Source organism: Ahaetulla prasina, chromosome 1, assembly GCF_028640845.1.
Source record: "Ahaetulla prasina isolate Xishuangbanna chromosome 1, ASM2864084v1, whole genome shotgun sequence".
In the NCBI taxonomy this organism is placed as follows: Eukaryota; Metazoa; Chordata; class Lepidosauria; order Squamata; family Colubridae; genus Ahaetulla; species Ahaetulla prasina.
In genome coordinates this window covers 303,341,498-303,485,676 of record NC_080539.1, presented here as the reverse complement: position 1 = coordinate 303,485,676, position 144,179 = coordinate 303,341,498, and the positions used below count along the sequence as shown (strand labels likewise).

The window sequence follows — 144,179 nt, the reverse complement described above, 5'->3', positions numbered from 1 at the left end:
ATTTTTTTGTATGCCATCCTGCCATTTTTGACACACATCTCTGGAGCTGCTGGGGTGTTTTTTTTCCTCAAAGCCCAGCAAGCATTGGGCTGAAGAGCTCACCATATGTGTATCTGTCCCTTTCTTCCAGGAAGATAATATAATTATCTTTCAGAATTTTGGAAGCCAACAATCCTTCTAAGAGGGCAAATTTCAAACATTTATGTGAAAATTTCAGGGAACCTCAGCCAAGGGCCCGAGACTCATCGGAGTTCTGAGCAGAGAAGTGGACTGGTGACGTACGGGGGAAGGACTCTTTCACTAAAAGAGGCAAAAAGTTAAAACTCTAAACTATATTTAAAAAAAAAAAAAGAAAGTATTTTCTGCTGTGCCTTTCTCTCATGTTTTTCTCCAAACAATTTAAGCCCATAGAGGGACACAAGATAAGTCTAAATATTTTATCTACAGGAAAGTTCAAATAAAATGGAATGCCAAAACTATCATAGAAATAACAAAAGAGATCCCGCCAAGTGAGATGTATTTTATATTCTTTATTTCATACTTCATATTTATTTTTTTTAATCTCAGCATTCCCATGGTTGTGTTATCCCAATTTGGGTGCTTGGCAATTAGCATGTATTTTATAATGTCATCAACATGGAGGGAGCTTATGATCCCTTTTATGAACACTTGGCAAAATAAGAATTTCTGCCCAAGCTCCTCATAATGCTACTGGAAAATGCATAGCATATTTAGGCCAAAACAACTGTATTCCCGAGCAACACTCTTATAAGCAATTCTTATATGTTGTACATATGTGCCAACAGTATTTAAGCAACTCCAGTTCCACAATTTTATTCCCATATTCCCCTACACTAAATAATCCTTTACTGAGGGAGTTTTATTCCCTTTTATTTTTTTCAGTCAGACTGTTTAATGCAATTCCAGGGCTTACCTTTGTGGCCTTGGATGTTATGCTAACACAAATAACTTACCCAGATACTGGGTAGCATAAATAAGTCTTTCAGAAGCACAGGTAAAATGCCCCCTTAAAGTAGTGTCACTAGAATTCATAGAACTGCTAAATTGGTAAGTACATTTTTGCAAACAGCGTATTTACCACAAAAATACTGGTCTGTTATGCTTGGAGCTGCAGGGTTTTTGTACATTTGCACTTTGTTATCATGAACCTTTGCATGAACTAAGAGAATATTAATACAGAAAATTCACACTTGGCAACAGCCTTGGATAGCAGCCTTTAACAAATACAATGGTAATAATAACAAAGGTAATTCAGGTAGTCTTTGACTTATGACTTTTCATTTAGTGACCATTCAAAATTGCAATGGTGCTGGGGAAAAAGAGACCTAAGACCAGTCCTTTCAGTTGCAATATACTCAGGGTTGTGTGATCCCAATTTGTGTGCTTGGCAGCTGGCATGTATTTATGGAGGGAAACCCAATCACCATTTACAACATTCTCAGCTGGCTTCTGACAAGCAAAGCCAGTGGGAGAAGCCAGATTCACTTAACAACTGCAGCAAATAAGATTGTAAACTTGGGCACAGTCATGTGATGATTCATTTAACAAAGGACAAAAAGTTCTGATTCCAATTGCAGTCATAAGTTGAGAACTACCTGTAAACAATTCGTTTTCAGATCAATTAGTGCATTTAGTGCACAGTCTTCAGTGTGAAACTGATTAAGATCAAAAGATCAGCAGTTTAGCAGTTTGAATCCCTAGTGTCGCGTAACAGGGTGAGCTCCTGTTACTTATCCCAGCTTCTGCTAACCTAGCAGTTCGAAAGCATGTAAAAATGCAAGTAGAAAAATAGGGACCACCTTTGGTAGGAAGCTAACAACGGTCCATGCCGGCCACATGATCAGGGAGACGTCTTCGGACAGTGCTGGCTCTTTGGCTTTGAAACGGAGATGAGCACTGCCCCTAGAGCCAGGAACGACTAGCACATATATGTGCGGGGAAACCTTTACCTTTACCTTAATGAGGCAGTAACAAGTAATCTTCCTAGCATCCCGCTTTCTCAGTCACATGGCTCATGTAGTGACTTAGCAACCATTTATTAAACTAAGATATCTTTCTCCCTCTCCCTCTCTCCCTCCCTCCCCACCCCCTCTGAATTTAGTAAAACCTCTTTTCTCCATTTAACTTATTGTAAAGTTCCTTTCCCTGCCTTTACAGGACATCTTTTGCTCCAAGTCCTTTGTTGTTTTGAAAAGATACCCTAATGGTTGAGCATTTTTTTTTCAAAACCTAAGTTTTTATTTTCATTTTTATTTATTTTTATTTATTAATTAAATATACATAGCCACCCACCTCACCAAAGCGACTGTGGTTGGCAGTTTGGATACGTAAATATTCATTGCTTTGCCAAATGATAAAGGTTTCATCTAAATAGCAATTGTATAATTTAAATCTTGAGGTAAATATTGTTTCAAGGTACGTTTTGGACCAATTGGAACAAATTGATAGCTAATAAAAATGAACTTTAAATTTATAAAAAGCCTTTGAAGTGTGGTCCCTGTTAAAGAAAAAGAGGGAAGGAGAATATTATAAATTCTAAAATTTAAGACCTTATTCATAATTTCAGTAAGACTTACTTACCACTACATGTGAGTATGGATTTGGTTCTGGACCAAAAGCCAGTTCTTATCCAATTGATATCATATCAGATTCATGACGGCATGACAGAGTATTTAACCAAAAAAAAATCCCTGCTGACAGGGATTTCAAAGTACCCACGATATTATGTTATGATTACTCTGCCATAGAGTGTTCAAGTAATGCAAGGTTGGGAGATGAGAGGGCAAAATGACTGCCAGCCATTCATTTGTGCTTCTGCCAGAATGACTTGAATTTTTACTAGAATAAATCAGGGAAGGAAAGTATCCAAAGTCTTCCATAAGTTGCAGAAAGATATCATGGGTGCTGTTCTAACTGTGCAGTAATTTGAATCACTTGTGTCTTCCCATACCAATGAGCTTAAGTTGCTCCTAGTATTTCCTGCTGCAAGAGAACCACATACGCAGGTCCTGTAATAACTAAATTAGTAGATACCAATAGGAAGCAGACTGTGGAAGTAAATATGTCGGTTGGGAAAGCATTTGCAATCAAATAGTGATATTATGGACACTGAATACAGAAACCTATACGGTATACCCTCAAATCCTGCTATGCTATCTCAGTGTGGTGGAGCCATCCATCTCATTCTACAAAGTAATTCTGGGAAGTTTATAGTTAAAAATATTACCAGGAGGAATGAGTTAAGAATGCTGCGAGTGTACATCAAGAGAATATACTCCCAACAAGGTTATCCAAGATGCAAAAGTCATTTCAGTTTCCCAGAAAAAGCAAACATCCATGCTAGCCAACAGATTGGAAAAGGTCATTCCGCATACCAGTATAAAAGAAAGGAAAGTTGACAATGTATGCAAACTGTTGTATAGTATTCTTAATTTCAAAATAATGCCTAGCATCATTCAAAGCAACTTAAAGCACTACATGGAGAGGAAAGATGCCAGAGGTTCAGCCTGGCTTTAGAAAAGGCTGAGGAATAAGAGACATTATTGCTGATGCAAGTTATGTATTTCACTGGTTATAGAAAAGCCCTCAACTGTGTTACCATATCCAGCTGTGGAATGTGATTAGAAAAGTGGGAATCCCAGAATATCCCATGTCCTCGTGCACAATCCATACAGAGAAGGAAAAGCTGGTTTTAAAAAACTAACATAGTATTGGTTAAGAGGCTCAGGAACAAGCTTTGCCAACTAATTTCATGAAGGTGAAACAAACAGCAAATGTTCCCTTTGTAATGAAAAGCATAAAACAGTTGGCTATTTGATTAATGATTGCAGCAAAAATTTTACCAACCAACTACAAGTAATGTCATGACCAAGTTTATTTATTTATTTTATTTATTTATTTTGTCACAACATCATATAAAAAGATTATATAGTATATAAACATATATATGAGTAAATATTAGGAGGTATAAGCATATATATATATATATAGGAAGAAGAAAAAAAGTTGCCAGAATTATTAACTGGAAACTTTGCCAGAGTTCTGGATTTGAATGTAATAAAAACTACTGACATCATCAAGTTGAGACAGTTTTGGGAAATGAACAGATTATGATTTTATAAGATTCTAAGATCCAAGCAGACAGAAATCTTGCTCATAACGTGCCAGTTATTGGAAATATGGAAGTCTGGTTCATGATGTTGCCATAGCAGGTGCTTCTAAGACTGCGGAAAAACAGCTGGAAAAACTGATGAAATTATAGCATTTGAAGAGATAAGAGGGGAAGGAGCCCATAACTAAGGAAGGACTATCTTATATTCACCAGAATGTCCCATTTCTCTTCCAGATCCTACTCAGTTATTTTGTGGAGTCACATAGTTTCTTAGAAGTTAATTTTCTGAATCAAAAATGTTTTATAATATTTTGGACTTAAAGTTGATGTGAGAGCAGATTATGTTCACATCAGTAGTAGGTTCCACTTACCTTTGTTACCGGTTTGGAATTGGGAACATGCACATGTGCATGCTTGCTTTGCTCGCGCATAGCACTTCTGACGTCTGGGTGGGTGGGTGGAGCCTCCCGCCACCGCCACTACCGGTTCACCCAAATCAGGGTGAACCTGTAGAAACCCATTACTGGTTCACATGCCTTATGGACTTTTTGCTGGAAAAAATGAATGTATGGATTTGATGTTTAGAAATTAGTAGACTATGGAAGAGGGAGAGTGTAAAATATAAATGTACTTGTAACTGTTGTTTAAAAATTGGAAACTGTTTCTTCCCTCTCTCTTCTCCTCTTTTTCACATTTTTATTTCTTTTTTTACACTTTTCACTTACTTATTCTTTTCCTCCCTTACTTTTTTCTTTCAAAATTTGCATAGTTTTTATTCTGTTAAACATTTTTTTATTAAAAATGATCAGGAAGCAATATTCCTTCTTTGGAAAGGCTTGTCTTGCGTTTAGCACAGGGGTCTCCAACTTTGGCAACTTTAAGACTTGTGGACTTCAACTCCCAGAATTCCTCAGCTAGCAAAGCCAAGGTTGGAGACCCCTGGTTTAACACATCTCTATATTGGATGCATCACTGTAAAATGAATTGTATCAGAATAAGGTTACATCATCCTGTAATTTTTGGATATGGAGTTACTTCTAAATGCTGATTAAAATATTGTGTAAGGTTCCCTGGCATTTGCATTTGCACTTGCACTCTCAATCTTACTGAAAGAGCCAACCCTGAGAAGAGATCTTTCCTCATCCCCTCCTCCATGCCAATATGCTTCCCAGGAGTTTATTTTTAGCGTCAGAACTTCAACCTTTACAAAGCATGCCACAGCTACCCTCACACACATGAATCCGGGGATGGAAGTTACTTTACAAATTTGCTTCCTGCTAAAATGAGGATTTTAACATGAAAGGACAGAGTAACTATTGTGAGAACCTCAGGACAACATCTATACAACCCGCTGGCATCCATCTTCCTAAAATTGTTTGAAGTCTTGCAAAAAAGGAAGAGGAAAAAACTCAGTCTGCAGAAGAGATTGTGCAACGCCATTTCTTCTTCTTTTTCCCCCCACTTCCTTCCAGGTCCTAGTTTCTTTTTCAATTGTTATAATTTAATTGATAGTTTTGCTTCAGTTTGATCTAGATGCCGTCCCCTGTCAGTAGCACTGTGGTTCAAAAGACTGGCTCTGAACCAATTTCCTGTCAGCATGCTGCCACAACTACAGAAACAGGTGCTGGAACAGGAGGGATCTATTCTGCCATCCTCAGCCGCAACCAGCCCATCACTGGAGTCAAGGAGAAAACCTTTCATGAGCTTCATAAGAAGTGCATTGAGAAGAAGATTCTTTATGAGGATCCAGATTTTCCAGCTAATGACAGCTCCCTTTTCTTCAGTCAAAGGCTCCCAGTGAAATTTGAGTGGAAAAGACCATCAGTGAGTAGGCCTCTTGTCTGATCTAAAGATTAGCATATGGTTAATATTTGCAAGTCATCTAGGTAATATTATTTCAAATGGAAAAGCAGCAGTATACAATATCTCTGAATGAAATCTTTGACAGATCTTGGAATTGTGTATTGCAAAGTTACAGTCAATAACCAAGGCATAGACAAGAAGTCTAGGTCAGAAAAAAAATAATGAACAGCTGAATTTCATGAATATAATTATTTAACACATATTTAAATAATATATATATATAATTTCATATAATAATTTCTCACTTCCATCATTTAAAAAATTACCTTTTAGTAGCCACTTTTTTGTGGCATACAAGGTTTTGGCACTCTTGTATAGTAAGACACTGTGAGAAAGCATAGATAATTTTAAAGTACTATCTGCAAAACAAGAATTTGAGGTAGCGTATTTGCTTGCTCCCTCAAATTTAGCAATATGTTGTTGTGCAGCGAGATCCACCCCTTTTGTACATGCCCTGTGTCATGAGTCAGATGCAAGGAAGGAGTGCAGCTGGCAATGTGGTGGCAGGACAAAGCAAAATCCAGTAGATATCCATGGCATAGGACAATGTTTCTCAACAGTGACAACTTTAAGATGTGTGGACTTCAATTCCCAGAATGGCTGGCTGTGGAATTCCAGAAGTTAAAATCCACACAACTTAAAATTGCCAAGGTTGAGAAACATTGCTATAGGCTAAGTTATGGGGAACTATCTACCCAGAAAACTTATTCCACTAACGTGATGCATGGACAAATTTATAGTAACCAGCTTGTTCTACAGCAGTGTCTCATAATCCTAGAAACTTTAAGATGTGTGATTATGTTAGCTGGGCTATGATGGCTGCGGAATTTTGGAAGTTGAAGTCCACATGTCTTAAAGTTGCTAAGGTTGAGAAACAATGCTCTAGTAAAAAGTCTGAAGTTCTTATACAGAAACTGAAGCCTCTGATCAAGAAAATGTTGCATGTATTTTCAGTCCTGCTGTGAACTGATTATACAAGTCAATGCTACATTTTGGAGTTATCACTTAGATAACTTTAAGGTTGTTGCTTATAAACCCTTTCAATATGTATGAACTGATTCCTCCCGAAGGCACTATTTTGATCACAAAGCATCAAAAAGTTTGCACAAGTGGCAGACAATTTTTTTTTTTGCAATCCTTAATGATGGAAGTAGAAGAGAGAGAGAGTGTGTGTGTGTTTGTGTGTGTTTGTGTATTTCTCATCAGCGTGTTTCTTTTATCTAGGAAATCTGTGACAATCCACGCTTTATCCTTGGTGGAGCTAATAGGTCTGACATTTGTCAAGGAGAACTAGGTATGAAATCCTTTCTTTGCAGCTGTTTAGGTTTTAAAATATTTTGTTTATCCAATTAATTTATCAGTTACCACTTTCTAATTAATATATGTGGTAAGAAAAACAAAAACATGATCACTGGTATAAAGTCTAATGATTCAGTTGCTTGCATTCTTTTTCATTTTGACACTGAATTTGTCCAACCCCGTTTATTTTTCTTTCAGGGGATTGTTGGTTTCTGGCTGCCATTGCTTGTCTGACCCTGAATGAAAAATTGTTGTTTCGGGTCATTCCAGAAGGCCAGACCTTCACAAAAGATTATGCCGGGATTTTTCACTTCCAGGTATATATCATCATCCAAGATGATGCTCCTTTCTGCATTTCCACTATGATCTACTAATTAGACAACAACTCAGAAGTACACCCAGAAATAAAAAGCCTATATTAATCACTATTTTGTTAATGTCAGAATAATGCAGTATATGTATGTTCTCATATGTAGAACTGTGCCCCATATCTGCATAACTTCTGTGTAGTTTAAAGGAAAATGGATAGTTTCCTTAAAGGAAAATGGATTGCACATATATACCATTCCAATAGATTGTATAGGGGATATGCCTTCCCGCAACTATTAAGCACACAGATCTGGAGAGTTGCTAAAGTCAAAGCAATGTAAATTGTCATCTAAAATGCAAAGGTTCAAGAGTTTAATTTCTGATAGAGAGTTTGAACTATATAGTGTAGTGTGTGTCTGATGAGTTCCAAATAGGACAAAACCAGTCATGCAGCGCCTTCTAGTGATAAGTGTATTTTCCTATTATAAATTAATCATTAATTCTAGTCCCTTTTATAATATATAACCAGCTTTTGATTAATAAAAGCTGTTATGGTCAAAAGAAATAGCATCTATTTCTTATGCTGTTACCGTGGTGAATTCTAATTTTGTTTTCTTCAAATCTTCCAGTTCTGGCGTTATGGAAGTTGGGTGGAAGTTATTATCGATGATCGTTTACCAACATATGGAAAACGTCTGGTCTTCACTAAATCCTCCCAACAGAATGAATTCTGGAGTGCATTACTGGAAAAAGCTTATGCAAAGTAAAGAGATTTTGTCCATTCAGTCTTTTTCTATGACATACCGTTTATTGTTAATGCTGAGATCAAAGCATGCAGATATAAAACAGTAGCAGTTTTCACACATAACATGGTACCTAGTGATTACAATAAAGTTAATTCTATTTTTGGGGGGGCTTCATCGGTCCCATTATTTGTGCAAATACTGCACAACTTACACTCTGTAGCTTTGCACAATAAAACAAAATGGGTGCTTTGCTTCTTGGCCAAATTGCCTACTGTTTCCATCTGATTAATTAGTTTGAGTCATGATTTCTACACAATTGTTGTAGTCAGATATTGATAATGATTATCCAAGTGAATGGCACATAAACGTCATTATCATCAAGTTGATTCCTAGTGACTACATAGACAGATTTTCTCCAGGATGATCTGTCCTTCGCCTGGTCCTTCCAATGATGTACTCATTGCTACTATAACCAAGTTCATCCATCATGCTGCTGGTCATCCTCTCCTTTTCTTCCATCTTTCCCAGAGAACTATGTCTTTGCATAATTTCTGACAATAATGTATGTCTGACAATAAGTAATAAACTATGGCTTATAATCTGCAGTGACTGACTTCATAGAACGCATTAATCAAAACCAAATAAATCTATTTATGGTTAAGGTTAATAAGTGAAAACATCTATGAAGGAAGCTAGTTCTTCTTATAGTATAAGCTTTTGCTGTCTGGAAATAAAGCTGGTCTATATACAAGTGGATAGAGCCTAACAATGAGAGTCATTTAACTTTCTCCGTGTTCCTTTTCAGGCTTCATGGGTCCTATGAAGCATTAAAAGGAGGCAACACCACAGAAGCCATGGAGGATTTCACAGGAGGAGTGACAGAATTTTATGAGATAAAGGATGCTCCTAAAGATACATACAAAATCATGAAGCACGCCATTGAGAGAGGGTCACTTATGGCTTGCTCCATTGAGGTACATTTTGGGCAATATGTTTGTAATAAGTCTTGGCTCATCTTGTGTGCAAATACAGGACAACAAAATAGTGGTGGGATTCTTCCGGTTTAACAACCGGTTTGGTGATCACATGCTTCGCGCGCATGCACAGTTGAATGAAAAATTACCTTCCGCCAGGGGTGAAATGCTACCGGTTCAGGGTGGTTCTCCCAAAACAGTAGTGAAAATGCTACTGGTTAGTCTGAACCAGTAGTAAAAAAATGCTTTAAAAAGTTTTTTAAAAAGTTCCCACGATCACGCGGCACAGCTGATCGTCTGCACATTTTTTTATTTTTTAAAGCATTTTTTAATTATCTATTGCCCTAACCGGTATTTTTGTGTAAAGTGTGATAGTTTGTTTTTGAGCTCTCTGTGACTTTGTGAGATTCCTGCTTGTTGCAGAGGCCATTTTGTGTGAAGTCCAGCTGCTTTTGCATTGTGTGTCAGTCATTTGTGTAGCTTTTGTGTTATTTTTGTGTAAAGTGTGATAGTTGGTTTTCCCGGTCACATGACTGCCAAGCCACGCCTACCAAGTCACATGGTCACCAAGCCACGCCCACAGAACTGGTAGGGAAAATTTTTGAATTTCACCACTGCCTTCCGTGTTAGTTCTACAGAATTAAAACAGCTGAGGCACGGGAATCTGCTCTGCCGCAGTAATCAGCTGTGAAGATAAAGGTAAGTAAAGTACACGGGCGGGCGGGTGGGCCCAGATGATCATCGGAGTTACCGTTTCTCCCGAACCGGTAGAATCCCACCCCTACAACAAAATCAAGGTGATAGCTGGGTACGGAATGAGTCTTGAGAGTGTAACACAGCAAGAGTCCAATATGCAAATGAAATATTTGCACTGAAGAGTATTTAAAAGCTATGGATCCTATAGTTAATCTGGATCTCAAAAAATGGTGACCTCATCTGACTCAGGGAATAGGTTGGAGAATAATGAGCAATCTTCTTTACTTCCTCTTTTATGGCTTCATGTGTCAAGGGAGGTAATACAATGAAAGCATGACATTGAGAAATAGTCGTAAAAAGGAAACGTGCAATTGTTGTGGAAAAAGCATCCGTTGATAAAACAGCATTCAAATAAATCTTTGAAGAATAGTAATTGAATAATGGGTACACTGCAGTTTGTAGGGAAAAGGACCATTCCAATCTATCCTCTGTGCAATTATTTTATTTGCCATGGAAAGGGAATATTTTGCATAAAGAAATGAGTAGTGGTACTAGAATAACTAATTGATAAATAGATGGATGAATCTATCTATTTAGATTAAAGAATCTATCTATTTAGATGAAAGAAAGGACAACAGAGGAAGGGAGGGGAATTAGAAAGAGCTGAAAATCCTACCTGTATGCCAAAAATAGATACTGGTACTTTTTAGCCAGGCTAACTTGGCACATTCCTTGATTCAGGATGTGCTTTGCTCTACCATTCCTTTCTCTGACTCTGGATACATCACATCAAGTGATGCTGGCTGACTCTTCTAGGCTGTAAAACCTAAGGGCTTCTTTGGGGACCTAGGAAGTTTTATTTTATTTTTTATTTATTTTATTTTGTCAAGCATGTATTTTATGACAGTTACAAGTGTAAACATAAATACATGAAAAGGATACTAATAAAAAAAAGAAAACATTAGGACAGGACAATTTGAGTCCTCATTTTACCCACCTCGGAAGGATGGAAGGCTGAGTCAACCTTGAGCCTGGTGAGATTTGAATTGCAGTCAGCCAGCAGTCAGCAGAAGTACTGCACTCTAACCACTGCACCACCAAGGCTCAATTAAGCCACCACAATAAAATAGTACTATTACTTCTGTAACTGGTCAGGAAGTCAGGACTTTTATACTGAGTCTGTGCTAAGAGTGCTCCTCCTCCTCAATTCTCTCCTTGCCCAAGGATAAGTTCTCAACAGGTTTCCCAGTTTTGCTCATCTTAAAAGTGAACTGTTATGTCCTGCACCGGCAGTGGCGGCCCCTAGTGGTGGAGATGGTTTCTTGTTCTGTTCTGATTGGCTCCCGCTTTTGGAGCTGTATAGAAAGAGGGCTGTCAAAGCAGGCCTGGTCTGCTGGTTGTTGCTGGTCTCTGTGAGTTAAAATAAACGTTATGTGTGAACATCTGTGGAGCCTCAATTATTACGGAACCCACAGAATATAATACTGGCGACGAGGACTGAGGAAAGTACGTGAGTTGCTGAGCTGCTGAGCGAGCCAAAGTGTGAATTTCTCCTCAGAGCTATTCAGATCCCTGGCCTACAGAGCAAACCATGGCATCGCCTCAGAACTTTGTGCCTTTTAACCCAGTGACCGAATCGTGGGAGGCATTTGTAGCCCGTTTTGAATGCTTTCTTATTGCCAATGAATATACAAACCTATCTAGTGAAAGGAAGCGTGCTTATTTCCTGGGTTTCTGTGGGGCAGAAATGTTCGAGACAGCCATGACATTGATGGCCCCCCAGTCAATTCATGCAGGGACTTGGGATGACTTCATGGCTAAATTAAAAAGACATTACGCCCCGACACCCTCCAGAATCGCCCGGCGGCAGCTGTTTTACCATAGGGATCAGGCTGAGGGGGAATCGATAAACCAGTATGTAGCCGCTTTACGTAAAGTGGCGCGCCATTGCGAATTTGTTGATCTGGATGATTACCTTTTGGACCGGCTCGTCAGCGGTGTCCGGGATGAACGCCTCAAGCGGCGTCTCATCGCTAAGCAGGACCTCACATTTCAGATGGCATTAGATGAGGCATGTGCCTCAGAGCTGGCCACCCTCTCATTAGCTGATATGCCTCGAGGGCAGAGCCCACAGATAGCAAAAGGAGCAACAATTCATTTCAACAAAGCTGATCCACTATATGAGGAGGAGGAGGAGGAAGACGCTGTCCATCGCCTTAAAGAGGTTAAGAAACCAAATACTCATGCGGGAGATAGCCTCCTCTGACTGGCTGTTTTGGGTGTGGGGAAATCATATGCGAGCCGCCTGTAATTTCAAAGACGCAATTTGCCGCCGCAGGCCGACGGGCCATATTGCCCGGGTTTGCCGATCGGTCCAGCCTGAGAGGGTTCCACAAAAGGGTCCGTCAGCCGGCCTTTCTCTTGGAAGACGACCTCACCTGAGATCCAGGAGGCCGCAGGATGACTGCTATGCCATTTTCCGTGATGAGATGCGAGGAACAAGGATCAGGTGGCGATCTGAGGAACCGATCCAGCAGAAAATCCAATTTCCGTCCTGATCGAAGGCGGCCATGCTTGATGGAAGTTGATACCGGATCTGCAACTTCCATAGTCTCCTGGAGCACGATAAAGCGTCTGGTGCCTACTATTGCTAAGAAGCGTCTGAAGCCTTGTGCGCTGTTATTAAAAGACTATCAGGGACGGCCAATTCCCATTGTGGGTAGTGGGAAATTCAGGGTACAATTCAAGAAATTTGTAGGCCGCCTATCACTGGTAGTTGTAGATGGCTCATTGCCTAGTCTTCTGGGGCTTAATTGGTTCGAAGCCCTGGGTTTGACTATTCAGGGTGTTAACTCGATTGGAGCTAGTCAGCTGGATACACTGGTCAGGGAATTTCCCACTGTGTTCGATGGCCAGTTGGGAAAATATACCGGAATGCCTGTTTCATTTAACTTAGACCCTAGGGTGGTGCCGCGCAGATTAAAACCGCGCCGGGTGCCATTTGCCCTGAAGCCTAGGGTGGATGCAGAATTGGACAAACTCATTGCCCAGGGCGTTTTAGAACCAGTAGATTATGCCCAATGGGAGACCCCCATTGTGACTCCCATTAAGGCGGATGGTTCAATCCGCATCTGCGCGGACTATAGGGCAACCATTAATCGAGCATTACAAGCCCATGCATATCCAGTGCCAGTGGTGCAGCATCTGCTGCACTCCTTGGGGCAAGGATCCATCTTCGCGAGGCTTGACTTAGCACAGGCATACCAACAATTGCCTGTGGATGAGTCCACAGCAGCAGCACAGACGATTGTCACTCACCGAGGGGCGTTCAAGTGTCGCCGCCTCCAATTTGGCGTCAGTGTGGCCCCAGGGTTGTTCCAATGCCTCATGGAACGCCTACTCCACGGAATACCCGGGGTGGTGCCGTATTTCGATGACGTGTTGGTTTCGGCAGCAAGCACTCCAGAACTGATGTCCAGACTACGCCAGGTGCTAGTTAAGTTCAGGGATGTGGGGCTCAAAGTTAAGAAAAGCAAGTGTGTAGTTGCTGTGCCCCAGGTAGAATTCCTAGGGTTCCTAGTGGATAGGTCGGGTTTACACCCCACTACGGCCAAGACCAAGGCAATCCTTGATGCGCCGACACCCCGCAACAAGTCAGAGTTACAGGCATTCCTGGGGCTCTTAAACTTTTACGCAATCTTTCTGCCACACAAGGCTTCGGTTGCAGAGCCTCTCCACCGCCTGTTGGATAGCAGGTCCCCGTGGGTTTGGAATGCGAATGCTGCTGCTGCTTTCCAGGCTGTCAAGCAACTCTTGGTGTCTAACGCAGTTCTTACACAGTTCAACGAAAACCTGCCGCTTGTCCTCTCCTGCGATGCGTCTCAGTATGGGGTTGGCGCTGTGTTGAGTCATCGGCTGCCCAACGGGTTGGAAGCCCCGATTGCATTCTTTCTCGAACCTTGGCTGCCGTGGAACGCAACTACTCACAGTTGGATAAAGAAGCATTGGCGTTGGTTGCGGGGGTCAAGCGGTTCCATGAGTATCTCTACGGTCGCCCGTTTGAACTTGTTACAGATCACAAGCCGCTGTTGGGGATTTTGGCTGGGGATAGACAGACTCCGCAAGTACTATCACCAAGAATGACCAGATGGTCGGTGTTCCTGGCAGCTTATTCTTATTCCCTGGTCTATAGGCCTGGGAAACATTTGGGCCATGCTGACGCGCTGAGCCGTTGCCCATTGATGACCAAGGTGGAAGACCCGTGTTTTTCTGATTGATGGTTCCGCCTTTCCCGTTACTGCTTGTGACATTGCTAGAATGTCTGGCTTGGACAGAGTCATCTCAAAAGTTCTTGATTGGGTTCTCCGTGGATGGCCCCAGGGTCCTGTCAGCCCTGAATTGCAGCCTTATAAGCGAAGGCAGCACGAGCTCTCTACCCAACAGGGTTGCCTCCTCTGGGGGCATAGGGTTGTAGTTCCGCCCCCCCTCCGACAGTCCATTCTAGGGACACTTCACCGGGGTCACCCGGGCATTGTTAGGATGAAGGCCCTGGGTAGGAGCTACCTGTGGTGGCCAGGACTAGATAAAGACATAGAGGCCTGTGTGTCGGCCTGTCACCGGTGTCAGGAGACAAGACCGCTGCCGCCTAAGTCTCCCCCTAGAGAGTGGGAGGAGCCTAGGGGTCCTTGGTCCCGCATCCATATAGATTTTGCGGGGCCGTACCAGGGGCAAGTATTCTTAGTGGTCGTCGATGCTTTCTCGAAGTGGGTGGAAATCGCACTAATGCATTCCACCACTTCAGAAGCCGTCATTAGAACTTTGCGACGGTTGTTTGTAACCCATGGGTTACCCGACCTTGTGGTCTCGGACAACGGGCCACAGCTAACGTCCGCCCACTTTGAGTCATTCTTAGCGGGCCTAGGAATACGCCATGCTCTCATTTCCCCGTTTCATCCGGCCAGTAATGGCCGGGCAGAACGAGCAGTCCGGTCAGTGAAAGAGGCATTGGCCAGGTCGGGCCCAGGGGGCTGGCAGGAGAGGTTGGATGAGTACCTCCTGGGGCAGCATTCCACACCGTGCCCACTTACGAATAAGAGCCCAGCAGAGTTACTCATGGGCAGGCGTTTGAGGACCACACTTGATAGATTGCACCCCCAATACTCACCTAGTCAGCCATTGGACTCCATGGGGGCAAACAGGAGATTTGATTTGGGGAGGCGGTGTATGCCCGGAATTACAGCGGCCACCCCCTATGGTTCCCAGGAAAGATCGTGGGAATCACCGGCCCGTGCTCATACAGGGTCGAGTTAGATGAGGGTAGAGTGTGGCGCAGACATTGTGACCAGCTCAGGGCCCGGCGTCAGGTTGGGGATGGGCAGCTGCCAGAGTGGGGCACTCAGGAAGAGCCAGGAGGTAGCCCAACCCAATCATCCCGGGCAGAGGAGCTAAGCTACAAGGGAATAAGACGCCCAGCCCCTGTACCTGATAACCGAGAGGAAGCCTTGTCTGCTCTGCCGGTGGAGGGGCTAGGGGTCCCTGGGCCGGAGACGTCCCCCACAGAAGAGGCTGAGGAGTTGGGTCAGCCAGTGACCATGGCTACAACGGAGCCATGAAGGTCCAGCCGAATCAAGCGGCGCCCAGCGTATCTCCAGGATTACGATTGTGCAAGCTAGGGGGAAAGAAGTGTTATGTCCTGCACCGGCAGTGGCGGCCCCTAGTGGTGGAGATGGTTTCTTGTTCTGTTCTGATTGGCTCCCGCTTTTGGAGCTGTATAGAAAGAGGGCTGTCAAAGCAGGCCTGGTCTGTTGGTTGTTGCTGGTCTCTGTGAGTTAAAATAAACGTTATGTGTGAACATCTGTGGAGCCTCAATTATTACGGAACCCACAGAATATAATATGAACAGTCTTGTATTCAGAATATTCCCCTTCTCTTACTTTCAAGAGGATTGGCTCTAATGAGATTTGAACAAAATGTTTACATACATGTGTTTGCTCCATCTCTCCACAGTAGAGAGTAGTTCCCTTAAGGCAACGCTGGCACTAAAGCAGAGCAAAAGATCACATCTGCAAGTGTGGTAGGAACAGAGGAAAAAAGACAGAATAGCAGAGTTGAAAGGGATCTTGGAGGTCCTCTAGTCCAACCTTCTGCTCAAGAAGAAAATCCTATACGTTTCAGACAAATGGTTGTCCAATTTGATATCCTTGTCAGCATTCCCTGTTATCACCCTGTGCTTCCTTCAAGATTTTCCATAGGATGAAAGCTTTTCCTCCTGTAGAAGCCTAAAATGGAATAATACTGGGATTTAAGAAGAGAGGTTTTCTCAGGGCCAGATGAAAAATAAGAGATTTATGATTAAATTGGAGCTTCATTACAGATGTAAACAAACATCTCCATCTATTCTGACGGGATGTTTGTGCCCTCTGTTAGGTGGATTTCAGATATGTGACTGTGCCTTATTTGATCTTATAGTGCCATTGCTTTTATTTAAATATTCTGCATAAATATTCAGCAACACCTTAAAACAATATTCATAAAAATATATTCTGAATATTCTGCTTAAATGTTCAACAACATATAAAAATTAAACTCTAAAGAGATTTTATGTTATTAGGCATTGTTGATAAAGGCACACTTTATTCAGTTAACTGAATAAAGTGTGCCTTTATCAACAATGCCTTTATTTACCGAATAAAGTTTATTCAGTAACTGGCTGACCAACTGCACTCAACGTGTAGTCCTCAATGGAACTACATCCACATGGAGGGAAGTATGTAGTGGAGTACCCCAAGGCTCTGTTTTAGGCCCAGTACTCTACAACATCTTCATCAATGACTTGGACGAGGGGATAGATGGGGAACTCACCAAATTTGCAGATGATACCAAGCTGGCAGGAATAGCCAACATTCCAGAAGATAGGCTCAAGCTACAGAAAGATCTTGACAGACTTGAACATTGGCGCTATCTAACAAAATGAAATTCAACAGTGAAAAAAGTAAAGTTCTACATTTAGGCAAAAAAACCAAAATGCACAGGTACCGTATATGTGGTACCTTGCTCAATAGTAGTAACTGTGAGAGGGATCTTGGAGTCCTAGTGGATAACCATTTAGATATGAGCCAGCAGTGTGCAGCAGCTGCTAAAAAAGCCAACACAGTTCTGGGCTGCATAAACAGAGGGATAGAATCAAGATCACGTGAAGTGTTAGTGTCACTTTATAATGCCTTGGTAAGGCCACACTTGGAATATTGCATCCAGTTTTGGTTGCCACGATGTAGAAAAGATGTTGAGACTCTAGAAAGAGTGCAGAGAAGAGCAACAAAGATGATTAGGGGACTGGAGGCTAAAACATATGAAGAACGGTTGCAGGAACTGGGTATGTCTAGTTTAATAAAAAGAAGGACTAGGGGAGACATGATAGCAGTGTTCCAATATCTCAGGGGTTGCCACAAAGAAGAGGGAGTTGGGCTGTTCTCCAAAGCACCTGAGGGTAGAACAAGAAGCAATGGGTGGAAACTGATCAAAGAAAGAAGCAACTTAGAACTAAGGAGAAATTTCCTGACAGTTAGAACAATTAATAAGTGGAACGACTTGCCTGCAGAAGTTGTGAATGCTCCAACACTGGAAATTTTTAAGAAAATATTGGATAACCATCTGACTGAGATGGTGTAGGGTTTCCTGCCTGGGCAGGGGGTTGGACTAGAAGGCCTCCAAGGTCCCTTCCAACTCTGTTGTTATATTATGTTATATAGTTATAATATTCAGTTATAATTATTTTGCTATGTCACAGCCTTATTTTTCATAATATCTTCCTACTTTTCCTTTCTATTTTATTCTCCTAGGACAGTTCAGGATTTATTTATGGAAGTGCCCCTACAACTGATTTTGGACAATTCATTGCCCAAATGTTGCAGAAAGTGGATTCTGAATTTTTGAATAAGTCAATGGAAGAAACAGAAGAAAGAACAACCCTGGTCTGTATTATTCAAATGTGTTGCCAGTAAGAATCTTGTGGTTTTAAGCCATCTTCACAAATTGCATCTCCTGAAAGATTTGCATTAAGTTCAAGTTGTAGCACTGGAATTTTAGAATATTATGATTAATGAAGTTGGAATTATCTACTCAATAACAGTTAGCAGGCAAGCATTTGGTTTTTAAATTATAATCTGTTGGGGCATTTTTCTATTTCCCCCCCCCCCCAATGAAACTAGAGTATAGAGACATTATCAAGTACTATAAAAAGTCCAATGGCATTCAAGAGGGAGGTTCAGACTTTGCCTTCTTGAACTTACATAATGACTCCAGACTAATTCCCCATTTGACTCCTCCCAACTGGGATGGTTAGTTTCCAACAGTAACAAAGCATTGGACATGAAGATGCTTGTCCTTCCACTTCTACAGTTCTTGATTCTATGATATATAGTTTTGTAGATGATAATCAGAACCATGCACTAAAAGAATTAGATGTTCTGAGCCCATCTGACCAAGAAGTAAACTTTTGGCATTTTATAGGTCCTGTAATGATTCCAACAATCTTTTTCTGCTTTTAACAGACCATTATTCCATTGTTGTATGAAAGGCGCATGACTAACGGACTGGTCACAGGCCATGCATATTCAGTCACAGGAGTAGAAGACGTAAGTATGGAATTCTATTTCTTAATTGACAAGCCTGACATCAATTAACAAATTTTTGCCTTCCTATACAAGATTTTTTACCAAGCAATTTCATTATTTAAAAAAAGGAATAGATGTTTATGACTATTGGTGAAACATAAATTACTTTGGAAAAAGTAAGGAAATTTCACTAATATCTACATTCTGTTTGACTGTGATATCTATTACCTGTGATATCTATAGACTGTAATATCTATCTACATTTAGGCAAAAAAAACCAAAATGCACAGGTACCGTATATGTGGTACCTTGCTCAATAGTAGTAACTGTGAGAGGGATCTTGGAGTCCTAGTGGATAACGATTTAGATATGAGCCAGCAGTGTGCAGCAGCTGCTAAAAAAGCCAACACAGTTCTGGGCTGCATAAACAGAGGGATAGAATCAAGATCACGTGAAGTGTTCGTGCCACTTTATAATGCCTTGGTAAGGCCACACTTGGAATATTGCATCCAGTTTTGGTCGCCACGATGTAAAAAAGATGTTGAGACTCTAGAAAGAGTGCAGAGAAGAGCAACAAAGATGATTAAAGGACTGGAGGCTAAAACATACGAAGAATGGTTGCAGAAACTGGGTATGTCTAGTTTTAAAAAAAGGACTAGGGGAGACATGATAGCAGTGTTCCAATATCTCAGGGGTTGCCACAAAGAAGAGGGAGTCGGGCTGTTCTCCAAAGCACCTGAGGGTAGAACAAGAAGCAATGGGTGGAAACTGATCAAAGAAAGAAGCAACTTAGAACTAAGGAGAAATTTCCTGACAGTTAGAACAATTAATAAGTGGAACGACTTGGCTGCAGAAGTTGTGAATGCTCCAACACTGGAAATTTTTAAGAAAATATTGGATAACCATCTGACTGAGATGGTGTAGGGTTTCCTGCCTGGGCAGGGGGTTGGACTAGAAGGCCTCCAAGGTCCCTTCCAACTCTGTTGTTATATTATATTATACCTCCAAGTTGATTTGGCTGATTTAGCTGACTAACCAGTTGTTTCCTCCTGCATGCCACAAATCAGAATTTGTAAGGAGTTATATTCTATGATATTTCAGGGTATTTCTAATTATGTGACTTTTTCCCTTCCTATAACCAAGACAACACTTAAAGGGGAGAAGATAAAACTGGTGCGGCTCAGAAATCCCTGGGGACAAGTAGAATGGAACGGAGCTTGGAGTGATAGGCAAGTAAAAACTAATCTTCTTGGCAGCCACTGAATAACAGAACTTATGGTAATTTCACTTCACAATAAATAATCAATAATATATATTTTTAAATAAAGCAAAATAGTATGCCATATGTTTGTGTGTATAACCCTTCAATATTTTTCTTATATGAGAGAGCACACTTTCTCGTGTAGATTCCATGGGAAGCACAATTTTTGAGTAATCAACTGAGACTTGTGTAAGTAAACTTCATTAAGAGAAATTTCACCCCTAGGTATTTGGGTTGAAGATTGGACTATGTAGATTTAAGAACGAAAGTTGAAACCAGTTTTTATGGTTCAAGTGTTTATTTATTGATGCATAGATAGAGAGATACAATTTATAGTCAGGATGACTCCAAGCAATTCTGAGCATCTTAAAAGCTTTCACACACACACACACACACACACACACACACACACACACACACACACACAGGAAGAGGGGGAATCATAAGTGGCCTGAAAACAAGCATGGAAGCTATGGGCCCTTTTTTTTCCAGAAAAAAATCCCAGAAAAGCTAAAAAAAATTGAGACTACTCATCTATTATATTTAAGAGGATGATAATTTGTAATATTTTTGTCAGAGGTATAATTGTAGGTAAGGAACAACAATTTGAACTGGCAGTTGATGAAGTAGAAAAGAAGCAGTTTAACTAAATTCAGTATTTACTAAATTAATAAAAGATAAACTTTGTTCATAGATTATGAACCGAAAAACCTCTTTCTGTTTTATAATTGAAGAAGTAACTCCATTTTCATCATCTGAAAAAGGTTCTTCCTTTTCTTGTAGTTCAGATGAATGGAATGAAATTGACAATGCCGAGAAGATCCGCTTGCAACATAAAATTGCAGAGGATGGCGAGTTTTGGTAAATACTCAAGTTTCTTTGTCTTTTTTTTAAAAAGATGGATTTCTTTCTGAAGAATCCTTTCATTTTTGCTTTTAACATCCTGAGTATACAAGTACCAATCATGTGAAGTGCACCATGTTGTTGCTATCTCATGACATTTGTGTCCGTGTTTCCCACTCTGTAGGATATCATTTCAAGATTTTCTGAGATATTTCACAAAATTGGAGATTTGTAATCTCACCCCTGATACCCTTGAGGCTGATAAACTTCACACATGGACAGTTTCCGTCACGGAAGGACAATGGGTGCGAGGCAGCACTGCAGGTGGCTGCCGTAACTATCCAGGTAAATAAAGTGTTAGGGATACTTTGGTTAATTCAATTGCTTGAACTGAAAGGAGAATATAAGCAGGTTTTGCTGAGAATAATTATTTCTATACAAATCTTTTTAAAAAACTGAATAGTGGTAGTCATTGTAGAAGAGTTTTTTTCTTCCATCTCTCAAATGCAAAAGAGAATGTGTAACATGCAGTGAGAATAACATTTGGACACAGAAGGAAGAACCAGCTGCCTAGATCAGGGGTCTCCAACCTTGGCAACTTTAAGACTTGTGGACTTCATCTCCCATAATTCCTCAGCCAGCCTTGCAGGCTGAGGAACTCTGGGAGTTGAAGTCCACAAGTCTTAATTGCCAAGGTTGGAGACCTCTGGCCTAGACAACTGTCTGATCAATCTAAAACTAAAGGAAGGATGGAGGGCAGAAAACATCTCAGAAGGGACCCTCTCTAATTCTCTTCTCTCTAAAGAGAACAGAGAAGGGGGTAAGTACTTTTGAAAGTATTTTTTTCTGGACTACTTTGAAGCACTGACAGAATGCCTCTTCTAAAGTGGTGCTTTCCTCTTGTAATATTTTGAAACCAAATTGAAACCAAAGGAAGGATTCCCTTTTAGATGTTTCTGCTGTGCCAGATTTGTAGCACAGTGCTTTGAATAGGGGATAGGAAGGCCATGTCGTATTCATGAGAGCCTATACAGGTACCGTATAATCCAGTGTTCCTCAGTTTTAGCAACTTTATGAGGTGTGGACTTAATCTGCCAGAATTCCCCAGCCAGCATGCTTCTTAAAGCTGTTGAGGCTGAGAAGCACCAGTATAATCAATCAACCTGATGAAGGGGGCACATAGATGAAAGGGGAATTTATTTAATTGGTGACATTGCCATAGTGTAGCCAGACCTCATGCAGAAAAACCTCCTTTAGATGAATGGGGGGGGCGTTAATTATTTTATTGTGATAAGTAATATGTACAATAGTAGCCAAAGTTGTGGAAAGCTTTTGGGAAAAGTATATTTTTGAGTTTGATGGCTAATAACACCACTTTTTTTGGAGTTTCAAGATAATCACATTCCACTGCTGGAATGGCCTGGGAATAGCCCAGTCCTTAACCCAATTGAAAATCTATGAGCCGACTAAAGAAACTTGGTCAGAAGCGACCCAGCAATAAAACACAGTTAGTACAAGCAATCATTCAATCTTGGTTTCACATAATAACAGTTGCAGAACTAAAAGACTTGGTTCACTCCACAGAAAGACATTGTAAGGGCGTAATTCATGCTAAAGGTTATCCAACTAAGTATTAATTGAAATGGTGATAATTTTTGTATATCTTGTTTTTTTTATGGTGATAATTTTTGTATAACTTGTTTTTTCTACGTGTTTCACTTTTCTTCTTTATACTGTAATTGCTATTCTAATAGCAATTCCTTCCTAAAAGTTACCGCATTACATTCTTGATTAAATTATCTTTCCATTGATATGTAATTTTATGGTACTACTCCAGAAAAAGTGTTGTTATTAGCTAGTTTTAGAAAATACACTTTTCTCAAAAGGTTTCCACAATTTTGGCCACTACTGTAGAAGAAGAAATGGGAAAACATACAAATACAGTTGCTTAGATTCAACTGCAAAATACCACACCTCAGTCAGGCATTTTTCTAAAGAGGTTATTTGGGCAAACCATTGGTATTAGGTCCTCCTAAATACTGTAGGATTCTACCTATTCTAAATTTGCTAAAATAGACGTTTTCAAATGTATAATTTTTATACATTTCTTTTTAGAGTGGAATGGAATAGAATAGAATAGAATAGAACAGAACAGAACAGAATAGAATAGAATAGAATTAACAGAGTTAGAAGGGACCTTGAAGGTCTTCAAGTCCAACCCCCTTCTTAGACAGGAGAACCTATGACCTATGGCACATGTGCCACTTGTATCACCCATATCAGTGGGCACCCGAGCTCAGCTGATTTTCAGGCCTTCTGGGCCCACTAGAAGTAGGGAAACAGGCTGTTTCCTGCCTCCGGAGGGCTTAGGAGGGTGGGGAAGGCCCATTTTTCTCTCTCACCTAGCTCCAGAGCCTCTCTATGAGTTTGGGGAGGGCAAAAACAGCATTCCCTACCCCCACGGAAGCCATCCGGTGGCCAGAAACTGCCCATTTGCCAACTTCCGGTTGGACAGGAAGTGACGTTTTTTGCTGTCCCCAGCCTCCAGAGCCTCCAGAGCCTCTCTAGGAGCAAAAATATCACTTCCTGTCCAACTGGAACTTGGCAAATTGGCAGTTTCTGGCCTCTGGAGGGCCTCCGGTGGGGGGAATGCCATTTTCGCTGTCCCCAGACTCATGAGAGACTCTGGAGCCATGTGAGACAGAAAAATGAGTGTACTGGGCCATCACTTGCCAGGAGTGGGAGGGGTGTCATGTGCGCATGCGCGGGAGTGGGGCGCATAGAATTATAGGTGTGGGCACGCACGCGCCCCCACCCCCAGCCTCCAGGCACACGATGGCAAAAAGGTTAGCCATCACTGCCTTATACCATTTCAAACAAATGGTTATCCAATCTCTTGCTAAAAACTTCCAGTGTTGGAGCATTCATAACTTCTGGAGGCAAGTTGTTCCACGAATTAATTGTTATAACTGTCAGGAAATTTCTCCTTAGTTCTAGGTTGCTTCTCTCCTTGATTAGTTTCCACCCATTGCTTCTTGTTCTACCCTCAGGTGCTTTAGAGAATAGCCCGACTCCCTCTTCTTTGTGGCAGCCCTGAAATATTGGAAAACTGCTATCATGTCACCCCTAGTCCTTTTCATTAAACTAGACATACCCAATTCCTGCAACCGTTCTTCATATGTTTTAGCCTCCAGTCCCCTAATCATCTTTGTTGCTCTTCTCTGCACTCTTTCTAGAGTCTCAACATCTTTTTTATATCATGGCGACCAAAACTGAATGCAGTTTTCCAAGTATGGCCTTGAAATTTAGATTATTTTAAATCTAAAATATATTTATTGATAGCAATTAAAAACAGCTTATAGTCAAACAGGCTTATGGAATTCTTTAGAGCAGTAGTTCTCATTCTTGGCAACTCAAAGCTGATTGAGGAATTCTGGGAGTTGAAATCCACAGATCTGAAAGTTACCAAGGGGGAGAAACTCTGCCTTAAGTATTTCAAAAAGTCTTCTTGAACCTAACCTTTCAGGCCATTGAGATTTTCTCAAAGCATAGCTAGTGGCACTGAGTCCATAATATTATGGAAACTGTCAAAACACTGTGTAGGAAACTAAAATGTAATTTAAATTGGGGACGCCATTTGCAGACACTTTTTGGACCAATCCCCAATATCGTTTGAAACTCCTGGAAGAAGATGATGATCCAGAAGATACTGAGGTGATATGCAGCTTCCTGGTGGCACTGATGCAGAAAAACAGGAGAAAAGAACGCAGACTAGGAGCCAATCTCCTCACAATTGGTTTTGCCATCTACGAGGTACGCTAGTCACCAGGCTACTGATTAATCACATTTTACTGCTTCACAATTGAGCTGGTCAGATTCCAGCCCAGTTTTATATATACCGTAGGTCAGCTAATTATACAGGTAAGTATAAACGAACTTCCCACAGGACTTCGCCAACTTCCTGACCTTCGAACCTTTCGCCGCGAGCGTAAGACACATCTTTTTATCTGCGCAGGACTGGACTAGAATTTTAAATTTTAAATTTGGTTTTAATGGGGTTTTACTATTTTATTGTGGTTTTAATATTCGGCCGTATTTAATAAGTTTTTTAAATTGGGGTTTTAACTTGTATTTATGTTTATCTTTTACTTGGCTGTAAACCGCCCTGAGTCCCTTGGGAGATAGGGCGGTATAAAAATATGATTAAATAAATAAATAAATAAGTCTTTGACTTACAACCACAATTGGGACCAGAACCTCTGTCACTAAGCAATACAGTTATTAAATTCCCCTACCACGCCCACCAAGCCACACCATGCCCACCAAGCCACACCCATAGAACCGGTAGTAAAAAAAATTGGATTTCGCCACTCTCTTCAACCATTACTGCTATGTGTAACTACACTATTTAATAAGTGTTGGAAAGATCCTAAGCTGAATGTGCATTTGCCAAAACTGTAAACATAAATTTTGAATCATATGACATTTTCCCTCCTTTCCTAATGGTATTTCTACCTTGCTTGCTTTTTAGGTGCCGAAAGAGGTAAGAGCAGACTGTGAAAAACCTGTTAATTGCTTGGGTAACATTCTGAATACAACTCCTTTTCTACTTCACTCTTCAGAAGTTTGCAGGTTAGATTTCTTACTGACCATTAGGTGAAAATCTGTTTCAAAAGAATGTACATTAGTCATCCAAATTATGCATTCGGGTACATACTCAAATAATTCTTATTACACAGAGCATTTGAAAAGTGTATTAATAGAAATAGAATTTTACATATGGCCTACATATATGTAGAAAGTACAATAATGTTGATCATTTTAATGTATGACTTTTACATCTGTTAAAGTGCTACAGGCATACCCAACCTACCACAGAACTTCCTTACAATTTATGACATTATTTTAGATAGTTTATCCAACAGCTGGCAATATCAATAAAGTGATGGCAAATCATGTATGATTTGAACTGGTATCTTAGGGTAATTTTCCTATCAAACAGAAAGCCCTAAGTTACATCAGGATCAGTTAGTTCTTGAAAGGCAGATATCAAGGAATCCCAAGACTCAAAAAACTCAAAAAAAGGCCATAGAAAATATGTTCCATTGACAATAATTTTTTTGAGTTGAACAGAAATTGAACTTGACCCAAATGAGTTTTTCCTTAGCACAAGACTATGGGAAATTATTTAAATGTTCAGATTCTTGTCAAAATTCTTATTTATGATGCCCTTACAGTAATTAATAAATCAAAAAAGTTCGAGGTAGCTAGACATGATACTAGACATCGTTGTAGGAGATCAATATTTTTTTCTGTCAACTTGAAAAGATTCCATACGTTGGGCAGTTCACGGTTTTGTGAAGCAAAATAGAATAGCCAACACCCCAGATGAATAGGCAAGATCCAGATGGATCTCAACAGACTTGAACACTGGGCCCTATCTTACTAAATGAATTCAACATACTGTAGAGAAAAGTAAAGTCTTACAGTTAGAAAAAAAAACCAAAATTACACATACAGATTAGGTAAACCTGTCTTAAAAGAGTAACTTTTAAGCAGTAAACAGAGGGGTCTTGGAGTGAACAATCAATTAAATATGAGCCAGCAGGATATAGCAGCAGCCAAAAAAGGCAATGCAATCCTAAACTGCATTAACAGAGGGATACAATCAATCTCATGTTAGGTAGTAATACCACTCTATAAAAACTTAGTAAGATCATACCAGTAGTGGTATTCACTTACTTTTGCTACCGGTTCGCCAATGGGAGCCTGGGCATGGGCATCCTCATTTTGCTCGCACACATCACCTCTGTGCATGCACAGAGCATCTGTGATGACATTTGGGCTTGTGAGCGGAGCCTCCCGCCACCACCACTCCCGGTTCACCTGAACCGGGGAGAACTGGTAGAATCCCACCACTGGTAGAATCCCACCACTGGATCACACCTGGAATACTGCATCCACTTTTGGTCACCACACTATAAAAATGATGTTGAGACTCTAGAAAAGTGCAGAGAAGAGCAACAGAGATGATCGGGGGCTGGAATCTAAAAAGTTTGAAGAACAGTTGCAAGAACTGGGTATGGCTAGTCTAGTGAGGAGAAGGACCGGGGTGACATGATAACAGTGTTCCAATATTTGAAGGACTGCCACGGAGAGAAGGGGGTTAACCTATGACCTATGGGAATGCTGCAACAGTTGGAGGTGCAAGGATCAGTTGTAAGTCACTTTCTTCAATGTTGTAACTTTGAAGAGTTGCTGAATGAATGGCTGTAAGTTATAAGAGTTAAAAGTCATTGTAATTGTGACTTTTCTGCGTCCCACAGTTTTAATTTCAGTTTATTTTAAAGTACCAATATGAGGATGTCCCCTGTCTTGTACATGCAGACCATATGTATATTTTACCCAGTTCATGTTTACAGATGCAGGGTGACAAGAAACATTTACAGAAGGATTTTTTCCTTTACAATGCCTCCAAAGTAAAATGCAAGTCTTACATAAACATGCGAGAAATCGCAGAACGCTTCCGTCTACCACCAAACGAGTATGTTATCATCCCATCCACCTATGAACCCCACCAAGAAGGAGAATTTATCCTGAGAGTTTTCTCAGAAAAAAGAAGTCTTTCAGAGTAAGTAAAAGATTCCCATTTTGGATTTCAACACTTTCAAACCACAGATATGCACACAACATACAGAAGTCAGCAAGACAGCATCTTTGGGCCCACTAATTTCCATGACGCCACTAGATGGTGATTGTAGACTTTCAAAATAAAAATAAATTTTCAAACACTGCAATATCTTAAAGTGTCCAGAATCTTATCGGATGGAAAAATCTTGCAAGAATTTCCTTAGATTTGAGATTTGGGGCACTTTGGGGGCATCCCCACGATCACGTGATTTACATTCAGATACTTTACAACTGGTTCCTGTTTATGACAGTTGCAGGGTCACATGATCGTCCTTTGCGACATTCTGACAAGCAAACTCAATGGGGAAACCAAATTCATTTAACAACCATGTTACTAATTTGACAACTGCAGTGATTCACTTGACAAATGTGGGAAGAAAAGTCATAAAATGGGGCAAAACTCACTTAACAAATTTCTCACTTAGTAACATAAATTCTGGGCTCAGTGGTGGACGTTAAGTCGAAGACTACCTGTATTCCTTTGCCCTGGCTACAGGATTTGAAAGTGGGAGGCACAGAATTGTGATGCTTATTCACCTTTCTTTGTGGCCAGTTGTAGACAATGTTGCCAAGTGACAAGAAGCTGAGCCCAAGGCCCCTAATTTGGGGGTCCCTCAGGGTTTGATGTTCTCGGCCCGCCTGTTTATCATCCACGTCAGTGTTGTGGTGATAATCTCTAAAGATATGAATAGAAGCCACTTAATTTCATTTTTTTCCAAACCAAATAAAAAACAGGCTACCATTTGTTTCTTTTTTCCATTTCTTCGATTTTCTTATAGGGAAGTTGAAAACAAAATTGAAGCAGGAAATATCTCGGTGAGTACATTCTGTATGGTGTCTTATATTTGAATTGTTTCTTTTCAGTATGAAGCTCCAGAAAAATGATACGTTTGTTGTTCTCTCAGGCTTCATTACATGTTTATAGTTGGTGCAGAAACTTTTTGATATCACTTTGCACCACTTGAGTAGAATCATCCTCACTGCTACTATTTGAAATATTATTTATTTGTTTATTTGGTTCATTTCTATATTGTTGGTATTTGTGCTTAGGAATAATTGCAATAAAGAATCATACAGACTTTCCGAGCACTTTAAAACTGATGCTGCAGCATTTATACTTCATCAAACATTAACTAAAGCATACCCAGTGATGTTCATGAAAAGGGTTTTAAAAAACTCAGTATGGCAACTGAGATGCAAATAAACAACTTTTCAATTGTGTGATCCTGACCCATCTTGACTTTTTTGACACACACACCCAACGCCCCTGTGCATGACATAGACCACTCTGTTTCTCAAGCTGTGGTGCACAGAACCCTGGGGGCCGCAATGTTGTCATGGAGGTCCATGAAAACTTGAAGAAACGTTATGATTTAAATGTTAAGTCCTGGGGGTCTGTGGCCACAAAAGTTATTTAAAGGGGGCCCGTGGTGAAGAAAAGATTGAGAGCCACTGGAAAGAGTTTAGAGTGAGAAAAGCCCAAGTCTTGATCTTTCTTCACTCTCTGCACATGACACAGTTTGTTTGCTGTGTGATATGACTGTGTGTGTGTGTGTGTGCGCGCACGTGTGTGTGTGTGTGTGTGTGTGTGTGTGTGTGTGTGTGTGTGTGAGAGAGAAAGAGAGAGAGAGAGAGAGAGAGGTGGAGAGAGGGAGAGAGCGCAAAGGGAGAAGAATCTCCTTTGTGAAAATTCTATTCTATCCTTTAATCTGTCACAAATTGATTCATTCCTGCTTCTCTGCTTTTCCTCTTTCCGGTAGCCAATCATCTTTGTCTCAGACAGAGCAAACAAGAGCAAAGATCTGAGAGGTGGTGAGGGGCCAAGAAAGGACAAGGGAAAAACAAGTCCAGATAAGCAAAAGAAGAACACAGAGGTTTTATATCTACCAGCATGAGGAACTTGCATGCATTCTAACCAATCAGCATGTTAAAGTGGTGTCAGCCCTGTGAGGTAGTTCAGATAGGAAGCAGGTCCAGATGAACTAACTACTGGTATATTTTATTGTAAGGTTACATTAATAGAATCTTACAAGTCTGAAAGTGCATTTCTTCCTTGTCGCTTTTACAGCCCAAAAAATCAGGGAGGGTACCTTCTAGATGCTGGCATGCCCACAATCCATCTGTGAACCAAGCTGTTTTTTAATCTGTCTATTCCCCTGGCTGTAGTTCTTCCCACTGTCTTTCAAGGTCATCCCCACATATTCTGATTGCTAAATCAACATGGCAAGCAAGTCTTTTCGGATGTAATATTTACCTTCCTTAGAGAACTGGAAAATATTTATTCTTTAAGGAAGGCACTATGGCTCAGTGGTTAAAGATGCTGAGCTTATTAACTGGATAGCTGATAGGCAAGATTTGAGATCTGAGAGCTGCAAAACAGGGTGAGCTCCTGTTACATGCTCCAGCTCCTACCCACCTAGCAGTTTGAAAGCATGCAAATGCAAGTGGATGGGAAGGTAACAGCATTCCATGTGCCTCTCCACATAGTCTTGCTGGCCATATGACCATGGGAACACTGGCTAAGAAATGGTAATGAGCATCTAATCTCCCAGAACTCTAAACCGACCAGAGATTGCTATCTTGCAACTGTCTGGGAGCAACTGTCACAGCCCTTGTGGAGAGTTTGTGGGCAATCTGAAGTCCTCTCTTGTCCAGGTTTTACAAAAACCTGATCTACTTGCTAGCTCCACTTTTCACAGAGCCGCTTCCATTTGCCATTTCTTTCCTGGGAATCTGTCTCTGGCATATTCAAGTCAAGTTCAGGAAACCTTCCCCACCATTGGGCTCACTTTTCTGTTTGGAGTCATTTCCTTATGATGCTGTAAAGCAGGGGTCTCCAACCTTGGTCCCTTTAAGACTTGTGGACTTCAACTCCCAGAGTCCCTCAGTCAGCAAAGCTCTGGGAGTTGAAGTCCACAAATCTTAAAGGGACCAAGGTTGGAGACCCCTGCTGTAAAGCAAAGGAAAGCTGAAATAAAATCTAAGCAGTGTTGCTGTTGTGTAATTTTTCACTTAGTTACCACTTCCCTTAACACACCAGGTGCCAGTCCTCTTGTGGTCACTAAACAAGGACTAACTGTATTGCTCCTGTATTGTTTTTCACTAAAAGAAATATTGTCAATAATTTAAAATTAATAATTCATGACTAATTTAGCTCAGGAAGAAGCAACCCAGAAAAAGGACAGAAAGCCTCTTCCTCGAAAGGAATCTGGGCAGAAATAATTTCAACAATGAATTGCAATGATGTACTTCCCAAAAGCTGAGAGATTAACCTTTCTGTCCACTTCATCTTTTTCATTCCATCTCTTTACAGCCTGCAGAAAGGGATACAGAGAATGAAGAAGATACGCAGTTCAGAAATATTTTCCGACAAATTGCTGGGGACGTAAGTATATAGCTGCCGTTCTTAAAGCAGGCCAGCATTGGCAGCTGGCAAATAACTAGCTTATGCAATGCCCGTAGCTAAGCAAAGCTAAGCCCAAAATATTTCAAAGGTTTTCAGTTTTGTAATCTATAAGTAAAAATAGGCTAAGGTAAAAGGGCCCTCCCCAGATGTTCTACCTGCAAGTTGAACAAGACAAGTTGTTGGATGAGCTCATGAGAGGGATGGGCAAAATTGGAAAAAGCAACTAAGTTTTTGAGATAAATTTATCTGTGAAATGGAAACACTTGTAGACCTGAAGAAAAATATATTCCTAGGTCATTGTAACATAAGACTTCAGATTCCTGCAAGTGAGACAAGATTAGGGATTGTACATTGAGCGGGTAATGATCAAAATCAAGCTCTTAATCTGATTTACTCTTTATTTATTTTATTTGTCACAACAGTATATATAAGCATAAGCATGAAGATAACTATATAATATATAAGCATATATATGAGCATAAGTATGTAATAACTATATTAATTGGATATAATGGAAGGAAACAATAGGAGAGGAACGGTAGGCACGTTTGTGCTCTTATGCACGCCCCTTGTAGACCTCTTAGGAATGGGGTGAGGTCAATAGTAGAAAGTTTTTGGTTAAAGCTTTTAGGATTATGAGAAGAGACCACAGAGTCAGGTAATGCGTTCCAAGTACAGATAACTCTGTTACAGAAGTCATATTTTCTGTAATCAAGATTGAAACGGTTAACATTGAGTTTAAGTCTATTGTTTGCTCTTGTATTGTTATGATTGAAGATGAAGTAGTCTTCAACAGGAAGACTGTTGCAACTCTCATTGCCACCAGGGATTCTTGGTGAGCCTGCAGTTTTGGGATTGCTAATCAGCCTTTCTTTTTTAGAAGGGTGGCAGAACAGCTGTCAAGCATAATTTTGGGAGAAATCTGCCAAAAGTTTATGAATACACAGTTCAAAAATAATTCTTCCCATGGATAAGAATGAAGATGGGCTCATTATTCAATTGGGGATCGACGAAGCCAAGAACTTAAAGTCAAACATAATCTGTTCAAAATCCCAAGGACCAAAGGGAGGAAAAAGCAAATTAGGAAAATCTTACAGAACATTCTTAAAAAACATTCCTGCTCTTGGTTGCATGTCTGAAAAGGAAGAAGGAAAGGAGTCTTGGAATGGCCCAGTCAGCAGTATTCTGAAGTGCTGCCTAGCAGCCTCTCTGTTATGGCAATTTTTTTCCCCCTAGAATCATTTGCTCATTCAGCCCATTTTCAAACTCCATTTTTCTTTTGTTGGCTTCTCTCCAGTTCTGGTTTTAGAGAATTATTATCCCACTGACAGAGCAACAAAGCCCAGAATCCCTTTACATCATTTCTTTCCAACATGATTCCACTCAAGAAGTTGAAGAGCGTATTGCGAACAACCTTAAAAGTCAGTAACAAATAATACTTTACAATGTTAGAAGCAGAAAATAAGTCAGGAAAATGCTTGGATCACTGAATGATATGGACAAGAAAAGATGTGGATTATCCCAATAGTTTGACCCATCTAAGCATAATGTGCTCATTCTTGCAATGCCTCATTTCCACAGCTACTTGTGTTACTTCTTTTTTAATGATTTACAGGACATGGAGATCAGTGCTGATGAACTAAGGAATGTCCTCAACAATGTTCTGAAAAAACGTAAGTGCTGCTTCTCTCTTTCCTTATGTAACCTCTGAGAATATAAAGATGCAGGAACTGGGTTTTATGTACAAGTCTCATTTTACAATATGATTTGATGATGTTATTATGTATGGTGATAAAATCCAAAAGGCTAGATCTGAACTTTTTACATTAGGGTACAAAATAATAATGCAGAATATGAGGCACAAAAAGTAGCCACGTTCATTATGAAGCCATTTGCAAATCCATTGTATCGTATTTTTGTCTTTTTTCTTTTCTTCTTCCTATATATATATATTGATGCTTATACCTCCTAATATTTACTCATATATATGTTTATATACTATATAATCCTTTTTATATGATGTTTTGACAAAAATAAATAAATAAAAATAAATAAGTATTGCTGCATCAGGTTTATCATCTCCGGTCTTGAATGGGGTTGCACCGCCCCAGGCATACCCAGTGCATAATCTGGAGATTCACTTTGACTCTAAAGAAGCAGGCTACAGCTTGGCTAGAAGGGCTACAATTTTGCTAAATTATCTCAGTTACACATGACTTGGTCCATCTCCCTATGGATTATTACAATGTGCTCTACATGGAGCTACCCTTGAAAAGCATCTGGAAGCTGCAGCTGGTGCAGAATACTACAGCGCAGGCAATGTTGGGTGGCCTTAGGAATGTGCATGTATTACAATGCTAATGAAGTCTCTTAATGCTCAGTTAATATAATAACTGGTTAACATTTTAAATGGCCAATACCAAGACAACAATTAGCTTTAATGTTATATAGTAATAGAGTATTTCACTGCACTTTAGATAAAGACTTGAAAACAGGAGGTTTTGCCCTGGAATCCTGCCGCAGCATGATTGCCTTAATGGATGTATCCTTTTTCATTAATATAACGTTAGAAGGCAAAATAATAATAATTCCTTGCTCTAAGAAGCTGTTATTTCACTCTTCTTAAGGTTTGTTTCCTATTATAAATTTTAGCATTTTTTTTTTTTTTTGCAAAATCACAACAGTTGGCCTAGAATAGTTTTATTATTGCAATGTGGGAAAACATGATTTAGCAGGATGGGATATGCAGTCATAAAATAAATGTCAGCTTATTATAGTACCTAGTAGTGCAATGAGTTTTATTTATAATTATTTTTTTAAATCACTGCATAATTGTTTTAGTAATTTTTTCATTCTTAAAGAAACATTCTGTAAGATAGAGTATAACTTCTATTTTGTGGGTAAAGGATAATCCACAACCAGAAGCCCTCAGCTGAACTTGGCTGCACAAAAACATGAATGACCCTATGAAATTGTTAATAAATGGTTAAATGTTAATACAGTAGAAGTGTGGAATCATGAAATATATGAGAACTAAGAATAGTGTGAATCATTTAATTTGATTTCTATTTAATGTAGATTTTAATTACTTTGTTCTAGCCTTTTCCAGTTGTTAGAACATGGGTTCTTGCATGCAATTTTATTGTGGCTCTCAGCCCCCCAGACTTGGCTTACTCTTCGTCTAAAGAGTCTCTTCTCTAATATTTCACTATCTAAGCAGTTATGAAGTTTTATCTCAGATGTTCCATTTCTAGAAATTAAAAAAAAAATCTTTGAAAAGTTTGAACTGAACTGCTATCACAGACAGATGGTTCCGGGAAAATAAATCTTGATGAATTTCGCCATCTTTGGACTAAAATTAAAAGCTGGCAGGTATTCTTGTCTTGTTGAATTAATTGTGGTCTAGACAGAACATGACAACACAAATAAGGATACAAAACAGAACAACTGGCCATTCACCAGTAGATCACCATCTTTAACACACTGTTCACATATTATTTTAAAGAATGTGAAAGAAATTATATGGTGCTTCCCTTCCAAGCTCCAAGATAAATTGTATTATGTATTGCAGCTTTGTTTTCCAGTTCTTATAGTTGGAATAATTAGAGAGGGGCTGCAAATATTGTAAATATACAACTAAGTATAGGAAAGAGTGTTGAGTGGGAGGGACACCTGGGAAATAATTTAGTGCACATGTGTGATTCAGCCTCTCCATGATTTTTGCTTCATCATTTCAAAGCCAACTTCAGAATAGGCTGACTTAGTTTAGCATCATTTCTGGGACAGTGCATTTTTTATGCTGGAAAATTGTTTATGCATCAAACTCTTGAGGATTATTTCACTTTTTGCTTTTCCAGAAAATTTTCAAGCATTATGATACAGATCATTCAGGAACCATTAACAGCTATGAGATGCGTAATGCAGTTAAAGAGGCAGGTTTGTATGGTGCTTGCTGGGTTCTGGGACAGAATTAGGGGGCGGGGTCTTCTCTTATTTTATCTATCTGGGTCTTTGTGTCAGTAACAAATAGCTTTTCACAAAGAAAAGATGTCCCTTCTCTCCACCAGGACGTTCTCATCTCTTTCTCTCCTCAGGGTTTCAACTGAATAACCAATTATATGATATAATTACAATGCGCTATGGCAACAGGAATATGAATATTGAATTTGACAGTTTTATCTGTTGTTTTGTGCGACTGGAAGGAATGTTCCGTGAGTATATTTCTTTAAAATGTCTCTATATTACTATTCCATTCCAGGATCTCAGGGTTGTTGTTGTTTTTAGTATATGTTGTGTCGCTCGCCCCCCTCTCCGCAGCCGGGCCCTTCTCATCTCCTGCTATCTCAGCCAGAGACTGATAGTGCAGAAGAATGTCCTGGCATGCCTCCAGCCCCCAGCCCTGGCACCATGCCCGGACAAACCGAGCAAACAAGCATGTGCGCCTGAAGCCAGCCACGAGCTGGAATTGCCGGCAGCTGGGGACGAAACGATGCAGTGGATAGATCCACGCTTCTGGAGAATGGAAAGGCGACGTCAGCAAAAGGGAGGGAGGGGCAGGCCTGGATAAGTGCTGAGTCATGAAGCCACACCCCATGGCCTATATAAAGGATCTGCTTTCTGGCATTCTTTGAGTCAGGCAAAGTCTAATTTGGATTGCTGAAGTCACATCCTGGTCTCCTGCCTGCCCTGAGAACTCTGACAGAACTTTGGCAAAGCTGCAGAGGCTTTGCGGCCACGCTTGATATGGACTTCCCCGACCCGGCCGTCAGAGGAGGAGTGGGACACGACAGTATATGGCGTACATAACCTAGGAAGTCTACAATGCTTTTTACCACAAAATAGTTCTGGCAGCCTAAGATAGCTAGTTCATTTTGTTCATGCATGCACACTATCTATGGTACATCACAGGGGGCAAACTAGCTTTGCACCAGCTGGCTAGGAGCTAGCAAGATCCCAGTGAAGCTATTTCATGAATAGAATCCAAAGAAGGGACATAATCTTCCAACTGGGCTTCAGCCACTCTTCTCTTCAACCTTTCTTTCTTGTACTTCTTCATACGTTGTATAGGAACTAGGAATCAGCAATGCATTTATTTTGGAAGAAGAGTCCTAAGTAAAGATTTTGTAGTGTCTTTAGCTACCTTAGCTCTTGCAGCATGAATATTACCTGACAGTATTTGCAGAAACAGATAGCGTTTCATTAGACTGCTTGTTTATATCATTTATATAAGCATCTACCTCACAAGCAGGTGACTGGGTGGCACACCACAAAATTGTTATTGCCTGGTTCATGGAAAGGCTGATTCTTTGGTCAAATTGAAATGTTCAAATCCCATTATGGCCTCTTTAAACTGAGTCCATGTTATCCACAGGAAAAATCTACTTGTCTAAACTGATTTTTTTTCTCAAATCTCCAAGTCTTCAAAGTATCTAATACAAAGAAAGCTGATGGTTGATGGTTATGTAATTCTGTTATATAAGTTAAACTATCTGACTGAATGGTATACAGTAGCTAGGAATTTCCCATTAATATTTAAATGATAAAGTTAATGATATTGGGAACAAATAGTGGTTCTAAAACATTGTATATACTGTTCCAATTCCTTGGCTTCCTATAGAATGATCTTCCTTGTTTCTCTCATGTTAGGTGCATTCCATGCCTTTGATAAAGATGGAGATGGCATTATTAAGCTGAACGTATTCGAGGTAACTATTGATGTATTTACTTAAACTCTGATAATCATCCCATTGAGTAGTTTACAAAAAAGAATGTCCATAGTACAATAATTAAAAATCCATAACAAATATTTAAATTTTCTTAAAACTAGAAAGCAAAAAATTGTCTTAGAAAAACAAATCAACTCTGAAAGTGGTTCATCTTAACTTTCTTCCCAAAGACCAACACAGAACAAGTGTAATATCTGCTGTTAAACTATTCCACAATAGAGACCATATCAGAGAAGCATTTTCTCCCCCTTCTCTTAGTCTCTATGAACTCCAAAGGGTAAGGAACAGTTTTTCCCAAGTTGTTCACATTTAGTGGGTCAATTATAGAAGGAGCTAGATTTGCTAGTTAAGCCATGTAAGACTTCACAAGTCAAAATCAGTACTTAAACTGCTCCTTATTGGCAGCTGATGCAGAGCTCACAATACAGATGAAAAACATTCATGGTATCTAGTGATAGTTAGCACACATGTCACTGCATTCTTATTCATTGTGGGTTCCTCATTGCTTTTAAAAACAGCCCTGTGTAGAGCACAATGTGGTAATCCAACTGGGTTTGAATGAGAATATGAGATAGTATTGAATAAGAATATGAGTTACTATTGCTAGGTCTTTGGGTAGGGTCACAAGTGATACATCCACCATAGCTAGGCAAAGTTCCTGGTCCCCAGTTATCCAGGAGGGCTTCAGGACTTGTTCTCTTATACAGGAAGTACCATTCCTTCAAAAGACAATACTAAACCATGATGCACAGACAGCAGCTCCAGGTTCCTTGGGTTCAATTGTTTCTTCTCAACCATACCCTATTGTTCTTTTGGTGTGTTTCTTCAAGAACAAGACCGCTTCTTTTGTTATGAAGTGTCATATTCAGAAAATAGCACTCTCAAAGAATATGTATATTCTAAGGAGACCACAAGTACTTTCTTTCCTCAAGAGATTATTCATATTATTGATTTGGGCAATAAGTAATCATGGGCATGTATATTATCTAGGATAAAATATGCTTCCACTTAGCTTATCTAATATAGGGGATTCTATTTCCTTGCATCTACAGTTTCCTTGCCTCCACAATGTTTTATTTTCAATAGAAAGGTTTACTGTTATTGGTAATTTTTCCTAATAAAAAGAATTCATTAGAGAAAAATCTGATTGGCCAATGGATTTTCCCATTTCTTTTGACTCCTTGTACTTCCCCAAATCTTTTCAAGGAAGTAGAAATTATAAGGAAGTAGAAATCACTCAGTGAAGAGCTGCATAGATTCTGCCGAATGTCCTTGCCTGTTATTTGGGAGCTTTCATCATAGCAGAAAAGCGCTTATTGGAACGGTAGAGTCATACTTAGTTTCTTAATAAAGGAACCCATTTTAAAAGTTGTTTCACTTTACATTGCTACTGTAAAGTGCATAAAAGACAAAATAGTTTAAGCGTGGTACTCATGCGATTTTGAGTACAAGTTCAAGAATATCTGTTTTAAAAAGCAGATGTATTAGGTTTATTTTATTGTGAGGGTCCATTATCTACTACTAGCTCAAATGCTTTAGATGAATTAAAGAGATAAATGGAAAATCAGTAGATAAAACAGGATTTAATATAGAAGTTTAAGTATTCCAAAACTATCTACATTTACCTGTAGGCTAGTCTTTGAGTTCTGAACCTGGCAAGACTTATTTAGTGTATCTAGCATTGGGCTATATATGTGTCTGAAATCATTTCAAAGATTATTCTGCTGATAAGTGACAAATTAATTTAGCTTTAATAGTGCGTATTATAATTTATTTTCAAGATAGCGAAAAATAAATGTATTGCATTTTCAATGTTCGTAAGAGTTCTAATCCAATTTTGTGATAGAGGGTACAAGCTTGAAGAATGAACTCATTTCTAATTGAGCTATGAATTAGAAAGGAAATACAGCCTTGCAAATGCAGTGTCATTGTAAGGTTTAATACACCTGGAAATCCTTATTTGGACATAAGTATCTCTGAATACGGGAATAGGAGTCAACAATTTTATAGTCTGATGCTGAAAATATTCAGTTTGCATTTTAAGTAAATTTCTTTACTGGGTTAAGGGGATTTGCACAAATCACATACTATAGTTTTGTTCTGCATATTAAAGAAATGCCTATTATCTTACAGTACTCATTTTCTACTTCCAGTGGCTACAGCTCACCATGTATGCCTGATTATCACTTATTTGGCACCTTCTCTTGGATTATTGACAATCAGCCAACATTCAGTTACAAGATACTGATCTCTTGCACATATCTGTCTTAAAAATTACATGGAAAGGAAGTATAAATTCAGCAGATTTATGTCCAAGGAAACAACTTACGGAGAAGTAACAAAAGCAGTGAAGCATGTTGTGCACAAGAAGGGTATCTGCTCTCCTGATGGAATCAACTCTAGATGCATGAGCTTGGTTGCAAATCAAAATTATTGTTCTTATTTTGAAACAGCACCTCTTCTTACCAACTGAGATATTTAGCGGGCAGCAGAACAATTTATTCATATTAAACACTACAACTTGCCAAAATGCGGTTCATCCGATTTAAGAAATTCAACGTATTTGAAAATAACACAACTGAAAACATTTAACTATCTAAACTATTTTCAAATAATTTTGTTATATGTTACATCAATTATTATTCCTGTAGCCAAAGCTTCCTACAATTAGGCCCAGCAACAGAATATATCAATGTACACAGATGAAGTATTAACCAGGATGTATCAAACGACAAGATAGATGGCTAAATATTGTGGCTAAATATTGTGGCTAAATATTGTGGCTAAATATTGTGGCTAAATATTGTGGCTAAATATTGTGGCTGAACTATAGGTGGTCCTCGACCATTCATTTATAGTGACCACTTGAAGTTACAATAGCACTGGGGGAAAAAATGACTTTCAACCAGGCCTAGCACTTAAGGTTGTTGCACCCAAAATCATGTTTTCACAATTTGGGTGCTTGGCAACTGGCATGTATTTACAATGGTTACAGAGTCCTGGAGTCACGCAATTTTGTTTGCGGCCTTCCCAGCCAGCTTCTAAGAAGCTAAGTCAATAGGAAGCTGGGTTCGCTTAACGACCATGTGATTCACTTAGCTGCAGTGACTAGCTCAACAACTATGCACAATGGTCATAAAATCAGGTGCGACTCACTTACCATCTCACTTAGCAACAGAAATTCTAATCCCAATTACGGTTGTTAAGTCAAGGGGCTACCTGCAATTAATTTTGTTCCTAGGCTGCAGCGAAGACATGTTAGCTAAATTATAAGTTTGTTCTGGCTGCAACAAACTGACATATTCAGCAAGTCTGGGTTCTCTTACAGTAGAACTTTTACAGAAATCTGTATCGACATATAAACAAGACTTCTTTTAGAAGACATTTTAGCTAAATTATAAGTTTGTTCTGGCTGCAACAAACTGACATATTCAGCAAGTCTGGGTTCTCTTACAGTAGAACTTTTATAGAAATCTGTATCGACATATAAACAAGACTTCTTTTAGAAGACATTTTAGCTAAATTATAAGTTTGTTCTGGCTGCAACAAACTGACATATTCAGCAAGTCTGGGTTCTCTTACAGTAGAACTTTTACAGAAATCTGTATCGACATATAAACAAGACTTCTTTTAGAAGACATTTTAGCTAAATTATAAGTTTGTTCTGGCTGCAACAAACTGACATATTCAGCAAGTCTGGGTTCTCTTACAGTAGAACTTTTACAGAAATCTGTATCGACATATAAACAAGACTTCTTTTAGAAGACATTTTAGCTAAATTATAAGTTTGTTCTGGCTGCAACAAACTGACATATTCAGCAAGTCTGGGTTCTCTTACAGTAGAACTTTTACAGAAATCTGTATCGACATATAAACAAGACTTCTTTTAGAAGACATTTTAGCTAAATTATAAGTTTGTTCTGGCTGCAACAAACTGACATATTCAGCAAGTCTGGGTTCTCTTACAGTAGAACTTTTACAGAAATCTGTATCGACATATAAACAAGACTTCTTTTAGAAGACATTTTAGCTAAATTATAAGTTTGTTCTGGCTGCAACAAACTGACATATTCAGCAAGTCTGGGTTCTCTTACAGTAGAACTTTTATAGAAATCTGTATCGACATATAAACAAGACTTCTTTTAGAAGACATTTTGCACATAGGATTAACTGCGATCTAGTGCTATGACTACATTTATTTGGAAACTGTATTCCTTATCCCATTTTTAAAAAATGCCATGGTTCCATTGCTGGGGATAATATGGCAAAAGTTGCATAATAAATAAATGAGACCTCTTTCACTGGATCTGCTGTGTTAAAATTATGAAACAAGATTACAAAAAACCCTGTGAAAAAATGCTACTTGTAGATGTCCAGTTTCTTTTTTAACAGATGCTTGTATGGATTTGTAAGACGATTGCTATCCAATATTTTTGCTTATGTTTGGAATTGTGGCTTTGGGAAGTTGACCTTTGAGGTGTGTGGAGTAGCTAGGTTAAAAACAGTGAAACAGGCTTCATACTAGATAATTTTTTTTTTTTAGCTATACTTTAATTTAGAGGCCAGAGCTTGACCCTCAGCAATTTTAAGACATGTGGACTTCAATTCCCAGAGTCCTCAGCCAGCAAAGCTGGCTGAGGAACTCTGGGAGTTGAAGTCCACAAGTCTTAAAGGGACCAAGTGGCTGAACTATAGGTGGTCCTCGACCATTCATTTATAGTGACCACTTGAAGTTACAATAGCACTGGGGGAAAAAATGACTTTCAACCAGGCCTAGCACTTAAGGTTGTTGCACCCAAAATCATGTTTTCACAATTTGGGTGCTTGGCAACTGGCATGTATTTACAATGGTTACAGAGTCCTGGAGTCACGCAATTTTGTTTGCGGCCTTCCCAGCCAGCTTCTAAGAAGCTAAGTCAATAGGAAGCTGGGTTCGCTTAACGACCATGTGATTCACTTAGCTGCAGTGACTAGCTCAACAACTATGCACAATGGTCATAAAATCAGGTGCGACTCACTTACCATCTCACTTAGCAATAGAAATTCTAATCCCAATTACGGTTGTTAAGTCAAGGGGCTCCCTGCAATTAATTTTGTTCCTAGGCTGCAGGGAAAACATTTTAGCTAAATTATAAGTTTGTTCTGGCTGCAACAAACTGACATATTCAGCAAGTCTGGGTTCTCTTACAGTAGAACTTTTACAGAAATCTGTATCGACATATAAACAAGACTTCTTTTAGAAGACATTTTGCACATAGGATTAACTGTGATCTAGTGCTATGACTACATTTGTTTGGAAACTGTATTCCTTATCCCATTTTTAAAAAATGCCATGGTTCCATTGCTGGGGATAATATGGCAAAAGTTGCATAATAAATAAATGAGACCTCTTTCACTGGATCTGCTGTGTTAAAATTATGAAACAAGATTACAAAAAACCCTGTGAAAAAATGCTACTTGTAGATGTCCAGTTTCTTTTTTAACAGATGCTTGTATGGATTTGTAAGGACGATTGCTATCCAATATTTTTGCTTATGTTTGGAATTGTGGCTTTGGGAAGTTGACCTTTGAGGTGTGTGGAATAGCTAGGTTAAAAACAGTGAAACAGGCTTCATACTAGATAATTTATTTATTTTTTAGCTATACTTTAATTTAGAGGCCAGAGCTTGACCTCAGCAATTTTAAGACATGTGGACTTCAACTCCCAGAGTCCCTCAGCCAGCAAAGCTGGCTGAGGAACTCTGGGAGTTGAAGTCCACAAGTCTTAAAGGGACCAAGTTTGGACACCCCTGATTTATAGTGACCACTTGAAGTTACAATAGCACTGGGGGAAAAAATGACTTTCAACCAGGCCTAGCACTTAAGGTTGTTGCACCCAAAATCATGTTTTCACAATTTGGGTGCTTGGCAACTGGCATGTATTTACAATGGTTACAGAGTCCTGGAGTCACGCAATTTTGTTTGCGGCCTTCCCAGCCAGCTTCTAAGAAGCTAAGTCAATAGGAAGCTGGGTTCGCTTAACGACCATGTGATTCACTTAGCTGCAGTGACTAGCTCAACAACTATGCACAATGGTCATAAAATCAGGTGCGACTCACTTACCATCTCACTTAGCAACAGAAATTCTAATCCCAATTACGGTTGTTAAGTCAAGGGGCTACCTGCAATTAATTTTGTTCCTAGGCTGCAGGGAAGACATTTTAGCTAAATTATAAGTTTGTTCTGGCTGCAACAAACTGACATATTCAGCAAGTCTGGGTTCTCTTACAGTAGAACTTTTATAGAAATCTGTATCGACATATAAACAAGACTTCTTTTAGAAGACATTTTGCACATAGGATTAACTGCGATCTAGTGCTATGACTACATTTATTTGGAAACTGTATTCCTTATCCCATTTTTAAAAAATGCCATGGTTCCATTGCTGGGGATAATATGGCAAAAGTTGCATAATAAATAAATGAGACCTCTTTCACTGGATCTGCTGTGTTAAAATTATGAAACAAGATTACAAAAAACCCTGTGAAAAAATGCTACTTGTAGATGTCCAGTTTCTTTTTTAACAGATGCTTGTATGGATTTGTAAGGACGATTGCTATCCAATATTTTTGCTTATGTTTGGAATTGTGGCTTTGGGAAGTTGACCTTTGAGGTGTGTGGAATAGCTAGGTTAAAAACAGTGAAACAGGCTTCATACTAGATAATTTATTTATTTTTTAGCTATACTTTAATTTAGAGGCCAGAGCTTGACCCTCAGCAATTTTAAGACATGTGGACTTCAATTCCCTGAATTCCTCATGGCTGACTGGGGAACCTTTTTAAAGTCGCCAAGGCTGAGAAGCTCTGAATTAGATGCTGAACAATCCTTTTCCATTTTTTCCTCAAAAGTAAATGACATATTTAAATTATTAAGTGAAACCTGAAGAAAATAAATAGACCATACCACATCTCTCTTGGGATAAAGTAATTTTATTTTGTTTTCTTTTTGCTGTTTATCTTATCTAATTCACAGCTTTGTAGCAAAAAAGGAAAGACTAAATCATTCACTGAAACAAACAGAGAAAAGATGTTAAACAGTTACAGCATAGTAGGTATGCTATTTTCCCACCTGATATTTCTGCAATTACAGGAAACTGTTCATGCCTTATATGGTGTGTTGCTTTAGACCTTCTAACTGTATTCATGCACAGTACTATGTGGAGTACTTGCTTATATGTTCTGTGGAAACCATTCCTCACAACTATAGATTATCTAGGAAACTCAGTGTTTAGAGCAAGTTAGCTGATGGCTGCCTGAATATTAATTCTTAATGTATCTGTCTTTGAACATATTTGCACTATGAAACACATATCCCCAACTTGCATTTAAAAAGAAGATAAAATGTCATGTTAGATATTTTATATCTAATGTCATTAGGATGCAGTCCAGATTTTTTAAGGTGAGTGCTTTGCCACTTTATTACAATGTTGTAATACAATGTTATTACAATGTTGTAGCTTTTATGTTTCAATCCACCGTAGTCCAGGTAGTGTCTCAAAGGGCAAATAGAAGCTGGGATACTTGCAAGTGTTCTGTTATTTAGTGGGACAAAAATGCAACCAGCCAAATACCTGAATTCTACGGCAGCTGATAAATACAGCAGTCCTCCACAGCAGAACCATTAATGTAAAGAAACATATTCACCACTCACACACACAAAACTTAATGGCATTTTAAAAACGCACACCTCTTATACTGAGGAAATATGTTGGCATGCAGTCCAAATACATTGCATATGTAACCTGCAACAACTTACTCGGACATCAGCCAGCACGCAAAACTAAACACTTCCCACACATTTCATTAATCCACTCTGCGATTCACTCTGGCAACTTCAGTTCTATCTCCTTTCTTTCAAAATAAATATCTTCTAAAGATAAAGTTAATATATTTGTGGAAATAAGACAAAAACCTGCAACCTCCCAAAATGTGACTATCTTCAAAGTACGCAATCTTGATGCATCTGCCTTACCATTCTATCAATAATCAGCAAACTCCATTTTGCCCTCTTTGCACCAAGATTTCTAGAGCAACCTAAAGGAGCATGCTTACATTTCCAACTAAAGAGGTATAAATTCAGAAAACAACCTCAAACCAAACAAATAAACTGAATCGCAAGAGAACAACATTTCACATTCCACATGAGAGAACTGCGGAGCTTCAGCACAACACACAGAAGAAGGAGTTTAACTTTCTAAGTTATGTGCATGTAGCCCCATTTGCAATGATTCTTCTCATTAAGAAAAACATATATTATAGAACAAACTAATAATAAAACTTGGCCACACTTTTATTGCTGAACAAGTTTTAATACAAATTATGAAAGCATCCCAAAACACACCCATCTTAAATGTGCATGCGCACACACCCAAACATACATACAGTCCTAAACAGTAAAATACACTAATAAGTAGTCCAAATTATAAATCACTTCCAATTACTGATGTCAAGACATTTAAATTATTGCATATCAAGGCACCATCCTCTTCCAGTTAAAATACTGAAAAATTAAAATCCTTGAAGAGGATGCAAAATTAAAGTTCACCCATTCACATCACTAATAACGCAGTCCATATATTTTTCTTCACAAAAATACCTCCTACCTCTGTAATTTAACTTCAAACACATTCAATTAAGAATGAGCTATATTTTAAAATGTCATTCAATATTCGGCTGTCTACAAAATGGAAGTTTTTGCAGCCTTTCAAATAAGCATTTAAGGGTTTCCTTCAGCCTGTTTGATTTCAGCTGCCAACAATGTCATGAAAAGAGGAGCCACTGTTGCCCAGAAATCACACAAAGGCTACAGAAGATGTTTTAACAATAGAAGATAACCAGTGAATTGTTCATTATTTCTGAACATGGCAAAAGGTCAAAAGATGGGACCAGAATCAAAATATCTTCAAGCTATCAGAGTTATCATATAGAGCAACTTCCAACTGGTTTGTTCTTCCAGTTGTTGAAGTCACTAAGTTATACATTAATTACCTTTTATTTTTAAAGGTTGATTACAATACCATTTGTTCTTTTTCTATGCATATATTGTCTGGTGTAGTTAAGCTCACAGTCAGATACTGCTAGACTAATAATGAGATTTTTAGCTTTTCTGTGGACAAAAAAACAGAACTGATGTCACAAACAGCAGATTAAATCTAAATAGGGGACCACTTTCTGAATACTGCAAATTGCAGCACCAAAACTTTCCCAGACAGCAATGACCACATACACATTTCTTTCACAAACACATATGCTATTTTTCTTTCAATTTGTCACGCCGCTTGGTTTTGTTCCCTTAAATGACAGCACAAAATACATGCAAAATTCTCAGCTTCTGCTTAGGTTTTAAATCTTTCTAGTTTGTGCCCAACAGCTTTTTAACTTGCAATTACAGGAACTGAAATTTAGTCAGTTGCTGTGAAACAAGATGGTTATCAAAAATACGGGATTCTCACAGGCTTAGCTAGATGAAGCAAGTAAAAATATGTAAAAGTTCACTTACTTCAAATGCCAGAATGGTCATAACTTAAAATTCTCAGAATCAAAAACACAGTCCCAATATTGTGGCAAGAGAGCACTGGGTATAAACCTAACCAAAAATGTTTAATATAAGTTATATTTACTGGTGTTTGTACTGTGGTGCCTGGAACTCTTAAGATAACTGGGAAATAATAATATGTTTAAGAAACAGGTATTCTGCTGTCTTAACAGTATGTTCTTTGCCACCCTAAGTTTCTTTGGGGCCAAAGCATATCCATAAAGTCAAGTACAATTGTGATTAATTGTGTAGATTTCACATTTTAAACTGAAGCCACAATATAAAGTAACTCAAACAGTGAGCCAATTGTTCATTCCCACGGCAAAATATCTCAAAAACTTCAGTAAGAAAAAAAAATAAGGAATTCAACAATCAGGTGGTATTTCTAGCCTGAGTTCAATAATGTTTTGATTTAACATTAAAATAATCCAAAACCAGAAACATACATTAACAGAGGATCCTACATATAACATGAAAACTGATGGTTAAAACACTTATATGTAGGGCCCCAAATTAAGTAGAAAACATTACTCTGAATACCAAGTAATAGATAAGCACACTGCACTTATTTGCCCAATGTAAATAAGAGGGTAGATTTTTTCCCCTAATAAGTGAATGGTATAAACAGTTATTTGGCATGAGTCTGTCATTCCTTCCTCTACAGAGCTGCGAATAGATCCTGTCTCTGTAGACAAAACAGAAAAAGGCATGTGTTCTTTTTGCACTCCAATGATGAACAGGAGGAAAAAGAAAAGAATGAGGTGGATGGACAAGGCATGTAAAATTATTTGTGTATCAAAAATACTTCCCAATATGGGAGGCTGAAAAATGTCATGAGTCAATCTTGCTATCATCCTCTGCATGCTTCTCAATATGTCCCACTGCATCCTAGAGGCAGAAAGGAAACAGGATTGATTTCAATTAGCTCAGATTTTTATACTTTAATGACTGATAAAAAAAATTAAGCACATCAATGATACATTCCAGGCCAGGGTACATCCAAGATTTGGGACAGCACTAGTCATAGTCAGAGTTCAAATGTTCTTATTAAACTTCTTACATTTTTAAGTTTTAACCAGCAAGTTAAAAGCATCCCCAAATATTTACTGGCCAGCTTTAGCTTTGATTTGATTGGTCTTTTTGAAATGTTGTATATGTTCAGTAATAGTTTAGTGAACTGTTTAGTACAGTACAGAACTGTTCAGTAGAGTAATGTATGTATATCACCAATGTGTAAGTAACATCTATGATAGAAAAGCATCTTATAAGGCAATCCGATGAAGGGCTGAGAAGAATAAGTGATAATAGAATCCTGCTGGGCTCACAGGAAAGAACAGAATAAACAGGGAAAAAGGGGGAATCTGAAGGGAAAATAAATATATCAATAACTAGTACACTTTTTAATACTTCTATAGTCTGCAGACAATAGGAGAATTGTAAATCAAGACCCTTAAACTGGTCTCTTTTCCAATTTATCAAAGAACCAATAGCAGAGTAACAAGGATGTTTCCTGTCACTTCATCAGGAATAGAATTTTCTCTCACCTTACGACCCAGTGGCAGCAGGACTGCCAATTAACTGGGAATCTTTTTTTCTTAAAACACATATTAAAGTTTTTGTAGATTGTTCTCTTCCAAAGCTACAAGAACTACACTCCAAATAATTCCTTTCTCTTTCACCTTTTATCTAATTTCTTTGCTACATACCTGTTTGGAACTTTTCCTGGAGGTGAAGAATGCATCACAATTCTTCCAGCGGCATTTTAGAGTTTGAAAATTCGGATTTGTGTGGTCATTTAACAAATGCTGTTTCAAGTGGTCCACAACTCCAAATATAAGTGAACATCCATGCCACTGATAAGCAAAATAAACAAAACTGTTAGAGGGAATGTCTGAAAGCTAGTGGAGACATTAACAATGGAACCAGTTTTCTGCAGTTCATAAATGTAAGAAAGAGAAAAATACGAAAATATTGAACTAGAGGAACCTTAATTAGCTTGATTTAGTAAAAGCCAACTCTGTAAAACCATAACATGGTACATTCATTCATTTTTGTCCACAGCACTCCCTTCAGAAATTTTTCTCAGCATCAACTCTGAAATAAGTTGGACTGAGAGAAAAGTGGCTGATCCCAAATCATCCAAGGAGCTCCCAAGGGTCTTATAATACCTTAACCACTATACTGCACAGCAATGTATAACACAAAAGTTTTTCAATCCTCCATTGACACTGCAAGTACGAATAGGACTGAAGTAATCAAAACCACTTCAATCCACCTCTAGGAAAAAGAAGTGAGTCAAATGATAAACTTGCAGTTTTTGGTCGTTTGAAAGATATACTGACATTTATAGTCTTGAGTTTTCTGAACAGAAACCTGGCAGCAATTGTGCCAAGTTTGTTTCATCCCTCTAGGACACTACAGCCAAGGTCTTTGCACCTTTCATCCAAACAGAAAAAGCACTTCATGCAATTATCAGAGATGGACACTTTCTGTTCCAGAATACAATATTATACGAAGGAACTATGATGTTCCTTCATGATGAAGATGGGAGTGAACTGAGTGACTAATTTCTTGTCTTCTCAAAGCACCCATATTAACATAAGGATTGCTTGACGGGGAGGGAGACCAGCTCCTGCCTTTTCAATTTATCACACCACACCTGATTTGTCTCTCTCTTAAGAATACTTTGATTACTTAAAGTACCAGAAGCTCTACATTTGTCCAGAGGATTCTACCAGGAAAAGTGTTGTCATTACAATGACTTCACAACATATACATTGTCTGAAAACTATGCTTTTCTTGCCCTGACAGGGGAGGATGATGAACTAGTGAAGAGAGTCCTGTTTCCAACAGCTTTCCTTAGGGTACAAATGGAGGACATCTAGGGATGGGCAGGTGGCCCTCGGTATCTTTCTGAGCCCACCCTCCAAAGAATACTTAGAATGGCTGGTGTCAATATTTTCAGCCATTCTTAAACGAAGACTAAACATAGGGGTTTAAAAACTATTTGAGATTTATCTGCAATCTGGAATGAACTAATTGCTTTCCATAGTAGGTAAATAATTTGATTCAAACTTGGCTTAGAGAGTTGATTTATGATATCTGATACTTATGTCTAGCCTGCCTTTTAAATGTACAAATCAATCAACCAAATTCATTATAGTTGCCCAACTCCAATTTTATCTGTTTCAACTATTTGGTTTTGTTGACATTTTTATCCTATTTATGTTACATTTTTTTGTGGATTCAACAAGTTTCAAACATTACGAACAACTACATGAACTTCAGAGTCTAAAGAGCAAAAGTGTTTTTTTTTTACCCAACAACGATAGTTCTGCATCAGGTTAAGCCGCACTGCTTGGATACTACCATCATAGCAACCTGTGTAGATCTGAAAAGAGGAAAAAAAGAATTCTAGAATTAAAAGAATAAAAGGACATGAATATACCAAATGTAGTAGCCACTGGTACTATATTTAAAATTCTACTATGACTAGAATATTTATTTTCTGTACAGTAGCTTATATATTTTAGTGATAAAAAAACAAAAATGTTGAAATTAACTCTATACACTTCTTTATCACTCAGTTCATAATCGTTGGATTAAGGGAAACAATTCAATTAGTATATTGTATATTGAACATATGAAAAACCTTTTAGTATGAAGTTCTTTTTAAAAAAACTTGAGTTATCAATAACAGCAAAACAGCTAGTACATGTATGAATACAAAACCTAAGGATGAACTGTAAAACTATTTTGCAAAAGAAATCAGTAGTAATGTTAAGAAAATATACATAATATGCAACCATAGAGTACAAGATCATTAATTGAATAAAGTACCTCAGTTACACAATGGAGTTATTAAGTTCTGTAACTAAACAAGTGGTTTAACAGTACAAATATCATTAAGTATTTGAGCGGTGATAGTCTGCTCCTGGGAAATATTTTTTTGCATGCAGTCAATAGGATAACAAAATATAATGATGCCATTCAGACTATGGAGACATTCTATATTAAGTGCCCAATCAAAAAATAAAAAAGACACACATATGTCCAGAAACCTTACCTAGTTATTTAGACTGTTGGTTAAACTAGAGTTGTTATGCTTTTCAGATTTCAGTTGGTTTAGTCATCTCAAATGTTAACGTTTATTCAAAAGTTATCTGATGCTTTTCACAGATTAAAAAGAGTTGGGTAAAATTGTATTATTTTACCACAGTTTTGTTGTTTTTACAATCCAATCCAACTGGGATACTTTTTAATAATAGCCACAGCATTTAAGACTTATATACTACCACAGTGCTTTACAGCTCCTCTAAGCAGTTTACAGAGTCAGCATATTGCCTCCAGCAATCTGAGTTCTCATTTTACCGACCTTGTAAGGATGGAAGGCTGAGTCAATCTGAACCAGTCAGGATTGAGGGTACTGAACTCCTGGCAATGTGAGCAGTTAGCCTGCAATGCTGCATTCTTACCACTGCGCCACCATGTAGGAAAACAGGAGTACTAAATTTACATAAATAATACTAAGTACTCTCCAGATTTTCTGAATTCCCACAATCCCTTACCCCATGCCATCTTGCAAGAGCAGATAAGAGTTTGGAGTCCAATCCACCTGCAGAGCATTAGTTCTTCTGATCTGTGAGTTTACTTATGTCTTTTGTTAGAGCCTGGCTAGAACCCAGAATACTCCTCTTATGCATATAAAGAAGTGGTGGTGTCAGATGATTAGTTTGATGTTCTTAAATATAAGATACAAATGCCTGTTATCCTCTCCCAAGTGACAGGTGGTCCTCATGGGGTGTTCTAATGGGTTTGAGGACATCTGGCTCTTTGGATACAGCTTCTAACAAATTCATTATTGCTTCACAGTTCTATTTCCCAACCAGAGGGAACCAAGCATGAAGTAACTTGTAAAACGCTATCTACAAAGCAAGCAAGAATAATGATCTAATTCTGGATAGCCATAATCATAAGAGAAAAATCCCTAATATTATGGAAAGGGAAAACAAAATGTTACCATGCTCTTATGAATGGTCATGCACATAATCATATCCGAATGTCCTCCATAGACTTGTAAACGATCGTGAGACTTGGTGGAAAAGAGGGGAAAAAACAAAGAAAACTTGTCAGACATATAATAAGCCGATAAGTATATACCTAAAGATTTAGTTACAGTAAACTGTATGTAAACAATGTAAGAAAAACGAAACAACCTGCTTCTTTGTCCCACAATACTAGTTCACTTATTTTAAATACTCGTTCCCAGCCATAGACTCTCCCAGATGAAAAGTTATCAAACAGGAAAATTCATTTATTTATCTAAATAACCTCACAAGCTTTCAGAATGTATGGCAGGCAATGTACATAACCTAGGGCAGTGATGGCTAATCTTTGCTGGACTGAGTGTCCAAAGTGCATGTGCATGCACACACAAATGTGTGAGCACGTGCCCGAACCCCCAAAATGCAATGTGCGCCCAGCCTGTGCCCCACCCTATGCATGCAGGCGCCCTGTGCATATTGCACCTCGACAGAGCTGAGCTGGAGCGATGGCTTGCATGCCCACAGAAAGGGTGCTGCGTGCCACCTCTGGCACCATGCCATAGGTTTGCCATCATGGATCTAGGTTTCTTTCACCTAGAACACCTAGAGATAACAACACTGTTATCTCATGGTAGATAAGTTTAGCAGGCAAAACAGACAATCCAGCAGCTATTTTTCCTAGAAAAAATTAGATCCTGAAGTCTCTGCAACTCCTACAGGAGATAGATAGATAGATAGATAGATAGATAGATAGATAGATAGATAGATAGATAGATAGATAGATAGATAGATAGATAGATAGATAGATAGATAGATAGATAGAGATAGATAGATAGATAGATAGATAGATAGATAGATAGATAGATAGATAGATAGATAGATAGATAGATAGATAGATGGAATTTTTTATTGGCCAAGTGTGATTGGACACAAAAGGAATTTGTCTTTGGTGCATATGCTCTCAGTGTACATAAAAAGAAAAGATACATTCATTAAGAATCATAAGGTACAACACTTAATGATAGTCATAGGGTACAAATAAGCAATAAAATCATTTAAAACCCCAATTCAGACCTAAAAGAGTTGCATCAAAGTAGATCTCATGAAATATTTGAAAATGAATACACCACTTGGGATCAAAGAAAAACAAAGGATATCATTTACAAAGATAATGATCACATTCCACTTTAAATAAAATTAGCTAGATTTTTACCTGTAACTCATATACTCGAACACACTTGTCTAAACAGGCTGTTACCATCACTTTTCCCAGGATGTTCACAACAGTTACTGCATGGTTATGCCCCTTATATATCCGTACCAGCTCCCCAGTCTGCAACAAGATCATCAGGATAAATAGGTATGCACAGAGAAAAAAAAATTGATTGTTTCTACTAGATTCTTATAGACACCTTCCTTTTAAGAACAAAATCTTAAAGAGGATATGTTTCTTCTTTAATTTGTACTGTTAATAAAGTGAGCATTGTAAGAAAGACTGTTAACTCTCTAGCATGAACAACATTTTCATATGGTTTTCATAAGGGATCAATCTTTATGTATTTTGTGTAAAAGCTTATCCTTATCTACCATCATTCACAAGAAATAAAAAGATGCATCTGAGAATTGGTATTCTATTCTTCTCTTCTCTTCTCTTCTCTTCTCTTCTCTTCTCTTCTCTTCTCTGCCATTCCTATTCCTATTCCTTTATTGAATTTGTATGCGCCCCTCACTCTACCAAGCAACTCTGGGTGGTTTACAATGTTATAATTAACAGAATAAAACAATTACAGGATTAAAACATTAAAGCATCATAGCAAAAACTAATATATTAAAATTATTATTAAAATGGATAAAAAGAACCAATGCATAATTGGAGTGGAGGTGAGGTCTTGTATTAGTCTACTAGCCTTCTCCAAAATGGGATGCCTCTATCAGGGTCCCAAGTCAGTTGGCAATGCCAGGTTTTCAGGCTCTTTCAGAAGGGCAAGAAGGTGGAGGGGAGATATCAGCTCAAGGGCCATGACATTCTGCAACAGAAAGGCTCTTTTCCATTACCCTGCCAGTCACAGTTCATTGACTGACAAGATCCAGAGCATGTCCCTTCTGCCTACTGGCTTGCTTGTGAGTTGCCTGGGACTCACTTAATGACCTGTGATCCTCACTTAATGATGGCAATAGGGAGTGTTGCTGAGATTATTGTCATTATAAGTTGTGATGTTGTACTTTATGACTGCATTGTTTAGTTGATGAGAATACCAGTCTCAATTATTGGGTTTTTTATGGATCATAATAAAATAATAGCTATTTGATGAATTTCTTCTTAAAATACTGTATCAAGCCATTGTTTCCACATATTTAGATGAAACAGGGCTAGTAGTATGTTTTTTAACTGCCACAATTGTCTAGTCAAATAAAAAATATATTCTACGGTGCATGAAACTTTCCTAAAGCAACTAATTTCTCTATTTCTCAGAACATCTACAATCAAGATTCAGGTTTAAGTATTAGATGTTTTTCTCTGCAAACACTTGTTTAAAACTGAATTAAATTTATGTAAATGAATTATCAACACTAATTTAGCAGTAAATTACTTTGTTAGAAGTAAAAGGAGTATGAAGCATTTCATGTTTCATAGATTAAAATGAAATGACCTTTGAACAACTTACATGTATGTTATGGGCATGGACAGATTGGTCACTGGAACCACTGAAGACCAGATCATTCACAACCTTGGAAGATAAAGCCAACAGCCAGATTACATACACTATTTAACTAGAAATACTTCATTCCTTACCATCTCTCACGTTTAATTGTCACAATATAATTACAATGAATGAATCACCTCTACAGAATGAATTACAAAGCCAGTCTGAGCACCAGCTGCAACAGAACTGCATTAGACTGAACCAAATTACCCACAGTCCTAGTCAATACCACATATCAGCTGTGCATCAAAATTACTATTATCTATTACAAGGAAGTTTTTCCAACTGATCTCCAACTGATTGATCTGCAGAGCATCAAGCAAGGCCTCCCTTCGAAAATCCCATATCCTCTCCCAGCTGACATATGTAAGATGTCTCTCATCTTATACCTCCTCAGAACGGATGAAATAGGATCAAGCCAAAAAAAAAAGGGAATTTTATTTACAAGTTATGAATTGTTTCAAATGGCTGCATTTCAATAAAAGGTCTTTTTAAAGTACTTGCCTTCATACACAGTACTGTTTTGCTATGACCTTCAAGAGTTCGGAGCAGCAATCCATTTCGGGCATCTCGCACACTAATTGTACAATCATAGGATCCCACAATCAGTAGTCGTCGTGCCCCTTCTTGAGCTGTAGCCAGGCAGCTAATCGCCCTAGGACCATGACACTCAAAGGTATCAAGTTGTCGGTTGTTCTTGGGGAAAAGAAAATACAGCCCAAACATATGTTATGGACACAATTATTTCCTTCCACATCCAACAGCACTAAATTCTTCCCCTTCTAATTATTTGAATGCCTTCCCACAAATTCCAGATCCCCATTGGACTTGTAAAACAATGTTGTTTTTTTAATTAAGAAACAGTGTTGTTTACTTTTTACGGAGTGAATTTCTTTAAGATACACTCTGCACTGTAGCAAATGCTTACATAATTTTAATTTTGAAAAGAAAAATAATTCAAAGAAACAGATAAGGGGGCATGGACTCCTTTCCCAGTAACTACTCACCCAGGCAAATTTTAGTCTTATGTCTGATTGTGCTTATACATCAGCTAACCTCTAACTGCGCCCAGGTAGCTCTTCCCCTTATTTCTTTATGCAAGTCAAACTTCAAACATTATTTGTCCTTTTCACTTATCATACAATACATCAGCCTTTCTTTTGGGAAATTAGCAATGTTTATATCTCTTATACTGACCTTTATATTAAAAGTGACCACATTTCCATTTGCAAGGCCGGCATAAAGGATCCTCCATCTACTGTGCAGGCAAAGCACACGGTCATCCAGTTTAAACTGATCAATACGTTCTCTTGTCTAATAAGGGGAAAAAAAGTAGGATTTATTAAACTCATAGTAAATAGCCTTAAGAAGCAGCTTGAACACAAGCTTTGAAAGTATATCATTTAGGAAACTCTCTTGTACATTGAGAAATCTACATGTACTGCTACATGTACTATAAAGTTTAAAGGAAAGTTTCATTTATGTAGCAGTTTAAGTTTCTCAACATACAAGTAAACTGTTGCTTTAGGTGTAAGTCTGCTCCTAAAAACCACTGGAAGAATGAAAAACTGAATTCTAAATACATATTTAACTCCATAATCCTTTAAAGCCTTCTGTGTGGTCTTCTGCTCTAAACGTAGAAGTAATGCACGCACAGTATCGCCTTGACTTTTGTAAATGAAAGACTACCAAGAATTTTATCATTCCTGAGACCAAGAAATGCATACAAATAATAAAAGTATAAAAATATTTTGGCTTAAAAAATTGTTTAAATTGTTATCCAAGTATTATCACTTTGCGTCAGTGAAAATGTTTTTACTTCTGGAAACCACTGCACATTTTTAGATGCTCAGAAGATGCTTCAGATGCACAGAGCTGAAGAACTATCAGACTCAGAAATGTTTGGGAAAGTCTACCAGTGCCAATCTATCCTAACACTCACATTTGGCATAGGGAGAAAATGAATAAATTCAGAATCCAGAATTACAAAAGGCAATGCATTTTCCTCCTGGTTAATTAGTTGCATCAACCATTATCTCTACACTTACCTTGACGTTATAGCAATTTATATTGTGATCACTGGAGCCAGAATAGAGTGCTGCATTTTTCCCTGTTGTCTGAATTATCAGGAGGCAGTTGACTTTGGAAGCGTGCCCTTCAAAGACACCCACACATTTCCTGTTCTATGAAAAGAAGAATGAAATGGGGTCAGATTGTATTTAAATTGGGATGGATGACTTTTAAGAGGTAGAGATCACCCTTTTTGAAAGAAAGCAAGGACCATGCATAAGATCGTGGGGGGTTCTGGTTTGTTTTTGGTTTTATTAAAATTACTTTGGGGCTTGCACCTCTGCTTCTGTGTATTTCCCACGTCCAAAGCTGGAAGCCATGTCACCAGTTCTTGACACTTACAATAAAGAGGCAACTTTTAGAGATATAAGAAATTTAAGGTGCATGTGCAACTACAGATATAATAGTTCTTGATTTACAACCAATCATTTAGAGACGTTCAAAGTTACAACAGATCCTTCTAAAAGCTACTTATGACTCAATTTCAAAGTTACGATGGCTGCAACACCTTCCCACAGTCATAGGAACACATTCTAGGCACTTGGCAACAGGCTCACTTTTGCAGCATCCCACCATCATTCAACTGTGATTTTTAAAATGCTTTTTGCCAGTTTCTGGCATTTACTTACTTTTCCAGCAAAAAGCACCCATAGAATAAAGTGGGTTCTACTTACCACTAAGTTATATGCACGGACAGTTTTGTCTGCTGAGCAGGTGTACAACACGTTCCCAAAAATCTGAATGGCATTCACTGATGCTGAATGCCCCTCAAATATCCCTTCTGTGGGATCCTCATCTTCACCTGGCTCTGAAGACACCTCTGGCAAATACAAATCAAAGTTTGCAATTAAACATTCTGTTCATATGAGTGCACTTGGTCTTCTATATTATTAGATATGATTAATGGTTCCCCTTTGCCTTCCCACCCAACCATTTCTTCTTCCTTGTACCCATTACCCATTGCAGCATAGTGTTGTCCACGTGCTCTCTTCAACGTGTACAAAGGCTACTAGCCTTCCATGCCACTTCTCCCAACCCATAATAATCCTCCAAGGTCTTATCAGTCTCCCTTATCTGCCCTATCATGAGCCACGGTGGCGCAGAGATTAGAGTGCAGTACTGCAGGCTACTTCTGCTGACTGCCAGCGGCCTGCAATTTGACAGTTCAAATCCCACCAGGCTCAAGGTTGACTCAGCCTTCCATCCTTCCAAAGGTTGGTAAAATGAGGCCCCAAATTGTTAGGGGTAATATGCTGACTCTGTAAACCACTTAAAGCGGCATATAAATCTAAGTGCTATTGCTATTGCTACCTAGCCCTTCCACTGAACAACAAATCATGTTTGTTTTGATCCTGTTAACTGAAGGAATTGAGAAAAGGAATTGAACTGCAACTTTGTCAAGGAAAAAATACAGTATAAAAAGAGTTACCAACTTTAATAGATACAGTCTGGAACCATACAGAAAAAACTTGCTGTCACCACAGGAGAATATTAAGTATGAGGGGAAAAGAAATGGAAATTGATTGCATCGCCAGAAGAGTCAAACTAACGTTCTCCAAATACATTCAAACATATGTTACAAATACCTATACCACCAAAATGATTAGCTTTGAACAATATTTTATTGTCATCTAGTCAAGAAGATTACATTAAAGCTCTTCAAAGGTTTATTGAAGCACATCTCAAGTTAGAAATTGGTTCCAAATGATTAAATTTCTTGAGTCAAAATTTATCTCAAAGTAGCCTTTGAGTTCCTTCTTCATACAGAGTAGATACAAAAGAAATACAGAAAGAAATAGTAAGTAATTTACTGGCTAGAAGAAAGAAAGAAAATTTAATTTTCACCAAACAGATCAAAGGGCAAGAAAGAGATATAAGAAACCTCAAGTCAAAGTCTCAGAAAAAAACAAATTAGCATGGATATTTTGGAAATTTCAGAATATGTTAAAGTAGATAACTCCTTCAGCTCTCCTCCAAAAGGTCTTATACTTATTTTGTTGTTAAGAAAACCAATATGCAGATAGATCAGGGATGAAATCCAGCAGGTTCTGACAGATTCTGGAGAACCAGTAGCGGAAATTTTGAACAGTTCGGAGAACTGGCAAATACCACCTCTGGCTGGCTCCAGAGTGGGGTGGAAATGGAGATTTTGCAATATCCTTCCCCCAGGAGTGAGGAGGGAATGGGGATTTTGCAGTATCCTTCCCCTGGAGTGGGGTGGGAATGGAGATTTTGCAGTATCCTTCTCCTGCCATGCCCACCAAGCTCCACCATGCCCACCAAGCCACACCCACAGAATCAGTAGTAAAAAAAATTAGATTTCACCACTGAGACAGATGTACCTGATGAGGTTTTTGATCCTTGTAATGACGATAAACGTGTCTGAGTCTCAGCCACACTAAAGAAGAAAGAGAATGCCACTGGTAACTTAAGTAGTTTAGGGGGGAAAAACAACATTACAAACCCAATACTATATTAGAATCTTCCTGGAAAAATATTCTATGAAAAAGGAGTAAGTCTTTCTACAGAAACTACAATGAAACTTTCTTCAAACTTTATATGAAATAGGATTTTTGTCATAAATGATTTGCTGAATATGGTTTGGTATGTCAAATTTAATATAATTGTTTTCTAAACCATTTCTCAGCTAAAGGATTCCTGAATATTCTTTTAGAATTCCTAAAGAATTTCTAAATATTAAGAACACCAATTATACTACCCCTAATAATATTCTACTAGCCAGATTAAAAGCCACTACGATGCAGACAGCAATCAGTACACATACAGTTTGCCAGCTCACCTTCTACCAATATCATCTTTATAGTTTACTCCAATCTCACTAGTAGAGCTCACTTCATCGTAGCCCGACCGAGATGGCTCTCTCAACTGTTTATCTGTGGAGCTCAAGGTATCTCTCTTAGAAGGGCTGTCTGGTTTCTCACTTTCTGATTCCGATGAGTTGATGGCCACCACTTCCAGAGGAGATTTAGGGACTTCTACAAATTCAAGAGATGTGTCACTATCATTCTCCTCTTTCTTCCTCTTTCTTTCCTGAGCTGCCACACCATCCTCTTGCTTTGGAGGGGTGGATGTTGTTACTTTTTCCCCTTTGGGTATCTTTACAGCCTTTACTTTCCTAATTGGTTTTGAATCGCTCACGTCCTGTTCTGTATCACTGTTCTCAGGAACACGGGCTGCTCGGAATGCTTTCTTTTTTTTCAACTTTTTCTTCTTCTTGCTTAGTTTGAATTCTGTGGTGACCATAGTAGAGATGGCCATCTGCTCAGGCTGCTCATTTGACTGCTTATTATTTTCATTTGCAGCAAGTTCGGAAGTAAATGACTGGCTTTCAAATGAGCCAGTGCATGGTTCAGATATGGTATTGCCTGCCGGAGTTATCTTGCCTTGGGTTTTCACAGAAGATACTGATCCTGAATTAGTAGGGGAAGAATGGCCAGATAACCTTGTCCCCATCATATTTGGAATAGATTTCTGAATATCTTGATTTGCTTCTTGGAAATCAATAAGTTCCAACAATGACATACTAGCAGCGATAACTGGATACCGTGAAGGCTGTTGACTTGTATTTCCTGAAGAAAGAAGATGGAATATTGCTTTTCACCTAACAATTAACTGTTACATAATATGAACGTTGTTATATATGACTTTTTGTGACAAATCAATAATCAGTTCAAGCACTTAATCAGGATATTATTTCATACTCTCGGCCTAATATTAAATTGGCTCCAACTCCTGTAAATAGGATTGAGGCAAGTCATTTTCTCCTGTCATGACTTCTGCATCTATACAATATAGATAACAACGAAACCTTACAGAAGATTGTTCCCAAGTTACATGTGGTAAGTCAAGTGAAACACTTAGCTAAAACTGGGATAGAAATAAGCCATAATTAAGCCTGGGAAGCCACAACCTTAGTACAATATTGAAGCGTATCCAAGCTGTTTGTGAAATTCTCAATATAAATGCAATACCAACCTATGAGTGAATTGGGCTCTGACACATATATTTAATGAAGTATTCAAATAAATAGTATCCCTGAGGGAAAAAAATTACTTCAATTAAATAATTCGGAATCGTTCTCTCCTTCATCCACAGGCTGAGTCATTAGTGAAAAGTTACAGACTGGTTAAAGTGACACGATTATTGTCATAAACTTACTTCTTTACCACTTCTGCATACTGTATACGCTGAACTCACTAAAGATTAGACTTGTTCACTAAGCAGCCCAGCAAGACTAAGGGCCTCTGGTGGCTCAACAGACTAATGCAGTCTGTTATTAACACAGCTGCTTGCAATTACTGCAGGTTCTAGTACCACCAGGCCCAAGGTTGACTCAGCCTTCCATCCTTTATAAAGTAGGTAAAATGAGGACCCAGGTTGTTGGGGGCAATTAAGTTGACTTTGTATATAAATATACAAATAGGATGAAGACTATTGCTAACATAGTGTAAGCCGCCCTGAGTCTTCGGAGAAGGGCGGGATATAAATGCAAATTAAAAAAAAAAGAGGATCGATATAGTTCAGTTTTCATCCAAAATTAAGACTCCGTAATCACAATTAGAGAAAGAGAAAGAGGCAGAGATCAATTTATCTTTAATATACAGTAAACCAACATACTATCCTGCAAGTGAAGTTCTGCTTGTGGGGAACGTGAAGTACTCTGTTCAGGAACGTTCATGCAGTCTTCTCTAAGCTTTGGAGACACAGCTTCCTGCTTGATTTGTATGGATGAATCGGGGACTGTGATGGGGGCAATGTCACCAGCAGTCTGGAATGTAGGTTCAGCCTTTTCTTGAGCAGGGGCTGCAAAAAGAGGAGGGATCTGTGCAGAGATAGGTGGAACAGCATCCAGAAGAGGACCAAGAAGACCTGCATTAGCAGTAGGGTCCTGTGTCAAATGGAGCTTGCCAAGGCTTTTTTCACTTGAGCTGCTGTGATGTGACTGTTGCAATTGCAATTGTTCTGAAGGCTCGTAAGTTTCTAAGAAAGGAGCAACATATTTCACATTAAAATATGGTTTTTTAAAAAATAAAGAATATTATGTGGCACAAGTTCTGTCTTGTCGTTTTCCAAACTTTCCAAGCTCACTAGCACTGATGGGGTTACCTAGTTTGGGTAATGAAACATTTGTAAGAAAAGAAAGAATGAAGCTCAGAGAGCACCAAGGATCCTGAGCTACAAATATTCTCCTTTATTGGTTTCCAAGCTCTGCATATACTTGACTTGTCCAGGAAGCACATTCCCCTCCTGCTTCCTTTCATCTTCTAATTCACATAAAAGTGAGAGTTCTGTGAGATCAAGAGAGTCCATTTTTTCTATATAGCTTTCTTCTTTTAAACATCTACAGAATTTAAAGTATCCATTTGCCTAAAATCGTAAACAAAATATGGAACTCCCCCCCCCATATGGTGCCCATCAATGCCAATTATATTTAAAGATACGCCCCTTGGTGTCATTTCTTGTTCAATATTTTGCCCATTTTTTTAATTAACAAGAAATAAATGAGATGCTGAAAATCACGTGGAACGCTGCCAAAGAGCTAATTTCCAGACACAGGGCAAGGCCAAACTTGGCACAGAGTCATAAACAGAATTTTCAAATCTTAAATCAGCCAAGTAAACTAACTGCTTCCTGCAAAAGCTTGCGTCCCATTCGCTTCTCTTTTATGTCTTATGGGATGGGCCAATCATCTCCAAGACTTACTCCCAAGTTGACCCTGTTCCCCTAATTATTCCTGACTCTTGGCAGCTCTGCACATGCGCGCACTGGAAACAGGCTCATGCTGTTCTTCTGCCTTGCTGATGTCAGACTCAGGAGACTCCGGAGGCAGCAAAGAACTACCAGCTGGCCTTGACCCCCTCTCTGCCTTTGACTCAAAGCCATCGTCCGAGCCTTCCCCAGACTCCAAGATTGGCCCATGTTCCTCCCCAACCTCCTCACTGTACGAATCTGCTGTCAGCTCTGCTGGCTGCTGGGAGGCCACAACAATCAGGGCTAAAATTTAGCATTTATTTGCAAAGATGTTTCTGGGTGCTGGATAGAAAAGATTGATTGCAAATACTCCTTAATAAAATAACTCAGAGTCCACAATGACTATCAGTGCAAGAGCATACAGGAGAAGAGCAATTGAGGTTCACATAATTTTCAGCAAATGTTTATCTGTTTAAAACATTAATAGACTTTGTTACCAATCTGAAAGTGCAACTAGCTTACTAATAGGGATGAAATCTTTCTAAACTACCGTGTTTTCCCCAAAATATGACCTACCCCTAAAGTTCTAACAACAACAACAACAAAGTTATATCAACAAATCGAGAGAACAACAAAATGGCCAAAAGATTTAAAAAGTAAATCTACATAACAACGCCAAAGAAAGAAGACTTAACAGTGTGTGCAATCTACAGCATATATCCTTAATTTCACATCTTAGCAAAATAATGCTCAGGATTGGCCCATATAGATTAGAGAAGATGCCAGAAGCTGGATTTAGAAATCTGAGTAATTGAGAAAACCTAAGAATTCTCCAAATAAGTAAATATGAACTTTGCTGACTATAGAAAAGACTTTTGATTGCGGTGACCCTATAAAGCTGTCAAATGTACTTAGGAAACTGGGAATGGGAGAACACCTCACTGTTTCCTGTCGTAAATGCCAGAAGAGAAGCCAAGATCCAGATGGAACACAGCTCCAAGTCAGACAAGTTACCTTGTAACCCCTGCAGGATCTGAATCCTCTGGGCCCTCAGAGATCCCATTTCTACTGATATCTAGAAAATAAAAGAGATTTAAATAAGGACCAGCAAATAACATCCTTCTGAAATAGGGGAAACCAAAGCAAATAGATGCCAACTTATGAAATACCTGCTGTTTCAATACAAGTAATCGTTGGACTTCGATATAAGCTGCTTGCAGAGCTGATCGCGCCTGCAGGAGGCTTTCATCTACGCACGGTAAAGATTTGCTTAATTCTTCCTCTCTCAGGGAAATAACCAACAACTGATCCACCTGAGAACGCTCTGAAAAAGAAAATGTTGTAAAACATAATGGAGGCACATGTCGTTTGGGAAATCCAGAAGCTGGATTTAGAAATCTGAGTAATTGAGAAAACCTAAGAATTCTCCAAATAAGTAACTATGAACTTCGCTGACTATAGAAAAGACTTTTGATTGCGGTGACCCTATAAAGCTGTCAAATGTACAACAATTAGAAAACAATTGTGTATGGCAGTTGTCCGAGCGCCATCTAAACCAGGGGTCTCCAACCTTGGTCCCTTTAAGACTTGTGGACTTCAACTCCCAGAGTTCCTCAGCCAGCTGATGGGCTCTGGGAGTTGAAGTCCTCAAGTCTGAAAGGGACCAAGGTTGGAGACCCTTGATCCAAACCTTATCTAGTCCTCAACATACGACAAAAATTGAGCCCAAAATTTATTTTACTAAGAGAGAAATTTGTTAAGTGAGTTTTGCCCCCGTTTTCTCGCCACATTTGTTAAGTGAGTCAATGGAGTTTCTTAAATTAGTCACACAGTTAATTGAATACGGTTTTCCCCATTGACTTTGCTTGTCAGAAGGTCGCAAAGGGGGATCATGTGACCCTGCGACACTGCAACCATCATAAATGTGAGTCAGTTGCCAAGCATCCGAATGTAAATCACATGACCATGGGGATGCTGCAATGGTCGGGTGAAAAATGGTCATAGGTTACTTTTTTTCAGTGCCATTGTAACTTCAAATAGTCCCTAAACCAGCTGTTGTAAATTGAGGACTACCTGTATGTTGTATTAGTTTAATGAAATCATGAAGGATCATGAAGACAATTAAACTTCTGTCTCCACAGGGAATACAGTTATTATTATACACGAAACTCCTAAAATATAAATTTAAGGCAATAATGAGATGTTAAACTGACTGCAATCACCCACCTTTTTTTCCTTTGAGCTTCCTTCGTTTAGTCTTTCTTTCTAAACTTGGGATTTCAGGACAGGAACCCTCCTAGAAATTAAAAGATTAACATTTCTAGTTAGCTAAGCCATGGTACTTTAAGGATTTGCACATCATGTTCAGAACTAACAGCAATTCTTTTCAATGAGAATTATTTCAAGTGAAATAATTAAACCACTGAACTTTCATTAAATTATTGAGGCATACTTTTGTTTTTATTGTGACCTCAGTTTGATCCACAGGCAATCCACATTTAATGAAATAGATGTAGCCAAGACTCTGCATTGATTTTCTATTACTGATACCCTCCCTAGCAAGAACTTGAGACAAACATTAGTTTGAAAGTGATAAAAGCCAGTACAATATTTTTATGACCTAAGCACCCATATAGCAAAAGGATAACACAGCTGCTTGCAATTACTGCAAGTTCAAGTCCCACCAGGCCCAAGGTTGACTCAGCCTTGACTCCATCCTTTATAAGGTAGGTAAAATGAGGACCCAGATTGTTGGGGGCAATTAAGTTGACTTTGTATATAATATACAAATGGATGAAGACTATTGCTTAACACATTGTAAGCCGCCCTGAGTCTTCGGAGAAGGGCGGGATATAAATTCAAATTAAAAAAAAAAGGATAAATATCCAGTATACCCCAGCTTTTACAAGCTGGATTTCAACTCCTACAGTCTCTCATTCAGCGTGGTAATTGAACTGTGCTTACTGGGGAATTAGGGAAGGTACAACTGAATACTTTTATGCTATTGGGAAAGGCTGCTTTAAATCAGGGGTCCCCAGCCTTGGTCCCTTTAAGACTTGTGGACTTCAACTCCCAGAGTACCTCAGCCAGCAAAGCTGGCTGAGGAACTCTGGGAGTTGAAGTCCACAAGTCTTAAAGGGACCAAGGTTGGAGTCCCCTGCTTTAGATTAAAGTAACTGTCATGATTAGGAGTCTCTTTAAATAAATCTGCTGAGGTGGGATTCTACATTAAATGATTATTTTAGCAAAGTACTATTATGCTTATGGATGTTTTTCATATGCTGGCTCATGAATTCAATGGCTGCAAATAAAATGAAATCACTTCTAGTAGCATACAGAGAACTTACTCCTGTTGCTCTTCTTTTCTTTCCCATTCCCTGGCTATCATTCTGCTCATTGCTTGATGTATAGCTGCTATCGGTAGCTGCATCCAGAGCGCTGAGGTCTGCAAAGCCGGAAATCAGGATGGAATGTTCTTCTGCACTCTCCAATGTTCCTTTCTTTTCGGATGGATGAATGCTACAGTCAGGGCTTCTCTGGACTTCGCGTGCACTAAAGATTGCGACATTTGGGCTAGACTGGAGGCTGAGTTTTCTTTCACTTGAAATTAAATCAGTTCTGTCGCTCTTGAATGGGGAGGAAGGAAGAGAAGATGACTCCTGTTTCACGGTAACCACAGTATCTTCTAACATCTGAATTCTGCTTGTTATCTCCTCAGAGCTAGCAGCTGAACCAGTTTTTTTCAGCTTGTCTTCTTTACTTGTGCCTTGATTATTAAAGAAGCTGTAAATGGAGGCTGTCTTATCAACAGCCACGCTGCTTTCCGAGAGGCTACGTTTCCTAACCGTTCCTGGGGAACCTATAGATATCCCTTCCCACTGGAATCCTTCAAGACTGGTAAGGTCAACGTCTTCATCCAACTCAAGGCCTTCTTGTTCATTCTGGATGAGAGGAACCATCTCAATGCCAAACCTTAAAACACAACCATGAAACTTCTGAGTGAAACTTAAAAAAAAAAAAAAAGACAACCACTTCTCTCAGCTAAGTTATTTGTCTGGTATCAAAAGCTAAGGAGAGCTACGCGTGGGAAATTCCTGGATATAAGGCTAGACTGTGGAATTAGAAAGTCATTTTAGAAGAAGTCAAGGGCAATCTACTCCCTACTGCTGTTCAGAAAACTACATGGATGTGTTTATGAAGTTATATAAGGAATATAGCTGGATTTGAAGGAATCTTTAAATCTAAATTTTATCTATAAATACTTTAGCAACATTACCGGATTTCTCTAACTATAGAGCTCAATTATTTTATCTTTTAAAAACCATTAGCTGGACTTACCATAAAACCAAGTTAATATTTGTAGCCAGTTAGATGAGCAAAATATTGGCCAGATTCACACATATCATCAGAAGCCATAACGTGGAATATGTCTATGAAGATTCTCAACCATCCAGGTCATGGTTGTCCCAAAGGTGCTTTTCAAAAGGAAACTGAATTTTCTTGGTTTTTTTCCTTGAAAACATTTCACTTCTCTTCTAAGAAGCTTTTCAGTTCGGGCTGAATGGTGGGGAATGGAAAGGTTTATATTCTATTTATATTACATTATATATATGAGGACCACTGGTTTGCGAAGAAGGGTCAAAGAGACCATCAATATTAAACTGAACAGCCCTCACTTAACAGAGGGGGAGGGATATGACATCACCTATCCCGTCTACAACACAGTCCCTTCGGCAGTCCCACACCCATTTACACTGATTCAGGTTACCCTAAGGGTACAGATAAACCCCCAAGTGGCCTCAATGACTCTCAAGGAGATAATGGCCAGATGACTGCTAAGGAATATAAATCCTTCCATTCTCCATAATTCAGCTAGAATTGAAGAAGCTTTTGTATGAAAAGTGGAATGTGTTCAAGGAAAAAAACCAAGAAAGTCCAGTTGCCTTTGGGAAAAAAACAAACCTTTGGGATAACCTATATTAGTACAATTTCAATTTGCTCAAAAGCTTTGTAAGGTTCATTGAAGGTTGTCCTCCAAAAAGTGGGTGGTACTAGAGGGCCCATTTTGAGAGGGTTTTTTTTAAAGGGGAAAAGCAAACAACTGTTTTTAGGGTTATATATGAACCAATGTTACTGACGATTCTCCAGTTAGAGTTTCTCTTCATTAGATTTAATTTCATGAAAGAAACTTGCATATAAGTTAGTCTAAACCCTATCTTGTATTTGTATATTGATGAGCTAACAGGTTTTCAATATGTGTAAAATAGCAGCTTAACCCTTGCTGAAATAGATGGGAGGGCAGAGATTAAAAAATGTTAATCAATTTTACATAATGACAATACAATATGAGGAAAAGTATATACAGTTTTGAAATCTTAAATTCTAAAAACCTATTTAAAAACAGTCAATCTTGTTCAATAGGTTGACTATGGGCAGCTCTTGCTGCTGATTTAAATGCGAGGATATCTTCTGCAATAAGAATAGTGATCTTAATGTTCAGTTAATTGGTGAATCAAACTAAAGGGAAGGCAGAATAACTTGTAATTGTGGAAAATATCAAGTATAACTATATACTATTAAAATAAACATATTTCTTATTCCCAGGCTCGTAATCCAGTTAGATAATAATGTTTCTTTAAATATCCCCTAGATTTTAGGAAATGAATCCTAAAGTTATTTTTACAATTTTGTAGTCAATTCAATGTTAATTGCATGTACTATATTGGGGTAGTCACTATTACAACTTTATAACTTTTCTGTGATATTTAGTAAATATAATTTATTAGTTATGTTAATTTCATAATATTGTTAGTAATTCTACAAGAAATTAATAAATACATTTATTCAATGAATCTTTAGTTTGCCTGGAGTTTTGTACTGAAAGACATACACACACACACAATATTCAGACATGCTATAAAGTAACGTCCTTGGTAAGATTACAAACCTTGGTAAACCTTTGCCTTGTTCTTGTTTTTTCTTTGACACCTGCTGAATAACCTGTTCCCAGTTTACATTTCTACGAGACGCACTGATAATCTGCCTCAAGGTAGGTTTCAGTCCAGACTCCTTTTCTGTCTCATTCTTTCGGTGACCACTCACATTTCGAATGCGCCTTGCATTATTGAGATTTGGCTCAGGCAAATGAGCGCTGATTTTATTTTTTAAGCTAGTGCGCCATGTCAGGTCTCTTTGGAGAGAAGCTGGGAATCCAAGTTTACTCAATTCAGGAAGAAGCGGGCCTGTAATACCTTTCAGCAGCTCATGATTTGAATTATCTCCACCATCTTCTTTTTCGAGAGCATCATTTGATTTTATAACATCTTCAGCCCCATCTTCTTCCAGAGTTTTCAGTTCAATATCTAACTCACAGGGATAGTTTGACAAAGAGTCTGGGGTCTCCTTTTGGAGTTCAATGTGTTTTTTATTAGCACCACTCAATTCATCTAAATAGTTATCACTTTTAGCTGCAATGTGATCAAGTTCAGCAATGCCATAAGATGAATAAGAATTTGAGGAAATATTTATGCTTCCTGGTTTATTATCATGGTTCTTGTTCTCTACTCTTTCGGTCTGGACTTCATGTATCTTCAAATCATGTGAAGAGTCTTCAGTTTTCTGTTCTTCTTTCCCATCACTCTGAGCATCTCCACTGGAGCTTGACTGGTGCTTCTGAAAAGAATAACTATGCTGGAGTTCATCTTTGGCCTTTTCTAATCCTTTGTTTAAACTTTCATTGCTGCTAAATAGAGGTGTGTTCCTTTTTAAACTGATATAGTTACATGCATTATTGTTCAGCTTGGATTTATTTGAGGAATTGCTAGCCTCTATACTCAGTTGACTTTGGACTTCCCCAGAAGATGAGGAGACATGGGCATGTTTTAAGAGATTCTTTGAATTTCTTCTTTTAGAAGAGGATTTAATATCTGGAATAGCTAGAAGTGGGGACTTCAAGGAGGGCATCTTTCTATTTTTGCTTTCAGCTTTACTTGACTTGTTCTCACTTGTGCAGACCACTGGCACTTTGCATGGTGCAACTTTAGGGGATGCCTTAGTGTTAGTTGAAGATACTGAATAACTCTCTTCCCGTTTTCTCACTTTAGAGTTGCCGGTTTTAGGATCTGCTGTTTCTGAAGACAGCTGAGACAATGCTTTCTCTGATGTTTTAGCTACATTCTCGTCAGACAGCGGCTGCTGCTCTACAGTTTTCTGGGAAGGATAAGGAGCCCATCGGTTAGTCTTATCTCGAGAAGGACTACTGCATTTTCTACTGACTTTGGGATTCTTACTCTCTGAGTGCTTAGAAACACTAAAATTTAGCAATTGATCTGAAGGTAGCTGGTCACTTGTGAAATCTAATAAGCAATCAGGAGTGCCATTTTTATTATCAACACTGGTATAATTTTCCACACATTCCTGCCATTGCCATGTATAATTTTCACTGCTGTATTTATCCTCTACACTATTTATTTTTAACCAGGAAGTATCCATGTTGTCTAACTGAGAACTACTGTTGACAGCTCTATTTCTTCCACTGTTCCATCCATTTCCATTTTGTTGAGCAGATTTCCGGTGCCCCCCTACATTTTTGGATTGCCAGCTGGTAAATTCATTATTTGTTTCAGAACTCCAGTTTGAATTTCTTCCTCTATCATGATGATGCCAACCTGATATTGCACCTCTATCATTCTGATGCCAAATACCTCCAGTGCTTCCATAGTTATAATATCGACTTGGAGGTCCTCTGGAACCATTTTGATGCCACCCAAGTCGTCCTCTTTGGCTGCTGGGATGTCTGTTTGAGTTAGTAGAATTCCTTGAAGAGTGGATGAATTTTCCTTGCTTTGAATTTAAGAAACTATCCTTTTCCCAGTTCCAGTCCCTCTGTGATGGTCCATGATGCCTCCTTGATGTTGTTTCATAATGATCTCGGTCTTGATAAGAGAGTCTGTCATTTTGTCGCCTTCGCAATCTCCTGTCATCACCTTCTGCTTCACTGTTTATGTGACAAAATTCACTTGTCCTACGAAGACATAAACATTTACATTTAATGATCAAAGACACAAATATTTATATCTAATGATTTAATAATCAAAATAACAAAAATTTGTTAAAACTGGCTTAAATCCAATTCTATGTTTTTAATCCAATTCTACATGTTTGTTAGTTTCTTTAATCAATATTGTCAAATAATAGCTTCTTCTAAGGAAGTAAAGATCAAAGTTCAAATGAAAGTCAACTTGAAATTACCTTTCACTTTCAAGTGGGACAAACATTTAAAGCAACACTCTATATATACATCACCCTTTACTACTATTATTATTTTTATTCCAGCATATCAAATAATATACTATGGAAATTATTTCCTTAGTGACAAACTCAGAAAAAGAGATATTGTGAATCTTTAAGGGAGATCGTTCCTCTATTTCCCACTTCTAACACACTGGTTAACTAAAAATGATTTTGGAAGTACACAATAACTATTTAAAGAACTACACAAAAGTACTTAGATCTGAAATAACTCAAAATGAAGCCAATACAGTTCTAACCAAGAACAGTATTATACAGTCATATTTTTCCCTAGCTTCCAGCTGCTGCAATGGGTATTAAATAGATCCGAGTTGTCACAGGACAGGAGTTCCTCCAGAAAGGTTATCATATAACTATGACTATGTAATACTGTTCTTGGTTAGAATGGCCACCCTTGCCTCACAGGAGTGGCCCGCTTTATTACCGAGGGCCGGCCTCAATGACGGGTCTTGGGACCCACAGAGGTGGCATGAGTCGAGGAAGAGCCTTTGGGGTTTTTTAGATAGGGAATTTTTAAGGGGTGGGAGGGCAAGGGCGGGTGCTGGGGGTAACCCGTCAGGGGGGGCAGTTCCTGCGTGTGCTCGCGGCGTTCATTTAACAGGTTCGAAGGTTACGGGGGAAGATTGCGTTCCTTCTGGTGAGGGTGGTCCTATTTGTACGGTAAGTGGGGCAGATATGGCGGAAGCGAGGGATCGCATCGTGTCCCGGGGGCGCACGCTCAATATTTGAAGGCGATCGCGCGTCCCGATCCCTCAGACTTCTCCCGTTCCCCGGATGGTCAAGACCCTCAGAGCCTGGGCCTCCGGCTGATGTTGTGCAACGCACAGTCCATGGTCAACAAGGCCCCCCTAATATATGATCTTATCCAGGGGGGTTCCACGGACCTTATGGGCGTTACGGAAACCTGGTTGGGCACAGAAGGGGGCGTGCCCCTTGTTGAAATGTGCCCACTGGGTTTCCGGGCATTCCATCAGCCGAGGGCCCAGGGTAGGGGTGGGGGGGTGGCGGTTATGATTAAGGAGAGTCTAGAGCCGAGGGAGACCACTGTACCTCAGGTGGCCGGTTGTGAATCCCTCTTTGTGAGGTGGGGCCATAGGTGTCAGATGGGCTTGTTTGTCACGTACCTGGCTCCTTGCTGCGTGACAGCTGCCCTGCCCGAGCTCCTGGAGGTGCTTGCTGGAGTGGCAGTTGAGACCCCCAGACTTATTGTCATGGGGGACTTCAACTTGCCATCGACCGGCATGTCGTTGACAGCAGCTTGGGAGTTCATGGCTTCCATGACGGCCTTGGACCCGACCCAAGTAGTTGATGGCCCTACTCACATTGGGGGAGGCATGCTGGATTTGATTTTTATTTCTGGTCAGTGGTTGAAGGATCTGGACTTGAGGGATTTAGTCACTGAACCTTTGTCATGGTCAGATCACTCTCTCCTTCGCCTGGACTTTCTGACCGCCACTCAACACCGCAGGGAGACGGAACCAATACGTTGGTTCCGTCCCAGGCGCCTGATGGACCCGGAGAGGTTCCAGACAGAGCTTGGGCCGTTCCCTGAGGGTCTAGCCCATGGCACGGCTGAGGAACTAGTCGCAGCCTGGGAACAGGCCGCGGCTGGGGCTTTAGACCGTGTCGTGCCTTTGCGGCCTCTGACCCGGTGCAGATCTCAAACAGCTCCTTGGTTCTCCGAGGAGCTGAGGGAGATGAAACGCCGGAGAAGGCGCCTAGAGAGTTCTTGGAGGTCCAGTCGTTCAGAGGCTGATCGGACACTAGTTAGGTCCTATAGTAGGACCTACCTAGTGGCTCTGAGGGAAGCGAGACGTTGCTACGTCTTCTCTCTCATAGGGTCGGCAGATAACCGCCCGGCCGCCCTGTTTCGGGTGACCTGCTCTCTCCTTCAACAGGGAGAGCGGGATGACCCATTGCAGGGACGTGCCGAGGAGTTTAGTGGTTATCGATAGGATAAAATCGTTCAGCTTCGGGACGGTCTGGATCAAAATTGGGTGGATCCAGGTGAGGTCGGAGGGCTGTCTTGTTGAGACTGTTTGGGATGAGTTTGACCCTGTGGCTCCCGAGGATATGGACAGGTTGCTGGGGAGGTTGAACGCCACCACATGTTTACTGGACCCGTGCCCCTCCTGGTTGGTACTGGCCACGCAGGAGGTGACACGAGGCTGGCTCCAGGGGATTACGAATGCTTCCTTGTTGGAGGGGATCTTTCCGGCCGCCTTAAAAGAGGTGGTGGTGAGACCTCTCCTCAAGAAGCCTTCCCTGGACCCAGCTGTATTAGGTAATTATCGTCCGGTCTCCAACCTTCGCTTTGCGGCAAAGGTTGTAGAGAGTGTGGTGGCATGTCAATTACCTCGGTACCTGGATGAAACTATCTATCTAGACCCGTTCCAGTCCGGCTTCCGGCCCGGTTACAGCACTGAGATGGCTTTGGTCACGTTGGTTGATGATCTCTGGAGGGCCAGGGACAGGGGTTATTCCTCTGCCTTGGTCCTATTAGACCTCTCAGCGGCTTTTGATACCATCGACCATGGTATCTTGCTGCACCGGTTGGAGGGATTGGGAGTGGGAGGCACCGTTTATCGGTGGTTCTCCTCCTATCTCTCTGATCGGTCGCAGATGGTGTTGACGGGAGGGCAGAGGTCGACCCCGAGGCGCCTCACTTGTGGGGTGCCACAGGGGTCGATTCTCTCACCCCTCCTGTTCAACATCTATATGAAGCCGCTGGGTGAGATCATCAGTGGTTTCGGTGTGAGGTATCAACTATACGCTGATGATACTCAGCTGTACTTTTCCACACCAGGCCACCCCAACGAAGCTATCGAAGTGCTGTCCCGGTGTCTGGAAGCCGTACGGGTCTGGATGGGGAGACACAGACTCAAGCTCAATCCCTCCAAGACAGAGTGGCTGTGGATGCCGGCACCCCGGTACAGTCAGCTGCAGCCGCGGGTGACTGTTGGGGGCGAGTCATTGGCCCCAATGGAGAGGGTGCGCAACTTGGGCGTTCTCCTGGATGGACGGCTGTCTTTTGAAGACCACTTGACGGCCGTCTTCAGGAGAGCTTTTTACCAGGTTCGCCTGGTCCGCCAGTTGCGCCCCTTTCTAGACCGGGATGCCCTATGCACGGTCACTCATGCCCTTGTGACATCTCGTCTGGATTACTGCAATGCTCTCTACATGGGGCTCCCTTGAAGAGCACCGGAGGCTCAGTTGGTCAGAATGCAGCTGCGCGGGTGATAGAGGGAGCCCTCGTGGCTCCCATGTGACACCTCTCCTGCACAGACTGCACTGGCTACCTGTGGCCTTTCGGGAGCGCTTCAAGGTTTTGGTAATTATCTTTAAAGCGCTCCATGGCATTGGGCGGGATACTTACGGGACCGCCTGCTGCACCGGTTGGAGGGGATCTTTCCGGCCGCCTTAAAAGAGGTGGTGGTGAGACCTCTCCTCAAGAAGCCTTCCCTGGACCCAGCTGTATTAGGTAATTATCGTCCGGTCTCCAACCTTCGCTTTGCGGCAAAGGTTGTAGAGAGTGTGGTGGCATGTCAATTACCTCGGTACCTGGATGAAACTATCTATCTAGACCCGTTCCAGTCCGGCTTCCGGCCCGGTTACAGCACTGAGATGGCTTTGGTCACGTTGGTTGATGATCTCTGGAGGGCCAGGGACAGGGGTTATTCCTCTGCCTTGGTCCTATTAGATCTCTCAGCGGCCTTTGATACCATCGACCATGGTATCTTGCTGCACCGGTTGGAGGGATCTTTCCGACCGCCTTAAAAGAGGCGGTGGTGAGGCCTCTCCTCAAGAGGCCTTCCCTGGACCCAGCTGTATAAGGTAATTATCGTCCGGTCTCCAACCTTCGCTTCGCGGGGAAGGTTGGAGAGAGTGGGGTGGCATGTCAATTACCTCGGTACCTGGATGAAACTATCTATCTAGACCCGTTCCAGTCCGGCTTCCGGCCCGGTTACAGCACTGAGATGGCTTTGGTCACGTTGGTTGATGATCTCTGGAGGGCCAGGAACAGGGGTTATTCCTCTGCCTGGTCCTATTAGATGTCTCAGCGGCTTTTGATACCATCAACCATGGTATCCTGCTGCACCGGTTGGAGGGATTGGGAGTGGGAGGCACCGTTTATCGGTGGTTCTCCTCCTATCTCTCTGATCGGTCGCAGACGGTGTTGACAGGGGGGCAGAGGTCGGCCCCGAGGCGCCTCACTTGTGGGTTGCTGCAGGGGTCGATTCTCTCACCCCTCCTGTTCAACATCTATATGAAGCCGCTGGGTGAGATCATTAGTGGTTTCGGGTGAGTTACCATCTGTACGCTGACGATACGCAGCTGTACTTCTCCACCCCGGACCACCCCAACGAAGCTGTCGAAGTGCTATCCCGGTGTCTGGAAGCTGTACGGGTCTGGATGGGGAGAAACAGACTCAAGCTCAATCCCTCCAAGACGGAGTGGCTGTGGATGCCGGCACCCCGGTACAGTCAGCTGTGGGGGGCGAGTTATTGGCCCCAATGGAAAGGATGCGTAACTTGGGGGTTCTCCTGGATGGGCGGCTGTCGTTTGACGATCACTTGGCGGCCGTCTCCAAGAGGGCTTTTTACCAAGTACACTTGGTTCACCAGTTGCGCCTCTTCCTTGACCGGGATGCCTTATGCACAGTCACTCATGCTCTTGTCACTTCCCGTTTGGATTATTGCAATGCTCTCTACATGGGGCTGCCCTTGAAGTGCACCCGGAGGCTGCAACTAGTCCAGAATGCAGCTGCGCGGGTAATAGTGGGAGCAACCCGTTGCTCCCATGTAACACCAATCCTGCGCAGTTTGCACTGGCTTCCTGTGGTCTTTCGGGTGCACTTTAAGATTTTGGTAATTATCTTTAAAGCGCTCCATGGCATTGGGCGGGATACTTACGGGACCGCCTACTGCCACCGATTGCCTCCCACCGACCCGTGCGCTCTCACAGGAGGGACTCCTCAGGGTGCCGTCAGCCAGGCAGTGCCGGCTGGCGGCCCCAGGGAAGGGCCTTTCTGTGGGGCTCCCACCCTCTGGAACGAACTTCCCCTGGTTTCGTCAAGTGCCTGATCTTGGACTTTTCACCATGAGCTTAAGACACATCTTTTTATCTGCGCAGGACTGGACTAGAATTTTAAATTTTAAATTTGGTTTTAATGGGATTTTTACTATTCTATTGGGGTTTTAATATTCGGCCGTATTTAATAAGTTTTTTAATTGGGGTTTTAACTTGTAACGGGTCTTAACTAGACTTCGTTCAGTCCGCTTGGGCCAGGGATAGGGGTTGCTCCTCTGCCCTGGTCCTATTAGATCTCTCAGCGGCCTTTGATACCATCGACCATGGTATCTTGCTGCACTGGTTGGAGAGTTTGGGAGTGGGAGGCACCGTTTATCGGTGGTTCTCCTCCTATCTCTCTGACCGGTCGCAGACGGTGTTGACAGGGGGGCAGAGGTTGACCGCGAGGCGCCTTACTTGTGGGGTGCCGCAGGGGTCGATTCTCTCGCCCCTCCTGTTCAACATCTACATGAAGCCGCTGGGTGAGGTCATTAGTGGTTTCGGGGTGAGTTACCATCTGTACGCTGACGATACGCAGCTGTACTTCTCCACCCCGGACCACCCCAACGAACCTGTCGAAGTGCTATCCCGGTGTCTGGAAGCTGTACGGGTCTGGATGGGGAGAAACAGACTAAAACTCAATCCCTCCAAGACGGAGTGGCTGTGGATGCCGGCACCCCGGTACAGTCAGCTGCAGCCGCGGCTGACTGTGGGGGGCGAGTTATTGGCCCCAATGGAGAGGGTGCGCAACTTGGGCGTTCTCCTGGATGGACGGCTGTCTTTTGAAGACCACTTGGCGGCCGTCTCCAAGAGGGCTTTTTACCAAGTACGCTTGGTTCGCCAGTTGCGCCCCTTCCTTGACTGGGATGCCTTATGCACGGTCACTCATGCTCTTGTCACTTCCCGTTTGGATTATTACAATGCTCTCTACATGGGGCTGCCCTTGAAGTGCACCCGGAGGCTGCAGCTAGTCCAGAATGCAGCTGCGCGGGTAACAGTGGGAGCAACCCGTTGCTCCCATGTAACACCAATCCTGCGCAGTTTGCACTGGCTTCCTGTGGTTTTTCGGGTGCGCTTTAAGATTTTGGTTACCACCTTTAAAGTGCTCCATGGCTTAGGGCCCAGGTACTTACGGGACCGCCTGCTGTTACCCTATGCCTCCCATCGACCCGTACGCTCTCACAGAGAGAGCCTTCTCAGGGTGCCATCCGCCAGACAATGTCGGCTGGCAGCCCCCAGGGGCAGGGCCTTCTCTGTGGGAGCTCCTGCACTTTGGAACGAACTTCCCCCTGGTTTACGTCAAGTGCCTGATCTTCGGACTTTTCACCATGAGATGAAAACGCATCTATTTATTCAAGCGGGACTGGCCTAATTAAATTTTAATCTGGGGTTATTTATATTTTAGGGTTTTTAAACTATTTTAAATGTTTTAAATTTTTTAAATTTTTGGCCATTTTGTAATATGTTTGTTTTAGTCTTGTTTTAATGTATATTGCGCTTTTTATTTGGCTGAGTCCTTCGGAAGAAGGGCGGTATAAAAATCGAACAAATAAATAAATAAATAAATAAATTTAGGTATATTTTTTACTTGGCTGTAAACCGCCCTGAGTCACTTGGGAGATAGGGCGGTATACAAATATGATTAAATAAATAAATAAATAAATAAATTGGCTTCATTTTGAGTTATTTCAAAAGAAGTAAAATATCAGAAAAACATTACACTGTTTTAAAAAATCAACATGATTCTCTCCCTTTCTCTATAGCCTACTGGAGATGTAAGAGAAAGAAAATTTCACACTACAGCATCTGACAACTTCTGTTCATGGGCATGCTGAAGGTTTTGAGTTCCATATCCTTTTTTAACTTTGAGAAGACTCCTTAGCAATTCCATAAATAGGAGTCAATTAACTGCGGATCATCAAGATTTCAAGGAGATCACTAGATCAAAGGTCAAAAAAATTGTAGCCCAGTAATGTAATGTAATGTAAATTAATTCTTTTCTCATTTCCTATATTTAATGCTACCAGGATAATTCTGGCACATTTAACTGAATCCAGCTAGTTTTATTACTCTGAATGCTAGAATAGGACCCAGATTGTTGGGGGGGCAATAAGTTGACTTTGTAAATATACAAATAGAATGAGACTATTGCCTTACACACTGTAAGCCGCCCTGAGTCTTCGAAGAAGGGCGGGATATAAATGTAAATAAATAAATAAATAAATAGAATAAAATATAACATGTTCAAAAAAGTCCACCAAGGTTATTCAAGAGACAGACAATTACAACTGGCAGGAGCCCAAATCCTCCTGATTCGATGACTGGGGCAAAAGCAAGCAGGATCAGCATTATCCACATCTTTGGGGGACAAGCATAGCAACAGAAAAGGCACCTTTTCTGTTAGAATTACTTAAAAGTTGGGACCCTTTCAGATCTTATTGGAGCTGCAGAACTTTTCCCAAAGACAATTTGAGAGGGTGGCTATATAAAAAATATAAATAAATGAATAATATTGGTAGCTCTTTTGAGTTGGTCACAACTGAATAGAGGAAACCTTTATTAAAGCTTTTTAAATAATCTTCTGTATAAGTGGAAGACACCAACGCTGAAAGTCACTTAGTCAGATACACAATGGATTTCCACAGTTTCATAGACTTCTTTCTCTAACCAAGGGAAGGAAGGAACGGAAGAGGGAAGCATCACACTTTGAAGTAGGGGAGAATAGACAGAATTGGAGACCTCATAAGCAACATTTTTCTACCATACAGAAGACTATACATCTGCAGCTTAACCAAAATAAATACATGGTCTTTAAATTGCACATTACTAAAAGTAGTGAAGCAAAAGCCATGAATCGATTTTTGCAAATTGTCTGAAAGGATGTTTTCTGGCACTGTCGACAGTAAAGTACTGAAAACAGTCACACTGTCCTGAATGTTTGGCACAGCAATTTTGAGAGCCTTCCTAAGCTTTGCTTAAATACCAGTCACCGTGGAATTCAGTGCTTGTACTTTCATGCACATACAATCTGGGAAAGCCTGCAAAGCAGCTGCACCAGCCACAGGGGAATCCATATCTGCCTCAATCTTTCGCGAAGCAATGCTTCACACACTGGCTTGCTGCCACTGAAACATCACTCTGAATGAGTTGCCCAGCTCTTCTCTTCCAAAGATTGAAATAGGATACATACTTTTACAGCGATTCCTAAAAAAACCCCTACATGCTAGAGTGAAAGAGATTGATTAGAAATGCATTTACAGCTTGAAGCACATGATGAATTTAACTCAGTTCTAAAAAATATAATAATCTATGAACTGTCCAGTTTTGTAGTTCCAGGTTTTGCATATACATAAAAACTAAGGGTGAAGTCTCCACATTTAAGCCAAAAGCATTCAATTGATTTTATATGATATAATAAAAATAGGTTATAAATGTGGCAGAATTAGTTACTGTGACCTGGACAAAAGTTTGTAAGGTGCAACAGGCATGACTGGAGAGTATATTTTTAGAAGAATCTTAACATCCTTATTAGGTATTTTTAAATGTAAGTGGCAAAAAATAATCTGCAGCTATTTCATGCAGAGAAAGCTATATCAATAGTAATCAGGTTTAATTGTTAATTCAGAAAGCATTATTTCAAAACCAAAACACTTTTAAATCATAAACTTAAAATAGCAAGTTAGTCAGTTGTTGGAATTCTCCCAGTTACATGCAACTTGAGACTGCACCAAAGGCTACCCCTGCACTTTCAGAAGCATTTTCTTTTGTTCAAAGAATCAATAAAGAACTTCATAAAGTGCAAATTAATGAAATGTGAAAAGACTCACCGGTTTTGTTCATTTCTTTGCTGTATTAATTGGATAAGTTCCTTGTCAAAGTATTCTTCATCAGTCTTTTCTTTCTCTTCCTCGGCATCGTGGCCTTCAACGCCGTCTTTGTGCAACTGGCTGGAGATGTGCTTGGCATATGCTGACAAGCCCACCACGGTCACCCTACACACTTGGCACTCATGATTGCTGTCCCTGGGGAAAGAAGGAGAAGGTGGGCACTCAATTCTTCCCACAGGCATGGCAAACGATGCTGATCTTAATTAAGTTTCCTCCAAACGAACATGCCTCAGTCAATGAGACACAAGAGCTGGTAATTTAGATTGAAGTTAAAAAAAAATTAAACCTGTTGCTTTCTAGGTTTTTTCTTTTGAATTCACTTGGCTGTTTCTTGGTGAATTTCAGATTTTTTTCCAACAATCAAGAGGTAACAAACTTGATAATAAGCAAGGGGTCGTCTAGGATTCTTCTTGAATTGCTGTACTCAAAATCTTGTGAAAGGAAACATAGTGGAGCAGGGGGCTTGCAGAGCTAGCTGAAGCTGCTCTAAAGCACCTCCATGGTGCCAGCTGCACTGGGGAAACCAGTGTCACAGTCTAGAATTAAGCTGGGTCTCAGCTTTCCTCAGCAGAGGAGGGGAGAAAAAACTTCGGCAGCCAATCTTAACACAGTGAAATCTAATCCGGGACAACTGGTACAGTGGCCTGGAATTCAAAGACTGCAAGGGAGTCTCCAATTCACTGTACTTTATTTGGTTTCAGAAAATGCAAGTTGTCCATTCTCTACTTTGCGAGGATTAGGCTAAAGGCACAAAATTATTTCAGCTGGAGGGAACAGACAGCTAGACAGCTGTCAGACAAGTGGCCAAGAAATAAAAACCTTACATATTTAGTTTCTAGCCTTAGAAGGTTCCAGAGAAAGAAACAACCTTGAAAGTCTTAAAATGCTTTGCAGAGAGGATAGTTGTCACTGCCAAAATAGGGCAAGAAGCCCTCGTAACTTATTAAAATTAAACCTTTTAACTTTTGTTTTTTAAGGTTTCAATTTTCCAAAAGTTTGTGAGATTTTGTGATCTCCTATGAAAATGCCAAAATCACTATTCTTCAGCAAGGATTAGATGATTTGAAAAGATTTAAAGGAATTTGGCAATGGACCCAAGCCATCACAGAAACTCGTGAAATAACATAAAAGGCCTGAAAATCTACTCCCAAAAAATAATAACAAAAGAAACTGAATAGCAAAATTAGTGCCTTTTGTGACTATCATTCTGCATCAGTTTTACATATTGACATATTGACAGTCCACAATTTCATATATTCATATATGATATATAATAGACAGAAGGGTAGTATAATCTTTGGAGATAAATTGATGGCTTATTGCAATGTGAATTGGAGCTCTGGAATCTCCTGTTTCCAAATGGAAAAGAGTAAAAATGAAATTTTCAGAATTCCAAATTTAAAAACACAAGCTTAAATTAACCTTTTTTGAAGAAAAAGAAGTTCAGAGACCAATACCATCCCAGACTGCATTCCTATGAATTCCACAATTAAGTATGTGAACCATTGTACTAAGCTTTTATTAAGGTTTAAAAAAGGGACAACAAGCATACTTAGAATGTGTGTTTTGCTTTAAAGCTTTATGCCAGCAATAATTTATTATGTGGGCACAACACAGCTGCAAAACCATCTGGCCAGAACATTCTTTAGCGATGTGATAGAAGCCCCCATTTCCTGGGCTACAATCATCTTTGCTATTCTATGAAGAATTTCTCTTAAAGGAAATAGAGGCTGAGGAATCTTCTTCCACCTCTGTAATTTGGAAAGTGTGAAAGACAAACCAAGGTGGGGGGGAAATTCTTCACCCACCCACAAAACATGAGACTGCATGCTTCAATAAGAGATCAGCTGATTGCTAAATAAAGCACCATCCTCTTCATTTTAAAAAAAAGATTTAAAATGGAATTCTATATTTTCTGCTAATTCCTATATAAATGAACACTTACTTTTCTTGAGTTCATCCCAGTCTTATTAACGGGCACCAGGGACAGGTTCCATGGAAAATAGTTTTTTCCGGGGGGGGGGGAGGAGGAGTGGTTTTCTGCATTAACTAGATCCTGTGCATGAAGCTTTGCTCACATGAAGCTTTGCTCACCAGCATGGCGCAGTTCCTATCAGGCCACGGACCGATACCAGTCCACAGACCCTGGGTTGGGGCCCCCTGTTTTAAACAATATCATCCTTTCTATTGCTTGCCCTAAAGTTTTCCTCAGGGGATCAAGGGGTCCTGACCTTCTTGGCTATGAAGATCTGGTCTTTTTCCAGGAATTAGGGCTGGAATATTAGGGGAACCCATTATATACTGCTTGTTTTGCAAGTGCTATTTTAAGATGAGTGACTGTAAATTGCCTAAATAAATTTATAGCAAAAAAAGGACATTTCACAAAATATATCCATGCACTGAACATATCTTGATCCCAGTCAAAATTACAATGAACTCAGAAATGTTATTGATTTCAAATGTGCATTTAAGATTTTTAAATTTATAACATTTCAATTATTTTTAAGCAAAACAGAGACCAAGTGAAATAATAATATGTATTTTGCAGTCTAGAAATCTATCAACACAAATTTTCCCAAATTTCACATTTAATATTCAGCTGCAAATTATGTATGAACTATGGAAAAAAGTGCATTTTTGCTAACACTATCAACAGATTGGCATTTACAAATTACAAATAATACTATCAAAGGATTGACAACAAAAACAAATTTAATTTAATCTACGTAGTTCCTCTTAATGTTTAATAGAATTTTCCTATGGATTGTGCCACAATGGATTGTTACTGTTGCATCACAGATATCCAAGTAATTTAGTGAGGTCCAAATTGCTTCTGGATTTAGATGGGGAGTCCTCTTTAAACTCTAAAAAGTTGGCATATCCCAATGTACTCTACCCATTGATGTAAATGGGTCATATTCATATCTTCCCAAATTTGAACATTAAACAGGGTAGAGCAATCACAGAAGATGGGAAAACTAAATTCAAAGCTAAATTAAGAACCTTCCTGATATAGCTGTTTAGATTGTACAGATGGGACATAAAACTGATCTATCAAAGTAGCTGGAAAGAACTGATGTTACCTTGATGTGCATAACCAGTTTAAAACTGGCAATTATAAGAACAAGTTGTTTAAAATTATTATTTTAATAAAAAATTAGCTGGAGTTGCTAGCTCAAGTTAAACAGCTAAAGTTAATGTTGGTGACACTCTGCTATCAGAGCCCTAACCCTTCAGCTGTTCAGCCAGGCAACAGATGGATCCTTATTGCCAACAACAAGGTCAATTGGTTTTAAGATTTAGTTTCAAGATCAACAGATTCAAGGAGAGGTGATTATTAGATGACTACTTTAACATATTTATTTGTTTGTTCGTTTCTCAGAAACTGTCTTTCCCATATACTGGGGACTACAACTCCCTAAATTCACATAATGCTTATATCCAGTAGGCACTTCGTTGCTGAATACACTTTAAAAAAATATAAGGAAGGCTTAGTTTCCGTTCTGAACTGACAAAGTTTTATTAACTTTATAAGCTGGATTAGATTTTAAATTTATGGTTTTAAATGGGTTTTATTATTTATATGGTTTTAACAATTCGGCTATGGAATAAGTTTTTTACTTGTTATTTTAGTTTGTATTTATATGTATTTTTAAGTGCCTGTGAACCGCCCTGAGTCCCTAGGGAGATAGGGCGGTATATAAATGTGAACAATAAATAAATAAATAAATAAATAAAATAAGCTACAATTGTTTGGGTTGATATTAAGCAGATATGCTCTCTTCTACAATTAACATAGCTGAGTTCATGCTCAGAGTACATATTATGGCTTTATGCAGTGTTTTTCAACCTTGAAAACTTTACAATATGTAGACTTCAACTCCCAGAATTCTATAGCCAGCAGACTCAGTTTTTATATTGTTTCTGCTTCCAACTTGAAGTAATCCAGATGTTCTGGTTACTGTTCCCAGAATTTCTACCCAGCAATTTTAGTACTCATCTGAAAGGCCCCAAGTAGGCCATTTGACAATATGAAACTGAGTATTATGGCACTAAAAACAAAATCTCAGACAATGCAAGACTCCAGTCTACTTTTATTCATGAGTTAATTAAGATGGAGTCTTTTTGAATTTGAGTATCTTTTTCCTGGAGGTTTTAAGCCCAGACTGAGTTGCTATCTATAAGAGAACACCTTTCTGTTCCATCTATTGGATATTTATGTCTAGAATTCATCCTATTTCTTTCTCACCTTCCTCACAACTTCTCACAATCTTCTGGCCATTTCAGTCACACTTAATTACAGGAACTTTAAACACTATGCCATACAATATTTGAAAATGTAAATACTTTTTAATTGCACAGGTATTATAATAAAAAAAATGTTTCACATAAGAGTTGTGTTGTACTAAAGTGAAGAAAGATGACATGATCATTGTCACAGTCATACCTCCCCTTGAGATTTTCAAGTTCCCGATGATGAAGCATACTTCTCATGTGCTCATCCATCTCCTGAAAAAGTGAAAGTAAGAAGCCATAAATAAATAGGAAGGAAACTATTTATGTGTACATGAGCAAATCTCACCTGCATATTCATAACCAACTAAGCTACCACATTTGGTTCACCTATGGATTCCACTTCAGGAACAGTCATAACTGGATACCAGATATTGTAGCCTTCCCCCCCACCAGCTCCTTACCTGCTCCTTGACTAGGTTCTGTGAGTGAAGGACCCTCCAGTTAAAAGTCAGTTTTGCTAATAATTTTGAATAAATAAAGGGAGAGCACACATCCATTCAAAACTAAGTAGCCAGATGGCTTCCTAACTCAAAACCATTCTAACTTGCTGGCATTGAGCCTAAAGTTGTTCTTCCCATTCCATCCAGACTCTAGCAGCCTCTAGGCATCAAGACAGAACAACTGATTATGTGAATGACCAGAAGTCAAAATGTAAAACTGAGTCTCATAATAATAATAATAATAATAATAATAATAATAATAATAATAATAATAATAATAATAATAATAATAATAATAATAATAATAATAATAATAATAATAATATTTTAATTTGTATACCGCCCTTCTCCCGAAGGACTCAGGGCGGTGAACAGGCAGATAAAATACACAATAATTAAAAACATCCCTTAAAAAACTAATTTAAATGCCCAAATGTTAAAACAACATACTCCCCCATAAAATCACAAAACTTTAAAAACCCATCAAATAAAGATAAAAATCAGGCTAGTCCAGCCATACGAAATAAATAAGTTTTAAGTTCGCATGAGCATGCTTATCCCAAATAATTTGATGAAGCTGTTAGACATGAACAGAGACGATGCCAAACTGTGAGGTATCCATATCCTCAGGGTGACCAATCATCCACCGACCCCTGCCCACTCAGGAAGGAGAACTCTACAATATATAATGCTCCCCACTCCCAACCCTTGAGGGCAAGCCAGAAAGATACCAAGATTGATGATAGTAGGAGCCATCCAATTAGAAAAAAAGATACAAGTGAATGGTTGAAGACCTGAATATTACTATTCCCTACTGGAATAGCCTAATATCAGTTTTCTTCTGAATTTACATTAGATAACATTCAACTTATAGAGCCATCTAATTGATTTGCTCAAATAATAGAAGTTAAAAAATATGCCTGTGCTTTGCCATCTGAATTACTTATACAAATAACTCATGATGGCAAACATATCCAGCAGACATTTTCCTCCCTACAACAACCACACTCTGAGGCGAATATGGCTGAAGGAGTATGATTAGCCCAAGGTCAGAACTCATGGTCTCTGGCTTTCTAGCATGGTACCCTTTAGACCAAACCGACTATTTTTATTATATCTCGTAGGAATTATGCCTGGTAGGTAGGTACAAAGTCTAAATTACTTACAAGACATAAAGTACATTGCATTGGGAGACATTTGTTTGTATCTGAAAGCTTTCAAAAACTACTGAAGAAGTTGCCACCAAACTCTATTTTACTATGACAAAAGGTGAAATCTATTTATAATATAGCAGATGAGTATATTAACTGTATTTAATTAATAGAAGCCTCTTCCTACTTTTGGAAGGCAGCTGCAAGCATTATCCAAACAAACAAGATTTAAGTATCAAGTATGGTCCTGTGCTTGCAAAAATAAAAACCTCTATCTTATTGTATGGCTGCACCGATTATTGGTGTTTATTGTTGTGAACTTAAAAGGTAATTGTAATGATCAATAAAAGATACCTTGAATACTCAGGCAAAGTAAGCTTTACATTTTCTAACCAAGAAATGGAATGATGCTGAAATTTCATTTTACCTTTTTTGAGCTGTATACGATATGACACAATATACATTTTCGTTCTCGGACCATAGTGAATTCTTCAAAAAATTCTTACCCTATCCCTACAAAAAGAAATCAGATTACAGTAATTAACTCTTTGCCAGCCTTATAATTTTCCAAATATCACTTTTAATAGCAGAACTATTTAATTCAATAAACTTTTTATTTCTACTTTCTTATTCCCCTGATTATGCCTAAAGGAAGACACAAATACCACCTTGAGTAAGATCTGTTTTTCACAGCAGCCTTGTTTGTATAATCTCCATCAATCTTGAAGTCAAGATTCGGAGCCATATGGATTTGATTAGAACAATACAAACATAGCAAATAAAATTAGCAGTAACTTCCATCCTACAAGGATGATGTCATTTAAGACATTTTTAAAATGTCACCTGCTAATTTTAATTTTTTATTGTAGATAAATAATTAGATAAAGATAAATCCTTGCAGTACAGAATACAGTATACTTAACCATGAAAAATAATTAATGACAACAGTTATCTCAGTCACACATTTATCAATTTCAAGAAGCAGCAAAGTAAATCCTTTTTCCAGAAAAAATTAGTGGGTTTAATGCTATTCAATTGATCATGTTATAAGAAACCGTAAATGTCTAAGTACTAAAATATTAGTATAATATATAAAAACATGAACCTTTCTTAAGCTTAAAAAGGTAGAAAAGGTTGATATGGAATAATGATGTTTTTCTTGGGGTGTACAATCTCTTATATTTCTCTTAATGGCCTATATCAACATTGCTTTGTAGTTAATGAATTAATGTTCTTCATGTGTTGTTCAAAACTGCTTCAGCATTTCTGGAATTCATTTAGAAATGACTTCTTCAAATGGGGAAATAAAATGCTTAAAAGAGATAACAAGGTCAGTAGAGTAGGCTTATCTTATTTCATCAGTTGGCAGGCTAATTAAACATGACGTTTACCAAGCAGATCTACAATTACATCTGCTTTGGCTAATTAGAAATACAAGTGTATTTAACTATGCCTGACTACAAAAATATTTAACTATGCCTGACTGCAAGAAGAGCTTAAGGGTTAGCTGCCCAATCAACTTCAGCCACTTGCAGGAGAGGGCTAAAAATACTATCCAAATTCAACTGCTATTGGCTGTCACTATGAAAAAGCAAGAGCAATATTTTTTCCTTGGCAAAGGGACTGCTCAGACAGCACTCTAAAATTAAGGTTCCCAAGCTCTCTTGCTAGTTTACCCTGTAACAGAAAAAAATAAATTGCAGCTCTGTAATGTGTAACATAAAAACACAGCCATGTTATAAGAGGCACCTCCCCTTCTCTTAAGGAAGGGAAGCAATGTTGGTTGGAAACACACTATTATTAAAGGATACATGGTAATGGCATTGACTTCATAGAACCATCATCAAATCATTTAATGGAAACTTTACAATTTTTTAAAATTCTTGCATGGACAAAAAATATCAGAAAAAGGCAAAGGAAGAAAGAAGTCTCAGTAGTTCAAATAATTCATTTTTATTGCTTTAGGTGCTACTAACATAATTTTGCTCTATTAGTGATACCACTGTGAATCCACCAGACACTGTTCAAATTATCTTATAGTTCTTATAGCTTGACTACTTAAATCAGGAAGGCCCAGGAGATATGGACCATAATATCGTAGATCCCAAGCCAACAAGGCTACAGGTACAGCAAAAAATAACTGAAAAGAGGAAGGCATCAAAGAAGGAAAAATGGCAGCCAGCCACCATTTCCTAAGACTAAAAGGAAAAAAAATATTGAGCCCAGAGTCAGCAACTGCATTAGAAGCAAATATAATAATTTATTAAATTTGTATGCCACCCAACTCTCAACAAATCTGGGACGATCTAGAATCACTCCCTGTATAGCTCCTATATTCTATAAGACACATATTCTTAAATTTGTATATTTCACAATTGTCTTATTTTGGTGGAGTATCATGGTGATTTGGGACAGATTTTGCAAGCTAAACAGAAACCATCTTCATATCCTTTTGAATGGACAAAAAATATATGAAAAATGATATATATATTTAAAATATATATATTTGACTTACAAACAGTTACAGTTAAATAAAATTTAAAGAAGAACTAATGAATGAATTTGAAAGCACAAGTTCAAAACCAATTATATATTTTTATTCCAGAACTAGTCTAGCTGTAGTATCATTGCATGATGTAGTCATGGTTAATTATTCTGCAAGCCTGGGACAGAAAGAGCAATAAATCATGAGCTTAATTTGTCTAGAACAGCAGTGAGGCCCCCTAAAAAAACAACTCCCAGCAGCCCCAGACAGAAGGGATAATGGTGATAAATGCTGAACAACTGATGGGTCATAGGCTCTGTACCTTATACCTAAATGATTGCCTGTAAAGCAGTGGTAGGTTGCTGCCAGTTCGGATAAATCGGTAGTTGCGACCTGTGGGCCCACCTGCCCCGGCGCCATCCCGCCCTATATTGCCATGGTTTTAAAGCCATGTGCATGCGTGGAAGGGTGCATTTTTGGTGTTGGGCAAACCGGTTGTATAGTATAGCCTTTATTGTCATTGTACATCATGTATACAATGAAATTGGTTTTAGCCTCACTGGTGCAATCCATGACAAAAAATACAAATGACATAAACAGTATAAAGCAGTGGTTCTCAACCTTTATAGTGCTGCGACCCCTTTAATACAAATTCCCATGATGTGGCGACCCCTTTAATACAATTCCCCATGATGTGGCAACCCCCAAATGTAAAATTATTTTCGTTTTGAATTTATCACGCCTGAAGCCATATTGGCTAGCAATCTGAACTGCTTGCGATTGCCTTGAGGATGGAGGCATTAAAGCGAAGACTCCTCCCCTATTAAGTTTATTGCCTGAAGCCAGATTAGGCTAGCGATTGGGAGTGATTGCAGCTGGCTTGAGAGGGAGACATCAGAGCAAAGATTTCTCTTTTTTTAATTGATCATGCCTGAAGTCGAATTCAGCTAGCGATTTGAAGAGCCTGCAGCTGGCTTGTGAAGTCAACCATTGGAACGCGATTCTTCAACTCACAAGTATACTTCCCATATTTCCGATGGTCTTAAGCGACCCCTGAAAAATCGTCATTCAACCCCCAACGGGGTCCCGACCCACAGGTTAAGAACCGCTGGTATAAAGAATAATCCCTATGCAAGTAATTAGGGGGGGGAAAGAAAAAGAAAAACTAGTCATACGTTTCTGCGTCTGCGTGGAATGATTGTGGTTGTGTTTAAGAGTCTGACAGCCCAAGGATAGAAACTATTTTTAAACCTATTTGTTCGGCTGGCTATGCTTCAATGTCTTCTGCCCGATGGTAGATGTGTGAAGAGAGATTGACCAGGCTGTGAATCATCTCTGAGTATTTTCCTTAGTCTGCTAAAGCAATGAGACCTGCCGATGTCATCCAGTGGTCTTAAGAGGACAACCAATGGTTTCTTGTGCTGAATTGATTAAACCAGCAGCAGCCCACCACTGCTGTAAAGAGAATTTAATGATTCCATACCTCTGATTTACTGTCAGAAAAAAATTGCCCTTCCAGAAGATGAAGAATCATAGTATATTTCAAATGCTTATAATATTTATATTTCATGTACATTTGATAATTGATGAAGCAGGAACAATCATCACCTTTGTTAAGTTTAATAAAGGAGAAGATTTGCAAAATTGTTCAATTCCAGTTTTTCCAATAGTGTCTTCACAGGTCTAAGTAAATACAGGCTTTGAGGCATCTTCTCATAGAATATTTATTTTTTTCAGAACGCAAAAGTGCTGATAACATATAAAACCCTGCCTACGGTACCTATATTTGGAACATGGGATTTTCCATCTTCTTGAATAAACAAGTAAAGAAGGCATTCCAAAAGAAAATATCTGAAAGCTGCAGGACAGTGGTATCAGCACATTTAGCCAAAGAGCTCAGCACAGAAGGAAAACCACATTTTACCATATCACATACTACATTTAAAAACAATTTGAGACTTACTGTTTAACCTGAATCCAGACAGTACTACCACTGTTTGGGATTCAGACAACATGGTAAGTCTAACATTTTAAAAAAAACAACAGCATGCAATGGTGGCATACGTACCCATTAGCTTTTTGCCTTAGCACACCTTGGAACATTGGCCATAAAGATAATGGAGTTTAAAAGCTTTTCTTTATGTTTTTTTTATTTTTTTATTTATTTTTATTTACATTTATATCCCGCCCTTCTCCGAAGACTCAGGGCGGCTTACAGTATATAAGGCAATAGTCTCATTCTATTTATATATTTACAAAGTCAACTTATTGCCCCCCCAACAATCTGGGTCCTCATTTTACCTACCTTATAAAGGATGGAAGGCTGAGTCAACCTTGGGCCGGGCTTGAACCTGCAGTAATTGCAGGCTGCTGTGTTTTAATAACAGGCTTCTTACAGCCTGAGCTACCACGGCCCCTTTAATGTGTTTAATATATTTACATTACCCCTCTAATGTATTTACCATACAAGTAGTCTTTGACTTACAACCATAATTGCACCCAAAATTTCTGTTGCAAAGCAAGACAGCTGTTGTGAGTTTTGTCCCATTTTATGATTTTGTTTGCTAGGGTTAAGTGAATCAATGCAGCTGTTAAATTAATAACAGGTTGTTACATGAATGTGGCCTTCAGTTGACTTTGCTTTTCAGAAGGTCGCAAAAGGTGATCACATGACCCCAGGACATTGCAACTGTCATGAGTTAATTTCCAAGTGTCTGAATTTTGACCACATGACCATTCAGATGTTGCAATCGTAAGTGTGAAAAACAGTCATAAGTCCCTTTTTTTCAGTGCTGTTATAACTCTGAACAGTCACTAAACAAATGGCTGTAAATCTAGGATTATCTGTATTGGGTTTTGTAAACAGTAATGCATTCCTATAGTTACTGAGATTAAATAATCACACATAATCTGGCTAGTTGCTCTTGTAATCTGACCCAGTCAAATTATATTCTGTGAAGATAGGAGTAAACAAAAGATACTAAAGTGTACACTTTAGGGGTTATGTAGTACTTTTTGAAAAAGTATGAATTGTAAATGAAATGTATAAAGTAATGAGAATCTTATTTAAAAATATGGCTCTATTTAAATATACAAGTAAATTTTAAATGAAGTTGGAATATCCACAGTAGCTCAATATATCATCTTTTGTGATTGTGACATTTTTGAAAAGCAGCAGAAATAAGCTACACTGAAAACTTTTATTACAGATATTTCCTCACATTCTACAACAATTCACTTATCCAAAGATACCTTCCCTTTTACTAACTCAATTCACAAAATTTTCTGAGTTTCAAGTTACCTTGAATTGTAAACTCACAGACCGAATTTACACAACATAAAATTAAAATTAAAATTGGTTAATTTGTATCTGTGTATATATCGTGTCTACATAGCCTATATGGGAGTCTAAACAAAGTTTCCAAACCTGGAGTGTGAGCCAGCAAAATAAACCAACATTCCCATATTTATGCTTTGTGAACTGGGAATAAAAGGAATTTCTCTAATTATTTATGGCCTTCCCTTTTAAGCCAATTAAAAACTGTTTCTTTAGTAATTTCCTCAATTTTGTGAATTCTTGATAGCTGACTTGGCTTCAGTGTTTGGCAAGAACTACTGAGCAGAACATATATAAGGACTCTCTTACCACAGCTGTTTTACTCAATTGTAGTCCAAATATAAAGCTTTATCATGCTCTTATTTCTTGGATGCTGCCATTTATGCATTTATCACAGGTTATGAAGAAAACCAAGTTTTGCAACACTTCCGAAGTTTATATATGGCTCCTGTGTTCTCTTACAACGCGCTTTGGTTTAGAAACAAGCAATGTTAACTTCTTATACAAACGGGAATTCGTTGTGCTATAGTATTAGGTCCTCGGCTGCTTTTCAAACTTCTGAAGTTGGTTCCTTATCAACTGATCCTCAAGATTATTTAACTACTTTCCAGCCAACTCCAAAAAAATAAGAGCTTAACCTCCCCAATACAAGTGCTACCAACATTAGCAACCCTCGAGTCCGGGACTTAAGCTCAGCTTCCACCTCATACTTCGAAGGGCGAAGCAGTAACAGCCCGCCTCGCGGTACTCACAGATCGTATCCGCCTCATCCAGCCGCGAAGCACGAGCGCATCACCCAACAAGATGGGCTACCGAAACCCCGCCCATTGCCGGTGCAGCCTCCTCCGGAGACCTGCAAGCTCGACCCAAAAGAGAACCGCGCCACAGGCCGTGAGCGTCTTCATATGGTTTCAACCAATCAGAGAACCAAATCCTCTTTTTGTATGCATTCTGGGAATAGTAGTTTACAATCCGGAGAAGCCGGTTTTGCAATGCCATAGAAACAGGAAATGAGTCACACTGAGTATCTCTGATTCAAAGAAAAAGAGCGTGATGCATTTTGGTAGATGTAGTTTTTTGGGGGGAGGAAATTTACCCTTGGGCATCATTGCTGTATTGTACAGCGGGCCATTGGTCAATTCGGTTCCGAGGGCTTCTGAATGAGATTTTCATTGTAGAGGAAACCAAATAAAAAGGCATGGCTAGAAACTAAAGAGCAGTTGTTGTTTTTGTTGTTTTTTATTTTGTCACAACAGTATACGTAAACATCAACATAAAACAACAACACATCATAAAAGAAATATATATATATAAGTAAAAGTATGCAATAACTATATTAATTTGATATAATGAAAGGGAACAATAGGACAGGAACGGTAGGCACTTTTGTGCTCTTATGCACGCCCCTTATAGTCCTTTTAGGAATGGGGTGAAGTCAGAGGTCGACCCCGCGGCGCCTCACTTGTGGGGTGCCGCAGGGGTCGATTCTCTCGCCCCTTCTGTTCAACATCTATATGAAGCCGCTGGGTGAGATCATCAGTGGCTTCGGTGTGAGGTACCAGCTGTACGCTGATGACACCCAGCTGTACTTTTCCACACCGGGCCACCCCAATGAAGCTATCGAAGTGCTGTCCCGGTGTTTGGAAGCCGTACGGGTCTGGATGGGGAGAAACAGGCTCAAGCTCAATCCCTCCAAGACGGAGTGGCTGTGGATGCCGGCATCCCGGTACAGTCAGCTGAGTCCGCGGCTGACTGTCGGGAGCGAGTCATTGGCCCCGATGGAGAGGGTGCGCAATTTGGGTGTTCTCCTGGATGCACGGCTGTCTTTTGAAGATCATTTGACGGCCGTCTCCAGGAGAGCTTTCCACCAGGTTCGCCTGGTGCGCCAGTTGCGCCCCTTTCTAGACCGGGATGCCTTGTGCACAGTCACTCACGCCCTTGTGACGTCTCGTCTGGACTACTGCAATGCTCTCTACATGGGGCTCCCCTTGAAGGGCATCCGGAGGCTGCAGTTGGTCCAGAATGCACCTGCGCGGGTGATAGAGGGAGCCCCTCGTGGCTCCCGAGTGACACCTATCCTGCGCAGGCTGCACTGGCTACCTGTGGCCTTCCGGGTGCGCTTCAAGGTGTTGGTGAACGTCTTTAAAGCACTCCATGGCATAGGGCCGGGTTACTTACGGGACCGCCTGCTGCTACCGAATACCTCTCACCGACCCGTGCGCTCTCACAGAGAGGGACTCCTCAGGGTGCCGTCGGCGCGACAGTGTCGTCTGGCGACACCCAGGGGAAGGGCCTTCTCTGTGGGGGCTCCCGCCCTCTGGAACGAACTCCCCCCAGGACTTCGTCAACTTCCGGACCTCCGAACCTTTCGCCGAGAGCTCAAAACTTACTTATTTATCTGCGCTGGACTGGGTTAGTTTTCTTAAGTTATGGGTTTTTAATGGGTTTTATCTCTAAATTTTAATTGTGGCCAATTCAAATAAGTTTTTTATTAGTATTTTAATTGTATCTACAACGTATTCATTTTTTACTTGGCTGTGAACCGCCCTGAGTCCTTCGGGAGAAGGGCGGTATACAAATTTAAATAATAAATAAATAAATAAATAAATAGTAGACAGTTTTTGGTTGAAGTTTTTGGGATTTTGAGTAGAGACTATAGAGTCAGGTAGTGAGTTCCAAGCGTTAACAACTCTGTTACAGAAGTCATATTTTCTGCAATCAAGTTTGAAGCGGTTGACATTAAGTTTGAATCTATTGTTTGCTCTTGTATTATTATTGCGATTGAAGCTGAAGTAGTCTTTTACAGGAAGGATATTGCAATAGATGATTCTGTGTGTTAAACACAGGTCATGTCAGAGTCGGCGGAGTTCTAAGTTTTCTAATCCCAGGATTTCAAGTCTGGTGGTATAAGGTATTTTGTTGTTTTCAGAGGAGTGGAGAACTCTTCTTGTAAAATATTTCTGGACGCGTTCGATTGTATTAATGTCAGAGATGTGATATGGGTTCCAGACAGGTGAGCTGTATGCAAGAATAGGTCTGGCAAATGTTTTGTATGCTCTAGTTAGTAGTGTAGAGTTTTTGGAAAAGAAGCTGCGTAAAATTAGGTTTACAACTCTTAGAGCCTTTTTTGCTATGTAGTTGCAGTGAGCTTTGGCACTTAAGTCATTTGATATGAAAACTCCAAGGTCTTTAACAGGGTGGGGGTCATCTGTAAGGTAATGCCCATCGAGCTTGTATTTATTGTTGGGGTTCTTTTTTCCAATATGTAAGACTGAGCATTTGCTGGTTGAGATTTGGAGTTGCCAAGTTTTAGACCAATCGGATACAAAGTCAAGGTCTTTTTGAAGGGTAGAAGTTGACAATATGAACTGAAAATGAAGGTTTTCCAAACAAAATGGATATATGCAGCAAGTTCTCAAAGGGTTTAACACTATCACAGCAGTAACAGATTATCTTTGAATGTTTTTAAATAAAACGAAAAAATCCCTTTTTTAAATTCAGCTCCTGGTGGCTTTAAAGACACACATGTATAATTATCTTAGCAACCAGCAGGAAGTGCTTTGACATTGCCTTTCCTGTTTATTCAGTTTCTCAGCGTAACTTGCAGTACAGCTTTGGCATTTCCTGATTTTCCATCCGTGTAGTGTATTTGCTTGGCTTGACTATGTTTAATATCCAAGCCCAGTAGCACGAAAAGAAACACAATTTATGTAACACTACCCAGCATCACAGTGAATACAAAACACTGCAGTATGAATCACAATCATGTAGAGTTTTCCTACTTGTTGATAGATTTCATGTGTTTGTTTCCAGTTTTGTAAGATAGAAGGCCCCATAATTTATTGCTGAAGCTGTGTCTTACAAAGTACCATACCTGATAACAAAGGTGACTATTAAAAACCTGCTACAACCATGTCATAGTTTTTCTGGTATTTTAGACCTGACAATCCGGATAATGCTTCTGGAAACTTGGGGAAAAAAAGAATCTTTTTAAAACCAAACATCTTGTGCACAACAAAAAATGATCTATGTATATATTGAAGAATAGCAAATTAATTTAGCATGGGATACTTTAAGATTAATAGTTACTGATATTACTGAAATTCATCTGTGCACAACACATTATTAGCTGTCTCCTGTTGAAGTAAATGTCAGATCATGAAATCAGAATGGATGTTACTATCATAAGTTCAAATCCTTTTCACATTCTTAAACAGTATCTACATGAAACGGTAAAGAAATATCTCATAATTATGAAACCAAATAAGCATGGATCTGGTGTTTTTGCATCACAATTTGTTAGCACTGATGATGTTCCTAAGATGAGTAACAAAACATCTGCAAGCAAACAACAAAGCTCAGAGAGCACTAAGGTCTACACAATTATTTTTACATGACCCCATATGAAATCACTATAAAATCATAGATCACATTACCTTGGTTTAAAAGTAGCAGAAAATATTGGTTCAAGGCATGGATTCTTAATGAAATTCATTTTTTTATATGGGAACAACCATTAACAATAATCAAAAGGAAAAAGACATATGCCTTCATTGGGATGAGCTATAATAATCATGATGTGAAGTGAAGATCCCATTAATTATGGTACCTCCATACGAGCTATTACAGTATTCCATTTCACAATTCGTAGCTTTATGCAGAGTGCAGAAATAAGAATGTATGAGCCAAAGAAATTAAAGACAGAATATAAGGGAAATTAAAGACAGGAAATAATTGCTACAATGCAGTTTATGTGTTATAAATGTATAAATTGCCTTTTACTCTTTAACATCTCCCTTTTTGCATCACACATCTCCCTTCTTGAGGATGTTACAAACTCCATCCAACTCAATTTTCTTGATCTTTCTTAATTGATGTATTTACTTTCCCTTCATATTTCTGTTTTGCTATTTGATTCTTATTCATTGCACCCTCATGACCAAACCACTTCAATGTCCTGGTTTCAAACAGCTCACCCACTTTTGTATTCAATTCAATGTATTCATTTAGTATCCATTTATTCTTGACACAATCCCTTTGTCATCTACACTTTTAAAGTACTTTTGTTACCACTTTATTCAACTTATTTTTAAGTTTTTCTTAATATAAATTAAGTATACTAAGATTCAATTGTGTATACTCATTTCTATCAATTACTGGTATATACAGTAACAGTAGGCAGACGTACACTGCTCTTTTTGACATCATTTCAACTATTTGTTGCCCTCTACACATTTGATGCAACATCTTTCATTCCCAGTGGTTTGTCACATTCATACTTTTATATGCTTTTTTTAATCCACAATTTCTTGCCCTGCATCATTTCAGCAAAGATCCTTTTTCATAATTTACACCTTCTGAGGTACTCCATGTTTACTTCTGTAACAATCAAATCAATCATCATTTTAGATTCAGGGAGGAAATATAGGAAAAGTAAATCAAAGGCATGGATATGTAGAGCACTGCATTTTGTACCAATTATTGTCACCAAATTATTTATTTATTTATTTATTTAATCACGTTTGTATACCTCCCTATCTCCCAAAGGACTCAGGGTGGTTTACAGCCTAATAAAAACATACATGTGAATACAAAATAAAACACCAATTTAAAAAACTTATTAAATAAGGCCGAATATTAAAAATTGCAATAAAAATAATAAAACCCCATTAAAACCAAATTAAAATTTAAAATTCTAGTCCAGTCCTGCGCAAATAAATAGATGTGTCTTAAGCTCGCAGCGAAAGGTTCGAAGGTTGGAAAGTTGACGAAGACCTGGGGGAAGTTCGTTCCAGAGGGTGGGAGCCCCCACAGAAAAGGCCATGGCATTTCCCCCATTTTTTGGGGAAAATGGTCCCCAAAAGTAGTTTTATTTAGAGCCCATTGCAGTAGCCCAGAGAAGAGATGTGAATCAGTGTTACAAGGTTCTCACATTTCGGGTAAGGTTACTAGCCACCAACCAAAGCTGGCCAAAGGCACTCTGGGCTCTAATCTTTACCTGATCATCCAGCAGTAGCTGTGAATTCAGGAGAATTACCAAATATACATGGGTCCCTTCACAAATGGTGCTTCTACCTCCAGAGACAGTGCCAGGATCAACATAACATTACAAGGCAGCAACTCTGTCTTGTTTGGGCTCAGCTTTAATGTTTCATCCCATTTACCTGCTTCCAGACACCAAAATCAGAATTTGACATCTGTGTCACAGCTTAGATAGAGATGTACAATTGGTTATCATTCACACATTGGTAATGCCACACTTCACTGCTACATGTGATATCAAGGGAATCTATCTCCCAGTCTATGTTTTTGCTCCATGGTGGTACCAGAAACCTTCAAATCATTGATTTAATTCACTATTCATTCCTTAAAGTTATAAGTAATCTATGATTTATATGGAGCTTCAGGTTGAACAAATGTAAACAATTCATATAAGCCCCTGAGAAAAGTGTGGTTCTAGGACACTTGGAGGTCTCCCAAGACCTTCTCAGGATTCCCCAAAATCAAATTATTTGCTAACCTATGTTGAAAAGTATGACAACATTAAAATTCCATCAAACAATTGTGAGAAAAGATACTAGCAGTGAATGCATCATTTTTATTGTTTTATTTTTTTAATACCATAAATAGTGATAACTATAACCCATATAAAAACAAAAACTCTTTTACAGTATGAAGGGGTCCTGAAAGAAAAAAAAACCACTTTGATATTTCCAGAGCTTGTATAGATGTTAATAGTTCAAGGTGGGAATTGCCAAATGGGACAGTATGCTGTATTTCTTAAGCACTTAGCATTTTGTATATTGTTGTGTTGATATGTTCAAAGAACGATTTGGTGACATGGCACTCACATGGGTGAAAGAATGGATAAATTTAAAAAATAGGAGGTTACTAACATTGGAAGGATATGATATACAAATAGAATGACATGCATTCTTGTGGGATGGCAGACATAAAGCACACCAGTACCTTCTTAAGATGTGCAATATTCCAAGTAGTGCAGTTTTTTGCAGTTCCACAGGTGTTATTGCAGGAAGCTGCAATTTGTTGATCGTATAAAATTCTTGGACATGTTTTTATGGCGACACATAGCTCTCGGATGGTTTCTGCTGCACCCTATACATGAGGAGAACAACTTCTGATCTTCTGTCAATCTGCGATCCTTGCTGGCCACTCTCAACTGATTGCCATTATCATGATTATCTCCCTCATCTTCAGTGTCCTCCCGTAATCCCACCTTCATCGCCAATGGAATGTTGTGGGTAGAAACACAGATGAGGAGCCAGATTTCCAGTGGAAATGTTTATTAAGATAAAGATTCAGTATAAACCAACATGCAGTTTCCGGCTGACAACCCCTTTTAAAGGAAAACTGTCAGCCTTTAACCAATAGCTTTAAAATATCTCCCGCTCTTGCATGGCAGAAGGAAAAGCCTCTGCTCACGCCTGCACGGACATAACACCACCAAGTGCCCTGATAGCAATGGGTATCACTGTTCAATGTTTCATCCATAGCCGTATAGTTTCGATGCAGTGATGGGTTTCAAAAAATTTTTACTACCAGTTCTGTGGGCATGGCTTGGTGACTGTGGCAGGAGACGGATACTGTAAAATCTCCATTCCCACCCCAATCCAGGGGAAGGTTACTGCCAAATCCCCATTTCCACCCAAACAGCTGGGACTTGGGAGGCAGAGAAGAGATGGGGGCAGGGCCATTCAAAATTTTTACTACCGGTTCTCAGAACTACTCAAAATTCCTGCTACCGGTTCTCCAGAACTGGTTAGAACCTGCTGAAACCCATTTCTGTTTCGATGGCCAGGTCATGATATTTCATGATTTTTTCCAGTTATTGTTGTTGTTGTTGTTATATTATTATTATTATTATTATTATTATTATTATTATTATTATTATTATTATTATTATTATTATTATTATTATTATTTTATTTACACAAAATGACAGTATACACAGCAAACGAGATAACAATGCTGGATTTCGTATCACAGATCACTAGTCGAACACTTCCCAAGCGTTTAGGATTGCGTGATGTATCAGCAAATTATGCGAGCAGATCCCAGTAAGGTGGCCTTCTGCAGCTGACCAATGGTGATCTTGTCAGCGCCAATTGCTTTTAAGTGCTTGCCTAGGTCTTTAGGTATAGCTCCCAGTGTGCTGAGTACCACTGGAACCACCTGCACTGGTTTATGCCAGAGTCTCTGCAATTCGATTCTCAAATCTTGATATTATTATTATTATTATTATTATTATTATTATTATTATTATTATTATTATTATTATTATTATTATTATTATTATTATTAATTAAAAATGAAACTCAGTCAAGTGATCATTTAAAAATGTATTGCTTGTTTTAGAAGATGCGTTGTCAAGGTATATGTCTGTACAGCAGGAACCTGATCGGATGATTTTACCACAGCTGAGACCTTTTGTACCTTGAATGGGGTTTTCTTTAAAACAAATAATAAACTCGGCGCCAACAGGATGCTGGAGGCGAATCAACAACCTGAGACTGCGAAAGAGGAGATAAACATGACGATCATTTCCTCCCACCAATAGCTATTAGCAATGCCTCCCAAAGCGACCAATGCGCTGCGGCTCAGGGACCGGGGAGGAGGAAACAGCTGGGCCCCCGAAGGAACCGGAGGGAAGAAGAAGAAGAAAGCGGCGTTGCAGGAAACTGGCTGGGTGGGGCTCGGCGGTGGGAAGGGGCTTCCGAAGACCGGGCGTGAGGTTCGTCCCCTCGGCGGAGAGAGCGGGAGATCTGAGCCCAGAGGCCCGAAAGGCCTGGCGGGTGGAGCGGAGCGGAGCCACGGGAGGTGTTTTTTTTTGCCACCGCAGCGCCGTGGTGAGTCTCCGGAGGGAAGGAGCGGCGGGGAGAGCGAGAGCCGGGCGGGCAGGAAAGGAGGAAGGAGCGAGCCAGGAATGTCTCCGGGCGGGGGGGAGGCGAGAGAGGGGCTAAGGCCCCCTTGAACCAGGCTGGAACGCCGGACGGACCGGGAGGGGGGGGGGTGCCTGGGAAACAGAGGCTTTTCTCCTCCTCTGGAGTAGGGGTCTCCAACCTTGGCGACTTTAAGCCTGGCGGACTTCAACTCCCAGAATCCCCAGCCAGCAAAGCTGGCTGGGGATTCTGGGAGTTAAGTCCGCCAGGCTAAAGTCGCCAAGGTTGGAGACCCCTGCTCTGGAGGAAGCCAAAGGGATTAAGCGGCGGGATGTCTCCTGGGCGAGGCGGCGGCAGAGCAGTCCAGGGAAGCGGGCGACGAGGCGTCCTGGGCGAGGGAAGGGAAGGGAAGGGGCACGGGAAGCCGGAGAGGGCGAGGGAGAGCGAGAGCCGGGCGGGCAGGAAAGGAGGAAGGAGCGAGCCAGGAATGTCTCCGGGCGGGGGAGGCGAGAGAGGGCTAAGGCCCCTTGAACCAGGCTGGAACGCCGGACGGACCGGGAGTGGGGGTGCCTGGGAAACAGAGGCTTTTCTCCTCCTCTGAGGTCTCAACCTTGGCGACTTTAAGCCTGGCGGACTTCAACTCCCAGAATCCCCAGCCAGCAAAGCTGGCTGGGGATTCTGGGAGTTAAGTCCGCCAGGCTTAAAGTCGCCAAGGTTGGAGACCCCTGCTCTGGAGGAAGCCAAAGGGATTAAGCGGCGGGATGTCTCCTGGGCGAGGCGGCGGCAGAGCAGTCCAGGGAAGGTTACTGCCAAATCCCATTTCCACCCAAACAGCTGGGACTTGGGAGGCAGAGAAGAGATGGGGCAGGGCCATTCAAAATTTTTACTACCAGTTCTGTGGGCATGGCTTGGTGACTGTGGCAGGAGACGGATACTGTAAAATCTCCATTCCCACCCCAATCCAGGGAAGGTTACTGCCAAATCCCATTTCCACCCAAACAGCTGGGCCCCTGAAGGAACCGGAGGGAAGGAGCGGCGGGAGAGCGAGCCGCAGCATCCTCGGAGCCGGGCAGAGTCGCCGACCTCAGGGCCCAGGAGTTGAAGAAGGGAGGTTATAGACCATGGGAGGAGGCGGCTGCCGCTGTTGCCCCTGGAGTTGGGTCAGGCTGAACCCAGAGTTCTGAGATCCAAAACTAGGAAGTGACAATGATATTTGGTATTGTGTTGGTTTTCCTTATTCTCCTTTGTATGATATTCTGATTATTCTTGACCCTTCTTTATTGCGTATGTAAGATTGATAAACTTAGCTACTTCGTATCACCTGCTTGCCATATGGCTGTTGTATGTGTTTAAAATTTTGAGTAGAATTCTTATCTTGTATAAGAAAATGAAAATTTACCATACCTGATATGTATTTGTATAAACCTTTTTGACCAATAAAAAAATTTACTACCAGTTCTGTGGGCATGGCTTGGTGACTGTGGCAGGAGACGGATACTGTAAAATCTCCATTCCCACCCCAATCCAGGGGAAGGTTACTGCCAAATCCCCATTTCCACCCAAACAGCTGGGACTTGGGAGGCAGAGAAGAGATGGGGGCAGGGCCATTCAAAATTTTTACTACCGGTTCTCAGAACTACTCAAAATTCCTGCTACCGGTTCTCCAGAACTGGTTAGAACCTGCTGAAACCCATTTCTGTTTCGATGGCCAGGTCATGATATTTCATGATTTTTTCCAGTTATTGTTGTTGTTATATTATTATTATTATTATTATTATTATTATTATTATTATTATTATTATTATTATTATTAATTAAAAATGAAACTCAGTCAAGTGATCATTTAAAAATGTATTGCTTGTTTTAGAAGATGCGTTGTCAAGGTATATGTCTGTACAGCAGGAACCTGATCGGATGATTTTACCACAGCTGAGACCTTTTGTACCTTGAATGGGGTTTTCTTTAAAACAAATAATAAACTCGGCGCCAACAGGATGCTGGAGGCGAATCAACAACCTGAGACTGCGAAAGAGGAGATAAACATGACGATCATTTCCTCCCACCAATAGCTATTAGCAATGCCTCCCAAAGCGACCAATGCGCTGCGGCTCAGGGACCGGGGAGGAGGAAACAGCTGGGCCCCCGAAGGAACCGGAGGGAAGGAGCGGCGGGGGAGGCGAGAGAGGGCTAAGGCCCCTTGAACCAGGCTGGAACGCCGGACGGACCGGGAGTGGGGGTGCCTGGGAAACAGAGGCTTTTCTCCTCCTCTGAGGTCTCAACCTTGGCGACTTTAAGCCTGGCGGACTTCAACTCCCAGAATCCCCAGCCAGCAAAGCTGGCTGGGGGATTCTGGGAGTTGAAGTCCGCCAGGCTTAAAGTCGCCAAGGTTGGAGACCCCTGCTCTGGAGGAAGCCAAAGGGATTAAGCGGCGGGATGTCTCCTGGGCGAGGCGGCGGCAGAGCAGTCCAGGGAAGCGGGCGACGAGGCGTCCTGGGCGAGGCGGCGGCAGAGCAGTCCAGGGAAGCGGGCGACGAGGCGTCCTGGGCGAGGCGGCGGCAGAGCAGTCCAGGGAAGCGGGCGACGAGGCGTCCTGGGCGAGGCGGCGGCAGAGCAGTCCAGGGAAGCGGGCGACGAGGCGTCCTGGGCGAGGCGGCGGCAGAGCAGTCCAGGGAAGCGGGCGACGAGGCGTCCTGGGCGAGGCGGCGGCAGAGCAGTCCAGGGAAGCGGGCGACGAGGCGTCCTGGGCGAGGCGGCGGCAGAGCAGTCCAGGGAAGCGGGCGACGAGGCGTCCTGGGCGAGGCGGCGGCAGAGCAGTCCAGGGAAGCGGGCGACGAGGCGTCCTGGGCGAGGCGGCGGCAGAGCAGTCCAGGGAAGCGGGCGACGAGGCGTCCTGGGCGAGGCGGCGGCAGAGCAGTCCAGGGAAGCGGGCGACGAGGCGTCCTGGGCGAGGGAAGGGAAGGGAAGGGGCACGGGAAGCCGGAGAGGGCGAGGGGAGAGCGAGCCGCAGCATCCCTCGGAGCCGGGCAGAGTCGCCGACCTCGGGGCCAGGAGTTGTCACCCCTCGTGGAGCGGGGGGGGGGGGGCGTCCGTGGCTGCCCTGCCTTCTCGGTTTAGGCCTCGGCTTGGGCTGGTTGGCTTCCTTTCCGGGCTGCGCTGTATTTCTTGTTCCTTCACAGTAGAGAGTTGTGCAAAATCAGGTTCCCTTTATAAGAAAAAAAAATACCCACTTGCAAAATTCTTTAGTTACTTGTTTATACTCTTTGGGGAAGTATAGTTCAATAATGCAACTATTTTCTTGAAGCCTTTCTTTTTTGCTTTTCATTTTCAGAACCGGGAAGTTCTCCCGTATGTGTAATTTAATAGATTTACATAAGAAGTTCCATCCTAGATGATAGCTCATAGGTACTTTGGAAAGTCAGTTGTTTCATCATAGAATTAAGTGTTTGACTTCATCCTGAATTATAGAGACATATATTATGTAGTCATGGTCATTTTAGTGGCAAAATGGTAGACTATAATAGCACTTTAAGCATAAAATGAAAGTTAAATGGGTACATTAAGCATCTGATAGACTTTACATACCTATCCTAATTGTCCCCAAGAGACTAAATTTCAGTTCTTTATTTAATTATATCACTGTCTTTTCTTGCAAGTGTATTTCCATTCAAGTACTTTTCTTATCTGAAGTTTGGGGGTGGGGATGGGAAGCATGGATGGTGAATCAAGTCCATCAATTAATAGCAATTTATCAGTGGACAAATGCAGTCAATATAATTGGCAGAAGTTTTCTGCTTTTCTATTTTGAGGGTTTGTTTACTTTTGCAATTTCATAATTAGTTCTCAGAAGAGCAAATGATTTCTGCTGAAAATATGTCCTGATATTACAGTTTAATAAACTCGGATCCCTGAGAAGGGTGAAGACCTTTTCTGCATATGTCTGCAAAGCAGCTTCTCTTCTCCTGCACTTTCTCCATGAATAGAGGGACACTCAGAGTTAATCTTGCTGCTTGAACAATTGGATCTAGAACCCGAACTTTTTTTATTGGGGATTTTTAAAAAAAAATACGTGAAGAGTATAAAATATTTAATACTACATATATTAACTGCTGCTAGGATGGCCTTCGCTCAATGTTGGAAACAGCCATGTGTGTCCACAGAGAGACTAATTATACAAAAGATTATGAATTGTGCAGAAATGGACAAACTAACTCTGAGTCTGAAGGATAAAGAGATCAGTATTTTATGGTATATGGGAACGGTGGTATGGATGGATGGAAAGGAGATAGGAATATTTAGTTACTAAGTATAATCAATAGATAAAATAAGAACACAAATATGTATAATTTAATGTTTGTCATTATTGCACGGATTATTGTTAGATGAAAAACACCACAATTAGCTGTTAAATGATATAAGCTTTTCTTTTTCCTTTTTTTCTATGCTTTTAATGTAAAAAAGTTCAATAAAGTATATATATATACAGAGTTAAGACTGATTATCACAAGATAGAGAGGACTATGTCCTAGGCATGTCAACACAAAGCAAGGAAAGTGACTTCCCAAGTGGAATGAAAGAAACACTGTGTGTTTGTGGAACTAAGAGAAAAAAGGAAGGATCTAATAGATGTGAGTGAAGATGGTCTGACATAGTAGAGTAGACTTTGTAAATATAGTCGGGAAGTACAGGTACAAAATTATAATTGTATATTACGTTCCAGTAAATGGTGATAATGGTGGAACCAGAGATGAATCTGGACAACTTGCAGACTTCTTTATCTGAGGAAGCTATTTAGATCTGATAGTTCTACCTGGCAAGTCATAAATGCCATTTTCATTGTTACAGTTGTCCTGCATGCAGATTTTCTTTGCCCTTCTGTATGTCAATTACACCATCTTTTTGTTTACTATTTATGAATATTTGATATTTTCTTCAGATTTGAATACTGAACTTATAGAATAGAATAGAATTTTATTGGCCAAGTGTGATTGGACACACAAGGAATTTGTCTTGGTGCATATGCTCTCAGTGTACATAAAAGAAAAGATACGTTCATCAAGGTACAACATTTACAACACAATTGATGATCAATATATCAATATAAATCATAAGGATTGCCAGCAACAAGTTATAGTCATACAGTCATAAGTGGAAAGAGATTGGTGATGGGAACTATGAAACGATTAATAGTAGTGCAGATTCAGTAAATAGTCTGACAGTGTTGAGGGAATTATTTGTTTAGCAGAGTGATGGCCTTCGGGAAAAAACTGTTCTTGTGTCTAGTTGTTCTGGTGTGCAGTGCTCTATAGCGTCGTTTTGAGGGTAGGAGTTGAAACAGTTTATGTCCAGGATGCGAGGGATCTGCAAATATTTTCACGGCCCTCTTCTTGATTCGTGCAGTATACAGGTCCTCAATGGAAGGCAGGTTGGTAGCAATTATTTTTCTGCAGTTCTAATTATCCTCTGAAGTCTGTGTTTTCTTGTTGGGTTGCAGAACCGAACCAGACAGTTATAGAGGTGCAAATGACAGACTCAATAATTCCTCTGTAGAATTGGATCAGCAGCTCCTTGGGCAGTTTGAGCTTACTGAGTTGGCGCAGAAAGAACATTCTTTGTTGTCCTTTTTTAATGATGTTTTTGATGTTAGCTGTCCATTTGAGATCTTGCGATATGATAGAACCCAGAAATTTGAAGGTTTCTACTCTTGATACTGTGTTGTCAAGTATTGTGAGAGGTGGAAGTATGGAAGGGGTTTTCCTAAAGTCTACCACCATTTCTACGGTTTTGAGTGTGTTCAGTTCCAGATTGTTTTGGTTGCACCACAAGGCTAGTCGTTCGACCTCTCGTCTATATGCGGATTCGTCATTGTCTCGAATGAGACCAATCACTGTTGTGTCATCTGCGAACTTCAGTAGCTTAACAAATGGATCATTGGAGATGCAGTCATTGGTATACAGAGAGAAGAGAAGTGGGGAGAGCACACAGCCTTGGGGGGCCCCTGTGCTAATTGTACAGGTATTTGATGTGATCTTGCTTAGCTTCACCTGCTGCTTCCTGTTTGTTAGGAAGTTTGTGATCCACTTACAAGTCTGTTCCGGTACCTGTAGCTGGTTTAGCTTAGTTAGAAGAATGTCTGGAATGATGGTATTGAATGCTGAACTAAAGTCTACAAAAAGGATCCTTGCATAGGTCTTTGGAGACTCAAGATGTTGTAGGATGTAGTGCATCCTACAACATATTTAGTAGAGGCAACTGAAATTGTCAGTCCTATTTAAAACAAGTTTGTTTAATTTGTACTCTGTGAAAATACACCCCTAGAAATGTATTTTTCTCTGGGGGAAAAAACAATACTTGCCATCCAATTTTGCCTGAACCCAACAGTTGTAATTCTATACTAATTAATACCGAAAAAAAGATTGGTGGGCCCTCTAAAAGCAGGAGAATTGAACAAGTGAGGGAATCAATATATCTTAGATTATTTAGAAATAGTAGTGATTGTTGATAAAAAGTTAGAAATTAATTTCTTAGGTCCAAAATTGGTAAGAGTTATGGAAGACCATCTGCGTGAGAATCATTTGGTGAAGGGGGCATTCAGAGCAAACTTGACTTCTCCTTATTTCTTAACTTATCATTTAGAAGTGTAACTTTTATTTAAACTGCTGTTTTATAATGAAAATATAGTGTAGGATTTTAGGATACTGTTCATAGTTCTACCATTAAAGACATTAATTGTCTGGAGATCAGGATGGCCTTAAAGTCTTGGGCCCAGATTGTGTGCAGGAAGCCACTTCTTGGTTACATTGATAATTTGAGTTTGATGTTTCTTGACTACTTTGATGTTTTTTGGCTACCTTGCGTTTCAATGTTGGTAATGCTTGTAATTATTTTTACTTTATTTTAATTCTGTTTGCAGCCAACAGTCACTTGTTGAGATGGATGGCCATATAAACTGTTTCAAACAATAAATAAATACATGAACTATTTCATGAACTTTAATTATGTTAGAATTTTTATAGAATATTCAAACATTGAAATTTTGATTTGTTTTCTTTTCCTAGAAAGCTGACAACTAAACTGGTTATAAATTTGGCATATAAATTTAATAAATAAGTTTAATAGGACACTATTTATTTGCTTAAAATTGGTCAAGATTATATCCTTATCACTGATACTTTACTATTTTAGAAGAAATCCTGTTGTGAATAGTTGAACGTTGAAAAACACGGGTCAGTCATGGCTGAGTTGTCACCTGAAGAAATTCAACTGAGAGCCCATCAAGTTACGGATGAGGTAAGCACCTCAAATAATATATTATTGCTCAATAATTTGGGTAGATAAACTTTTTAGAATGCATGATCTCCACTAAAATTGATTGGTTATCATGTGTTGCTTGATAATATTGCAGTGAAGGTTTAAATCATCTAGATCAGAGGTGTCAAACTTGCGATGACACATTGTGGTCACGTGACGTATCACAGCTTTTTTCCCCCTTTGCTAAAACGGGGTGGGCGTGGCCAGCACATGATGCATGGGCCGTGAGTTTGACACCCCTGATCTAAATCACTTGGATTTAGAAAGCAAAAATACTTTTTTCCCTAGGATTAATGCATTTTCTGAAGGAGAGAGCCTTGTTTATGTGTCCTACAGAACCCTGCATGCAAAACACCACCATCACCATATAATAAACATCCCTCATGAATAAGCCCAATCAAGCTTAGCAAACTGCAAGGTTTAACCTGTGGAAACAGCTACTTCTGCTGAAGTTCTTTCTGAGCACAGTAGCCAGGGAATATAATGGAAGTAAGAGAACTGGGAGAAAACAAGGATGGTATGTCAAAAAGAAAAGATGGAAATATTATAGATGCCATACTTCAGCGTACCTCCTTCCTCCAGACTGTATTTTAGCCCCACAAGGTCATTTCAGGGTTAGCAGGTGGCCTCTTTTGTGAGGGCTCTTACATACTTTCCCTTAGAGAAGATAAGAGAAAGGCAGAGTGGATCAGCCATTGCAATAATTCCCTTCCCATCCTCATCATCCTGCCAAAACAGACCATCAAGTGGAAATGCCACCAGGCTTGGAAGACGGAGGTAGAGACTTGCTAATGGCGTATTTCTGCTTGTCTTCACTGCCGCAATAGCAGAAACTTCAGACTCTTTTAAAAGAAAATTTATAGATTCTAGGAGGACAGACTTTTGCACAGAATCTAAAAAAAGGGGTTTGTCTGGAAAATAGTGGCTGCATAATAATGTTGATTTTTAAAATAACACAAATCGAGATAAAAGCTTGCTTAATTGCATTGTGTCAGAAACGAGAATACTGTAGCGATTGCTTACAGCTATGTTTAAAATTATAGAATTATTACACATCTTCAAAAATCTCCATGCCTGAAATGAAATCTTATCTTTATTTTAGTCTTTGGAAAGCACAAGGAGGATCCTTGGCATGGCCATTGAGGTAAGGAAGAAGTTAAAAGCTTTCTTTGAGCTGGGGGGCTGGGGGCAGGGGAAATCAAGTAGAGAACATGAAATGACATTGAGTATATTATGTTCATCAAGGATTAGATGTATGGAAGTATTTCTCAGATTTTTTTTAGAAAGCTACCCTACTTTTTTCTCTAATTTTCTGCTTTTAAATTGTTTTAATATCGGGTTTTTATTTTTGTAAGCCACCCAGAATCAGTTTAGTTGAACAGCCATATAAAATTTCTTAAATAAAAATAAATAATGAAAGTTTATATAAAATTGAAATAATTTTATCATAGGACCAATAAACAAAAGTAACATTCACCAGGGACCTACACCAGTATTGCAAAATAACTTGCAATATTGGGATTTTTATTCTACCTGGAAGGAAATTTTATATAGTAGCATTTATGTTGATCAATTTTTATGTAATTATTTAGTAGTATCTCCACACAGTAGTATGTAGCGAATTGTGTCATTACACTAATTCCATGGTATAGTGGATCTGTATTTCTCTTTTTTCCATTTTAGTCTCAAGATACTGGAATCAAAACCATTACCATGTTAGATGAACAAGGCGGTGAGTTGCACAAGTGTAATAAAGAACAATATGCCATATTTGATTATAAATGTAGAACCCTATATTTCATAATGATACATAATAAAGATACATAATTAATGCAGTCCGGATACAGGCATGGCCATTGTCCACAGGCTTGCAGTATTTTCCAGAAACATTAACACTTCTTAAGCTGCTTTTAAATGCTTTTTAAAAAGTGTTTTGAATGCAGACCTTCCTATATGAAGTGTAAGCATTTACGTCACTTAAAATTTCTAAAGCTTATTTTTTTTCCTAGAAAAGTTAAACAACATAGAAGAAGGTATGGATCAAATAAACAAAGACATGAAAGAAGCTGAAAAGAACTTGACAGAGCTTAATAAGTGCTGTGGTCTCTGTGTTTGTCCGTGCAATAGGTCAGTTAAAAGCAGATTGGTAAGACGCTTTTTTCAAGGAAAAATATCACTCCTGTTTAGAACTTCAGTGACTAGAAAATTTAATTAAGCTACTGTTCTCTCTGATGGAAACAAAAACTGCTACAGAATTCAAAACACAAATGGTTCCACAAATTTATAATCCTAAACCATAAACCATGTTTACAAACAATAGCAACTGGGTTCACATAACATGATAAGCAAAATTCAAAGAAATCACATTTTACTTTAACACTGTTGAAGCCACTGACTGCATTCATATGGTCTTATTTATGTGCTATTAAGTCAGATAGACTCTGAGCAACTACATAAATAGTCCTCTGGGATGATTTGACCCCAACCTTCCCCTTCAGGTTTTCCAATGGGGTATTATCCAAAACTTTATGGGTGCGTGGAAGTGTGAATGATGGCTCCTTTCTCCAGATCTATGAAGCCTGAAAACTTTTGTTGCAATGGCTGGTAGTGTATACTCCAAAATAAAAAAATGTCCTTATCATTTGAAAAGCCATGAGATTGTGTCATTTTTACCCCAAATTTTAAGAGTTTTTAAACAAGAACACGGATGTCATGTGAAATATCAACCTTTTAAAAATGTATTTGTTTTTTAAAAATAATTTTGCGGGTCCCGTGCCATGACATCCACCAACTATGGTTGCTGTCCCCTGGTTTTTCTTGCAATTTACAAAAATATTCTGTTCAATGTAGTGGTGCTTATAAAGGAAAAAATTGGGAAACTTTTTAGACTTAACTGTACTTGTCCATAAGGTTAACCTGTGAATAAAATAATAACCAGAATGTTTTAACTTTTGTGGTTTATTTTGGTTTTGGTTTTCTGGTAATGACAAATACAAGTTGTGGTGACTGACATAATAAAGTTTAAACAATGAATGCTTAAATTGTTGTTTTCAAGCTGTGCCAATCAAGGAAGAAAAGTCAGTGGTCATGCACTAGTAGTTAGGCACTATAAGGCTTAGTTAGATGTGCAAATATACCTGTGACTTAAATCTGGTAATATATTACAATGGGAAACTAAAGCAATTAATACAAGCTTGGATTGGATTATAAATTACCTAATACCTATTAAATATATGGAAGGAATTGTTGTCAATATTAATCAGATTTAAAATAACAATTCATGGGAAAGTTGTAGAATTTTTCTCTCAGCTTCACTGGGTGGAAACAAGATATATGTCAGTTTAATGAAGGATTACAAGGAAAGCATGATGTGCTGTGTAATAGTCTTTTTTCCCCTGATACTACATTCTTATCCTTCGCCCTGAAAAGGCTTTTGTGATAATTGTAATGTTTGTACACTGGAGAAATAACTCTGTGGAATTTTCAATATGCTTGATATGTAGAGATGTAAGAAGAATTGAATGGATTTGAAGTGGATGAAAGGAAATCAAACTCTTCCATTCCTAGGATTAGGAAATTAAATGACTTTTTGTGAGAATACCACATCACTTTTACAAATTTTGAATATAGTATTCATAATATTCCTTTTCTTCCTGATTTGTGTTAAAGCTGTTTTTTTCTTATTATAGCATACTCTCAGCTATACTTTGAAATAGTTTGTCAACTAACAAATAGTTATCCGCTTGCGTGTCTTACTGTTCACTCTTTTTCATTCTCTCCTAATCACCTCACTTTTCCTTCTTGATAAAATGAAGAGTTAACATCAGAGGTTGGATCCACTTAACTGGTCAAAATGGAATTTAGGAAAATACCTTTATTAAGAAGCAGTTTGCACTGCTAACCAGCTTATCCAAAGGTGATGTTCTAACATGATGCATGTCTGAATGTGCATGTTTTCTTAACATGCAAGCAACCTTGTGATGGTCTGTAGTTGTATTTGTGCCGTGTTGCTTGTAGTTTACATTTAATTATTCTGATTTGATTGATCTGAAATAATAGTTACAATGTTTAGAATGCAAGTAGCAGTTGATATACAATTTAAGTCTGTTAAAAAAAATTTTCAGGAAAGTAATAGTTTATACAATAGTTTATACATAAATTTAAAAATATTAGAGGAATATATGAAATGTTATGATAATGTTCACATATTCTTTTCACTATGATCTACCACATGGGGAAAAATGTTTTTTTGTCATGTATTACTTAGCATGCAACTGTTTTGTAGGAATGCCCATAGCCTCAGGATTCCTATGTTTCAGTTTTAAAATATCAGGTACCACTGTATGGAGTAAGTCCAGAACCAAATTAAATATTATAGAATAATTAGCATAAAACAATACATACAAGATTTATCTTCGTTATTTGAATGCTGAAATAGAAAAATAAGTTTTGCATTTATTCCTTCATTTTTGTTACCATTAGGGTAATGATTATCTGATGCATGATTTGGTGAAATTAGTACAATATAATTTTCTCAATATTTTGTTTAGTAATTTTGCAAAGATTTCAAATAATAGGACATAGTTTTTCAAAAATGGTTTGCTCCTTGTAGCTGAGAGAGAATAATAAGCCCACTGTCATCCAGCTGCTTTCATGCCTAAGGAAGGACTAGAACTCATTGACTGCCAGTTTCTAGCCTGTGACTTAACCACTGCAGCAAGCTGGCTCTTTAAGTTCTTTAAGTTTCTCCATATAATTCATTAAATAAAAGATACCCCATAAATATAATGCTAAGTGGTACATACATTTTTCTTCCTAATCACGAACTTGATTGTGTAATAAGCAATAAATCAGTTGGCTGTTTAAATTGTGTATTTATCTTTTTAGCTAATTTAAGCTATTCTGTTTTTCTTATAGAACGAAGAACTTTGAGACTAGTAAAGCATATAAGACAACTTGGGGTGACCCTGAAAATTCAGGTGATCATATAATAACCAGACAACCAGGACGGGAAGGAAATTACCAACAACAGAACTCAGGAGGACCAGCTGGAGGATACATAAAGCGGTAAATATATTTTCTTCATCCACTGATGAATACATATTCCATATCTGTTCCTCTGCAACAGTACTGGGATATTGAAAACCATCATGAGAAGCTTATTCTGTGTAAATCATGAATGTTTATTCGGAACACTGTTTAGTAATTTTGCAAAGATTTCAAATAATAGGACAAGGTTTTGAATCAAATTTTATAAAACAAATGTTATAAAAAACCAGGTTTATTTTTAAATTCTTCTATAAATTGCCAGTTAGATATATTTTAAGACTGAAGTTATGAAATGTTTGTGTGAGATAGAATTAGGACTATGATTCAGTTCTTTTAACTTGTGTTTATGGTTTTAATATTTTTTGTAATTGTGATTTAACTGATGATGATTTTTAATTTCTATTGAGAACTGCCCTGTGGTAGTTTGACTAGGGTGAATATGTGGATAGGCAGGTAAGGAGTGAAAGGGAGAGAATATATGAATTTAGTTCATTACAATGAAGAAGAAGGAACTTGCACGGTCTCAAAGTAGTTCTTTTCTGATACTTTGAAAAGGATAACAAATGATGCCAGAGAAGATGAGATGGAGGATAACTTAACTCAAGTGGGACACATCTTGGGAAATCTGAAAAATATGGCTGTGGATATGGGCAGTGAGATTGATTCACAAAACAAGCAGATAGACCGGATAAATGAGAAGGTAAGCGAGAACTGGATCCTTAACAAACTTAATTATCGGAGACTTAATTCTTGAGAAGAGTAGCTAATTGTTCTGGAATACAGTGCCATGGTGTAGACCAGGCCTGTCAAACTGGCGGCCTGTGGCACAGATACAACTTGCACAGGCCACCCTCACTCTGGCTCCGCAAAGGCAAAAAACATTGCAATACATCACGATCCGGCCTGCAGCACGATCAAGTCTTGACACTCCTGGTGTAGAGTATTCCAGTTTACCAACAGATTGTCTTTGTTCTCTTTTCTGGGTAACATTCCTCCACCCAAAGCAGGGGTCTCCAACCTTGGCAACTTGAAGACTTGTGGACTTCCTCCCAGAATTCCGCAGCTAAACTAAGCTGGCTGAGGAATTCTGGGAGTTGAAGTCCACAAGTCGTCAAGTTGCCAAGGTTGGAGACCCCCTGACCCAAAGCATTATTTTTCTATGTAGGATATATTTAAGCTTGATTTCATGGTGAACTGTTTGGGATTGTGAACTTGGAACATGCCATGTTCCATCATGGTACAATATGAAAAATAAAATGAATACCTCTGCCAATAAATACTGTATTATTGGGGGTGAGGAGCATATTTGAAAAGTATGTAATATGTGCCTTCTAATCGTTGCTGTCCATTCATAAAACGAATAACACTAATTTCCAGGAAGATTTCGATGTTGCTTTTTTAAAAAGGCAATTTGCCCAAGAACTTAAGTACAAGGTAAATACAGAATCTGATGCAACTCATATTACCCTCACAAAGCACAAGCAAACTGGTGGTCCTATGCTTGTAGTAGTGAATTGTTCCTTTCTACCCATGCACAAAAGAAGTCAAGCGCACTATGTATATATACTGAAGATGTATACCACATTGAGCTGTAGATCAGATCTTGGTTGGTTAAAAAGCCGATTTGTGTTGCCCAAAATAGAATAAATACCACTGAAGTTGCTCTATCCTGACTCTAGGCTTTCTCAAAGTTCTGCACTTGTTTCTCTGAAACACTGATATTCTGTAATGGACAGTGCCCAGAAAAAAAAAAGTATTGCTTATATAAAATGCCATGACAGAAATACAGGTAGGAGATGAGGAGGAACAAATACTGCAGTCAGTGACTAATAGGTCAATTCTCAAAATGACCTTTGGAATCAGAGCACCATTGGCTGGCCTAATTCCAGATGTTTTTTTTAAAAAACCACATCAATTATCTTAATCCTCTTTCCTGTTTTTCTGGGTGCCTTTAGTTAATTAAATATTTTTTATAATGCAGATAAGGTAGAAAAACTGGCAGACACCAATAGAAGTGTTAGTGGCCATTTAGTGCCCATAACATCACACTGAGTACCCAAGCTTATAGATTTATTATCTTACATTCTTGTTTTGCATATTGCAATGTCCCATTCAAATGCGATAAGATGGTTGAAAGAATAAATATATTTATTATTAAAAAGAAGTTGGTATTACTTCATACCAATTTTAAAGCAAACCAATCTTTAAAGAAAATGAGGGGAAGATTGATTTAAGCAAGTTTTAAAAAATATTTTGAATAATTTTGAATAAAGTTTATCATTGATAAGTGTACATATAATTGATGAATAGTGGTGCAAAACTGATGATAAACAAATCCTGTTAAAAGTCATAGCACTGTATAATATCAAGAAAGTGACCATGCTGTTTTGAGAACTCATTTTAAGTAATTCTTGTTTTAAGTATTTTTTCTGCATTGCTTCTCTAAATAAGCTTACCAGCGATATCTTTGTGCACAGTATGTGAACAGATTAGTAAGGGGTAGTCATTAGACTGAATAGTAAATAGGTTGTAAATGTTTACTAACAAGAGTTTTAAATATTTTAAATTAATTTAAAAAAAATAGTTTCAAATGTTAATTTTTAAATTAAAAAATTAACACCATATATAAGTAAGTGTAGCAGTATAATAATGAGATTACTTAGAATGTATTGGTATCTGTCAGCTATGAACTTATTTAAAAGGTTTTCTCTTGTAAACCTATGTTGCTTTCTTCCTTGTTCCTAAATGTGATGGTACTTTCATGGCTAATTTCTGTGGCTGTTTTCTAAGCAAATCATTAGACTCAAACATTCACTCCAGTACTTTCTCTAGAATTTATCCTTTATTTAATTTCTTTTATTTCATTTGAATATCCTGAATCTTTACAGAATCCCTAGCAATTTACAAAAAGCCATATCCTGAAAGTATTGGAGAAAGCGGATTTTTTTCCTATTCATATAACTTTAAATGTCTCTTGTTTTAGCTCTCCATATTCTTGGCAATTCTTGAAGAAATACAATGTCTTCTATAAAGAGACTGGGAATAGTTTCTGTGTACCTTAATTTACTAGTAGCTTTGCATTTTGTTTTCTGTTTCAGGCTGAAACGAACAAAACCCGTATTGAGCAAGCCAATACAAGAGCCAAAAAGCTTATTGAGAACTGATAGCCATTGCCAGTTTTGAGTCAACTGAAATATTTTTTCGTTCTACAAATATCCTCAATTTCCAAAGAAGAGAAGTAACTGTTCAGAAAATGAAACAAAGCAGAACGAAACAAAGCAGAACATTATTGTATTGTACATGTTTAGTATGAAAGTCCAGGAAAATAGCACAACAGAAGTGTAACTTTCTTATTCATGTTCATATCCTCAGGGCTTCATTTTCCTTGGTTTTGTCCTTTCTGTGAAGTTAGTCTTACCACCACGCCCTTTTTTCCGTTTACTTTCCTTATGGCAACTCAGAGATAAGAGTGCAAACTGACTGATTATAAAGGCAAGGAGAATGCACTCATTAGATTTAATTACCTCACTTAATATTGCATATAATCGCTGAATTGGTGGATGATTGGTTTTCATGAAATGTACATATTTGTAGAAATTAAGCTTGCCCCTACTTTTCAAAATATTTGATTTTATTATCAAGTTTTTCACGATGGGGAAAGATGATAATGGATATATTATAAAGTATACTTTCAAGCCATAGCTATTCTAATTTCCATGGAAATTGGGTAAATAAGCATATAAAAATCCATAATGCATAAATGCAACTCAAATTTAAATTTATTTCTCACTTTTGTTTCCAAAAGATAAGATTTTTCAATCCTAATTTCGTTTGCTTCTTTCACAGAAACTATGTATATTAGTGGAATTAGAGGAAAGGGCAAGTCAGATAGCTTAACATGGAGCATATTATCTTTGGTCATTTGGCATCTTATGCGATTGCAAGGAAATTAAAATATCCCTTTATACAAACATACTGAACTTCTGCCATTTTTTTAAAAAAAATGTGTATTTGTAGGTATTAATATTGCTGAGATTGGTTTATGAAATCTATGTGGATCTTTTAAACCATTTTATCAGAAATGTACAAACTTAATTCATAAAATATTCCTTATAGAAATGAGTTATCCTTTTAATATCAACAATTCATACAATCTGTACAAATCTGTAGAGGGCAGCATATTGATTTCAATATTATATTTATTAAAAAATATTTGGGGGGTTTAAAACATCAAAATCAGGGCACAATCTAAGTTTGGATGAAGTCAAAAGCCATCTACTTGTGAGTGATAATAATAATACTGCTTCATATTTTCTATCTGGACTATACATAAATTCTCACTCACGCTGTTCAAAGAAATCAGTTTCAAGCACCACTTTATTATTAAAATTGATCTGAATTTAGTTCCGATTCACAAAATTTTAAATGGTGGCATGGTTCTGCAGGCACCACAAATTATGATTTAATGTATTTGAATTGCTGCTTGTCAAATTTTCTTTAAATATGTTAGTATGTGGGAGAAGAATCCAAGGGAAACCACTATGAATCACTACTAATGAGCTGTAAGCTGTTGAATGGGTCACACGGTGTAGTTTGCTGTAATAAGTACTTGACCTAGAACCTATTTCAGTTTACTCCCATTGCAGGATTAAGGTTCTTGATTTGGTTTTTCTATCATATATCTATACAAATGACTAAATTTCAAATCTACTAGATGCCCAGTCTTTCGCAAGAAAGCTTTAATTCTCTTCTAATTAAGAACCCACCAAATTGTTGATTTATTCAACAGCACAATGTTTAATAGAACTTGTATTTCATTCAACTTGAAGCTATAAAGTTCTTCTAGTCCTTGCATATTTTGCTGCAAATCTACAACAATCTAGATACTATAAAGAAGCTCAAAACAAATCTAATTGTACTGTGATTGTTCTTAATTTCTTCATGCTTTGTTTTACACATTTCCAACTGAATGTTTAATTTTTATTATAAAGCTTAGTCTTCTATATAACTTTGTACAATGGAATGCTGGAATTGTAGCATAGTGCAAAAACTGGGCAGACCTCTCTTAAATTTTGTTTATGAATACCAAAACAAATTACAGGATTTGGCTGGAAAATATATTCTGCAGAAGCAACACAATTCCTCCAGGACCTCTATATTTTTAATTTTTTTTTTCTAGTAATATTTTACGAAGCTCTAATTAGTTGAACTGCTGAGCAAAATGGTACTCTTTCATCACTAGGTTGTATGGGAACCATGAACACTTGCTTAGTAATAAACATAAAAATTGAAAATTGATACCTTAATCATCTGGTATTACAATTTGTGAAAAATGTAAAATTTTGTATAGCTTAATATCACAAGACAAACAGTACAAATCTGTTTTTAGCTATAATGTAAATGAATGCCCAAGATGTCCTGTATACTTGCTGGGCTCAATAAATATAATTTATAAATCTTTTCACTCCTCAAGTTCCTGTGTAAGTCTGAATGGCCTTAAACTGTCCTATGCTGTTTAATAGACATACTCTATAAATGTTTTTGCTGCAGCTAAGGATCCAGCTTTTAGTTTCCTATGGAGTCCACTAGGTGAACCGTTACTAAATTCCATTGATATGGGCTGATGGGATAGTCACCCTGAAAAAAACAAGATCTAGGAATTCCAAATTTCTCTGGAGTTTCATAATGGAAAGAAAAAAAGTTTCAAGAAAAAACCTTATGTTACATGAGGAATTGGGAGGTGAAGAAAATACTCAGTCATAGGCTTAATGCAATGTGTGAACTAAAACACAGTTTCTTGAATAAACCTAATATCCATCAGAATTAGGAAAATAACATGGTTTAGCATGAAACAAATAAGATAGCATTAGTAGAAAAACCTTGAACCATTGTTTCTGTACAAGTCAAATACAGGTGCCATATTACAGGGAGTACTAACAACAGGAATAGATCACATTCCCAATCTAGTTATAATAGATAGGAATGGCATTGTTTTCCCCCCCAAAATCTTAAAAGTTGTTTTTCTTCAAAAACCAGACAATCCTACCTGATGTAAGTTGAATGAAACAATGAAATTGTTGAAAATTATATTACTGTTTTTGTCGCCTTAAGTGGCTAGTAGAGGAAAATCAAAACAACTCAAAGTTTAGTTTTATATTAACATAAGCAGAACTTTAGAAGTAAAGTCCAGTTTTCTGTCTGCATCACAAATCATTTGGCAAGGAATTATTAATTATAATATGAAGATACCTAACAGCTAACGATAGTTAAGAGCAGGGTGGTCAAACTCTCAAAACTTTATCTTTTTCCCTTTGCTAAAACGGTGGGTGTGGCCAGTGTGTGATGCATCCAGCTCATGGGTTGTGAGTCCTGTCCGTCCGCCCCCCTCCCCGCACTTAAGAGAAACTTACTATTTCCTAAGTCTCACAACTGACCCAACTCCTTTCACCTTCAATCTCTCATTCCCAGCTCTGCTGTGTTAGAAGAAATAGCATGATTACCCATTGGTACTAATAGTACCGATCGTTGATTTATAACACATGCAATATATGGGACTTTACAGTTGTGATTACAAGTAGCAGAAAAAATGAGAAATATAACTCGAACCTGTAGGGTATGAAAAAAAAATTTGTAAGAATATCACATCACATTAGGGTTATTGTGTGTTTCAACCCAACGATGAAACATCCAATCATTTTCATTTATGACCATTTTCTAGGATTGTAGAGTTGCTTTTCATTTTAATTTAAATTTCACGAACAGTACATTTTACAGAAAGCTTCAGCTGCATGTTTGCCATTCCAATTACATAAGAATATATTTCAGCTTATTTTGTCAAAAGGTGCCAAAAAAGTTTAAGAAAGTTGTGGAGGTATGGTTTTTGTAAAAAGCATGTAAATTATTCCAAGGTTGCATATTTTAAATATCGATGGGTACTTTGCATAAGGCATCAATACAGTGATCTAACCCTCCCCCCCCAACATTGGAGTTTGTTACTCCCATGAAGATTCAAATGCAAACAGTGTCCTATTATGCAAGCCATCAGTTTAGCACACTAAGGTGAACTATTTGACTAGCAAGTGGAAGACAAACCATCTAGAGAATGACTGTGATGTGAATCTAGGATAACTTTGTTTTATTATGTACATTAAGACACTATCTGCTCATCCATAATTTGTGCTTCTATTGTACGTAATTTTTCAAATGGCCAGCCCTAAATACACTGTAAAATATTTAAAGCCAAGAGATGGATGGATTTGCATTGCAGAGTTAATCTATATTGAATTAGTGAGCCTCCTGGCAGATGATCCTACACACATAGCCCATTATCTCCATCTGCCCTGCCTCCTGTGTAATGAAGTTGTCAGGAACTGTCACAAAACCTTTTCAGTTCAGGTCATTTTGTAATTTTCTTCTTAATCTTTGTAGATGGAAGCTTAACAAGTGGATGTTAAGTATTATATCCAAGGTTACCAATTCTTGGATTCATTTTGTGAGATCTAAAACATCAAGGCATTTTGAAACCAAGAGGCCACTGTTCTCTTGCCTTTATGTAAAGGCTTGAAAGCCATTCTCCCAACAGGCTTGTTGCATTTTGGATCCATGCATCAGTCACAGTTCTTGTCTTCATTCACGGAATAAAACTGGCACAGTAGTTCAAGCAAATTTTTTCTTTGTAGCAGTGAATCTCTCCATATACTAAAACATTAAAAAAAATTGTTGATAAATATATCATATAAATCAAATTATAGATAACTCTCGCAAAGAGTTCATTTATAGTTTTATGATTTTCATTTTTTTTCTGTTTAGTACATAATCTATTTGTACTGACTAGTTACAATTTCAATACTATATTAATTCAGATTTTCTGTGTTCTTTCCTTTCCTAAATCTGTTGTTGGACAAGAGATTCATAGCTAGTCTGATAAAGCAAAGTAGTGTTCAGTCAATTCAAGAGGGCCCGTTTTAATCATATCACTTGCTACTAATGTCCATTGTAGTTTAACTTTAAAATTGAACTCTTTTAAATCATAGTTATATAGATCTCAACAACCCAGAACAGAATAGTATTTTATGCTTCCTTCTTCCTCAGTTCTCAATGTCCTGCAAATATATATATAGTGCATCACACTTGAGGACTAAGAGATCCCAGAATAGCATAGGGCAGATAATTATGGCTTAAAGCAGAAGTCAAAGAAAGTTCTTATGGTGAACACCAAACTAGAACATACTGCATAGGTTTTGCTGAATTTGATCCAAAGAAGTTTAATAGGAGTGCAAGTTTTTATTGCCAATAGAGCCTTATATAAAAACCTTTATGTGCAATGAAATAGTAAGTGGCAACGTCTATTTAACCATGACTGATCGTAAAAAAAAATATCAGGAGCAGTCATGGTTAGTTGTAAGCTAGGTTGGAAGGTCAAAGAAACATCTGAGAAAAGTGCAAAAATTAACCACAGTTGTCAAGAAGCCTATATAGGGAAATCCATGTGATCAAAAGGAGTTAAGTTCAGTTTGAGGGAATCTTTCGTTAGGCATGATGCTTATAAAAGTCACCTCTCATATGAAGATTTTAAGAACAGTGATGCAATATCACTCCTATTAAATCTCTTTGGATCAAATTCAGAACCTATGCAGTATATTCTTGTTTGGTGTTCACCAAAACAACTTTCCTGGACTTCTCTTTTAAGTCATAATTATCTGTGCTGCCTGACCTATGCTATTCTGGGATCTTTCCGTCCTTATATAAAATTATATAACCACCTTGACAAATGTTTTCAAAGGTACAGGGTTTAGTGCAATGAGCCAGGGAGTATTTTTAAAACACTCATACAACTCTGATATATTAATCTATTAATTAGGAAAATGTTGTAACTATTTCCCAAAACTTTAAGATGAATCAGGGCAATAAAAATTGCCCTGATTCATAATGTGACATTAAAAATTGCTATCTACTTTTTTATGATTTCATTTATAACTGATGTCATTTGACCACTACCCTACCCAAATATATGGTAAAATGTTACCAATTAAGTAGTGGAAAAGAGAAATACATATATAGGATTTTCCAACAAACCTTGTCATAGCCATCCAATTCCCGGAGTTTCTTGATCTCAAAAAGATTACCCTCTACAGCAAGCAGAGAGATCTGAGAATCACCAAGAATACTCTGAGGTAGTACACTTAGTTCTAGACAGTTTTCTTCAAGGCGCAGAACTTTGAGGCGTGGACAATGAGAGATCTGAGAGGAGATCTGGGAAATCTGTTATATGCCCAAAAAGTAAGCAAAAAGATGGTTACAATGATCATAGTATGTCTCCCCAATTAGAAAAATTAAATAAGAAAACAAAAAAGTATTACTCATGTTTCTATTATTCTATAATTATGACCACAATTGAGTTCAACATCTCTGTTGTTAAGTGAGACATTTGTTGAGTTTGCCCCATTTTACAATTTTTCTTGCCACAGTTGTTAAGTGAATCATTGCATTTGTTAAGTTAGTAACACAATTGTTAAGTGAATCTGGATTCCCCATTGACTTTGCTTGTCAGGAAGTCACAAAAAGGGATCACATAGGGACACTGAAATGGTTGTATGCCACTTTTTTCAGTGTCATTGTAACTTTGAATGGAAACTAAATGAACTGTTGTAAGTCCAGGATTACCTGTAGTAGAGATTCTCATTTCAGCTCACACAAAATGTAAATTACACACACACCATTCTCACATAAGGCCAATTGGATGCACTTTGTCAGCAGTGGAAGATTGCAAAATTCCGTTAGGTGTGGCAGAGCTCATGGAGTGCAGGACAGCAAGGATGACTAGAGCTTTGCCCTCTGAAACTGGAGTGCCTGACCACGTACAGGGCTTGAGGAAGAACTCCTTGGAGGTGCTGGGGCTGAAGTAGAGACCTGGAGATGGGGTTGGCTGATTGAAGGCCCCATGCGCCTACTTCAGCCCCAGCACCACCAGCAGGAAGTGCTGCTGTGCAGGGTAGCCAAATGGAGAGAGATGGGGGAGGTAGGTGGGTGGATAGAGTTCCAGAGGGTAGTCTCTTATGTTCCTGAGACTTGAAGCTGGGAAGAAAGAATGGCTTGGATCAAGATGAGTCCCCTCCTAACTACCAGTGGGATTTGGTTAACAACAACAATGAGGACTGCCATAGTTGCCAGTGTTAAGTGATCCAGTTTACAACATAGACTTTAGGACTACATTGTTTAGTAAATTTCAGGCCCAATTCCATTGTTAACCAAGGACTACCTTTAATGCCAAATAAACCCCCACCCCTTGAGTTATAGCATTAACTATATCTCCATCCCATGGTATTTATGACACCGCATAACAATGTTCAACTACAAAAAAATACTTCCAGACCTGATTCTGATTTAAGTTCAGTTCAATGGCCTGTAGCTCTCCTATTGTGTCTGGGATAGTCTGGATCTGATTTCTGGAAAGATCTACCACATCTATATGATGAAGACTGCATAGCTGAACAGGTATGGTTTGAAGTTTGTTTCCGGAAAGGCTCAGAGTCTTTAGTGCTGCAAGTTGTCCAAAGCTGCTAGGTAAACGTGTCAATTGGTTATTGTTCAGATGTAGAATTTCCAGCTTTTTCAGCTTGCAGAGATCTTCAGGTAATACAGCTAGCAATAAATTATAAATAGAATTAAATCATGATGCCAAGAAAAAAGAACAATTATTAAAATTTCAAAACTGAATATTTTATTCTGCCGTATAATGCTCCTTAGAATAAAGATTCATAATATAACAGAACGTTCTTTTGTAATATATGATATATAATATATCAGATATAATTTATTTCTTCTACTTATATACTGCAAAATTGCCTGGGTTAATACACAGGCTCCACTTTCCATCCTTGCAGTTGAGAAGATGTGGGAAGAGAACAAGACAGCAAGTAATAAACATTATTCTAGCTGAGCAAGTCCTTATGTTATAAGAATCAAAATAATTTTGATTACCTTAGCGTTCAGCAACACATTATCTTAGTAACAAGTAACTGCACTTAAAGACAGATCTTTGTTAGTACTGAAACATTATTTAATATGTAATATATAGCAAGCAAAAAAAACTTAAGTAAACATACTCAGTCTGTTGTGATTTAAAGCAAGACTTTTCAATACAGAGAACTTTCCTATAAAAGGTGGGAGTGATTCAAGCTTATTGTTGGACAAATCTATTGTTCTGAGATTACTTGCCAACTTCTGTAGATCTTCAGGAAACTGAAAAAGAATTCAGATATTGATGAAATTATTCCAAGAGTTAAAAACTGCAGCAAATCTACAGAATCAGAAACATTTGTAATGTTTTGTAGTCTTACATACCCCAAATAATGAAAGATTGGGAAAGGATTGGGAAAACTGTCCAAAATTAATTAACCATAATTGGAACAAAACCCAACACAATAAAGTATTTCATATTATGCAAAATCAAAATAAATAAAACCTTATATGAACTGCCATAGTTGCTTAATGGATATAACAGCTCATTAGGTCATATTTCTTTTTAGAAATTAAATCCAAGTCAGAGAGCTTTAGTAAAACTGTGCAGAACTGCAATTTTTAAACACAGTCATCAGGGGTAGGCTTCCATTAAATGTTCTACCTTTGGAAATCCAAACTGATTTTTATAATATAGAGCAGTATCAATACTTTTATAGTATAGATATTAATTAGAATATATTCAACATTTTTATTAGAAGTATGCAAAATATATTGCATTCAGATTGAATGCATTCAGAAATATTCCAACATTAAATGTTCCATTTTGAGACAAACATTTGGTTTCAGGATTAAAACAGTTTTTTTAAAACACCCAACAAAATGGGCAATATCAAGCTGAAAATAAAATACTTTGATTTTAGAATATACTAATTGGATTTCCAATAAGACCAGAATAGCCTACTCCAAGCCAAAATGTAAAGTCTGAAATAGCCAAATTCAGTCCCAATAAATATGTAGTCAAAAAGATGATATTCTGAATTCCAAAACAAGACATCTTTCTAGCGAGTAAAGGAAACTGATTTTTTGTGCCATATGTACACAAAATTGACATTTACCTCAGAAAGGCCTTTTCCAGTTAATTGGAATACTCCTGTTTTTTGGGCTGTCTCCAAATGTGCTTTTAAGGCACTGTTTCCCATCTTTCTGTTTTTGTCTTTGCAACTGGCAAACAAAAGGATTGTGGCAGATGTGTAGTGGAGTCCCTCTCATTCACACTACATTAGGCAACATGAAATTCTTTCTATTAAAAAGTAAATTGAGAATACATTAAATATTTATCCATATGATTTTTTTCTCAATATTTTCACCTCTATGGTAAATTGAGACTCGGTCTTCCCTGCCACTGACTCAAGTAAACATAAGTTACTCAAATCATCACCATTGCATAAAATTAATCTTAACACAACATTCATTAGTAATAAGATAGAAATATATGAAAATATTGCTATATAACAGGAAAGATGGAAATGATAAATGAAAACACTATACTCAAACTCATGCTAACCTGAAAACAAGACCTGTTCAAAAGTATTTGTTTTCAGTGAGCATGTGTATGCGTCTGCATTCAAAAAGATTAATTTATAACTGTTGGAAAAATAGATATAAGAGTAACTGAACAGATAGTCAGTTTTTATAGCATTAAAGTCCATGGCAATTTATTAACCTCCACTCCAGAGATTCAGCATATTTCCAAATATATACACATAAAACTGAATTAATTTAAAAAAACAAACTACAGGCAAGTCTTTTTGATAATGACTCCATGTGCGCTTCAAGGTTTTGGTGAACGTCTTCAAAGCGCTCCATGGCATAGGGCCGGGCTATTTACGGGACCGCCTACTGCTACCGAATACCTCCCACCGACCCGTGCGCTCTCACAGAGAGGGACTCCTCAGGGTGCCGTCGGCGCGTCAGTGTCGTCTGGCGACGCCCAGGGGAAGGGCCTTCTCTGTGGGGGCTCCCGCCCTTTGGAACGAACTCCCCCCGGGACTCCGTCAACTTCCGGACCTCCGAACCTTTCGTCGCGAGCTTAAAACGCATTTATTCATCTGCGCAGGACTGGGTTAGTTTTTTAAATTTATGGGTTTTAATTGGGTTTTTATTATTTATTCTAAATTTTTAATTTCGGCCCAATTGAATAAGTTTTTTAATTGTATTTTAATTGTGTTTATATTGTAACATTATTGTATATTTTATTTGGCTGTGAACCGCCCTGAGTCCTTCGGGAGAAGGGCGGTATAGAAATTTAAATAATAAATAAATAAATAAATAAATGTCTCCATTGCTTAAACACAAGCAGGAAGTCCATGAGCTTCCAAAGAGTTTGTTGTTTGTAAGCATATTTAGAGATGGAGAGGTTTGGCCTACCCAATTGTTATGGTATGTTGGTTAAGCCTTTTATGTGACTAATACTTTTAACCCTATACAGTACTTTTAAGCTATTTACAGTTTATAGGAATTTAGCAGCATAGAAGCCTTGGCAAATGCAGTGGTATCTTGGTACTCAACTGCTTTAAAATTAATCAAATTTGATACTCAATGCATTTTGGCGCAAACATTTTATCCCAGTACTCATTACTTTGGTAATCAACACACAAGCTAGAAGTCATCGGTGTAGGCTGCCTTGTGATTCATTACATTATTCCTTATGGAAAAATGTGTTTGGTACTTATTTATTTTTGGTACTCATCCTGGAACCAATTAATGAAGGGTACTGAGGTACCACTGTAAATAAATCCACGAAGTACAAGACTCCACATAGTTATAGCTTCCAATGAGCTGTGCTTTCCTTTGACCACATATGAAGAGTATTACACAGCTTTCTCTAATACAGCTTTTTTCTCTAGTATTGCAGTCACAAGACTTGTTTCGTATAAAATCAACAGGCTTTCTAAATATTTTGCTCTTGAAGTCAGAGTTTCCTATTCTAAAACACTTTTGCATTAACACTAATCCAAAAATAACAAGGTACGCACTTTCTAATTTTGCCTTCCTTGACATAGTACTGCCTGATTAATTACTGTTTTATACAACGAATCAGCAGTATTACAAAGAAATACTGTAAGGATTATAAATCTATGTATCCATTCAAGCTAATGCCTTTTTTCTTAATAATAGCAATACATTTTTTTCTCCATACACTGGCATATTAAGAAAACTTTGTTCACCTAACAATGTTTTTAGATAGTACAGCTAGTCCTCGTCCTCAACCACAACTGAGCCCTACATTACCTTTGCTAAACAAGACAGATGTGAAGAGTTGCCCATTTTATGACATTTCTTGCCACAGTTGTAAATAGTGGAGTTGTTAAGTTAGTAACACAGTGATTAAAGGGATATCTTCCCCATTGTCTTTGCTTGTTAGAAGGTCACAACCAGTGATTACATGACCCCAGATCTCTGCAACCATCATAAATACATGCCAGTTGCCAAGAGCCCAGATTTTGATCACATGACTGTAGGGTGCTCTAGGGTGCTGTTCCACATGCTGCAACTGTGGAAGCCAGTCATAAATCACTTTTTTCAATGCCATTGTAATTCCGCACACTAAAGGAATGGTTGTAAGTCAAGAACTATCTGTATTATCCGAATTTCCCTTTCGCTGGATTTTGTATTAGCTGCTTGCCTTCTTTTACCTGGAACTGAGAAAACTGTGTAAGGAAAAGGGCCGGTAAGTGAAGTCAGTCTTAACTCAGAGACTTTGGGACAACCTCAGTTTTGACTATCAAGGGGCCCACAACAAACTATATTTAGGGTGACTATTTATCTTCCTCTCACAGAGAAGGAAGGGGGAAAAAATAAGCAGGCTAACTCAAGATGCTCTCTCTTTCTCCCACCAAAAGACACAGGCGGGCAGCAGAGGGGAGGGGTGGCATCAACGCAATTCCTGAACTTCGTCAGGAAAAATGATTTCTCCATCTGAAGTAAACCAAACTCAAATCACGCTAATCCCACGCAGGTTAATCTGGATGACAGGCTGGGTCCAGTCAACCAAGAGCTTTACTAAACAGGTCACACTGCACGGACACAAACCAAAGCAAACTCGGGATTAGCGCGATAAGAAAGCCTAATCTCAAAAGGGATTTAACTTTCAAGGATGACACGTTACGGCTACAAAAAACTGGATGACCATTTGGATGGATCGATCTTCCTTCCTTCCTTCCTCGATAAACGTCCAGACCCAAAAGTTTCTTCTTCGCTGCCATCCAATAATCGTCCCGGTTTTTATTGCTGCACTTTCTAACGGAGTTAATCTCCTCTAATCAGCCTACCAACTTCAACCTCTCGACTCCCAACGCCCTCTGAAGATCTCCCCTAGGGAGATCCCGAAAAAACCACCACCTCCTGAAAGGAGGACGGGATTACCTCAGTCCCTTTACTTTAGCCGGCACAGCCTCGCATCCTAGCAACAAGCATTCGCAGGACGACGAGAAACAGCGGCCAGGCGACTTCAGCCGTCCGCGAAGGAGCCAAACACCCGGATGACAGCCAGGCTAGCCTCTTAATGGCGTGCTTCTCCGCTCGAAAAATAATATTTGAGAATCTCGGGGATGGGGGAGGATTACCCAGAGTATCCCGAGTGCCTTCCGCCACAATCAAAATGGCCGAAAGAGCCGCCATTTTTGGGGGGCGGCTTTCGGATGCCCCGTGTGCGGGGGTGGGGTGGGGGAAGCCACCAACTCTTTGCACAGATGAGTCGATGCTTCGGTGGACCCCGCTGGGTTATATCGTGAGATGGGACGGCCCATAGCGGAAGTGGGAGGGAATCTCATTCGGTCTCCCCGGTGGTGAAGAGAAAGGAGAGAGAGAGAGAGAGACTCGCGTGTCCTGGGAGAAATTCGGCCGCACTCAACATGGCGGCGCGCGCGTCCCAGGCATCTCCGGGAGGCGCTTCCTAGGCGGACTGGCGGGCGGTTGTTCGTTCGTTCGAGGCGCGCGGCTGTGGCGGCCGGAGGCTTGCCTGGGCCATGGCTGCCTCCAACCCCTGGGATCCCGTGCAGCCCACGGCGGCGGGACTGATGTTGGCGCGGGCTGTCTCCGCGGGAGTGGTGTCTCAGGTGGGGCGGTTGGTTCTTTCCTTGCAAATCATAATCGCCTCTGAGGCTGAGCGCCAGCCAGAGCGTGAAGAAGGTAACCTGGGCGCCGGAATGAAAAGAAGCCCAGATTACTCATGATTTGTAGGCAGGCAATGCAGGTATTTTTTGTGTGGGGGTGTCTTTAAAGCAGGGGTCTCCAACCTTGGCAACTTTGAGCCTGGAGGACTTCAACTCCCAGAATCCCCCAGCCAGCAAAGCTGGCAAAGCTGGCTGGGGGATTCTGGGAGTTGAAGTCCTCCAGGCTTAAAGTTGCCAAGGTTGGAGACCCCTGCTTTAAAGCACATCCGTCTCCCTTTTTCTCCCGGGATTACTTTGGAAAAAGCCCGTTTTCACACGATTTAGGGTATTGCAGTGATTCCGCTACACGTTCGGTCGTTTTGTTTCGTATTTTGTTTCGCAGGACAGATTTGCATGGTAGTGGGGTCTGGACTCAAAGGAATGTAAATGCCCCTCCGTTGTAATTAGTTCCCGTGTGTTTTTGGATCTCATAAAGTCAATGTGATGCAAAAAAAAAAAACACACCAAAAAAATGTGCAGATTGGAACAAAACGCGATTTGAATCTTCCTCTACCTTCGAAACACGCTGTATTTATTCAATAAATATCTCAGGATAGGTACATCCACTATCATTTATGTGGGAATTTCCGCTGAATTTCATAGGGCCCTCTTACAATTTTTGGGTGTGAAAAGCGATTTTGAAAAAAATGGACATGTTTGTGAGCGACCCTTGTATCAGATCTGGTTCCATAGTCAAGTAACTAGGAATTAATTTCTGAGAGAAGAAGACTATTTTTATGTCTAGGGCAGAGGTGGGTTTCAGCAGGTTCTGACCAGTTCTGAAGAACCGGTAGCAGAAATTTTGGGTAGTTTGGAGAACCTGTAGTAAAAATTCTGACTGGCCCCACCCCCATCTATTCTCTGCCTCCCAAGTCCCAGCTGATCAGGAGGAAATGGGGATTTTGCAGTAACCTTCCCCTGGAGTGGGGTGGAAATGGAGATTTTATAATATCCTTCCCTTGCCACGCCCACAGAACCGGTAGTAAAAAATTTTTGAAACCTACCTCTAGGGGCTTCCCAGATGTCTGACAAAAGGAAGACATGTCATTCATTGCCTTTGTCCTCATGATTTGCATCCAGCAGGAATTGCCTTAAAATCAAATATTGTCTGGCTTTTTGAGTGCTTTGTAATTTTTTTTAAAAAAATTTGGATTGTTTTCACAGTAGTATCTTGTAAATTGTTTGCTTTTTTTCTTCCTTATCTGTTGACAGATTCAGTGGCCTAGATTTACATCACTTAATTTATTTCCTGATTCTAGCAAATTTAGGAATACCATATTTTTCGCAGTATAAGACACATTTCCCCCACCCCAAAAAAAGTAGGTAGAAATGTCTGTGCGTCTTATAGAGCAAATGTTGCCAGAGCCCCACCCACCCACCGGCCCCCATCCTTTGGCCGTTTTTGGCCTCTGCGCGTCCCGTTTTCAGCCCATTCCAGGCAGCAGAAATTCCCTGCCGCCAGGAATGGGCCAAAAACAGGATGCGCGGAGGCCAAAAAGGGCCAAAGGGTGGGGGCCTCCCGGAATACCGATCACCTGTTCCAGGCTGTGGTGATCGCCGCCGCCTATTGCTGCCTCCATGTGTCCTGTTTTTGGCCCATTCTCGACAGGAATTCCCTGTCACCAGGAATGGGCTGAAAGCGAGGCATGTGGAGGTAAAAAATGGGATGCGCAATAGGCGGCGGCGATCTCCACAGCCTGGAACAGCTGATAGGTATTCCGGGAGGCCAATCCAACCACCAATCAGCTGCTCGTGACAAATCATATCATGTCATGCAATAACATGCTGAAGTTGACCAGGCTGTTTGCTGCAAGGACTCTAGCCAGATGAATACTGATGGATGCTGGGAGGCAATGGCAGATTTTTTTTTCTTGTTTTCCTCCCCAAAAGCTAGGTGCGTCTTACAGTGCAAAAAATACAGTAATGTAATTTGTAGATCACATGAATTGTCATGGATTTCTATGACATTTGAAAATAAAGATGATTGGGAAAATATTGCAATTGAAAAAACTGATGCTGGAAGAAGTAATTTCATATACATGCAGGCCTAGGTACATATCCTGCATTTTTTGCTGTAATTTTTGTCACTTTTCGAAGAAACTTAAAAATATAGTATGTCCTTTGCCTTTTCTCTAATTGTCCATTTCCTTCTTTGCCTGCTCAGGTACCTTGCTTGAAGATGGACACACTATAAAGTGCAAACCTAACCTTTCTTATCCATTAAATAGTACATAATGTTGTGCATACCTAATGCATCATATTTTAAAAGATAGATACATAAAACATATTTTTCATAAATATTTGAACTGCACTCTGCCCTTTATTATTAATCACTTTTATTTTAATTGAATCCTTTGATTGCTGTTAGAATAACCTACTCTTCATAATAGACACATATTTTGGTCAAGTTACCTTTGTGTGCTATTGCATAAATTTGATATTCTGAGGTATATAAAGAATTTTATATTGTAAAGATTGATTACTAAACAAAAAAATGATACAACAGTAATTTCCAACTGTAGATTTTACTTTTGAGACAGCAACACAAAAGAAGAAATAAAACACTTAAAAAGATACAGGTATGTAATATGTGTCAGTCTCTCCTAGTAAGTGATAGATTTCTAAATTTTTATCAGTTTCAGAATTGAGTTTTATTTATAAGTAAATGTTCTAAGCGTCAATCCTAATTTCATGAGTGGTTGAGTTGGTTTGTCTTTTTCCTTTCTTCTGCAGGGGACTCTAGATATATGTAGAAAACCATCTGCTTGTTTTACTTATGTCTCAAAAGCAGAACAAATTGCTGATCTCCAAGCTGAAGTCAGCCGGGTAAATAATATTTTAGTACTAAAACAAGACTTATTTTGATACAAATGATTTGAAAGTGTGAACATTTGCTCCATTAGTCACAATACCTTCTGTTCTAGAAGACAACTACGGTAGTTTAAACTTCTTTAATACCTCTGATATTTTCGGGGGGGGGGTATATATTACAGGTCTCTACTGGTTTTTCCCTCTTTTTTGTATACAAGTTATCCTTGCTTATCAACAATTTAAAAGTTATGACAGACCTCCCCCCCTCAAAAAAGCTACTTATAATCCATTCTGGAATTCCAATGACTGCAATTCATATCCATGGTCACATGACCATATTTCAGGCACTTAGAAACCAGCTCACTTTTATGCCCGGTTGCATCATTCTGCAGTTACGTGACCATGTTTTTTGCCGGTTTATAGTCTTTGACTTATTCCCAGTCTTTTTGCCAGAAGTGAACTCTAAAGAAGAGCTATATAGTAAAATAAACCATCCAATGCAAATATGCAAAAGTAAAAATTTTTCCTTTTAAACATTTGCATTTCAATGTATCAAATACTTTTATAAAAATAATGGAACATCATTTTAGTAGGAATTCATGTAACTTTAAATACTTTAAATAACTGCACAAAAATTTTAAAGTACTGTTTCAATGTTTCAGATTAATTTGGAGACAGAAGCCCTGCAAATGGAAAAAGATACAGCAGACATTACTCATCCATTTTATCTTAGTAAGTGTTGTTAAGATTGCTATTTAACCTTTCGTGTATGTAGTTAAGTAATTGGACATAATATAAGACTTCATATTAATTTTGTACATTCATACAATTGGAAAATTCTTTTTGAATTATTTGTTGTACAGTTTTGTTGGTAGTATTTTCAGAAATGACTTGCAGGTAACTAGGTCTAAGAGAAAGTCCTTGGCCCAAAGTCATCCAGCTGTTCTCTGTCTCCGCGCAGGATTACTTATGCCCTGGGAATCTTTAGATTGAACTATTGCAACATGTTTTACAAGCATCTGGAAGTTTCAGTTAGTGCTGAATGCAGTCAGTCATCAATACTGATTTTCAGTAGCACAACTGTGACATCATAGTTCCACAGGTTGCATGGGCTACTAGTATATTTCAAAGTGTAATTCACAGTGTTGTCCGTCATCATTAAAGCCCTTTGTGACTTGGGGCTGAGTTATTTATGGGATCATCTCTCCCTGGTTATTTCTACCCATTCTATTTGATCATACATAAGGGCATGTTCTGAGTCCCATTCACCAAGGGATATGTTTTTATCATTTTTCATATTAGCCACTCAGTCAGGTATTTGCAATGGCAGCCATATAAATCTATTAAACATATAAATCCACAATCTCTTGCCTTCTAATTCTTCTTCTTCCTAGTGTATTCCCGCAAGTGCAGGGTCTGCTTTTCAGACCCTGGCTTCTAATTGTGCCTTAACTGGTCTGCCAGGATGCTTAAAAATGCAGCATTGTCTACTTCAGTGGGAAGAGAGAGATTGTTCCCTTTAGAAGCCCTGTAGATGCTGTAAGCCTCTTTGGCAATATTGTTTTGAAGAGCAGCATAGATTAAAATAATAATACAGGATATGAGATTGAAATACACTCCTCTGTACCATAAGGATCAATTTGTGAGGATGTCACTAATCGTGTGCAAAGAGTTGCAACGGAGAAAAAGGGACACTCTCATTATGTGGGAAAATGTCCTTTTATAAAGTTGAATATAATTCTGTTACACTTACTGTAAGAATTTTGGGATGGTCTACATTCAGAAATCGAACTATAAAACCAGAGTAACATTGGAATGTACTAATTACATATTTAGCAGTTGCCAGGCAAGCCTAGTACTCTGTGGACTATTGTATGAATCCTTTCCACCCCTCTTTCCTCTTTTTTTTCTGCTATTACTTGCTTTTTAATTAATCTAGGTGTCTCCTGGCGATGTGCCAGAATTCATATTGGGAAGATTATGATCTAAGGTAGTTTTTCTCCATATGTTCTGTAACCCTGATTTACATTGATGCACCAGCCAGTTTTATTTTGACATTTTTTTGTTCATAGCTCAGAAGTGCCAGGCTTTGCAAGCAATGAACAGGCACCTGGATGCGGTGCTGAAGGATAAAAGAACTCTGAGGCAAAGGCTAGTTAAACCACTGTGTCGAGAAAGTCTGCCTGTAGAAGCTGCCTTCCACAGGTATCAAACTTCCTAATTTTGTGTGTTTACTTAGTATTTATTATTGGTGAAACCTATGAGAATCCAGTAGAGGTTGGGGTTGATAAAAGTGGGCAGAAGCACACTTGTATGCCCAGTTGTTTTTGCTTCTTTCAACATCTTTTCATTCTTTGGAATTGGCTGCATTCTATCCACTACCCAACCCACCCTTGCATTCTTAACATTTCTGCCAAACACATTTCCCTGTAAAGTTTGTGTTCTTTCTTGCTACCTTTCCCTTTGTATGGTGAAATAATAATGGTATTCTTCCAGCAGTCAGGTACAATGATAATCTGCTGGTATTTGTAAAACACAGAGGAACCCAAAGGCTTATTTTATTTTTAACATCAGAAGATAGTTTCTGTCAGCTACATTTTAGGTTTGTGCTGGATGTATTTAGCCAATTTCCCATTTAATAAAATACATAGTATGAAAATATAGTCTACTAGCACATTGAAAATATCATTGGACTGCATCATATCCTTGTATTATTGTGCTGTTTATTTATTTCATGGCTCATCTTATATGGTTGGTATTCATTTTTACAGCTCTAAATAGTCTGGGCATATTACTTTAAAAACCATTACTGAGCCTATATCAACCCTCTTCTATTTTGAGATCTGTCTTAGAGGCCCAATTCTCTGACCCACCCCTGTTGAAGGTGTAATGGATAAGCTTTGGGAGAGGATCTTTCCTTGAGAAGCCTGACAATCTTCTCTCTACATTTGAAAGGGGTATGTGAATACTTAGTTATTCACATTTGTTGCTTATTTATAGAAGCACTTTGTCTCTTTTCAAATAGTTTAACTCAGGTTTTGCTATTTAGTGTTATTTTAAGGTTTTATATTAATACCCTGGTATGATCGGTAAAAACATTTGTTGGGAAAATAGAAACAAAAACATTTTTAAAAATTTTATTCTAATGTTTTAGACATATTGATTTTTTGGCAAAAAAATAGGATGTTCAGTCTTGATTGGGGTATATTTCAGGTTTGACAATGTTTATAGAAAGTTGGTATAGTTTTAAATCCATCTTTAAATAGGGAAGAATTTAGAAATAAAATCCAAAGATTCTAAAAACTTCTCAAACTGAATATGGAATAATGCATCTTTGCTTCTTGTATTTTAGAGATGTGGTAGAATTGCTGGCACTGGCAGTAGATTTTATTGAAAAATTAGAAACCCACTTACTTACTATAAGAAACATCCCTGAAATACCTGAAAACATTAGAAATATGGTAAGTAGGTAATATTTTAACATTTCACTAATACTCTTTTTTTCTCCTAAGGACAATTTACAAGATCAGCCTTTTGGGTAGTACTAAGAACTTCTTTATTTCTTAATCTAGAAATATAGTACCAGTCTACTACATGATGGATCTGTAGCCTGAAAAAACATATCGGAAAAGCTTTGGGGAAAATGCAAGTTGCTTCTTGTTGTTGTTGTTGTTAGTTGCGAAGTCGTGTCCAACTGATCACGAACCATGGACAACTTTCCTCCAGACCTTCCTGTCCTCTACTATTCCCCCGGAGAGGGGGATAATAGCTCACGCTGACTGCTTCAGTGACTCTATCCAGCCACCTCATTCTCTGCCATCCCTTTCTTCTTTTGCCCTCAATCGTTCCCAGCATTAGGCTCTACTCCAGTGAGTCCTTCCTTCTCATTAGGTGGCCAAAGTATTTCAATTTCATCTTCAGGATCTGGCCTTCTAAAGAGCAGTCAGGGTTGATCTCCTCTAGGACTGCCTGGTTTGATCACTTTGCAGTCCAAGAAAATTGCTACAGTACTTCATTTCATACTACACTTCCTCCTATTTTTCTTATTTTCAAACATTATATGGAATCAACTAGCATATACTAATAAAATTACATTGGCTTTGTGCTTTCAAGATGTTGAAATCTTGCCAAATACTACTGAAATATTTATTTTCCTATTATATTACAGAGGAGTGCATTAGCAAAGATGGACTTATTGGTAACAGAGACAGAAGAACTGGCAGAACAAATCTTGGAGTGGAGAGAGAAACAAAAAGGAATCTTTGAGAATACACAGCTGATTGGTGGATTAGATTCTTTTTTCAAAAGTATACGATAATACATTTATTTTTCTATTTTTCCATTCCAAGGCTAGCAAACATTTTTGTAGGATTAATAAAATACACATGCATTTTATTCTTGCTTTCAGGTTTGTAACTGCATTTGCATTCATGATTCTGAAATGAAATGTATATATGGAAATAGTGTTGTATGGAAACTGGTGACAAATGTTAAATTACTGAGAATTTCTCTTAAGTGCCTGAGGAATGTTTTAACGAATGGTTGACACTGACTTAAATAACATCTCTTTTAGGTATGAATGTTATTTATACCAAGCAAATAAACCAAATTTTAAAAGCTAACTTTGGTTTCGTGCTTCTTTGATCCAGATGTTTGTCAATAACAGTTCGAAGTATGAGCTTGTAAGTGAAAATGTCACTTGCTACCTTGCATTTTCCTTTCTTTCTGCTTATACTGTGTTGATGATGTTTTTATTTAAAAGCTGTATTGTTTATTATAAAATCTGCAACAACCGCTATCTGAGATTTTTAGAAATTGGCACTTCTAATATATTTGGTTTTTGGAAACTAAAAATATGAGCTGTTTTTGTGACAAAAAATCATAATGCTTAAAAAGCTATATGTAGCTAGTGCTAGTGCACTCATCACTGCTGTAACTGAGTCCATCCACCTTGCTTCTGGTCATTCTCTCCTCTTTTCCCCCCATCTTTTCAAAGCATTGCAGCCTTCTCCAAAGCTAGATCTTTTCATAAAGTGTACAAACTTTCAGCCTAGTCATTTGTGCCTCAAGTAAGAACTCTGGGTTTGATGAACCATTTGTTTGCTTTCTTGGGTATTTTCAAGACTCTTCATTATTATACTTTATAAGAAAATACTGCTTTAGTAAACGTAAGCAGTGACAGATAATATGCTAAGCATTTCCCCTCAGCCTAGGCCAGAGGTCTGCAAACTTGGTACCTTTAAGAGTTGTGGACTTCAACTCCCAGAGTTCCTCAGCCAGCAAAGTTCTGGGAGTTGAAGTCCACAAGTCTTAAAGGAGCCACGTTTGCAGACCTCTGGCCTAAACCTCCATATAAATGGAAAAAGCCAGTAGGTCATTGATCTGACTCCCTGCTTTTTCCAGGAATCCAAATTAAATCCAAATTAAAGCCTATCAGGCAGATGGCTATCCCACATCTCTTAAGTCACTGGGACATTAACCTTGCTTTGATTAGCATTGTGTGAATCCAGAGTTATTTATTTAATAATTGTAAAACTATTGTTTGCTGTATCTGAAGACCCAAATATGGCATCAGGGTTTAATTGCCTGCTTCTGTAATTCTAAGCATATTTCAGAAGAAACAATAAGGCCGTTCAAGATAAACTTCGGACATGTATGTTCTGGACATATATGTGTGATTTTTGTGGCAACAGTATGGAAGTGGGTTGCCACTCTTTTGGGACACGTTTTCATCTTTCCAATCTAATTTATAGCGCTGGTATGTTGATAGTCTATTTTCCAAGTACAGTACTAACGCAATTGACCCTGTTTAAGTTTTCAATCCCTACCTACATTGACAAAAAGTAGTAAAAAGCTAACATTTCCATTTGATTCATGGTGATTAAGTGGATTTCTATGCTGAAATTCAACGGCATTCATATCCTCGTGTTTGAGATTTCATCCTCAAATCCTAAATGCAATTTAATCTACAAGTAATGAACTTTCCTTGAAAACTAAATTATTAGTTAACATAAACATAGCTTCTTGAAAAGACTGAATTGTATTCTTTTAAAGAAAATTACAAAGATGCATTTGTGAAGTCACCAGGAATTATGTTGAATTTGAAAGAAGTTTTATTTTAAGAGTTAAATATAACGGAAGTGTTTAAACAGTTTCCTTAAGTATTAGTGATCGGCAGGGAAAAAAAGAAAGTAGTCTTGTATTTCCTGAACAAACCATAAATTACATTGGCTGGACTCACAATAACAACAAAATACCATGAATGACAGGCTGTAACAGCAATGTGCAATCATAAATCCTTCCTTTTGGAATACTGATAATTATCACTAGGGGGCACAATTTATATTGTATAGCACTAAAACAACGCTTTGTTTTACCTGTGATTCTTGGCTATCATACTCATGTAAAAATGTATTGTACTTTCAGTTTCTATTGTGTTTACTGCGCTTGTACAACAGCCTGAATAGGTTTGCAAAGAACTGTTTTTATTAAATATAATTTTTAAAAAATTGATTTTAGTGATTAACTGTCAAAGTTGGTTACCATGTGGAATGCTTACTTTGGATTTCTGCTGGTTTCATTTCAATTTCAAAGGTGTTTACTGAATAGTTTTAAATAAATCTATGCAGCAGATTGTAAAATAGAAATAATAGCAAATCAAACTGTCACAATCACCTTAAAAAGAACAATTATCTCCAGTTAAAGAAATTATCATAACAGATGGGAGTATCAAAATAATTTTATAGTGCAGAATGTTCTTGGCATCTTCTAACAAATATAGGAGGTGTGAAGTACTTACCCACTGTCCCCCACCCCTTTATTTTTTGAAGACTTGGCCTCTATGCTTTTGAGTTCCAGTTCAATTAGAAACAGTTATTGGTCCTAATTTTGTCAATTAAATGAAATCCTCCTTCAGGGATCCTGAATGCTAGCATGACCCAGTCGGTCAGTCGGTCTGTCTGTCTATCAAATTTATATGCCACCCATCTCCTAAAGGTGACACTAGATGATTTACACTCAGTAAAACATCAGTATATTAAAATAGTAACTTTAAAATTGATAAAAATGGAGAGGAAGGAAGCAAGATGTACATGGGGAGGAGGTGGGGGTCTTATCATAGTCCATTAACTGTTTCTAAGATGCCAGTTCCCCATTAGTGCCCAAGCTAGTTGGCAAAGCCAGGTCTTCATGCCTGTTGCTGTATATCTCAACTTGGGGTGGGGGGCGAGCATAAAGTTTCAAAGGGCGGCAGTCCCAGTAGAAAAGGGTCTTCTCTTGGGCCATTCCTTGACCAATAAGGGGTCTGCAGCATGCCTCTTCATTTCATTTCATTTATTTCATTTCATTTATTAGATTTTTATACCGCCCTTCTCCCGAAGGACTCAGGGCGGTGTACAGGCAAATAAAAACAGACTAGACAATAACCTATAAAATGCAGAATTAAAAAACTTATTATACTTGCCTAAAATTTTAAAATATATAAAAATTAAAACCCCGTTTAAAATTAATAATAAAACTATACAATCCGTAAAATTTAAGCCAGCCCCGCGCGAATAAAAAGATGCGTCTTCAGTTCATGCTAAAGGTCCAAGGTCAGGTATTTGGCGAAACCCGGGAAGTTCGCTCCAGAGTGGAGCCCCACAGAGAAGGACCTTCCTGGGGCCCCCAGCCGACATTGCTTGGCGGACGGCACCCTGAGAAGTCCCTCTGTGAGAGCGTACGGGTCGGTGGGAGGCATATGGTAACAGTAGGCGGTCCCGTAAGTACCCAGGCCCTAAGCCATGGAGCGCTTTAAAGGTCATAACCAAAACCTTAAAGTGCACCCGGCGACAGGTAGCCAGTGCAGTCTGCGCAGGAGGGTGTTACATGGGAGGTACGAGACCTCCCTCTATCACCCGCAGCTGCATTCTGACTAGCTGAAGCCTTCGGGCGCACCTTAAGGGAGCCCCATGTAGAGCACATTGCAATAGTCTCAAGTTTGAGATGTCCTGGGCTTGAGTGACTGCAGGGACTTCCAATCCAAAAAAGGATGTAACTGGTGCATTACACAACCTTGTGCAAAAGCTCTCCTAACCACAATTGCCACCTGCTCTTTGAGCCGGAGTTCAGAGTCCAGGAGAACCTCTACCTGCCAATCTCCATCCCCCATCTCTCATTTTGACTTCCTGCACTCTGCTGCCACTGTCCTCCATAGATGTTCTACACCAGTTTTTTTCTCAATTTTGATCACGACTGCTGAGCTGCTTTAGCCAGGCATAAGTACAATTCATTCTACACCAACCTTAACTTTGAACCATCACTGATAAAAATGGAGAGGAAGGAAGCAAGATGTATATGGGGAGGAGGTGGGGGTCTTATCATAGTCCATTAACTGTTTCTAAGATGCCAGTTCCCCATTAGTGCCCAAGCTAGTTGGCAAAGCCAGGTCTTCATGCCTGTTGCTGTATATCTCAACTTGGGGTGGGGGGCGAGCATAAAGTTTCAAAGGGCGGCAGTCCCAGTAGAAAAGGGTCTTCTCTTGGGCCATTCCTTGACCAATAAGGGGTCTGCAGCATGCCTCTTCTGCCAGCATGGGTGAGATGGGCTAATCCCATCAGGGTGAGATGGTTCCTCACATAACCTAGACCTATGCCATGAAGGCCTTTAAAGATTAAGAACAAACTCCTTGAATGGGACTCCGAAGAAAACTGATAACCAGTGCTTGTGGAATAGCGGTGTAAACATGAGCCACCCAGAATGCATGTCTGCAACTGGGTAGCCCCATGTAGAGCACATTGCAATAGTCTCAAGTTTGAGATGTCCTGGGCTTGAGTGACTGCAGGGACTTCCAATCCAAAAAAGGATGTAACTGGTGCATTACACAACCTTGTGCAAAAGCTCTCCTAACCACAATTGCCACCTGCTCTTTGAGCCGGAGTTCAGAGTCCAGGAGAACCTCTACCTGCCAATCTCCATCCCCCATCTCTCATTTTGACTTCCTGCACTCTGCTGCCACTGTCCTCCATAGATGTTCTACACCAGTTTTTTTCTCAATTTTGATCACGACTGCTGAGCTGCTTTAGCCAGGCATAAGTACAATTCATTCTACACCAACCTTAACTTTGAACCATCACTGATAAAATGGTCCTTAATTTAAGACTATTTATAGCAGTTAAACAGATTGGGGAAAAGGGGCAAACCTTTTATAAGAGTGGGAAACATCCCATGCAATCCTCAGATATATTGTCTACTTAAAAGGCAAACAAAATTAGGTTTATTGAGCACCTTAATGGATGTTCAAAAATATAGACCTATTCATTAATATTGTAGATGCAATACATTTGAAGGTACATTATCAGTTATGATTTTAACCTAGTTTTTCATACTAGTTCAAACAACAGAACTAAATGTGTTGTTGAATTGTAATTCTGTGGCCAAACCCAGCAAACCACATTATAACTTTGCGAGCTAAGCAAACTCTGATGCTCACTCGCATCTTTACAAGTTAGCTATGTCTCAGGTACTTGATCCGATAGCAAGGCAAACTGTATATAGGTAGTCCCCGACTTACGACCACAATTGAGCCCAAAATTTCTGTTAAGTGTGACATTTATTCAGTGAGCTTTGCCTCATTTTATGACCTTTCTTGCCACGGTTGTTAAGTGAATAACTGCAGTTGATAAGTTAGTAACATGGTTGTTAAAGCGAATCAGGTTTCCCCATTGCTTTTGCTTGTCAAAAGGTTGTAAAAGAGGATCAGCCACGGTCATAGGTATGAACCAGTTGCCAAGCATCTGAATTTTGATCACAGCAGCAGGGAGATACTACAAAGGTTGTAAGTGTGAAAAATGGTCATTATTCAGTGCCGTTGCAACTTTGAACGGTCACTATATGAACTGCTGTATATGGAGGATTAGCTGTATGTTCGCTGTCCTTTAGAATAGAATAGAATAGAATTTTATTGGCCAAGTGTGATTGGACACACAAGGAATTTGTCTTGGTGCATATGCTCTCAGTGTACATAAAAGAAAAGATACGTTCATCAAGGTACAACATGTACAACACAATTGATGGTCAATATATCAATATAAATCATAAGGATTGCCAGCAACAAGTTATAGTCATACAGTCATAAGTGGAAAGAGATTGGTGATGGGAACTATGAAACGATTAGAAGTGTTTGTAAAGCGAACACAAGCCAAGACACTTCCTACTTCGCTGCCCAAACGACTGGTCAGCTTGTCCGTCCCCCTTTGTTATTATATCGGTCAATTGTTGGTCCGCGTCCATACACACACATCTATTACAAATCGACAGTGTTGTAGCTGCAACGCGGTTCTGTCTTTGGAGTATCCTTCGAGCGAGTCCACGAAACGGCGAAATCAGGCTCATCGCGTCGTTTTCTTATTTTTCCAGGATGGGTCATGAGATCAGCAGCCCAAAACTGCAGACATTCCGCTCCGGGTAAAACCGCCCCGGAGTTTCCTTCTCGGTTTCAGCGCTTGAAACGGGCCGCTTTGTCGCCCGTCCGAAAGGAGCCGAAGCCGAGGAGAGCCTGTGGCGCAAGCAGCCCAAGGCGCCCCTCCCCATTTCCTCTGCTCTTGCCAAGCGGGCAGGCCTTTTCCCTCCCTCCCCCCCCACCGGTCTCCCAAAGAACGGCCGGGCGGGGTCGGGCGGCGGCGCTGCTTCCCTCGCCGGTGAGGTGCTCTTCGTGGAGCGCTTGAGCAGCGACTGAGGAGCAAGCGGGGTGATGTGGAGCCGGGACTCGAACGGCCAAAGTGGCGCCGTTTCTCCCCGGGGTCCGAGAGGTCATGGCGAACGTCAAAGTAGCTGTGCGAGTCCGGCCCCTCAGCAAAAGGTGAGGCAACGGCTGAGGAGCGGAAAGGGGAAGCCTTCAACGCGTGGACTTGTGTCCACACGTGCTTGCCCAAGTGAGGAAAAACTCGCCTCGGGTGGTTTGCGCACTGCGCCCTTTTCTCCTCCGAGCTTCAGTTAGCGGAGCTTTGCTAGCTAGGCTTGCCTAGGAGGCGCCGGTTAACTTGCGCTCCTCCTTCCAGGAGTGTGTTTGTGTTGTTAATATGAAAGTGGTTTGCTCCCCTTTGGGAACGTGAGAAGTGAGGAGAGTCGTGCTGGATTGCAAGGAGGTCGGGACTGTCCCTAAAGTGTAGCGTGCAGAAAAGAGAATTTACACACTGCGCGGCGTGACCAAACAAGGCAAGCCTGCTTTTGGTTAGGAAAACGTGCAAAGGCTGTAAGAGCTAAGCAGTACTTAATGTTCAACCCTGACCTACAAATATTCTCTTCTTTCGCTACTTTTTAAGAAATGCAACGCACTTTCTGCATCTGCTTTCTAGTAATACTGAATATCTCCCCCCCACAAAAATTTTCCAAGATGTGTAACCTATGCTTCGTTTATATGGAATACTTTTTAACTGTGTTTATGGTACCGTGAATCAAATGAGTGCTGTGTGTAAACTCAATCTGTGTGATTAGTGGTCAAATGGGTTGGGAGAACCCAGAAAATATTGAGTTAATTGAGTACAGTAAACCATGATTGAATTAACTATCAATGGATTGTGTGAAAGCAATCATATCTTTCTTGGGGGATTTGTCATTGAAATCGGGATTATTAATTATGATTTCAGGCTAAATAACTAATTTAGATGCATTTTCAAGAAAGATACAAAAATCTTTTCAAGTTACAGTTTATGGACACAATAAATACCCTTCTTGTTATTTGTGAAGATTCAGATCCTTAAAGACTGTATTTCTATTTTTTTTAAAATGAGAAAATGTGATTCTTCCATCTTTCTTCCTTTGCTTGAATGAATGTTTTGTGAAATGGGTCACGTGTCACAGTTTGAAACTGGGTGCTACTCATCAGCTTCCCAGTCATCTCTGGCCTATTCAGTACATTTTTGTTGCTAATTATTTTATGTCACTGAGTACCATGCTTTTATAAGTACTGGCCTTATTTTTGAATACAGATATACCTTGGCTTACAACAGTTCATTTAGTGACCATTCAAAGTTACAGTGGCATTGAAAAAAGTTTCTTATGACCAGTTTTCACACTTACAACCATTGCAGCATCCCCATGGCCATGTGATCAAAATTCAGATGCTTAGCAATGGACTCATTTATGATGGTTGCAGTGTTCCATTCATGTGATCACCTTTTCCGATCTTCTGACAAGCAAAATCAATGGGGCAGCAAGGTTCACTTAACAACCATTGTTACTAACTTAACAACTGCAGTGATTAACTTAACTGTGACAAGAAAGATTGTAAAATGGGGAAAATTCACTTAACTATCTCACTGAGCAACATAAATGTTGGGTTCAATTGTGGACATAAGTCAAGGACTACCTGTATAGTACTTATCTAGATTTAGTTTGTTACTGTCAAAATATTCAAAAAGCAAGTACTCTTTTTTCCATATAGCCTGAACAAGGTCAGAATTCTTTGTTCTAGCACTCACTTCTGCTGAACAGATTCAGTACTAGAGCGAATTTTTTATTTTTTTTTATTTTGTCATAACAGTATACACAAACATCGTCATAAATAACAACAACACATCATGAAAGAAATATATATATATAAATATATATAAGTAAAAGTAGGCAACAGCTATGTTAATTTGATATAATGATGGGAACAATAGGACAGGAACGGTAGGCACTTTTGTGCTCTTATGCACGCCCCTTATAGTCCTCTTAGGAATGGGGTGAGGTCAATAGTAGACAGTTTTTGGTTGAAGATTTTGGGATTTTGAGTAGAGACTATGGAGTCGGGTAATGAGTTCCAAGTGTTAACAACTCTGTTACAGAAGTCATTTTCTGCAATCAAGTTTGAAGCGGTTGACATTAAGTTTGAATCTATTGTTTGCTCTTGTATTATTGCGATTGAAGCTGAAGTAGTCTTTTACAGGAAGGATATTGCAATAGATGATTTTGTGTGTTAAACACTGGTCATGTCAAAGTCAGCGGAGTTCTAAGTTTTCTAATCCCAGGATTTCAAGTCTGGTGGTATAAGGTATTTTGTTGTTTTCGGAGGAGCGAAGACTCTTCTAGTAAAATATTTCTGGACGCGTTTGATTGTATTAATGTCAGAGATGTGGTATGGGTTCCAGACGGATGAGCTGTATTCAAGAATAGGTCTGGCAAATGTTTTGTATGCTCTAGTTAGTAGTGTAGAGTTTTTGGAAAAGAAGCTGTGTAAAATTAGGTTTACAACTCTTAGAGCCTTTTTTGCTATGTAGTTGCAGTGGGCTTTGGCATTTAGGTCATTTGATATGAAAACTCCAAGATCTTTGACAGA

At 39.1% G+C, this 144,179-nt stretch overlaps 6 protein-coding genes across 15 annotated transcripts in view; 4 read left to right on the top strand and 2 right to left on the bottom strand.

Moving 5' to 3' along the window:
* The first annotated feature begins 5,216 nt into the window (after nucleotides 1–5,216).
* CAPN3 (calpain 3) lies at nucleotides 5,217–39,313 on the top strand. 4 transcript variants are annotated; one of them, XM_058162005.1, is made up of 23 exons: nucleotides 5,219–5,956; nucleotides 7,220–7,289; nucleotides 7,493–7,611; nucleotides 8,233–8,366; nucleotides 9,155–9,323; nucleotides 17,858–17,989; nucleotides 18,569–18,652; nucleotides 19,775–19,860; nucleotides 20,676–20,753; nucleotides 20,920–21,080; nucleotides 24,379–24,548; nucleotides 25,267–25,367; nucleotides 27,145–27,366; nucleotides 28,205–28,241; nucleotides 29,186–29,299; nucleotides 30,739–30,810; nucleotides 32,447–32,504; nucleotides 33,309–33,373; nucleotides 34,135–34,203; nucleotides 34,689–34,767; nucleotides 34,926–35,042; nucleotides 36,478–36,536; nucleotides 38,711–39,313. In XM_058162005.1, the coding sequence occupies exons 1-23, from the start codon at nucleotides 5,666–5,668 to the stop codon at nucleotides 38,735–38,737; spliced, it is 2,514 nt and encodes an 837-aa protein (XP_058017988.1). In that variant the 5' UTR covers nucleotides 5,219–5,665; the 3' UTR covers nucleotides 38,738–39,313. The 4 variants fall into 4 exon arrangements, with proteins under 4 accessions (XP_058017990.1, XP_058017988.1, XP_058017989.1 ...); XM_058162006.1 differs by having other exon boundaries at nucleotides 5,221–5,956; nucleotides 25,267–25,278; nucleotides 27,158–27,366; XM_058162007.1 differs by lacking the exon at nucleotides 29,186–29,299 and having other exon boundaries at nucleotides 5,217–5,956.
* Nucleotides 39,314–43,508: 4,195 nt separating this feature from the next.
* ZNF106 (zinc finger protein 106) lies at nucleotides 43,509–91,529 on the bottom strand. 3 transcript variants are annotated; one of them, XM_058162002.1, is made up of 22 exons: nucleotides 91,392–91,529; nucleotides 85,245–85,330; nucleotides 83,378–83,439; nucleotides 78,871–79,065; nucleotides 67,611–69,686; nucleotides 65,011–65,635; nucleotides 63,890–63,959; nucleotides 62,833–62,987; nucleotides 62,678–62,738; nucleotides 60,590–60,952; nucleotides 58,752–59,541; nucleotides 58,294–58,349; nucleotides 56,626–56,771; nucleotides 55,930–56,064; nucleotides 55,079–55,195; nucleotides 54,386–54,577; nucleotides 53,843–53,905; nucleotides 52,390–52,509; nucleotides 51,152–51,223; nucleotides 49,451–49,522; nucleotides 47,838–47,984; nucleotides 43,509–47,019 (listed from the first exon to the last, which is right to left on the bottom strand). In XM_058162002.1, the coding sequence occupies exons 2-22, from the start codon at nucleotides 85,296–85,298 to the stop codon at nucleotides 46,963–46,965; spliced, it is 5,628 nt and encodes a 1,875-aa protein (XP_058017985.1). In that variant the 5' UTR covers nucleotides 85,299–85,330; nucleotides 91,392–91,529; the 3' UTR covers nucleotides 43,509–46,962. The 3 variants fall into 3 exon arrangements, with proteins under 3 accessions (XP_058017985.1, XP_058017987.1, XP_058017986.1); XM_058162004.1 differs by lacking the exon at nucleotides 51,152–51,223; XM_058162003.1 differs by lacking the exon at nucleotides 91,392–91,529 and having other exon boundaries at nucleotides 83,378–83,441; nucleotides 85,246–85,314.
* A 7,757-nt stretch (nucleotides 91,530–99,286) lies between these two features.
* SNAP23 (synaptosome associated protein 23) lies at nucleotides 99,287–117,356 on the top strand. 2 transcript variants are annotated; one of them, XM_058162000.1, is made up of 8 exons: nucleotides 99,287–99,506; nucleotides 106,722–106,826; nucleotides 107,950–107,991; nucleotides 108,531–108,579; nucleotides 108,857–108,974; nucleotides 111,765–111,914; nucleotides 112,452–112,596; nucleotides 114,995–117,356. In XM_058162000.1, the coding sequence occupies exons 2-8, from the start codon at nucleotides 106,770–106,772 to the stop codon at nucleotides 115,058–115,060; spliced, it is 627 nt and encodes a 208-aa protein (XP_058017983.1). In that variant the 5' UTR covers nucleotides 99,287–99,506; nucleotides 106,722–106,769; the 3' UTR covers nucleotides 115,061–117,356. The 2 variants fall into 2 exon arrangements, with proteins under 2 accessions (XP_058017983.1, XP_058017984.1); XM_058162001.1 differs by having other exon boundaries at nucleotides 99,370–99,391.
* Nucleotides 117,357–117,505: 149 nt separating this feature from the next.
* LRRC57 (leucine rich repeat containing 57) lies at nucleotides 117,506–127,483 on the bottom strand. The gene is made up of 6 exons (XM_058161997.1): nucleotides 127,284–127,483; nucleotides 123,974–124,158; nucleotides 123,002–123,137; nucleotides 122,269–122,537; nucleotides 120,972–121,157; nucleotides 117,506–119,594 (listed from the first exon to the last, which is right to left on the bottom strand). Exons 2-6 carry the CDS (start codon nucleotides 124,055–124,057, stop codon nucleotides 119,553–119,555), a joined length of 717 nt encoding a protein of 238 aa, XP_058017980.1. The 5' UTR covers nucleotides 124,058–124,158; nucleotides 127,284–127,483; the 3' UTR covers nucleotides 117,506–119,552.
* Nucleotides 127,484–127,729: 246 nt separating this feature from the next.
* On the top strand, nucleotides 127,730–135,504 carry HAUS2 (HAUS augmin like complex subunit 2). Of its 2 annotated transcripts, none has more exons than XM_058161998.1 (6): nucleotides 127,730–127,975; nucleotides 130,805–130,897; nucleotides 131,545–131,614; nucleotides 132,955–133,087; nucleotides 134,235–134,343; nucleotides 135,051–135,504. In XM_058161998.1, the coding sequence occupies exons 1-6, from the start codon at nucleotides 127,886–127,888 to the stop codon at nucleotides 135,198–135,200; spliced, it is 645 nt and encodes a 214-aa protein (XP_058017981.1). In that variant the 5' UTR covers nucleotides 127,730–127,885; the 3' UTR covers nucleotides 135,201–135,504. The 2 variants fall into 2 exon arrangements, with proteins under 2 accessions (XP_058017981.1, XP_058017982.1); XM_058161999.1 differs by lacking the exon at nucleotides 135,051–135,504 and adding an exon at nucleotides 134,455–135,029.
* Nucleotides 135,505–140,908: 5,404 nt separating this feature from the next.
* STARD9 (StAR related lipid transfer domain containing 9) overlaps nucleotides 140,909–144,179 on the top strand; it is a 121,904-nt gene continuing 118,633 nt past the window's right edge. For all 3 annotated transcript variants that reach the window (XM_058161995.1, XM_058161993.1, XM_058161994.1), the window contains exon 1: nucleotides 140,909–141,719. In XM_058161995.1, coding sequence (XP_058017978.1) covers nucleotides 141,673–141,719 — 47 coding nt within the window. In that variant the 5' untranslated portion in view covers nucleotides 140,909–141,672. The remainder of the gene's footprint in view (nucleotides 141,720–144,179) is intronic.

Coding starts and splice junctions, on each gene's coding strand:
- LRRC57 (XM_058161997.1), bottom strand. CDS start 124,057: ATGGGAAACAGTGCCTTAAAAGCACATTTGGAGACAGCCCAAAAAACA. Junction 122,538..123,001: donor TTTAAATCACAACAGACTGA/GTATGTTTACTT, acceptor ATTTATTGCTAG/CTGTATTACCTGAAGATCTC. Junction 121,158..122,268: donor TGAACTTAAATCAGAATCAG/GTCTGGAAGTAT, acceptor GGCATATAACAG/ATTTCCCAGATCTCCTCTCA.
- HAUS2 (XM_058161998.1), top strand. CDS start 127,886: ATGGCTGCCTCCAACCCCTGGGATCCCGTGCAGCCCACGGCGGCGGGA. Junction 127,976..130,804: donor CCGCGGGAGTGGTGTCTCAG/GTGGGGCGGTTG, acceptor TTTCTTCTGCAG/GGGACTCTAGATATATGTAG. Junction 133,088..134,234: donor GTAGAAGCTGCCTTCCACAG/GTATCAAACTTC, acceptor CTTGTATTTTAG/AGATGTGGTAGAATTGCTGG.
- ZNF106 (XM_058162002.1), bottom strand. CDS start 85,298: ATGGTCCGAGAACGAAAATGTATATTGTGTCATATCGTATACAGCTCA. Junction 54,578..55,078: donor TGGTCACTTTTAATATAAAG/GTCAGTATAAGA, acceptor CTTTTCCCCAAG/AACAACCGACAACTTGATAC. Junction 53,906..54,385: donor AAACAGTACTGTGTATGAAG/GCAAGTACTTTA, acceptor TTATCTTCCAAG/GTTGTGAATGATCTGGTCTT.
- CAPN3 (XM_058162005.1), top strand. CDS start 5,666: ATGCCGTCCCCTGTCAGTAGCACTGTGGTTCAAAAGACTGGCTCTGAA. Junction 9,324..17,857: donor TTATGGCTTGCTCCATTGAG/GTACATTTTGGG, acceptor TTATTCTCCTAG/GACAGTTCAGGATTTATTTA. Junction 21,081..24,378: donor TGGCTGCCGTAACTATCCAG/GTAAATAAAGTG, acceptor CGCCATTTGCAG/ACACTTTTTGGACCAATCCC.
- SNAP23 (XM_058162000.1), top strand. CDS start 106,770: ATGGCTGAGTTGTCACCTGAAGAAATTCAACTGAGAGCCCATCAAGTT. Junction 108,975..111,764: donor TGTGTTTGTCCGTGCAATAG/GTCAGTTAAAAG, acceptor TTTTTCTTATAG/AACGAAGAACTTTGAGACTA. Junction 111,915..112,451: donor GCTGGAGGATACATAAAGCG/GTAAATATATTT, acceptor TACTTTGAAAAG/GATAACAAATGATGCCAGAG.